The sequence below is a fragment of the Chlamydotis macqueenii genome, chromosome 16 (genome assembly GCF_036417535.1).
Source record: "Chlamydotis macqueenii isolate bChlMac1 chromosome 16, bChlMac1.mat, whole genome shotgun sequence".
In the NCBI taxonomy this organism is placed as follows: Eukaryota; Metazoa; Chordata; class Aves; order Otidiformes; family Otididae; genus Chlamydotis; species Chlamydotis macqueenii.
In genome coordinates this window covers 8665660-8809304 of record NC_141571.1, presented here as the reverse complement: position 1 = coordinate 8809304, position 143645 = coordinate 8665660, and the positions used below count along the sequence as shown (strand labels likewise).

The 143645-nt window shown below is 43.2% G+C and overlaps 2 protein-coding genes across 2 annotated transcripts; both read left to right on the top strand.

Annotated features, from left to right (window-relative positions):
• The first annotated feature begins 36091 nt into the window (after window positions 1–36091).
• On the top strand, window positions 36092–49466 carry SALL4 (spalt like transcription factor 4). The gene is made up of 4 exons (XM_086760663.1): window positions 36092–36161; window positions 44154–46688; window positions 47377–47684; window positions 48826–49466. Exons 1-4 carry the CDS (start codon window positions 36092–36094, stop codon window positions 49246–49248), a joined length of 3336 nt encoding a protein of 1111 aa, XP_086616789.1. The 3' UTR covers window positions 49249–49466.
• Window positions 49467–62151: 12685 nt separating this feature from the next.
• ATP9A (ATPase phospholipid transporting 9A) lies at window positions 62152–125202 on the top strand. Its single transcript, XM_086760746.1, has 28 exons — window positions 62152–62279; window positions 72183–72327; window positions 72665–72778; window positions 75940–76048; window positions 82968–83026; window positions 83922–83973; window positions 84553–84647; window positions 85898–85978; window positions 87314–87389; window positions 90520–90596; window positions 91178–91338; window positions 92087–92229; window positions 92787–92899; window positions 95722–95934; window positions 101412–101573; window positions 106792–106884; window positions 107703–107786; window positions 108645–108815; window positions 110747–110845; window positions 111156–111245; window positions 111353–111497; window positions 112014–112078; window positions 112862–113017; window positions 114393–114457; window positions 115690–115798; window positions 117086–117143; window positions 119041–119244; window positions 120461–125202. Exons 1-28 carry the CDS (start codon window positions 62212–62214, stop codon window positions 120595–120597), a joined length of 3144 nt encoding a protein of 1047 aa, XP_086616872.1. The 5' UTR covers window positions 62152–62211; the 3' UTR covers window positions 120598–125202.
• The last annotated feature ends 18443 nt before the right edge of the window (window positions 125203–143645 follow it).

Here is a 143645-nt window from a genome sequence, read left to right as displayed (position 1 = left end):
AGCGAGCTTCTCAAGAGGGTGAAGATGGTTGGATTCCTGCACTTAAGAACTCAGCCATTTTTCACTATGCTGCTTCTTGGGGGTCTCCCATCACAACACAATGTTAGAGACAGATTTTTATGGCCTCTCAGGAAGTTAGGAAAATATTCCATGGCCCCTCAAGGTTCTGGTTCATTCATATTTTAAAAAGTCAAGTCTGCCTGTCCCTTCCACTCTGAAAGGCCAAGGTAGTGAAAACTGCAATAAATCACAATGTACGCTTGCATGTGGCATAACATCAGCAACTGTGTGGGACACAGCCAGAAATCCCTCAAAGATTTACACCAGAGAAAAGCCCAAAGCCACAGATACTGTTTTTTTTTTTCTTCTTCTTCTTCTTTTTTTAATTTAAGTTGTTCTTTCTTTTTTTCTTCCCTATTTATTTTTCAGGAAAATCAAACCTAGATGTAGAGATGTGACACTCCCGGCTCAGGCTATACAAAGGTAAGTACCGAGGAAAGTGATGCAGGAGTTAATGTGGGCCAACTCTGGACCAAGACTAATTTCCAGAGATGGATCCTGTCTGGACCAGGTTCTGCAGCGTTACCCAGTAGAATTCTCTTTTGTTTTGGTTTGGTTTGGTTTTTTTCCAAGCCTTACTCAAAAGAAGTTACCAAGTTCAATCTTCATGTTAATTCTTTAGCTTGATTTAAGACAGTAGAGCAAATTTATGAAAAGTCCTAATTCTGCAGACTGCAGGCTCCTCAGAGTGACATCCAGTGAGCTTCTGGGGAATTATAGTAACAGACTCATTTCCCACAATAACAGCTTGAGTCTCACTGGGGGATTTCTAGTGTTACTACATAATAAAAAATAACTATTATAATAAAGATAAGGAAAATCTACCAGTATTGAAATAATTCAGATTTAAGCAAATGTTCAGCTTTCAGAAAATACACTTTTTTTCCAGCCAATATTATAAGAAAATATTTCTGTGAGGGAAAGGGAGTAAATCTAAACCTCTTATAAATACATTAACATTGGTCACTTGTGTAAATCAATTGCAGTAGTACATCAGCTGATATAGATTGACGTTCTATTAGTTTTCATGGACTTATTCTAAAGCTGTGCTGGAGTAATTGTCATATTCAGTTGAAATCAGTGGACATCTTTATCCAATGACTTTGGTGCATATGTGGAAAGGGATTTAATAATAGAGGGAGATGTACCAATGATGCAACGATACTGCTGCATCTTCCTGGGGAGGAAAAAGGAGAAAAATCAGTGCCAAAACTCTAAGGCCTCAGCACATATTTCTGTCACAGGCAGCTTGGGTACCAGCACCCACACTCAAACACGAGTGCTGGGGTTGTACTGACCCAGCGATGCTGAAGGCCATGGAGGGCAACCTGGGAATGAGCCTCCTAAGCCATGTGAGTCAAGCGGGAGCAGGGAGGAGGTGAGGCAGGAGGCTGGAGGGGGCAAGAGTCCTGAAACACCAGCAGATGCTGAGACGTGGTGCTCCTGCCATTGCTTGCGCTCATCTAGGAAATTCTAGTCCAACACTTAGCATATAAATGGGGAGAGAGTTTCCTGTCTGGGGACACCAAACTGTGTTTCATGCATAGCCAAAGTGTATTTTCTTTGTCTGTGGGAAGGTCAAAAGCACTAAAGAGTCAAACCTACAGTCAGACCAAAGTGGGGGAAGTGAATTGGGATCTACTAGTAAAAAATTGTGGCAAATGTGATGCAAGTCCACTAAACTCTCATTCCTATTTATTTCCGCTCCCTTACTCCTCAAAAATGTGTATGTTGCCAGTACAGTATTGCTGGCATCTGATTTATTTTTTTAAGTGTTCTTCTGAATTAAGCATCTTATTTGCAGAACAGAATCATTCAGCAATCCACCCAGAAATGCCCATGAGATTTGAAGTTAGGCTGGAAATCTTTCAAAGGACACTGCACTGGGTCTTCTATTGCATTTCCATTTTATGGCATCTTTTTATATTCTGTAGTAGGCTTTTCTGAATAAAAATGAGACAGCCTCTTAAGAGGCCTTTTTATTATTTGCATTTGGCAAAAACAGCCTTAATGAGCTGTTAAGAGTCATTCCCCAGTCCTATTGTTGGCGATGCATGGGAGCCTGTAAAGTGTTGAAAAGCCAAAAGACAATTTATGATCCCTGATGCTATCCCTTCCTGAGACAATTCTTCAGAAAGGAAGATATCTGGGGAGTAGGAAGTCCCATTATTTAAATGCCTGAGTAACTTTTACTGGAGTCATAACTGTGGAATTTGCTATTTTCATTTCAGAACTGTTTACACTCTCTGTGATCCCCTTAAAAGCAGCAATGTCATGCCTGCGCTGTGTGCTCGTTCTAATCTGCAGCCCTAGAGAATAGGAAGATGACTCAAGGAAAATTCCCCATTCATTCCGGGGATTGAATAAATAGCACCAAATTCCAAGCAGACACTAATCAACTTACAAAACTCTTAATTTTTTTTTCCCCCAGCAGCACTCATGCTTAATATCTGGAAGCAGTTGTCCCTTTGTCAGCACTGGTCGCATTAGCCTGGTCCACACAGATCTGGAAAGTGTAAAGGAACTCAAATTTACTGACGTATGGGACAAGACGGGTTTTTTTTCAGCACAGTGGGGGAAAAAAAAAAATGAAACAAAGAGTTTCTGCAGCAGAGGGGTATGTGGTTCTTGGCATTGTTTCCACTTTGAAAATGGGCAGCAGCCAGTAAATGTCGGAGGTGTTTGTTAGGGACTGAGGGTGCTGAATCAAATATTTGTGACAAAGGCAAAGACCTTGGATGTTATCGTTGACACCCAGACATCTCAAGAAAAGAGCAAATATTGCATTCATTGTATTGTCTCTTACTGTAAATGACAAAATGACATCTTTTACCAGGCTTATGTGTATTGATCAGCTTCAGTCCTTACTGACTTAAACACTGTAAATGGATGAGGGATAGGTTTGTCTGTTTGACAGTAATTAAGTGATACTCCCACTGTCTGAACAAAGAGATGACCCAATGAGGCCTTACACCAGCGCAATTGTTCCTGTTTTGAGAGAGCTGTGATCACTTCTGCTATTAATAAAAACAAGGAAGGCATTTAAACAGTGAAAGATTAAAAACTCTCTTTAATAAGTCAGTTTTTATACAAGAGATACTATCTTTTAATAAAAGCAAACAGCAATATCCGTTGTGATATTTCCATTGCATGCCTGGCCATATAATCTCAGCACAACTCAGGTGTACAATGAGCATCCTGTGTGGTCACCCAGCACCCAGAACTGAAGCATATTTAAGAGGAGGGAAAAGTCTTACCAATGGTTAATTAAAGCACCTAGGGAAGCTTGATATAGTGACTGGCCAAAAAAAAAAAAAAAAAAAAGCACCAACCCACAACCCAGCCAACAAATGGCTCCAAATGCTGTTGTGCCTCTGATAACAAACTCTGCTACAATCAGATCTGATCCGTCATTCCAGGATACATGCATGTTGCCCCAGAGGTGCTGAGTGGGTGCCAGTTAAAAAGAGAACAGAAGAAACCCAAAGCTGCCACAAAAGAGGATTTGTAGCCAGCCCAAAGCCCCCCTAATCTCAACAGGAGGTGGTTCACTGTCTGATTTTGGTGTGTGGCTCTGCACAGAATTGTATAGGGAGCATGGTGGGAGCAGTCTGGGTGAGTGGGAGCTCCATGGGGTGCACCACCGCACCCCAGCCCAGTGTGGGGGATATCACCTTCCTTTGGTGCTTTGAGGGTGGTGGGAATCTCCAGTGGGGATGGAGAGAGCAATGTCTGATTTTGGGTACCACCTGGCACAAATAGACCCAGGCAGTGAGAATTCAGGCCATAGTTACATTTGGTTTTTCATCTGGTTTCAAAGGGCACACCATGTGCTTTATTTGTTCTTAGATGTGTAATTTAAAAGCTATTTTTTACTAAATAATCACACATGTAATTTTATTGCCTTACTTTTATTGATAAACGTAATATACACTTACGTTCTACTGTAACAGAATAAAGTGTCCAAAACCAAAGCAACTTGGTCTCACAAAAAAACGCCGGCACAGGTCCCTCTTTTTAGCCCTGTCTTACAGGAAGCATGCTGAAGTATCAGATCCTGCAGTGACTTTTCCAGATCAAATTTCCATTGATTCTAGCCTGCACCTGATCTCTAATTTTTTCAAACACAATCTTTTTTTTTTTTTTTAGTTGAGTTTGATTTTTGAAACCCCCTGAAACTTCAGGGTCTGGTTCTGAGCTCTCATCCTGAAACAAGCGAAGTTACTTTAAGACTTACTCCTCCTTCCGTTAATAGCAATATAACCGCTGTATAATTTTGTCTTCCATCGGGGAAATATTGCCTGGCTGTTTTGTTCAAGCCTGAGCCCTTTGTCTGAAATGTAATCATCAGCAATTACCCATGTGCAGAGCATTTTGTCACAGTTACTTACTGCTCACCAGCCAGCCATAGGCAGTAAACAGTCAGATGTGGGGCCAGCCCCTCGCTGGTGTAAGCGGCTGCGAGGAGTGTGGCAATAAAGCCACACAAATCTACAGCAGCTGGATTCTTGGCTCCTCACTTGGCTTCTGATTATTAAAAAATGTTCTTTCCTTCTGTAATTTTATTTGCATAAAAACACAACACAATAATTTGACGACTGCTCACCCTCATGCTGTGCATAGAAGCAAAACAGCTTAATACTGCACTGAGCAATCAATTTTTTTTTTTTTTCTGAAATCATACATCTTTCACTTTCTTTCCTGTGCTGTGACTTACAAAAGTGACTTACAGTGCAGCTGAGTTATGCGGTTAAATGAGTAACGCGTAGTTGTTAAAAGAAAAGGATTATTCTTCTGTTGGCTGGGGGAACAAAGCTTCCCAATAAATGTCGTATTCTGCTGTGCGCTGAGTGCTTTTGTCCAGTTCATAGCACAAATCATACCGCTCCCGAGTGCTCATCCCCAGCAGTATTCTTTAATGCTTAACTCGGTGACCTCACAAAAATAATTGGTGTGAAGCAAATTTACTTAGCCCTCCGCCTTTATTTGCAGACTGAATGGCTCAGAGAATTGTGCATATTGTTTATGGAAATGAAGGGGGAGAAAAGAAAACAGAACGTTACTCTCCAGATAAAGATGGGCCCATGCACAGAAGAAACACAGGGGCTTAGCATGATGTCCCTGCCTGCATTATAGACGCCTAATGAGAGCTGCTGATCGACTAATACAACTGCAAATCAGTTCAGGGGCTGCGAAAATCCATCCCAGCTGCCCCGACTTAAACCAGTTAACATTTCTTACATTATTCTTAAGTTAAAAATTCAGGTTTAACTGTGAGCTGTGACTGATAATTGTCCCCGGATGCAAATAGTAATGATTTATGAGCAGATTTCTGTTGATTCACAAGTGAAAGAATAACCTTGATTCTCATCTCTCTGTATACAAAGTCCTAATTTAAACTTTGAGGATTTTCAGCACAAAGTGGGTTCCAGGCCCTGCTTTCCAGCTCCAGCTCCATCCCGTGTTGCGTGGAGACAGTGAGGAGCCCCACGCCTTGTAGCTCCTTCCCCACCGAGAGCCTGGGGAGGAAGGCAGAGCAGGGGGTGGGAAGGATGCTGAGGGACAGACCGAAACACCGGCTGTTTGTGCGCGTATATATTTATATGCATATATATGTAAATCTTCCCCATAGAAAACAAACAAAACCCAATGCCTGAGTTTAAAACCCGGTGATAGACATACCAGAATAGTTTTGCTTGATGTGCATGTGATATAACCATACCACAAAAGCAGCTTACCAAACAGCTTGCAGAGATTAGCTAACAAGAACTAAGCTATTCTTTTCAGAAGGTGTTATTAGCATATTTTTCATCAATACTATACTTAACAGCTACTACATAGCAGGAAGTGGTATTTAACCTCTTGTTACAATGTAACGAGATTACTTTGTATGGTTATGTTACATTCCATTCATAAAGGCCCTCCTGTGTCCAGTTAATTAGATTCACTGTTTGGCAGCACTAACTGGAAGAAAAAGCAATAAAACTTATTTGGAATATTGAAATGTTAAGGTTGGTTTGGTTTGGTTTGTCTTTCTTTAAGGTTATACTGAGAGCTACGTAAAACTTGATGTTGAAAGAGAAATGGCATTCATTAGAGTATTTTGTCAGGTTCTGATGGATATGAGGTTTTAAGCACTGAAAAGTTTAAAGGAAAGCTGACTCTCAAAGTTATAATAATCTGAAATCAATGAACATCACCTGATTTTTTGAGTCAAAACAAGGTGAAACTACTTTTTCTTGATTTTACTATAAAACTCTGAGCTAAATGGGACTCTTGCCATAAGACCTTTGCTTTTCAGGGAATTCGGGCTTTGTTTGGAAAAGGACAGAAGCATTTTGAAAAAATTAATCTGAATTTAGAGTTTGGAATAGAACTATAAAGTGGGTGAGTCTTGTGTGATGATATATTTCTGTTTTGAACAACTTCCATGGTCCTAATAATTTACTTTTATTTTTCTCCTCTAAAGGTTTTTTGGGTTGCAAGACCGGTGCCAGGAGTGCTATTTATTATTTGAAAGATACAACGTTAATTAAAAAAAAAAAAAAAAGAAAAGAAAAAAAAAAGAAAAAATAGATTTGCAACAATTGCATACAGTTTGGCAAAGTTCTATCAGTGTCTCACTCTTGTAAAAGCTGTTCTTCTGCAAAAAAAAATCTTGAAAAATAGTTAAACAAGCTTGCTTTTTCACCGTCTGTAAAAACATGGGTTTACCTCTGTTTAAAAGAAAAAGAAAAAAAAAGAAACTAATGAAATTCAGCAATCCAGCTTAACAATGCTACTATTTTGCTGTTTGGCTGTACAATGAGCATGCCTGGCTGTGTAGTATTTAGGCAGCAGTTTCTGTGTAGCAGCACAAAAGACACATTAGATCTCTTTTTTTCTTTTTTTTTTTCTTCTTTTTCCCTTCCACCCACCTTCCTAAGACTCATCAGCACAGCCCTCTTTATTTATTTTTTTTTTTAAGCCAAAGAAAAATCTGTAAGTGAACAGGGAATATGTGTTTTCATGCCCAAGATTAAAATTTAAAAAAAAAAAAATTAGAAAAAAAATTTTGCTGTTTTTTTTTTTTTCCTGCATGAAAATATGAAAAATCAATTTTAATTAGATTGAACTATCTTTTAAAAATATTCTGAAAGGGCTAACATACCATTAGGAATTTTACAGGGTGCCTAGTTAGGCGGGGGATTTAGCTGAGCTAAAATCCTGAGGACAGCTGGAGAGCAAAGTGTGATTCACGTTTCAGGAGCATGTCGATGTGGATTGTATCCTCCAGTGAAATCACACCCTCAAAAACGAGAGGGATGAGTGGCGATCTGGATGCACCTCTGGTCTTTCCTTGCTTCTCTAGGACGTGAGCTGGTGTTTGCTGGTGTCTGGGGGGTGGCAGAGGCATTGCCCCCTCCCAGGCAGCCTCCAGCCAAGGGGACAAGGCCCCTCCTGTGCACACTCCTCATCCTTTCCATTGAGAAGGCAGCTTTCCCTGATGTCGGTGACCGTTTTCTGGGCTGCTGAACGGATGCCTGAAAGCTGGGAAAAGGAATGCGTGGCTGGCTGAGCCACAGCGTCCCACCAGTTTGCCCAGTCAGTGTGCCAGAGGGGACCCCACCTTGGGCACTGCAGCAGGATGAGTCTCCTGTTTGTGCTTCACGCACTGCTGCTGCTGGCAAATGTCCTGAAGTAAACAGCTGTCATCCCAGCTTCCAGCCAGGCCTCTTCTACCCTCCCTGCCCGGGCCAGGGGATAGAATCACAGAATGGTTTGGGTTGGAAGGGACCATTAAAGGCCATTCAGTCCAACCCCCCTGCAAGGAGCAGGGACATCTCCAACCAGATCAGGTTGCTCAGAGCCCCATCCAAACTGGCCTTGAATGTTTCCAGGTATGGGACATCCACCACCTCTCTGGGTGACCTGGGACAGTGTTTCACGACCCTCATTGTAAAATTTTTTTCTTAATGTCCAGTCTGAACCTACCTCCCTCTATTTTAAAACTATTACCCCTTGTCCTATCACAACAGGACCTGCTGAAAGTTTCTCCCCATCTTTCCTGTAGGCCCCCTTTAGTCACTGGAAGGCCGCTATAAGGTCTCCGCAGAGCCTTCTCTTCTTTGAATGTGGGTAGGTGCAAAGAGAGCACCTGGGAAGGCCACCTTCCCCACGCCGTGAGCCCTCCAGACCTTGCACCAGACAAGGAGCGCAGCCAATCTCAGCTTTGTCACTGCTGCTTCTTCAGACAAATTCTTTAAAACACTTTTATTTGTGTGTTTCCAGGCTGCAAAGCTAATTTAAAGGGACACCCGCAAGGTTAGCGAGCTCAGAATTTGATTTGACTGGCCGTGCATGTTTCCTAATAACCGTTTGAAGAGTCTGCATGGTTCTACTTTTTTTTTTTTTTTTTCTTCTTCCCCCTCCAGACAAATACATTTATCCAGGGAAAAAATATATCAAAGCTGCAGGTCTGACTTCATGGGCAATCCTGCTAAATCTGCCTAGTGTTCATACACAATAGAGGAAAAGCAAATTAGAATGAAAGTAAGTTTCCTTTCCATTTCCAGTGGAATTAGTTTATTAAAAACATAAATAAATAAATAAATAAAAAGATAAACTGAACCAAGAGGAGGCTTTTATAAATGCTGTAGGACTCTTTAAGCAAACCTCTTTGAAATTTAAAAACCAAACAAATATAGCAAGTATTTGTCAGTGGATTATGGGACACTTATTGACTCCTATGGTGGTTCCCACACTTCCCAGGGTCACACTTAACTGGTCTCCCCTTGCATCTGCTCCAGCCCTTCCAGATATAATTGACAAATCCTGACATCTAGACTTTTCTACTGTAATTCCTCCTGTACCTATTTGTAGAATCTTCCTTTCCGCCACCCCTGTTACTATGACCTTACTCAAAGAAACAGAACATTTTGTAAATATGAACCCTGAAACTTGCTCCTAAATTCAACAGGATTGTTCTTTTTTTTTTTTTTTTTTTTTTTTTTGCAAATATTCCCAGGAAAGCAAAGGAAGCTGTAATACTGGCACCCAAAGAAATCTTTGCAACACTAGGGTCACCATCAACAGATGAGTGAATAACTGAAGCACTCACTGAGGCATATGGAGTCCTTACCATCTGAACATCAAACTTACAGTCCTGCAAGTGCACTAGAACTGGTCACCTTATCCTATGGCTGAGGTCAGTGATTTATTTTAAGATGCTGTGGAGTATGGATATCACTCCTAAATTCAATGCTTTGTAGTACTTCACATAAACCACATAGTGCTCAAAAAATAACTTGCCTAGTTTCAGCATATTTCTCATGTCTTTGTATACAACTGTGACCTACAAATACCACTTGCATTGCTCCTGCTGCTCAGGATGGCAAGCGGGTTTTATACAGCGTTTATCAGGATCAGACCATAGTATTTTCTCTTACACTGAGATAAAAATTTTACCTCTGCAAATCCAAAATACAAAACCGTGCTCCAGAACTGTTAGAAACACTATGACTGAAAATTGTGAAACACTATGACTGAAAACTGTGAAACACTGTGAATTTAGTCAGGAAGTTCAATTTCAACTAATTTGGGGGGTGGGGTTTCCACTTTTGAGGATAATCAAACCAGATTTTATTGGATTTTTCCCCTCTCTTTTCTGTACATTTTTGGGGTGTTTTCCCCTTTCTCCTTTGCATTGCCACAATAGGGAATGAGAGAAAACACTTAAAAAAAAAAATTCTTTAAAGAAGGATTATTATTCAAATAACTTTTGAAAAGCAGCTTCACATTGAATTTCTTTGCTTTGCTTGAGAGATCCTACATAGAAGGATCCACTGACTTAGAATTATAGTCAAACCCCACAGAATTATTTCTGCGAATTAACGAAAGGAAGGCACCCTGGCTGTGTTTTCTCTGTGTTTCTTACAGCTGCCACAGGACATTTCTCCGGAGCTCCGCTGTGTGAAGCCCTGAGCTGACTCCAGCAGAACTTAGCAGGCTGTTTCTCCTGGTGTGGGTGTGCGGGTGAGCTGTGCCCCCGGGTCCCCATCCCCGGTCCCCATCCCGATCCCCGGGTCCCCATCCCCGGTCCCCATCCCGATCCCCGGGTCCCCACCCCGGTCCCAGCCCGGAGCTGTCCAGCAAGGGCGGAGGCTGCACGGCGACTTCTCCACCAGCAGCGACCGCAGCCGCGGACGGCCCGAGAGCCAAAAACGTGCCGCTTTGCCCTTCTACATTGAGCAAAAAGCGAGGACTATTTGTTTTCATCCTCTGTAAATTCCACAAAGGTGCATCCCCCTCCCAAAGGAAGAAGCTGGAAGTGATGTGCGTTGCGTCACGCTCTGCTTTATGAGCAGAAACGCACACGCGCACATTCACAGCTGAGCAAACGCACTGCAGCCTGCAAGACTCCTCAAGTATCTTTTTTTTTTTTTTCCCCCAGAAGCTGTCCCAGGTTTTAGGGCCCTTTCCATCTCACCTCCCACTGGTAAGCCATTAAGCTTAAGACCAAAAGGCAACACATCTGCGGCACTTATTGTGTAAAAAGATAGGGGAAAACTATATATGAGGGATCAATTATTGGGTTGTAATTCAGCAAAGTACTGAATCGTGCATGCATTCTCCTGGGATAACTTCTATGTTTAAAGCTGAGAACACGCATAAGCAGTTTGTTGAATCAGGGCCTAAAATGGCAGGCTACTGCTCTGTATAAATTATACTTTAAAGCTCATTCTAGAGCACCATGGTAAAATAAATCTTTATCTTACTACTTAGTACTAATGAAAAACAATATTATTGGTACTTTTCCTATAGCAATTCACTTAAAGAGAAATGTTGTAAAATTACAGAGAACGGCTAACCATGCTTCTTGATCAACCTGATAATTAATAGGAATAGAGAAAAAGCCCTGTATTTCTGAGTGCTGATCAGGCAGCAAAGGCACTCCAAACATCTGAAGAAAAAACAGTTTGTTAATTGCTGTCTAGACAGTTTATTGCTGCAATAAGATCAAAACACAGAATACTGAGGTTTGTGGTATGAATCATGCAGACTAAACAATTGTTTTATTGCATTTACAGAGCACTTGATTTATAACACAGTCAGCTTGGTAATAAAATTCCTCCATTGTATATCCTGAATAATTCCACCTCTTTTCACATCTCTCTGTTTTAATTCTATATCAAGATGTTTTAAAAATGTCTGGATGGAGGGGGGATTACTGTCATGTATATATAAAGTTACTTATCTCAGGTCTCTGTTGTATCGTCACTGAGCACACAGCCTTCAGCTGAGCCTTGATCAGCTGGTGGGGTTGTGGATACAGTGAAGAACAGATTTATTGGGCTGCAAACTGCAGTGAGTGCACTAGAGAAAGAATAAGACTGTCCCATTGCAAGAGGTTTCATCTCACTTTGCGTTCAGCCAAAAGGGATCAATCAGGCAAGTGACTTTTTTTTTTTTTTAACTTTATTACTCTACCAAACTTTTTTTTTACTGAGAAGAAAGATTCATCTGTCCACTTCTGTGGGTATCTCTGAGGTTTAAGGGGAATTTTTTGAGAAACCAAGAAACTTTTGGGATGATGGAAATTCCTTTTGTCTTTATTGAACGCTGAGCTGAGCTAAAGGAATAGTTACATGAAATCCAGGTCTGTGCAAAGTGCCAACTTTCCCTCAGAGCACAGAGTGATGTTGTCTTTGTCTTTGCATAAAACATCTTTGGTTTTGTTTTGGTTTTTTCATTTCCTAGCTTTGACTGATTATGATCATCCCAATATCCATGAAGTGCAAAGAAATAATAGATCCGATTGTAGTTCCGGAGCAAAATCAAACCAGAGACCTAAAACTTGAGAATCCTAATTTCACAAATGACAGACTGCAATCGTGGTCGCATTGCATGCAGTGGAAATATTGCCATTGACTTCACTGGGTCACCGTTGCACCTACAAATTTAGTGAACTGTTTCTTGATGAATCTGACAGTGCTGGGGTAAAGCAGGATATTTCTCACTTTATAAATGCCTGTTTACATAAGATTTTGAAGTAAAAGCTGTTTGGGTAAGTTTAGATAAGTATCTTTGACTCAATATTGGTGGGGGGGAAATCCTGCAGAGCAATCCTCTGATTAAGAAGATCTGTGCTGTCGCATTGCAATATCTTAACGTGAATAATGTCACTGTAGCTGTATTTCAAGTTAAGCTCTTTAAAAGTGCAGGCCTACCAGGCCTAACTGGTAAAATATGTCTGGAGTGGAGGTGTCTTTGCATATATCCACACTTGGCTTCACCAGTAAGAGTTGATATTCCTGACGGTGAAATGAAATTACTTCTAAAATAGCACTGGGTCTGTATCAAGTCTTTTCACCCACAAAGTTGCTGTGTGGACTCTTCATTATCTCCTGGTACAAACTGCACTACAGCGATACAACAGAAGATACTCTGGTACAAATTTTTACTCCTTCTGCCCACTTTCATGGTGTGCGGTAATCAGTCCTGGATTTCTAAAATCTCCCAGTATGACATTGTCTGTCTGCCTTATAATTCCTCTTGCAGCTTTGCAGGAAGACTAGAGCGGCTCCATTTCAAGTTGCATCTGGACCTCCAGCTTCCACCTGGGGTAGAAGCGACCTCTCTGAATGGCCATAGCATGCGAAGAGCCGAATTTGCAGGGGAGAGATGGTGCCCGAGAAGTGCAGAGGCAGGAGTGTCGCAGAGGAAGGGCACCGAAGAAAGGAGCCAATGTGAGTAAAGGTAGAACTCTGGGTACCAACCCAGACAGCGTCTGTCTTGTGACTGGTCCTACAGGCTTTTTGTTTCTGGAAAGCAGGAGTGTCCAGAGCACGTTCAGATGAGGAGCCTGTTGAAGGCTGGGGGTTCAGCTGATGCACATTCAAAAGAGACCCACAGGTTCTTGGAGACCCAGACAAACTTGGACACACAACCCAGAGAAGAAGGGAAAGACATTCAGGTAGATATTATGTTCCCCAGAATGCCACCTCCACAGACCTCTCTTCTTTCTTCTTTAAATGACAGAGAAACAAATCTAAGCAGAAAACAAGAAAGTGCATTTTTAAATAGCTGGTTTATTTTTTTTTAAAGTAGCAATAGTCTTGCACAAAAGCAAATACTAAAAGCCACTGTGATAGGGCAGGGCAAGACAGGCAAATGGGCTTCTAGTAGCATAAATTAATGCCTTGTGAACAGAGACATGCTGAAAAGATTACCTGAGATGTAAACAGAATTCAGTAATCTTCCAAGCAATCCAGGAACTGATCATTTAGACCTAGAGGTTTTCATTAATAAAATTCCAAAGTAAATCTATAACATTGATGTCAACAAGGCAGAACTAGAATTTTCCACTTTTGAAAGTCCAGATAAATTATTTGGTTACCTTCTAATAAAAGAGATAATGTGTTGTTACCTGAGAGGATTTGGCACTAAATTACCTGGTGGAAATAGCAGCAAAAGCTCTTTTCAGAGTCCAGCTTCTGTGCAGGTGTTTCTTAAAGCTGAGTAAATATTTCCAGAAAGGGTGCCTTGGTTTCATGTGCTAGAACAGTGGCCCACACCACTCAAAATACCAGAGCTTCATGCAGTTTTCTCTTTTGGATCTCCAATGCTTCGTGTGTAACATGATGCGAGTCACTAGCACATTAAGCAAAATTTTTGGTATAATTCCTACACGTGCTCCCCAAGATGCTCTAGACTCCATCCCCTCCTGCAGAGGACGTGCAAGGCAGCTCTTACCCACCCCACTATGAACAGCCAAAATGACAAGAGTCAAGGTAGTCTTATGCAGAGCTTTAAGAGAAAATTATGGGAATTTGTTTTGCTCACTTTTCAGCCCAATTTTAGCTTACTGATCCCAATGGCCTTGAGTGTGTTATTCTAGGGAATGACTTCCCACACCTGCTCACAGTGTGAACCCAGGCAGGAGGGCAGCACAGATGATGCAGCCTCTGGTCCAAAACTGTCCTCAGGACAAAAAAGCAAAGGAATTTATGGTGGGGAAAGGCAGAGAGAGAGAAAGATTATGTCTAGGGAAAGGCACCAAAATGTTGTAGATACTGTGAGCAACAAATGTTTAAATGGCATTATGGACCAAAGACCTAGGGAGTTACAGGGCGACACCAGTGCTCCTCTGGCAAAGCACCTTCCCTCCCATCAGGGCAACACAAGCTGTTAAAAGCACACGAACTCGGGGGCAATCAGCCCTTCGTGCTTTCTTTTACATGGCTTTAAATGCTGTTAGAAGTATTTCTGTCGTTTATTGCTACTCAATAAAGTTTTATCTTGTGAAAGTCATGATTTATTTACTCCATCTCACCAGACAGACATGTGCGCTCTCCCACATCAGGACCCCTTTACCAGATTCATAAAATGTGTTAACAATTCATTTAAAATTCATATACAAGCCAAGTACAGTTCCTCCACAGAGCTGCACCAAGTAATATAAAGCAGCACGCGCCCTGACATATGGCACACTGTCAGTGTATGCGCTTAAGGTCTCCCTCAGCCGTAAGCACTTCAGTGTGCTTTTGTAGTTGGTCTTGGGTCCATCTTTCCATTTTCCAGTTGTCACAGAGCTTTTGCTAATTTTCGTTCTCAGCTACCAGGAAAACACAGATTGTGAGAATAGTTGGTTTAGAGAGAGACTGGTCAAGAGTTTATCTCCAGCCGTTCAGTTTATCAACTGCCTACTTAACAGGTGGCTTTCACCTGCTCAGACAAGATGCAGCTTTTTACTGGTCTGTATGTGAGTTACACAAGCAAAATGGTACGGTGAGAATCAAAATGAAGGTTTCTATCCCAGTGTGCCCCTCTGGGAAAATAATCTTTCCTGTAGCTCTTCCAACAGTCCTCCTTCTGAAAGGTGTAATCACAGCATGGCCTCAGTGATCTTTTACTAATGGCTGTGAAATATCTCTGGTAATTCCCTTTCCCCGCTATATTCACTGTTACTGCAGCATACCTCCTCACAGCACTGATATTTTTGTTTTCCAGCACCAAAGGACCCTGCCTCTGAACCTGACCCAGGAACATCTCACCTCCAGGCTCCTCACAGCAAGATGCCCCATTGCCAACCTTGTGCAGGCAAAGATGACTGTGGGAACACAACCTCAGACCTTCGTTATTTGCTGGTATCTTGCAATATTTGCGTAATTTGCAACCAAATGAGATGTGAGGGATCTGTGATATCTCTGCACCTTGCTTTTTCCCTTCTATTTCTATTTTGATGATGGGAAAGACAGCCTGATATTTGTGAATTCCTGAGGGAAAACTATTGGCAATTTTGTGCTGACCTAAACAGTAACGATACAATTTTGGGGTGTGGACAGGACCCAAGTGTGTGCTTCAGGCCTTAACTGTCCTTCAAAAGAGCACCCAGCTGGGTGGCTCTGCTCCATGTGAAGTTAGGAAGAGTCCTTGCTGCATTCCTCACAAAGTTGCTACACACATTTGTGCAATATTTGGCTTATTTGTGCAACATAATTAATGAAACATGTCTCATTGGCACCAGCATCCCTAGGGACCCTAAAGCAAATGGGAGCCTTTGAAGCCTTAAAGGGTCTTAAAAGCAGAAAATATTTACCACAAGTTTATTAAACCAGGCTTTACTGGTAATAAATTAGCAGCCTGTAGACATGCCCTTTTCTTGAGGAGCTGACATTAATCTTGTAGAAAAATACAGTAACGATTTACAGTCTTCATAGCACATTTCAGTCTTTCCATTCACAAGCTGCCAATGCACTTTGCTACCAAAACCTCTGAGTTTGGTTAGGTGTTCTTCCCTAGGGCAGGTCCTCTGCAGAAAACAGCGATGAGTCAAGGGACTGATGTCCACACGCAGTTCTCGGAAAGTCCATCAAAGACATCAAGCCTTACATAGCGCTTACAGGCACATGTGAGCAAAATCCCACACATAACACCATTGTGTTATTCCTTTTCCCATAGCCACTGGTCCATGACACTGGAAGTATTTTAAAGACATTAGCCCAGAGCCTCAGTAATTGAGCTGGGGGTGGCTGGGTCCATTCTGTCCCTACATCTCCAGTTTAGGTTCTGTGATCTTACCGTGCTTTTTCAAAACCACAAAACACAGAGAGGGGGAGTGTTTACAGATTTGCACATCCCTTACACTGCACCATTGTATGGTAAATTATATTGGAGTTTCTCCTGAGCTCATTAACAGAAGCCCATTGTTTGAGGGTGTTATACATCCCACGTGCTCTGCCTGGGAGTTATACTTGTATCATGAAAATATTGGTGAGTTCATATGAGAAATGCTTTCTAGTATTTCTGTTTGGATTTTTAATGACATTTGTGCAGCTGCACAGCTTAAAACACGGCTCTTTCCTCAGTCTACAGTGTTCCAAAATTCAGCTAGAACAACAGCCATTCCCAGCAATGATTTTCAGCACTGATCTCAAAATTTTGTGTCGCATCCCCTACTATATCTCAGTTTTATTCATTAAGGGTGTATTTGAGTACCTTTCCATTAAGCAGGGTATATGGGTTGCAGACAGCTTGCACAGTTCAGTGAGGGCTAAATCAAGTCCAAGGCAATTGCACTTGAGGATGTGGGCAGATATTAACACCTTCATCTTTTCAGCGTAAATGCCATCTTAAGTTAATAAACGATTACGTTTTATTGCAGGATCAAGTCTTATGTGCCAGGCACTGGCTGTATTTGACATAATCTGGTAACTACTGAAAAAATCTAAAACCTGTGGACTGAACTGTGGTGTCTGTGACCATGGCTTCATGGCAGAAAGGGGCTGGTGACAGACGGGGCTTGGAGTACTCTTGCCCCACTACACCTTGCCCAGTTCCCATCCTGAGCTAGCTCTCCATCCTTTGTTCTGTGTGTGTGTGTGTGTGTGTTTTTAAGCTGGATCAGTTCCCTGAACTGGATCACAGACTGATTTCACAACTAGATATGCCAGCACAGGAGGGACCATGGTGCATGGCAGAAGCAACATGGAGGGCATCCTGGGTTGCTGGAAATGACAATTGCCTCCAAACTCCCCGTAATGTGAAGCTGCAGGTAAGGTTAGTCATAGCCTGCAACGTGCAGCTGATGACTGACCCCATGGGAGAATCGCTTCCCGGCCGCGTTGTGCAAGGGGCTGATACTCTGTCTTCCTAAATCCTGGAGGGCTGAAGCTTATTTGTACAACAAACAAGGCCAGATTGGAGTTTACCATGCAGAATTGTCCCTCTCTAATATAATTCAGCTGTGTATGTATTTCATTGCAAAGAAAATATAGCTATGACTTCTACTAGGTTCCTTCATCAGTGACCATTACGTTAGTGCTAAATGTTCATTTGACTTGTATGTGTTAAAAGAAACGCACTGGGCAGGATCCCAGTGATCCAAATGAGAGGTGAATCATCTAAAATATTTGGAGTTACGGGCACAAGCAGGGTCTGAGTCAAGCCACTTGTCCTAATTTCTGTCACACAAATACTAACCTTTATAAATCATTAATTTCCAGACTGTTTATTATCCAGGGGAAGTAACAAAACAGTAGTATCACGTAACACATCCTAAGAATGCCTTGTTCATTTTAAGAGCAAATAAAACTAAATAGCACCAAGTTGTTAGTGATGCAGCCTACAAGACCAAGCAGAAACACAAAAAGGGGACCTTAATCAGGCTGAGGCCACAAAATAAACAGGAGAATGGGTAAAAAAAAAAAAAAGAAGAAAAAAGGCTGGTCAAGAGTGACTTCACATAGACTGTCTTCACATAGATATTCTTTGTTTACTATCACATGGAAACTGTCTCTGCTCATTACATGGCGGGGCTTTCACTGGGAACACTGCAGCAGTGCTATTAGGGTGCGAATGGTTTCCACAGCTGCTGCTGCTGTTACCCTCAGCAGACTTTCTCACAGAAATAATCTAACACCTATCCACAGGCAGAGAACAGAGCAGAGCCACCGTTTCAAAAAATAATCATCAAAATTAATTACTCCATCAAGAAAGCAAGCTGTTGTTTTGTTAGCACAGCCCTTCCACTAATGTGTTTGTCATATGTCGCCCAGAGGAGCCTCTTGTGATGAGGCAATGACATTAATTCCCTTCTGAAGATGAGGCAGAGAAAGAGCTACAGCAATGTTTATCTTTGCTATAACTTCACTGAAGTTCAGCTTTCCATGCAGCATTGGCTCCAGGGGCGGATCAGATCCTGCTGTGGGGAGAGGATGCTACAAACTGCAGACGCTGCCAAGGCACAAAAATTCGATCGTGCACCTTGTTCCAAAATATCGTGACAGAGTTGCAAGCACGAAGATCAGAGTTAGGTAAAATAGGTGGAAATTCTAATTTTGTAACCTTGCAATGCACAGGGCTGACAGCTGAGAAACGCACAGTTACCCATTCCTCGCAGGTTTGCTAATCCAGCAGTGCCAGGAACCAGACTGTTTAGGCACTGTCAAACCTCACCAGCACAAAACATACTGGCTTTTTGTCAACTTAGCTTAAATCAGTTCCTAGTTTCACTAGTAAAAAATCTTTTTCTGGCCAGTTTACATTGAGCTGGCTTTTTTGCTGGCCTTATTTGTCAGTAAAGTATTGTACTTCTAGACTTGATGTTACCAAAACTGCAATGCAGGCCTCACACATGATTTTGGTCCATATGTTATTTATTTTAATCTCTTAAGATTCCAAAATACTGTATATTTACAGTTTCCTTTAAAGTTATTGTTAGTTACAAAATATTAGAAACATAGTTTCATCTATAAAATGCATAATTAAATTAATCTTTAACATACTTTTTTTATACCACACAGGAAACATTTTAGTCTGATGAATACCATGGAGATGTAATTAGTACTTTATACCATAAACTAGATTATAAGTTACACTGTCCACCCTGGCTCCAAAAATCCTTGCAGATTTTAATTCAATTGCTGCACTTTATCTGGATGAAAGCATTTGAATTCAATTATTACTATTCAGCAAGGATTTGTGCCTTTATATAGGTTGGATGTGGTAGTAATTTTAAAACAGAAGTTTAGTGGAAGTCTCAAATTAGGCATTTGCATCTATATTTAGGCATCTACCAGATTTTAAATGCTGAACATTTGATTTTTCTAGCTGAGGTTTGCCTAAGTTAGGGTTTAATAGGAATCAAGACTGAATGATAAAATTAAGGGAAACTGGTTTTGAGGTATTTCTGAATTTCTGTGGGAATTGGGTACCTGACCTGCTTGGTCTCTTTTGAAAGCTGTCTTACATGCCTATCTGTACCTTTCAATGCCTAAATACCTTTCAAAATCTGGCAGGGCACTTTGGATAAATGTTTAACAGTAAACCCAATAAAATCTCCTTGTTCTCTTTGATTTGTTCTTTCCACTGCCTGAGAAACTTAGATATTTTTGGCACCACGACATCCCTTGAGGTAGATCTGCCCTTTTTAATTTTAGTTGAAGATCAGTTAGATGTGGTTGCTATTTAAAGACTTTCAAAAATGGGATCCTGGAATTAGCTATGCGCTTCTATATTGATGTATCTTCCAGATTTAAACACCGATGGCCTGGTCGGGGGGATTGATCCTCTGCGGCTCCTCCTCCCAGCCGAGCGCTCCGCCGGCACTGCTGCAGGAAGCAGAGCCAGGCCATTTATTCTCCTATTACAGGGCCATTCCTGTGTTTATACCATCTTGTTTAGCTTACTCCTAATGCACATCCTAAGACGTACCTCTAATACACATCCTAAGACATGTTTATGAAAATTCTTTATAAGCAAAATATTTTACTTCCATTGAGCAAGTTCAGATACAGAACAGCCTCAGCGCTACGGGCCGGTTCAACTGCACTCTTGCTCTCTCCCTGTGCATCTTTTATTTAAAAATTCAGCCTTCAGCCCACCCACATTATCACAGCAAGACCCAATAATTGTAACATATGGATTCTCGGCCAATCTCGTGCTGTTCTTGCTAACATGTTCACAAGCAGCAATTACTCTTCAGAAGATTAAATACTACTTAGAGCTGCAGAAGGCAAGTTGTTAGCTGGAGAATGAGCAACTGGAGTTTGGACTCATTTAATTCTTTAAATGCTTCTTCAGAGCAGATACTGTAGCCCTTTATGAAGCACATATTCCCAAGGTGTAATCCTCCACTGTCTGCTAATTGGGAAATCCGTTACATCGAACAGGCTGGAATCAATGGCACCACTGAATTGGCTAAACATCAAAACCATGCCTTGGTCTTAAAAAGATTTGGAATATTTACAGAGACCACTGACTGGGTTTGTGGGTGCTCAGCAGTTCTGAAAATCAGGCAAGAAGCTTTTAAAGATTAAACAATAGCTTGACTCCAGCAGGAAGTAAAATCATTTAAAATTTGAAGAGAGGCATATAAAAAAGGGACTTGACATTCAAGAGATGTTTTATTATACCAGACAGCAAATTCATAGGAAATGCTTTTTCAGTGAAGTGATTTATTATGCTGTGGGACTCATGGCCACCGAGACAAAGATTTTTAAACTTTCATGCACAGACTGGATGACAGAACTATCTTCGTTTAACTGTTATTGCTAATGGCGCTTCTGCAAAGGGTTGTTTAACCTCAGGCTTTAGGGTCTAATTTATACTCTGATTTTCAGGTCAAGATGAAACCTAATGTGGTGGCTGATTATCTTGCATGGTCTTTCACACCATCCTTCCCTGAGCATTAAATGATGTCCAGTGTCAAAAATGGTTACTGAAAGAGATAGACATCTTCCCTCCATCTCGTTTAGTCCCACATAGTAATTTCTGCTGTCCTAAAACCAAGTTTTGTTGTTAGGCACTGCAGGAAAGGTACTGTGCAAATGCCCTGCAGAGATTCTGTCTCCAGAACTATACAGAGATTACGAGCTCTACAGGCACAGCAATAACCAGCTACTCAGATAAAAGTTTTCTTATCTGGATGCTATGATTTATCCCCAGAGTCTTACTCCACACGGGCCTGATCCCACACACCCTAATCTCAAATTCATCAGGATTTGGGTGGGTGCTGCTTCACACCACTGAACTCAGCTTTCTCCTGGATTATTTATGTTTATTCTTTCCTGGGGAAAAAAAAAAAAAAAGTAAACATATTTTACATGCTTTTCAAACTCATAAATACAATTAATGAAAGGCAATTTGGCAAATCTGTTTTATGGCTAGAGGCCCACCGTGGATCTGCCCACTTAGTTAAACTCAATCTTGCTGAGGCATCTTTCTACCTCTGAAGAATCTGTCACTTGGAGCCAATCAATCACAGTGACATCCTGTCCTTCCCTAGCCCTAGAATGTGTGTTTCTTTTTATTTGCCCATTCCTTCACTTCCTTCCATCTATCTCACTCGAGATTTCTTTTCCTTACTTTTAATACCTGTTCCAAGTTGTATCTCCACAATCTATTTACCCGCTGTGATCATCAGACTAAAACCAAAGAAAGGCTGAAGCTCATATTCCCAGCAGGCTGAAATCTGATTTCCACTGCCTATTTGATTCACATATCATTGATAGTATCTGGAAAGCTGAATATGCACTGGGTTTGGATGAATAAATTTCACATTAAGAGTGGATAAACATGGCATTATGCCGCACAGGTATTCAGAGGAAAAAAAATAAAAAACAAACCACAAAAATACAGATACTAGCTTCAATTACCCCAAAAGCTCCAAAAATACCTTAAAGTTACCTGATATTTATATATATATATACACACACACATAGATGTATATACACAAACACAGAGGATATATATAAATACTGGAGACACATATATGCTAGAAATATATATATATAGCTCTCTCTATATATATATCTACTGGAAACATTCTGTTTACTTTCTGGGGGTTTGTGACCTTAGGGTGAACCCCACAGAAACCCCACATTTTCAAGCTTTTCTTTATTATCGCATATTTTGAGATTGCTTTACAGATCCACAGAAGAAAGGTTTCTCTCACAACCATTTGTTTCTCTAGGAACTTCAGTTCTAAATGAAACATCGAATATCGTGGGAGTTAGTAACCTGAAACCAAAGAGTTTGTATCAAGAAACAGCTTGATATGAACATTGAGTGCTCTGAATAGTAGTCATTCATTTTCAGAAATGCCATCAGCTGGCCACATAATAGTAGGTTCCCAAAATTATGGAAGTTTGCATAAATATATCCTCAAACAGGCACTAGTGAATTAAAACTTTTTTTTTTTGTCTTTCCTTGTGTATCTATGGATGGAATGTCTGTAATATTTCACAGTTAATACATAATTACATGTAAGGCTTGATTAAATAAACAGTTTTTCTTGAATAAATGCTGAAAGTAGGGGGTAAGGTAGAAGAGAAGCTGGTGGGCCATTGGTATTATGGGGCCAGAGGCTCAGCTGTTACCCATCACATCGCTGCTGCCAGAGCCCACTGATCCCCAGCCATGGCTCCAGAGCTCCCGGCTGTGCTGGAGGAACGAGCCAGAGGTGTGCAAGATGTACAGGGGAGAAGGTGCTGTTCTCTGGCTGTGGAGTAATGGTACGAAGGCAAAGCTGGACATCCTGCTCCTGAGGATTTATGAAGTCTAAACAGGTGAATTTACGGGTGACTTTGTCCCTCCCCTGTTGTGTTACAGTGGTGTGCTTTGGCTGGGCTGGGCACTAGCAGCGAGTAAACCAGCAGCTTTGGGATTTTTCACTGGTGCAAATTCAACACAGAGACATGGCACAAATTGGAGGGGAGGCTGCAACACCCCCCTGCATCAAGCAAACCTGGTGTTGGTGCTGTGACGTGATCAAGCCTTTCCTTGTTTAACGAAATTTCAAGTCCTTCTTAAGTCTTTATCTATGTGAAGCCTTATTTTGGAGTCGCTGCTCCTGATTAACTCTCTATAGGTACCCAAATATTTGAAAAGCTGCTTAACCTTGGGGAATGCCCCCAGTGCAAAGAGGGGGAGAGGAGTATTTTTAAAAAGTTATGCCCATACTCTACAACTGCATGACTTGAGGTAAACCCAGCCTAGCCCAGGAAACTGTATCCTGGGTTATTCACTGGGTATTTCTTCTGAAAGGCTGTTTGTTTGTGTATGGCTGCCCCAGGCTATTGCAGCAAAATTCCTTGTGCTGAAGCAACTCCATTGATACAGGCAGGGCACAGCAAGGCAACGCGCTGCTCATCAGTACGAGCCAGTAGCTGCAGATGTAAACTCTAACTGATGTGAGTTCAGTTCTCTTTACATACCACCTTATTAATGCAATTAAAAATACAGACAAACAAAGCTGGAGGGAGAAATTCCTGTCATTTATATTTACACCATGCATCCAGCAGACCTCCTCCTTTTCTGGAAAAGTTACAGAATTCATTAATTGAGCTTCAGGGTGGCTGACAATTACTTAATTGCAGACTAATTTCCCCTTTCCTAGAGGTGAAGTTACATTGGTGGCAAAAAAAAACAAACCTGTGCAGCCTTCTCAAAAGCAGAAATGCTCCTGCATACAGGAGACCTGATCCTGCCCTGTCCAGGGCTGTACTGGTGAGAACCTAATTAACAGAGAGAGCTGGGTGGTGCAGGTATTGCGGGTGGCAGGAGGCTGCAGCCTCCCCTCCTCGCTGGATGGACCCACAAGCATTTTCTGTGGCTGTGGTCTGAGGAAATGATCCAGCTGAGCTAGCGACTTTTTTTTTTTAACTGGGTTATTTTTCAGCCAGTGCAGCACAAAAAGAACAAGAGAGGTGGGAGCAGAGGCTGCTTTAGCCACGATGCTGCTCAGTGCTGCTACTCAAATGTCATGGAACTGAACTGGGAGGCTTTGGCTCTGTCAACACGAAAACCCTGTCTAAAGACTTGCTGCCACCATCCCTCGTCTTCCTGTCCCTGGCTGGAAACAAGTAAGGTATTTTGGCTCATGCCAGACTGTAACTTCACTCTGAGAGAAAACGCGACGTCTCCCTAGGTAAACTGCTTGGGCTTTGCCATTTTCTGTGTTTAAACAGCCCTGAGCACGCTGCCCAAAATAAATAGCAGAGGCAGGATGAGGGTGACAAACCTCTCCCTGATTATTGTAGGTGGTGATACAATTTCTGAGAGGGACATTAGCATTCAAAATTCAAGCTATCCAGCCTTGATTTCATCATCACTCACACCGAGTTCAGACAACCACACTTTCAGAAAGTCTGTTTGGGAGAGCCAGCATTCAGAACTTTGTGTAGGGTGGGTGAGGATGTGCCACCTCCACACTGAGTTCTTCTTCCATTATGTCATAGAGAGGTAACACCCTGCACCTTGATGACAAGTGATCACGTCTTCCAACCCCCAGGCAATAACTTTGTACCTTCTTTGACATGGCTGTAGGGATGGTAAATATGCGTGCATTTCTTAAGTTTACTTCAGATGGTCTCTGTGAAGGCCTGAGCTCTCCCTTTTCCCAGAATAACAATAAAAAAATATTTCTCTGCCATCTTAAACCCTACCAGGAGGCCTATAGCTTCAGACTCAAATTGCAACTTGAAAAGATTTGTAGGAAACAAGTCTGTAAATGTATTTAGTGTATGAAAAAGTGATTTTCTAAAAAACATACAAGATGTTCTATTTCACCTAATTCTCTGTATTGATTTCTGTGGCATCATCTTCCTTCTCTTTTTCTTCTTTTAATGCATTTCTATTTCTTCCGAACACACAAAAACCTGTTTCTTTTACAAAACAGAACAAAGAAGTTTTCCTTCCCAATCAGTAATTTCGTTTTGTTTTGTAATTGTAAAAAGAAACTCCTGAAAGATCAATATATTGTTGCCAAGTCATACACAATTGGGAATGGAGCAAGCTTAGTAAATAAAGGAAATTGCATTTTTTTCCTCTTTTTGGTCACCCTTTAGTATGCTCAAGGTGACTGCCAATCTCTTCTGTGCTTTTGGTTTGCTCCCCACACTCCCCTCCTCCTCGAAAATGTAAAAGTTAATCTCGGAGATGAAAAGAAAAGTTTGAAAAGAATTGTTCTTAGAGTCAAAATTCCTGATGTCCTAAATTACAGCAACCCCCACCCCGAAGTGATTGGCTCCTTAAAGAAATCTGACCCCTCTCAATTAACCAGCACAGAGATAAAGATTGCTCATGCTAAAGTTGTCACATAACACCGGGCTTAGAAATTGGAAAATCTCAAGTAAAAGAAAGATACCCTTTCGGCTGTATCAATAGTTTCAACGTATATCAATATTTGGATACGATTTGCTCCCTTGATGTGCAAAATTGAGTGAATTTATGCACCTAAACCTAACAAGAAAAGCTTCTTGTCGAATAACCACTTTAATTAAAATGTGTAAGAGACCATTTAGCAGCTGAAGCTTTGAGAGAGCTAGGATCTGTGTTGCTTTTTTTCAAAGCACAACTGTCATCTGCAAAATACACACACAGAGTTTTGAAGCTCAGATGTGAGCTGCTTACAAATCCAAGGGGGACAGAAAAAGATGTTTTCCCGACTTGATTTGCACCTGCAATTAAACAGACACACAGGCTAGGCTAATTTACACTGGAACTTAATTGCAAGCATAAATCTTGTGTATACAAATGACATATGAATAAAACCTCTCCTAGATATCCATGATCTGTTACACAAAGGAGCCAAGAGTCCCATATCTCCTTTTTTTTTCATGGTTATAGGTCTTGCTTTGGGACACAGAATTACTTTAATGCATTTACCTTCTTCCCTGAAAATACCTAACTCTGGGATGTCAAAAAAATAAATCAGGATCCAATTTGTCTGAAGTACCTTTAAACAGAGATGCTGTTAACAATTAATCGGCAAAAAGAGTGTGAGGAAACACAAGCATGGGGGTTACAATTTATTACTCGTAATTCCAGCTTGTCTGAGTGTCCCATGAAGGTGCTTTGTTGCTCTTGAGTTTTTGTGGAGGGAGCCAGAATTGAGTGTTGTAAGGAATGGGTCAAGGGATTATAGATTTGATGAGGTAATTTTTATCTTCTAAGCAATATTTCATGTGTGGAAGGCACTTTGAGACTCCAGGGGTGAGCAGTGTACAACTGGACCAGCGTTCTTTACATGAGCAGTAAGTCTTTGATGAAACCCAAAGGAGAAGGTAAAAAAAGAGAACACAGAAAAAAGGACAAAAAGCAACCCAAGTTGGGTGTTTCCCCTGAAAATACCTCTCACATAAGAACTTCTTTCTGTATAAACTTTAATGTTTGGGGGTTTTAGGGGAGTGGATAAGGAGACAGAATGAAGCAAAGATGTAGAAGGCTCAAAAGACCTAAAGTCATTTCATGTCTGGACCAGAACGAAGCCCCTTCTCAATAATGTTGGTATCTTTTTGGAGACCTACATTGAAATGGGACTAGATACTTCAAGGGTTGAATTTTAATGTCATTCTGTCACATGGCTGGTCAGTTAAGAGGCTGCTGGATTTTTGTTTGTCTTCCACAAAATATATTCTCTAGATTTTTCCTACTTACGTTACGAGCCTGCTGTTATCCTGATAAGCCTGTTTATGGTGTGACCTACTTAACCAGAGGTCTGGTGGCTGGAGGCTCACGGTAATGCAAAGACTAAAGGCCACAAACAGGAAAAGATATCATATGAAAAAAAAAAAAAAAAGTTTTCAGGCTTTTGTCCTTCACATGCTGCAAGGTGTCAAGCACTGAACCAGCGCCGAGACCATTGTTCAACCAAGGGCTCTTTTCAAATGGAAATGCCTGCGAAAGCCATGTCAGCAAAAGGAATTCTTTGCTTAAACTGGGGCTCCTAGCTTACATCCTACAATAAAACCTGAGGCCTGTTAGTCCAGATTTAGAACTTGTTCCTAGGTTTTAAAGCTCTTTTCAGGCACAGTTTCAGCCTAATCTGGCTGTATCGCTAGCACGGGCAGGATCATGAAGCTGCAAGGTTATGTTGCCTTGGACTTGCGGATGTATGTCAAAAGTCTGGTTTATAGTTTCCACCAGTGCAATTGTCTTCTAAAAAAATATCTCTCTGCAGAAGGCACTGCAGTGACACAGGACTAGCTACATCCACACAGGAAACAGGATCAAGGATTTCCAAAGGTCTGTTGATTTTTCAGCTTTCATACTCTGAAGATATATTTCCTTTGAAGTGTCTTAAACAGGGTAGTATCCAATTATATTTGTAATCCCAATCTAATTCAATCAGGGGCTCCAATTATAGCTGATCTGTCTTTTAATCTAGTTAAAGTCTGTAGAGTAGACTGCACCTTAGCTAACATAACTAAATTAAAATTCAAGCTGTTGAACACTTGTAATCAGGGATAACCAAATTACAGCCAGAACTGGCTGAAAAGTGGGAGGTTTCCAAGGGAAATGGGCTGATCTTCATTTCATGTCCAAACTCTGCATCATTTCTCCTTGCAGCTACCTCTGCCAAGCTCCTAATTATAAAGGGCCTTAAAAAGTACCTTTGGGCTGAGCCAAATGCAACAATTACTTTAGCTTTATCTGGTTGTTTTCTTCCTCTCGAACGTTTCATCCCAGCTCAGGAGCACTGATGCAGAGCCACGTTCACAAGCACATCACCATGCGGCTCTTTGGAGCAAGTGGCCTAGCAGCTGCTTGGCATCTTACCTGCTCACTGTGTGGCCATGACACATCTGGAGCAACCAGGCAGACACCCAGGTCTTGCACAAATCCACCCTCACCTGTGCACCTCTAGGAAAAAGCCTTGCCTGAAGAGCTCCCATGCAGCGCACATGGAGGGACAGCAGCAGATAGATGACCTGACATATGTGGATATGGTGCATCATTTACACTACTACAGCGAAACATCGGACAGCGTTAAGGATCTTGTAGGTATAACAGCAGATAGATTGTAAAAGAGCTGTCAGGGGAACTTTACAGATGGTGAAAGCCCTGCTAGCCAGTGGTGCTGTGTCAAGGTGACTTTAGAAAACACATCACTTGGGTTAACTAACCACCGTTAAACCAGCAGGTCCTAAAACAGTTCGATCAGCCAGTGTGGATGGGGTTACAACGAAACAACTGAGCTTCGCAGGCAGGAATACTTTAGGGTTGCCGGGTTTTGTTTGGGGTAGTTTTTAATTTATACCAGAATTGGCTGGCTGAAGTGACCTCGGCCAACAAAACAGCAAAGATGTCCTATTGTGTTTAATCATACTTGGGGGCAGCTATTAAATTTAATTAGTTCTGTCCCAAGTGCCAGTTGCTCCATTTCAATGTATTTACCCACCAATTCCAGGCTCCCTCTTTCAGTTTTAAGGGCTGTACTTAAGCTGCCTTGATGAAGACTCAAGTCTGTTCCAACCATTTTGGGAGACAATGTATGAACTAACACTCAAGAATCATTTCCTTTGTTTGAAGATAAAATTGAGTTGCAATACTGTCTCTTGCTGGAAGTGGTGTTTGACAGCAGGAACGCCTTGTGGAAAATGTTCGTTTACCTAAGTTTGGCCTGAACTTTCTGATCTGACTTGTTTAGAACAGCATGTGCATTCTCAAAAACAGTAAGAGAGCTACATGGCTATGCAGCATCCAGACTGAATAAACACTCTGGGCTTTACAGCGTTATACCTGAAACTTGAATTTTTGGTGATGAATCTTCTTGTGTAATTTTTTGGCTGTCCAATCTAAGTAGAGATACCAAATAATATCAAATAATATCTTAACTTCAGTGGGCTCATTCAGCATCTCTGTGAAAAGCCAGATAAAATCCATTTAATCATTCATTTAAAAGAATGGTATTGGAAATTTCATTAAAACTGGTGATAGGCATTTAAATCAGAGTTTCTTGAAATATTACTACTTATGGCAGACAGAACAGACTACCATCTTTGAGTGTTGGTCAAGAATTGATCTGTAGGAAAGTTGGAACCATAAGAGGAAAGGGATGACTTTCTTCCAAACTTTACTCTCAGTACAGGATCTATAAATTGTGAAAATAGGATACTACTCACAGTAAAACGTGCAGATGTTCAAGAGCAATCATACTTTATATCCCCTTCATCTCGCCTCTCAGTCCAGGCAAAAAGAGTAGAGTGCTAAGCGTGATAACTTTACATATTTAAGTTATCATTCTGCAACTAAGCTAACACTTCACCAAAAAAAAAATAGTGCAATTCATAGATTTTTGTCCTTTTTTTTTCCTTTCAGGCTGTCATTTGGATAATTTTGCATTGACCTCATTCTATTCATGGTTTAAGTGTTAATGTTTTGGTTTATTTTTGTCCTATTGCCTTCCAGCCATAACAATTGAAGACAGAATGGTTGGGGATTTTTAACTTGTTGTTAATTTTTGTTATTTTCTTAACGAAAAGCTGAGCTATCAAAAACTAGATAGCACCTCCAAAACCTGCTAATGCTCTGAATTTCCAGTAACAATTGGTTATCAATCCTTCATTAGGTATGGCATGAACCAAATTCAGCCACATGGAAACTAGCCAAATTTAGGACTTGGAATATAACTGATAAAAGTAATTGGAAAAACTGCTCTAGCGAAAGAAATTAAATTAGGTCTACAATGTAAAAAAAAAATCTTATTAGTCATAGTCATAAAAGCAGAAAATTAAAGCTAATTTTTACAAAGTAAAGGACCCCTGCTAAGTGGTGTTTTGACATCTGAAAATAATTCAGTTTTGATCTTGGTGCTTCACTGACATGAACAAGGATATTCATAATTCTCTCTTGGAGCTGCTGTTTCGAGCTGTCTCCCCCCAGACGATCGCAGATCACAGATTTTCTTTGCAGCCACAGGAACACAGACCAGGGAAGAGGCCTTTTGGAACCAAGCTCAGCCCTTTGCTAGGACAGGCAATGTGTTCCATGCGCTTTTCATGAGCTGTTTTTTGGGATAACATAATGGCACACTGTATTGGCAAATTGATTATGAAGCAATACTACGTGCAATGCAGTCACGGTTATCTGAGATGATAAGGATACAGGGGCAGTTGTCCTAATTTGTTGCCTACAAAGTTGTATTTAGCATCGCCATCTGATTAAATATTTCACCATCGCATTCAGATATGCTTTGATATTTGCAGAAAAAAATTATACCTCATAATGAAAACCCAGTAGCCTGGTTCCTAATTAGGAAGGGGATTTACCTTAGGCAAGTGGCAGCCCTGATGCACTGGAGGCAGGGGCTGCCAGCTCACAGTGATTGTTCCGAGACCCTACATCCCCCCTGTAAAAAAGGATGATAATTAGACATCTCCAAAGGCTCTCTTGCAGCTTAGTGCTAAAAAAAAGGTTTGTGTACCTTGTCTGGAAGGAAAGGATCTCACAGGATTCTTGTTACTATCTGTGATGTATCATTGGGTCATGAAATTCAGTGAAGACAGCACCGCGATGACAAGTTACACCTACCTCTGATCTTACGTTTATTCAGAAGCAAGTGTGTGTTTGAAAATGAACAAATATTGCAGAGTAGGGGCAATGCTATCTGTTTAACACACAGTTAATCCATTCATTAAAATACTTGGTTTGTATTCTAGGGCAAAACTGGGTGTCTCATTTCGCAGACTGCATCTGCCATGTAATACAAGATATTACACGAGGACACTTTTCATGCTGTGGGAAATAGAGCCGATAATGTTTACTCTTGCCTAGATGAAACGCTTGGGCATTTTCACAAACATCCAGAGATTTGTTTGTTTACCTGCCTAGCCCACATGCCTCTCATTCCTCCTGGCTGGGGAGCCAGTTGGTGCTTCTTTCAAAAAGTTACAATTCCTATGTTATTCCTTCCCTTGCCTGGGAGAGCTAAGGTTTGAAATTAAATTGCTTCCTGCATCTTCTGCCAGATGCATCCTTGGTAAAAATGCGTTTTATATGTAACAGCCCAGAACCCACAGGAATCAGAAGCCCACTAATTGCATTAGGAGCACCATTATGAAGGTGGTGCTTCTACAGCATTTATAAAATATTAGAATTGGCAGCATTGTCAGCCTTTGCAGAAGAGGCTGCATTTGCAGGAGGGAGGGTAACGATGCCATTTTAGTTGTTACACAGCCATACTGTAATGGAGGTGTGAAGACCTTGCCACCACAAAACTCCTCTTCTGCTCTTCAGTCCCATCATCAATGGCTAAATATTGTTCCTAAACCATAATAGTGCAATCTCTTCACAGTAATTCCAGCCAAAGGAGCTGGAGTGAGCAGTGGGCACGGGGCAATCGAATGACTGAGCAGAGTCACAACCAGCGAAGCAACAGGGCTTGCTCCTATCAGGAATGTTCAAAACCATGTAAACAGCTGCTCACACTTAACAACTAGTTATTAATTAATAACTGTTATGTGATGCTGTTGCATGGGCACTGTGTTTGTTTAGAGCTGGGAGGAAAACATAAGGCTCTGTTAATACCTTTGCTGTGGCTCTTCATTACTGTTTTACTCAATATTTGGGCTCTTAAATATTTAGGACTGAGTGTCCAAGGGATTTCGGTGCCTAAATTCCTTCAGGATGTTCAAAAGAATTAGCACCAAAGATTTTGGTACAGTGACTGAAAACTGTAATCAAAATCTGGAGTTTCTAAATTTAACCTAAAGCTTACTCATGAACAGGTGTGCCCCTTAGATATACTGGCCTGCGGACCATCGCTGCAGTGAGGGTGGATGTGTGTTTTTAACAATTCCCACACAGAAGGTATAGCTGTATTGGAACTACACTAACTGCACCTGCACTAAAAGCATCACTAGGTCAAGAAGTAAGTTGTTCCCTGAGCACTGGGCTAAGGAAGCCGGTTTCTAAAGATTTGTGCTCCATCATTCTCTCACTCCTCGGTGTCTTCCCTGCTCAGTCCAACATCCTCAACCTATTCAGGTGCCTGGAGCCAGCCCATGTGTGCAGATCTGGAGCCACAGTTTGGCTGATGGGCCAGCAGTACCTACGTGCTGCTTGGCTTGCTGACTGCCATGAGGGTAAGATTGGAAACACAATTCGTTCTTTCAATTAAGATATTAATTTGGATCTTTCTTCCCTATCCAGATGTTGATTTTCACACAATTTGAACAAACTCATGTCTTTGAAACAGCTCCCCTACTATCGGGTTTGACTATCCCTCATGTCTTTTAAACAGCTCCCCCACTATCGGTAGTGAGTTGAAAAGTAATTTGGAAGATGCACCGATGGACAGACCATGGAAAAATGTAACCCTCATTTTTTTACAAAGTAGGAAAAAATATGTCCCTTAACTACCATAGTTATAATAGTATAAAAAAAAAAAAACCTGTTTAAAGAGAGTGTCTCCTGATTTTGGATCCAGTTAGAGTCTAGTCTGGAGGAGTCATGAGTACTTACCAACATGCCATTTAACATACTTATTAACCACCTCTGAGTTTGAATGTCTGGGTCTCCGCATTCAATCTTGATTAACTGGCCCAACAATGAATGTTAATTACCCCGATTTACATTACCTACAGAGCTATGGTCAACTTCATATCAGCAAACTTGAGGTTTCCTAAACATGTCCCAACATGCTAACACTGAAGTCATCCTCCATGCGGTGGAGATGAACCCTGAGAGCCTACACTGGGAGATTTATCTTGTGATGAGCTGCATGGGGAAGAATACAGGAGGAAAGAGAACTGGTGTGCCTCAAAGTGTATTAAGACTTTTTTTTCTCCCCCTCTCTAAGCTATAAAGACACATCACTGCAACTTAGGAAAGGTATTTTTATTTACATTTAAATTCTGAATTTAGAAAAAAAAGGATGCAATAAGTTTTAAATTTGTGCATTTTTTCCAGTAGTAAACTGAGCTGATCAGACTAGGACAGCACTGGACTTAAGACAATGTTCTTTACCTTTATGATGGTTAGTAAGTGTGTGTATGGAGAGATATATACACGTGTACACAAATACATGTATATATACATCTCCCCACAAATACACTTATCAGCTTTTCCCATAGTCATAATAATTTTGCAGTGACATTCCTGAAGACAGGAATTTCCCGGGCTGGGCAGAGCTGTGGTTCCTGCTGCTGGTAACACTTTCTTGTGGCAATGAGTTCCACGTGCGCAGTGTTAAAAAAGCTTCCTTTTATCAGCTTCGGGGTGGGGCCGGCTGCTGCTGGAAGGTTGCCTATCAAGAGTGATGCCTCAGCTCTGTTGGTGGTAGAAGATTGTTCCTCTGGACTTTTCTTAAAAAAATAAATAAATGTCAAGGCAGAAAAGGAAGCCTGCTATTTTTCAAATCCAGAAGCCGTAATCGTGCTAATCCATATGATCGTGCTAAAGCCAAGTAGCATGCCTTTTGCATATGATGTAATCATTCAGGGTAGCCTATTTATAATCACTGCTGGCTGGGAACACCTTCCCAGGAAAACATAATCAGAACAATTTTTCCTTGGTCACCTTCCTCCTCTTCCTCCCTATATTTTTCAGTCAGTTGTGCTCCTTCTTCTACTTTTCCTGACTTCCCAGCCTTAAATACAGCAATGTGCCTCACTTTTTTATTTTTCATTTTAAACTAACGCTTTCCACATCTTCTATTCTTTCAGTGTGTTAGAGCTGTACCGAGTGAAATCCCAGTCCTCTGAAATCAATACCAAAACTTCCATTGATTTTTTATAATATATTCTTTTAAATTCAGTACAAATGCTCCACATGAGTCGTCTCTTTTAAATATGGATCTACTGTACAGGGCTGCCTGTCTCTCAGCTTGATACATAAAACAGCGTGTTTAATAAATTCGCTGGTGTGGGTTGCTGGCATTATGTGTAATAAATGAAAATCTGTTGGTTATACTGAGCATATCAAGTGTAAAAGGAGAAAATTAATCAATGTAAATATCTATCTGTGGATCAATTGGTATCAATCTTGTTTAACAGTCTATTTCCTCAGGACACACTGTGGAAACAAAGAGCATTTCAAACTGCTGGTTAAACAAATAAATATATAGAAGCTCTTTGGCCAACATGCAGGTGGAGTAATTGCCAGATAAAAATGGTCAGCAATTTTAAATACCCGTTAATATCTCCTATTTTGTATTAGCTAATACAGAGTTCTTGATATAATGCGTCCATTAAAGTGCATCAAGAATAGAGGTTTGTAAAATCATTATTTGCTTGCAGAGGAAAGGGCAAGGAAAGTGGCCTGAAAAACAAAATTTGTCCCCTGACCTCCATGTTCAATAATTGTCCAAGGAGGAGGGTGATACCTTCTGCTCCGCAAGATTTTTTCTAAGGTTTGTATTATACTTAGCTAAAAAATCCCTTAAGAGACACTATAAAAACAAACCAAAACTCCGAGAGGATATATAACTAATCAGATGATGATGCGCTGTTCATCTTGGTCTACAATGTTAAGATCTCTTCATGCCTGTCCCATGCAAACTACAGCTCCCCCCTCCTCAAGCATCACCAAAAAAAAAAAAAAAAGAGGTGATCCTGAGCAGTATCACAGACACTTGCCTGTATGCACAGGCACAGGTTTTAGAATAGAATAAATGTTGTACAAACCCCAGGGTTTTGCAAGGTAGAAATGCTGGTGAAATAACTGTAACATGAGGCTGTGGGGTTGCGCAATGCTCTGTGGCAATTGTGTGGCCTCATGAGGTGCTTCCTCCCTCCACCTTCCTGCTGTCTAGTAAGATTTGGGTTTTCCATTCGACATCACCCTTCTGAATTCGCCCCCAGTCTCGGATGGATGTTTATCTTCGCAGCAGCTTTGCAGCTGGGGAAATGTCATGCTCAGCTAACAAGTGGGAAACTGAGGCACGGACCCTGGTAGGTTGCGTGCTGATGAGCACAATGGCCAGCGCATATTGAGTCTGACTTCAGGTGAACCTAGAACTTCTGAACCCGCACCCACTGCCCTCTTCCTCCAAATCAACAAAATCTTATTTTCACCAAATGAATCTCTCTCCAATACCTTTTAGCAATCCATTTCATTTTTAATCACTAGATCGGGGAGGTGGGGGGGGGGCGGACGGCGGGGGAGGCGGCAAGGGAGGAAGAAATCTTGTCTCCCACCAAGATTTCGCAATCCACATCTCCATATACGCAAGGATCCTCACGTTTTCGCTTAGGCAAGGTCTAGCTGGCTTCAGTGGGGATTGGAGGGGCAGAGGTGACTCCACTCTGTGACACCCGGGGGCTTCACAACAAAGTGCAGCCGCGCTGGGTGCTGCCGTCAGCTTTACCCCCCAGCCTGGCACCCAAAGCCGGGGCCACCCGGCTGGGCTTGCGGGGGTGGGGGGGATTGAAACGTGGTGCATTTCCATAGGGAACCCAGCAGCCGAAGAGGCGAGTGAAAATGAAAATGATTGCACTAGGTCCTTGCACAGTCAACTTGGTACAGGAAAACACTTTCAAAGTGTGGCTTTTTTTTTTTTTCACTTGCTTCAAGTTTTTCACGTGAACTTTTTACATGTCTGAAGTTTTAATTTGCTGTTAAGAATACTACTGGCTCAATTTCGTCGGCTTCCCAGAAAGTGAGACTTGAAAGAAGCCTTTAAACAAATGAACGAACACCAGGCATAATTACGTGCCGTCTGGATCCGCTTTTAAAGCCCCTTAACTTGCCCACGCCACCAGCCTCGTCCACTCGGACAATCAGTGCTTTTCCACCTTATCTAGCCACAAAGGAAAGAATTAGCATTGTTCGGGGCTTCTGCTTGCTTTGGGGAGGGGATGAAAAAAAAAAAAAGTTTTTTAAAAAAGTCTTTAAAGCACAATATAAAAAGCGCAGGTGAGATAACAAAGGTATTGTCCCTCAGCAGCCTGGAAAGCCGGGCTGCCGGGTTGTTTGTTTACTCTCAATGCCGGCTCCTGCCCCCGCTGTTGCCCGGGGGCGGCCCCTGGCCCCGGCGGGGCTCAGCCTTTGTGCCCCGGGCGGGCGGGCCGGGCCGGGCCGGGACTACATGGCCCAGCGTGCCCCGCTGCGCCCGGATCAATGGCCCTGATTTGAATAATCTGCGAGCCCTTGGACTCAGGCCAATCAGCTGTCAGGGACCCATGATAAATCGCAATGCATTATTGATAATCATAATTACTCTGACATGCGCATTCCGCCCAATGGGGGTAATTTCCCAACTCTAGGAATTTGTTGTGAAGAGGAAAAATAATTGCTACTATTTTGCTCCCGATGCTGGTGCACCATGTCGCGACGGAAGCAGGCGAAGCCCCAGCACATCAATTCCGAGGAGCAGCCCCCAGATGCTGCAAGTGGTGAGGGCGCAGGGGGCGCGGAGCCGCGGTCCCGACTTTCCCGGTGCGCGGAGGCGGCGAGGGGCGCTTGCTGGGGGGGTGGGGGGGATTTTTCCACCCTCGTGCTTCACCCTCCGCTCCTTCCCCCGACCTCCTGCTCCTCGCAGGCTTTTTTTCGGGGGACATTTAAATCTCCGCGCCCTTGCGGAGCCCCAACGCGGTTTGTCCCGCGGGGCACCGGCCACTCGAGTTTTCCCGGGAGGGAGTGGGGAGGCTCGGTTTTGCGCGGTGCTGCCCGAGTAGACCCTCGCTCTGCCCGGCTGCCGCCCCCCAATGCCCCGCACACCCCACCCTCCTCCCACCCAACCGGTCCCGCGGGGTCCGGGTCACGCGTGGGGGGCGCGGGGCTGCGGCGGCCCCGCCGCGCTGGGGCTGCAGCCTGATGGGGGGTGAGCCCCAAAGCCTCCCTAGGAAGGAGGGGATTTGGGGTTGGGGGGGAGAATGGAGGGAGAGAGGAAGGAGTTACGAACAGTCTCCGGAGGGGTAGGAAATGGCCTGAGGTTGGTTCCCCCGATCTATTGAATACTTTCTCGGTAGTTAGGTGAAGATTTTTGTGGGGCTTTAGGAAAAAAAAAGAAAAAAAAAAAGCGCTCGGACTATTTTTGTTGGAGATCACAATCGCCCTGGACCTTTTGTAGCTTGACCTCCAGCCATCTTTGATTTCCGACTTCCTAAAATAACTCCGGTGAGCTAATGTGGGGTGTGCGTGAGCGCTTTGTATTGGGGCGGGAGGGGGTGGATTTTGCTACCGCAACTCGCCGTCCCTCCTTTTAGGGGAGCTCGCAGCCTTTTGCCTTGCTAAGGGCAGAGGAAAGGATAAATTTGCGCTCAAATTAGCCCAGAGCTACCGGTGCGGGTGGGCGTGCAGGGGAAGGGGGGTGGGGGGGACACACTCGCGGGAGTGGGGAAGGGTCGGGGTTGCGGGGCTGTCCTGGACGGAGCCGCATCGCCCCGCCAGGGCTTGCTGCGGAGGGGCTGCGGCTGCCAGGGCTCCGGTGCGGGTTTTCCCCACCCTGCCTCCCCGTCTTTACGCTCCGAAACGAGAGTGGAGCCGGGAGGGCACGTCCCGCGTGGGGAGGGGGGGCCGGCGGTGAGCTGGGCTGGGCTGCGTGTGTTAGGGGCTGTTGTGGTTGCTGTGCCCAAACACTTCTCTGTGTCCCCCGAGAACTTTTTTTGGGTTATCTGCCTTCCTCAAGGGCTGATTTTGCTTGGGGTTTTTCCACCCCTAGAGCTGATCGCTACCAGCGCGCCTTACAGGAGCTGCTTATTCCCAGCCCGCGGGAGGTTCGGGCTCTTAATTTTTTCTTCCTCCCCCCTCCCTCTTCTTTGAGTCGAAATGTGCAATTGTTGGGTCCGGTTAATGGTGACTTAAGAAACAGCAAGCTGGCCAGAAGGCAATAAATCCCATGTTTAATGCATGACTGTTTTCCTTTGTGCCTACGGTGGGGTTGGGGGATGGAGGTGATGTTTCCACATGTAAATCTCTACCCACTGCTGGAAACCCACCTCCGGGTCCGCGCTTGGAACAAAAGGGTTAAAAACCCCTGATGCGGCCCGCGTGGGGCGGGGGGTGTGCGGGGAGGGGAGGATCGCTGCACACCAAGCTCTGCGGGGCAATGGCCAGCTGCTTTTTTGTTGTTGTTGTTGTTGGGTCTTTCCCCCCCCCCCCCCCGCTTCTAACAACAAAACCCTGGATGAAAAATCCCTCCGAGAGCTGGGGCGGCGGTGGCACAGGCCAGGGGGACCAGGCCGGGGCGGAGTGGAAGGGATGCGCCCCGTCTATTGTGGGCCGGGGGCAGCGGGGCCCGGTGCTGCCATCCCGCGGCCGCGCCCCGCCGGGACCCCCGGCTGCGGCTCATGGACAGCTCGGGGTCCGGCCGGTGGGGGGGTCCCGCGTGGTTTCCGTTTCTCCTTCCCGAAATAAAAATCGGGGTTCCGATGCCTCTTAGCGCCCGCAAATTTCCCAAATAATCTCGATACTCCCCGCTCCAGGTGTGCCCGGGGGTAACGAGCGATGAGGCGGCTTAACAAAGTCGAAATACCGCAGGGACCTTATCGAGCATAGACATAATCGTAATAATAAAATCCAGCCCTTATCGCCTCTTTTGCAAGTGTTCCCTTTTTTGGCAAAGCGATTTGGGACCCACCTCTGCGAACAATGCAGCGCGTTAAGAAACGGTTCTGCAAACCTGGTGATCAATTAACAGGTCAAAAAATCAGCAGGTGGTCGCTGGAGGATAATACTACATACTGGAAATTAGCATTTTCACAAAGGGGTTGAAAATGCCCATTGTGCTGGATCGCTGCCATTAAAAACGTGATTCATTCCGAAAAATACAGTATCAAACTGCAACTTTTTTTTCTCCGGGTAAAATTGAAGATTTCCTTCATTTAAATCGCCAGTTCGTGCTTTTGAGCTTTGCTGAAGTGGAGAGGGGCGGGTGTTTGACGAGGAAAGCCCAAGTTTTGTGGTGGTTTTCTTTATATCATTTTTATTTGGGGTTAGCCTGGCCGGGGGCGTGGGGGGGTGGGAGCATCCCCAGCCCGTGCCATGGGGTGAGAGGGTGCCTGGGAGCCGGGGGCGGGGGGGGATGTTGGGGGGCGATACCCGGCTTGTTTTTCCTTTTACGTAAGTGAAACATTATATAGGTTGTAGTGATGGAGCCCTTTCGCCGGGCTCGGCGGCATGTGACGTTTTGACAGAGCTGCTGCTCTAACCTTTGCCTCCTCCTGCTTGCTGCGGGTGGTAAGTTGATGTCAGGCTCACAATTAGGACTCTCATGCAATTGACCTTGGCAGCGGGGTTTGGGCCGTTTAGCTCGGTCTTAAACACTGTACTGGTGTTAAGTGTGGTCGGGGGGCCGCGGCGGTGGGAGGACCGGCCCCGCCGAGCAGGTAGGGCCGAGGGCGGGTGGTCGCTGCTGCTTCTGGGGGGAAAGGGCTGCTTTTGCCTTGTTCCAGGATCGAGAATTACCCTGTTCTTTTTAAAAAAAAAAGTCATTGTGGGTGATGGCCGCGCTGCTGTTTGGGCTCAGGTGGATGGGGAGGGGGCCCCGGCCGCGCTCCCCGCTCTCCCCCCGCCCGGCTGCAGCGGCGGGGGCGGGCGGGCGGCGTGGGCCGTGAGTGCCCCCCACCGACCGGCCCCGCGCCCGGGCTCCGTCCGGGGCTGCGCACGGCGTCCGGCTTGGGTGTGTTTTAGTGATTTTTTTTTTTTATTTTTTTTCCTTTGTGGAGTTTTTTGTTTGTGGGTTTGGTTTTTTTTCTTTTTTTTTTTTTTTTTTGTTTAGTTTGGTTTGGTTTTTTTTTTGTTTGTTTGTTTTTTGTTTGTTTGGACCACTTTGAAACGAGTTCAGGAGGGTGATGGTGCGGGGAGCGCGGGGCTGCCGCCCCTGCCGTGCCCTCCCTGTGAAGCCGGTGCCTCTGATCTTAACTCTTCCTGCGTGTTTTAACGCTTTTTGCTCTTCAGATGCGTTTATTCACAGTATTCTCTCCCTTCTCTTTGGTAGGGGGATAATCAAAAGGGTGAATCGGTAGGTGGATAATCAAAATGGTGAATCAGTAGGTAGATAATAAAAATATAATCAAGCCTTGAGAGAACCTGAAAGCACGTGAAGCCCCAGTTGTTAGGTGTAACACGTTTCTGGCTCATTCTTGGGTAGAAAAATGCTGCTGATAAGTTTGGTGTAGAAAATATAAACGGCTGATGAATAATATTTCTGCAAGTAGTCAGTCGGGTGTTCTGCTTACCTAAAGGAAGTGATTTTCCATCGTTAAATAAAATGTTTTAAGTGGCGTTTCATAGTGGAGGAAGAAAGGAAGTTTTGGACAGTTTAAAGTTTTTGGAAGCCCTAGCTCTTCAGCTGGGAACAGGGGAGGGGGAGGAAAAAAAAATACAACAATAAAACAAAGAAATCAAGGAGAGAAGCACAGGGAGCTGATGGCAGAGGTTTTCACGTCTAGGACTGGAGTGGATAGTTGCTAATTCTTAATGATTATCCTTAATCATTACTTTTTCTAATTAATCCTAAATCCTTAATTTTTACTGGGCAAGTGCATGGTTGTATTAATGTTAAAATAAAAGAAGTTGATCAAATGTAGTTTGTGGGAAAACTAAGCTCACCAAAGATATTGAGCTCTTGTGGGGGGGGGGGGAAGTAATACGGGATGAAAGCTTGAGCTCTGATCATTTCCTCCCAATTGAAGTGAAATATAATTTTATCACAGTTGAAAAAAAAAATAGGTTGCTAATTGCACAGATAGGTGGTAAACTAGCAGCACCCTTTTTGAAATCACATCAAACCAGGCAAGACTTATTTCACTCCTCTTTTACTGGTTCTCTCAAAAAAAATTAATTCGAGCTGTGTGGATTTTATCAGCCTTCCTTGTTGATGACCGCCTTGTCCTACACAATAGTGGATTTTTTCCATCCATTTGCCAGTGATTCAATCTAACCCCCCTGCTGGGTTTACTACATTCTTCTAACTTATTGGATAACTAGATGCTGAGAGATAACATTCCTGAAATTCGGGGGTGGGGAGATAAAAAAAAAACCACAGTAGAAGTCCTATCCCTGGGAAGCCTTTGGAGAGGGTTAAGTGAAGTGCAGAAGCAATTGTTGTGCAGGGCTCTCTGCTCCTCGGTAAATACTTATACAGTATGTGGACAGAGCTGGCTGCACGGGGCGGTTTCTTTGCAGAGAACCCCCACACCCCAACCCCCCCCCCCGTTTTCAGACCGTTAAGTTCATGTCAGTGAGAACTGCTGGGGGAGGACGGCAGGGTTTGGGTCAGTGAGGTGCTGTGATTGCAGGCACTTGGTGCTCCTTGGAGGCTGGGGAGAGGATGGAGCTAGAAATCAAGATGAAGAGTTGCAGAAAAGCTGTTGAGTATTTGAAGAAACGGTAAATTGCTCCTTTGTTATTCCAGCTACTACACAATAACCAAGCGTGGTGCTTCTACTGACTGTATCTTTAAGAAAAAAAAAACCAAACCTTTTTGAGATAGGGGAAGCTATTGTACTCACTTTTTCTAAGGTGGAAGGGAAAATAAAGCATAACTCTTCCCTGCTTGTCATGCAGCAAGTCGGTACAAGCTGAGAATTGAATTTATTTGGAGTCCTGAGCTGGTGCCTTACTGTCAGACACAGGAACTGGAAACTAAACTGTGTGACAGTGGCAGGGGCAGGGCTGCTAACCTGGCTGCTGCTGCGGGCACAGCTGCCTTCAATCTACTGGAGTTTCTTTCTCTGAGCAACTGGTGCTTAGGACCAGAAAAGTCACCTCTGGAGCTCCTTAGAATTAGGAAAATTAGAAGCATGGGCTGTGCTGGAGATTGGGAAAGTGGGCTTTGAATTTAGTGTGGTCTCATCAGTGGAAAAGCAAAGTGCTATCAATGGAAGGGAGATAAACGAGCAGATGCTTTGAAGCAGTTAAAGTTTGAGGATTTGTTACACTGGAATATCTCTTTGGGGGCATGGGCAAAAAGTCTTTTATGCAGCCATTTCTAGTCCACTTGAAGCCTTTTGCATGGCCACAGCAGAGGTGCAAACTGCAAGGTGAAATGTGTGTGCTCATGGAGGAGAGGCTGTGGAAGAAAGGGCTTTGTGCTTTCTGAAGTAAAACCTAAGGTCACTTTGCAACGTAGGGAAATGGTATAGTTTAGCTTGGGGAGACTGGACTGTTAAAGCTCTAAATGTAAAGCATTCAGAAAGGAGGTTTTGACGTTTTGGCCTGTTCTGTGAAATACCTGTTGAATGGATGGAAATACTTAGAAAATAATCAAGTAAAGACCTCTTGAGTCAGTGTATAGCGTAGTTACGGAAAGTTCTTGGTTTTTTTTTTTTTTTTTGACACCGGTGCTTTGTTTCCCCTTATATCTGCTCAGACTCTTGCAAAGATGAGTTTAAATTAAACATCTATTCTTGACCTCAGTTGGCCCTATTTATTGACCAAGTTCTGAATCATGTACTTCTTGTACTTTTCTGCAGACTAGGTTTCTCTGTATATTTTTCCACAGAGTTAAATTAACTTTAGAGGCATCAGTGTAATGATACTTGGGGTGGGAAATGTATGCTAAAATTATGCTTATACTCTTCTTCAAGTTTCCTTCACTTGTGGAAGTTGTTTGGACTGAAGGAGCAGGGGGGAAAAGTATTTAATTTTCCCTGTTTAGTTATGAGGAATCCAAATGGTTTTGATCACAGCTATGTTGAGAGCACCTTCCTCCCTGTTCAAGGACTTGTAACCCTGAAGTGTATGTGATTAACGGAGTTCCATACATACACATTTGGATTTACTGCTCTGCAGACCGTAGCGTAACAGGCCTATGATATTGGCATTTTAAAATTGATCAAGTTGTTTGTTTCTAAGAATAAACTTGCTGTCACTCAACATTAAACAGTTGAAGTTTGGTTTGTTGGATATATGTATAATACCCTTGTTAACTTCACAAATATTAAGGTTTGCAATATCCTCTTTTTACACTACCCCACAACAGTAAGTCAACGTGCTTGACCTGTCGCTTGGACAGGCTTCCCCTCCACCCTGCCATGTACAGGATATACACGTGTATCAGATGTGTGGTTCAGTTACACCTTGAAAATGAAAGCCGCAAATAGCTCCTGTGCTTGCAGAGCCTTCGGTTCCCTTTGTAGGATGGTGTGGGCTAGTAACGTGGAACCAGAGCTGAGCCCTGAGACGAATTACTGGAGATGCAGGACCTGACTACAAAAGGTCTCGTGTCATACAAATGATGAGTTGTGGCTGAGGGCTGCAGTGTGGGAGGTGAAGGACTTGGTTACTGCACCCTTGGCACCCATCAAAACTGGACCGGTTGATGTGAGTTACAGGAGATTTCACCTGATAGGGGCTGTAATGCATCCGCAGCCCTTCCTGCTTCCCGGTCAGCTCCTGACCACTCCTGCCTGCCCTGCCCTACACGCTCGGCCATCTCGAGCTGGGTGCAAGTTTGTTGTTTGAAGGATGGCTAGACTGAGCAAAAACATCCTGTTTTGGTTTAACATTTCTCTTAACCACTCTTACCATTCTGATATTTCCCTGAATGATTTTTTTTTTTTTTTGTGTCTTTGTGCAACTTATGCTTGGTGGGGCAGTGGTGGAGGAAGGGCAGGAGTGGACTTGCAGACCAGCCTCACTTTCCCTCCCCCTCCCTAAATGTGGGTGGTTTGCGGATGCAGCTCAACACCCTGTCCCGAGCAGGTCTGAAACGGCTTCGCGTGCTTTGCAAGCACGACTTGTTGCGTCGCTCTCTAATAACCATCAGTATCAACGTAGGCTCCTACCCATGTGTGGGGTTCTGTAAGTTAATCATCTTTTCTTTACTACTGTGGCTTTTTAGAGGTTGTCTTTTTATGTGAGCGTGCTTTTGAAGTATTTAAAAGCTAATACTAGACTTACTTTTGCTTTTGTCAGCCCTCTGGAGTGAATGTCGTTTAAAGATCAGCGTACAATTCAGAACTGCTCTGAAGTTCTTGTTTTAACAATCTTGTATGAATTTCTGTGAGATAGTTAAGTCAGGATTACAAACTGAAGTACAAACGCAAAATGGGCTTATGTGATGTTTTGCTCAGCATTGCGATGCCTTCTCTGTCTTCCCTGGGCCGCGTTCCTTGTAAGCAGTTTGGCAGGTGCTAGTTGGCTCGCTGCAGTTCCCTTTCCACCTGTCTGGGTAAAGGCATTTGTGATAAACCGCTTTCCATCGAGCCTTGTGAGATCCCTTTTATATTACTGTTTTTATTGAAAACAGAACCAAGATGCAGATTTCTTCAGGGCTGCAGATGAATTGGTAGTAAAAGAAAGAGCAGGACTTAAGATCGATCTGCAAACTCAACTCCAGCATCTTTAACTCGAAATTCGGGTGAAGTCAGTGATCTTAAGAAAAGGAAATACTCAGGCTAAATCTAGCTATTACTAACGTGACTTTCTTTTATTTTAAGGGAGTCCACAAGGCGTCCCAGGTGACGGAGATGGTGAAATGAGTTCCAAAAGGTGTCGCACGGAGGAAACAAAAATCTGTGAGAAATGCTGTGCAGAATTCTTTGATCTCTCCGAATTCCTTGAGCATAAGAAAAATTGCACTAAAAATCCACCTGTTCTGATCATGAATGACAGTGAGGGAACAGTACCCCCTGAAGGCTTCTCTGAAGCTTCTCTAGGGAGCTTTCCAAGCGATCGAGTGGATAGCAGGACACGCAAAGACATTCAGACAAAGGGCTGCACTGGTTCTATGGAAAAGAGAGACGGAAAAATGGATGCTGAGTCGGTAGGAGCAATGTTCCTTAAAATAGAACCCCCAGTCACGCCTGCGGCTCCTGGGCTAAGCTATCTACCAAAATCCAAAGTACCAAACACTAATGTGACTTTGCAGACGATACGTGGCACTAAAGTGGCTGTGAACCAGCGGACCTCCGATGCCATCTCTTCTTCAGCAGCTGGTTTTAATGCTATCCCCATGATCCTGGAGCAGCTCGTGTGCTTGCAGCAGCAGCAACTCCAGCAAATTCAGCTGACGGAGCAAATCCGCATTCAGATTGCCATGATGGCCCCCCATGCCCTACATCCTTCCATAGCAGCTGCTACTGATCCACTAAAAGCTCTGGGCGCTCACATGTCTCAGCAGCTGTCGGCTGCTGTTGCTTTAATCGGACAAAAAGCTGGAAACCAGAGCCTATCACTGGAATCCTTGAAGCAAGGAAAACTACCTCATTCTAACACTGGCGTTGCAGCCGCCAGCTCGCTGGCTGCTGGGCTTTCCTCCTCCTTCCCCTTGAAGCCAGAGGCAAGCAGAAGCCTCCCTGGCTCCATTTCTCGGTTCCCAAATCCTTTGCTACCTCAGTCCTCCAACTCCGTCATCTTCCAAAATCCGCTTTCGGCCGTTTCTTCTGTAATAGATTCCTCAAAGAAGGGGAAGGGAAAACCTCCCAATATTAGCGTGTCTGAAAGCAAACCGAATGCAGAGGAGCCGTTCTTCAAACACAAGTGTAAATTCTGTGGCAAGGTCTTCGGGAATGACAGTGCCCTGCAGATTCACCTCCGTTCCCACACTGGCGAAAGACCCTACAAGTGTAATATTTGCGGGAACCGCTTTACAACCAAAGGAAACCTTAAAGTGCATTTTCAGCGTCACAAAGACAAATACCCCCACATAAAGATGAATCCTTACCCGGTTCCTGAGCACCTGGACAATGTTCCCACTAGCACTGGAATCCCGTATGGGATGTCTGTGCCACTGGATGAGTCTAACCTAATTGTGGATAGCAAACCTCTCCTAACAACCCTGCCTACCTCTGCAGCCACCAGCACACCTCAGACCATCTCCAACCTAGCAGGCATCAAGGAGTCTCTGCCTGGTACGTTGTCAAGCGAGCTGCAGTCAAGGCCTTCTCCAGAAAGTGAGGGTGGCTCTTCCTCCTCAGGGGCGGTTGGTCATGAGTCAGGAACAGAGCAGAGCTTGAGTTCGCCACAAGCTACCTGCAGTGTGAGCATCTTCCATGTAAGTGGGTCAAATGAGCAAGGCTCTGAAACATCAAAGCTTCAGCAACTGGTCGAAAATATCGACAAATCCACTGCTGACCCCAACGAGTGCCTAATCTGTCACAGAGTGCTGAGCTGCCAGAGTTCACTCAAAATGCATTATCGTACTCACACTGGAGAGAGGCCATTCAAGTGCAAAATCTGTGGCCGTGCCTTTTCCACTAAAGGGAACCTTAAAACTCATTATGGTGTCCACCGGGCCAATACTCCTTTGAAGATGCAACATTCGTGTCCTATTTGCCAGAAGAAGTTTACAAATGCAGTTGTGTTGCAGCAGCATATCCGCATGCATATGGGGGGACAAATACCCAATACACCAATGCCGGAAAACACCTGCGACAGTACTGATATGGATCCTACTGTGTCTGAGAAGAACGGAGACATCAGTCGCCCAGATGAGACCGTGGAAAGCATAGAGATGGAAGAGGACCTGGACTCTCAGGACGGCCCTAGGAGTTCTTCAAAACCTCCTGCTCTGTACGATGCACAGTCAGAATCGCCAGCCACGGCATCCGGCTTCTCTGGTATGGCAGCACTGGAGAGTCAAATGAAGATCGTCAACTCTGCTTTGAACTTGCAGCGGCAAAGCAGCTTGAAGTCTAGTGACAATGGCTCAGCAGAAAGTGATGGCATGACAAATGATTCGTCTTCTGTGGCAGGAGATCCAGATTATCAGAATGGCAGGAGTCCTGCTGCCTCCGAGTCTGCATCCCTCCAGGCTCTGTCCCCAGCCAACAGCCAAGCTGAGAGTGTAAGGTCAAAGTCACCTAGCTTCAACAATCAAGAAGATACAGGCGCAGGAAATAAATCAGAGGGTGCTGAGAATGCTCCTGCAGAAATGGAAGGGGTCGTCGGTGCTTTGGATTTAACTTATGGCAATATTGGTCGAAAGGTCATTAAAGAAGAACCTGGGTTACACTTTGCAAATGGAGAATATGGTGAGTAACATGAAATGCCGGCAATAACTTGGGGTGGGGTAGTAGGACTATCCTATGATATCTATGATATCTATGACTAGATGAAATTAATCTCTAAGAGGACCAACAGGAGTCAAAACCTCTTCAGTTTTCCCCTCTTCTTTCTCCTCTATTAGGATAAGGGCATAAGCCCTGTAAAGTTTTTCTGACTCAGACTCAAAATTCAGCAAAATTCAAAGTCTCAAGTACTGTCATCTCCTGCAAGGGGAAGCATAGAGGAGCTTAAAATAAATAGTCTGTGCACTTACTATATTTCATGGCCTCACCTGATATCTTCCTATACCTCTCTAAAGATTCATCTTTGTGTTTCATGGAAAAATGCTTAACCCCAGAGTGTGGCATTAAAACTCTGGAATCTTTTGAGGGATTTTTGAGCTCTTTAACATTAAGGCTGATGTTGACTAAATTTGATCTGGATGTGAGACTTCCTAACACCTGGGCTCACCAACAAAAACAGGGATGATCTGATTTATTTCAGAACATCCTAGCAAAGTGTAATAGCAGCCCTACCATGTGTCCTTGGAGAGCTTTGCAGACACGCTCTTCAGGCACATGCAGCTCCAAAAACAGTGCCTCTGGTATCTTAGCCAGATTTAAGCTTGGAAGCAGAAGGACATTGGGATAAACGTTATCTTTGCTTTCTTTCCAGGTCGAAGTACTATTCCAGCTGCTTTTGTTAGAGCCCCACCAGCCCTCATAAAAATGGAGATGCCCAGCGACCGTCCCATTAGCACTAGCCATTTCATTGGCCCACCAGCTCTCTCCCCTGGTGTTGCCCCTCTCCTTGTGCCACGACCAAAATTCTGCCGTCCTGCCAAACAGCACATCTGCACTACGTGTGGGAAGAACTTCTCCTCTGCCAGTGCCCTTCAGATTCATGAACGGACCCATACTGGTGAAAAACCGTTTGCCTGCACCATCTGTGGAAGAGCCTTTACAACAAAAGGAAACCTGAAGGTAAGTCATCACTTGTGTTGCTATCTCCTTTGTCAGGGAAAGTCATACCAGAGTGGGAAGGATTATTGCTAATACTTGTCCTGCCTTTGGGGACAACTTTGATTTCCTCAAATGGTCACCTTTTGACTTCTGTCTGTCCTTCCTGAGTTTATTCACACAACTTGCTAAGTAGTTGTATTGAGATCGCCTGCAGAAGTCTTTGCTACTGTCCTTGACTTTCCTTTGTGGGTAATAGGAAAGGCTTAGCCCTTAGTAAGCAGATGGCTTTATTTTTGTTTGGATTTGGATGTGTCAAGAAATAAACACTTCACAGACTGAATGCTAAAAAATGATGCTTTCAGAATACATGCGTTGCACTGCACTGCTTGAAACACCGTGCAGGACGAGGAGGGATAAAACTGAGAGGATAATCCTGAGACGGCACAGAGTATTTGGGGATTGTCTTAAGCACTTGCTGAAGAAGTCCTGCAGTCTGTCCTTATTGTCAGATTAATCCATTTGCCCTGTAAGGGACTCACAGCTTCCCCACTCGCACAGAGGTGTCTCACCCCCCATGAGAACCTTCTCAAGCTCTTCGGTCCTCTTGTATAAATGCTGGTGGGGAGGGAAAATACTCTGCAGTTTGTGAACAGTCACTTACTGGAAGCACTAGCAGTGTATTTGTGGTGTGGAAGACTTTAGCTTAGTTGTAACCTCTCTTCCAAATTTCTTGGTGAGTTTTTTGCATTAACTAGGTTTTTTTTGGTTGTTGTTTTTTTGGGGTTTTTTTTTTGTTTGTTTGTTTTTTTTTTAATGTAGTCTGTTCACAGCAAATAATGTGGCTTTTATTTTTTTGGGGAGGAGAGAAGCACTTTTGCCAGCATCACATACAATAAGTGTAAAAACACAATCCTACAGCACTTAACACTAAACACTAGAGAGCCGTGGTGATGTTGGGCAGTAGAATTATACCATACCATAAACATGCCAGGAAGAGAACAAGGACAAGAACTAGGCAGTGTAAATACTTACCTGACTGCAAATGGAACATACATGACTTATTTTGAGCAATTTCACTGTAAGCAAAGTAGAACTTTGGTATACCGTAAAAGAACTGCAGTATTAATGATTCTCTACTTCCCTCCCCCCCGCCCTCTGGAAGGTCCATGTAGGAACTCACATGTGGAATAACTCTGCCAGGCGAGGAAGAAGGCTTTCGATTGATAACCCCATGGCTCTGCTGGGGAATGATCCCAAGAAGGTATCTGAAATGTTTCCAAAGGATATAATGCCTCCTTCAGTGAGCATTGACCCCACAGTATGGAATCAGTATGCGGCGGTACTCAGCAATGGCATAGCAATGAAGACTAATGAGATCTCGGTGATCCAGAGCGGTGGCTTACCTACCCTTCCAGTCACCATCGGGGGTGGTTCAGCAATAAATACTGCTACGGTCTCCAAAGTAGACGGGACCCAGTCTGGGACTGGTTCTGACACAGAGAAGGCCAGCGGTGCTGCTGGAGACAATGTGCCAAAACACCAGTTCCCTCACTTCATGGAGGAGAACAAGATTGCTGTTAGTTAAAAACTCTAGTGAAGTTGACGTACAGAAAGAACAAATATATATATACACAAACATATATTTTTAAGAGATTCCACTTCAGCCTCCTATTTTCCTATTGACGTGCAAATGATTTTATGGTTGTCTTTGTAAGAGTTGCCCAGAGTACAATCATGATATTGCTTTGCAAATAGTAAATAATAAAGAATAGGATTTCCTTCTATTTGGAAAGATGCGGGTCTTGCAAAGTAGTTCTTACGTGTGACTTTAATGTGTACAGCCTTACAGAAGTTTCTACAACTTGAAATTCCAAAGGTTAGAATATTTACCTCTTTGTTTAGAGTGAAATACTTGGGGGGTTTTGAATAGAGTGGACACAACCTACTGTTGATGGAAAAGCTTCTATTTACTGATGAGAAATGAAAACTATTAATGCGGGTAAATATCATAGAATGTCTGCCACCCTCTTAGAAATAGTTTTTTCTGTTTGGATTTTTGGCTCTGTGTGGTTTCTTGAATGTACTTTTTACTATAATGGCTCTAAAAACTACAGGTTTTTTTTTTAATTAGTTTTTTTTTTCCTCAGAAGTTCTATGGAAAGAAAGTTGTTGTTTTTCTTTAATCACTGCTCCTAAGGAATTAATTCTCTGTATTGTTGACTGCTGCTTATTTAATACTACTACTAGGACAGTCCTTCAAATATAGTGCCAAAACTCCGACTTCCAAAGATGTGCAGTTTTTCCTAGATGTTTTATTTCAATACCGTGAGCCCCAAACAAGCATGGGTGGGTATGTATATATATACTTTTTTGGTTTTTTTCCTCTCTTGAAAGGGAAGACTTGCCTTGGGAAGTCAGGTCTAAAAGCTCTGCAAGGAATCTCAGGTGACTGTTGCAATTAGGCATGGGAACTGGTTTCCTTAGCAAGAGATTTTTTTTTTTTTTTTTTTTTTTCATTTGGGTAATTTAGAAGATCAGTCTGTGTAAACCTGTATTTAAATATGAAGTATTCATGCTTAGGTTAAATGTTTTGTGGGTTTTTGGATGGCATTCCTACTCCGGTCATTAAGTTTCTTGGTGGTCTGTGAACGTGCATTCTACCAAAGTGGTAATTAATGATCCATGTGTATTGTATGAAGGTTGCTGGGATAGTCATCTGGATTCTAAGTTATCTACCTCATTTTTTCCTTTTGTAGTTGTAGTGTCTATTTTTCTATTAATGACCACTGTAATGAACTGAGATTTAAGCAGATGCTTTCCATGCACTATCTGAAACCAAAACCTGATGTATTAGTGGAAGCACCTGAAGACTTACTGGACTGACCTTTCACTATTCCTCTAACGTCTGCTGGAACTGTGTGTGTCGTGGGATCTAAACCAGACTGGAAAGCGAGCATTTGGTATGGAAGGACTGAACGATGGAAAGAAGCCTAGTTGCTGACTGCAGGAAATCAAGTCCGGTCTCCATTGTGGAAGGCCCCAAAAATGCAAATTACCAAAAGTTTGTGTAATGTTGTTGCACCTGATTCTTGCTTATGATCTCTGTATGCCGAGTTGTGCCTTTCCTGCTGGACTTGTAAGTAAGAACATACCAGTACCTGTTTACACTGTAAAATGGATATTGTTACATAGACCATGCAAAAGGCATCCCAATTGTCAAGTTTCTGCATTGTGAATGTATGACTTTTAAGAACTCTGTAGTTTTGAGTATCTACTGATGCATTTCTGTTGACGTTTTGAGAATAAATTTTGGGATGGCTTTTTCACACTTAGTGCTTAACTTTTTCTGGCAAAGCATTTGTCTGCTGTGAAGGATGAGTTCAATAGGCAGCATGCTGTTTCACTCCAGTGAGTTTGTAAATCTGTGATCTAGGGTTATGCTTCAGTTTGTTACTTCAAACAACAGAAACTGGGTAGCAGTGGAGGAGTCTTTTAGATCAGTTTCTTGGTAACAGCTGGGGTTTGATACAGGGACTGGTACTTGCCAGGCATGTTGATTCCCACACTAGAACAGCATGACAGTAATATGTGCAGTAATTCCTGTACTGTGAGCACCCTAGAAAGGGAAAGGAATACCGAGTTATCAAACTGCCCGTGCCTGAAGATGCTGGCTGCATTGAAAAAGGATAAATAACTTCCCCTAAAGAGCAAAGGAGAACTGAGTCCTGCAAACAGCCCTGATTATCATGGAAGAGTTCTGAGTTTCTGACACTTAGAACCTGAACTGGTGAATGCATGTAATGGTGCAGAACCAGTCTACCTTGAAGTAGGAGCCCTTCCCTACCAACAAGTGGAAGGGAACATCCGTGCCTGACCCCCTGCTGCCTGATCCTGGTGCCCCTTTCACAACACTTGTGCTTGGGGCTGGACAAAAGCAGAAAGGAACCACTTGCTCCCTAGGCTCTGGCACAAGCTCCAGAGGAATGAGAAAAGAATGGGAGGGTGGGACCAGGTATGGGGTGGTCTGGGAAGGTGGGCAAAATAAACAAAGGAACGGAACAACACATGGGTGGATGTGCAGGAAGGCAGAAAACATGTACCACTTAACTCATCTACACAGAGCACTCAGTTGTTTAAAAGCAGCACTACAGATCCAGAAGGCAAAGTATGTGGGGCAAGAGAAGACATCACTCTTCCTTTGCTCAGGGAAACCAAAAGATGGATGAGGAATTTAGCAAGAGGTGTCTCAGTGGTAATAAGCGAAAATAAACTATAGTCTGTATGCTCATACTAGTGTGGGTGTTGTTCGCAGCCACTGAGCGTATAACCTGCTTCGAGAGCAGCATTGCTCTGGGTGCCTGGATCACTTTGTTGCCAGAGCTGCTGCTCCATCCCTTCAAACTTGGGGTTGGATTTCTGGCTGGTTCCTTACGCCGGTGGTGCTGGGCACCCTGTACAGGACATGCTGCCCTTGCAGGATGAAATGCGGCAGCACTGGGAGCAATGTGGGAAAGAGGAGGTACTGGGTTTACAGCAGAGGTGGATCACACCTGGGAAATCTGTTCTCCAGCATAGGCCAACTGTGGCTATTGTGAAAAAGTGGCTTGGCTTTAAAAGAGCCTGTGATAACAAGCCTGATAGTTTGATACCAAGTGGCATCACAATGCTATGTTGGCAGCAGGAGGAAATAAGCAGCTTTGCTAGCAGGAAGCCAACAAAACCTGCTGTCCTGGGGCTTTGCACCTTGGTAGTATCTGTTATCTCTCCTCATCCAAACAGCTCCTGAGGTTTGAGGTCTATTTCTTAAATGTAGATTCTGAGCTTGTCGCATGAGGGCTGAGTTCACATTACAGCTTTACCTCAAAAGGTGCCAAGCTGTGGAGCTCTGATTGCATTTTCATGACCATCTATAAGAATGTAATTATGTATTTAGACCTCTGCTTTCTTTAACTGTATTGGTCCACTGGTTGGAAATAAAGGGCAGATGAGGAAGGAGTGTTAGTTAAAGCCAGAGCTCTAGTCTAGAGTAGAAAGCTGCTGGGAAACCAGAGCAACAAGAGGTTTTGGCAAATAGTTGTGCTAAACCCTGCAGCATAGGGTTGCTCAGGGGAATTGGGTAGATCCAGCCTGCCTTGGCCACGTGGACAGCAGTGACAGTGGAATGATGTGACTTGGCACGGAGTCACTGCAAGGGTTTACTCTCCAGGCTGTGGTGCCAAGCCCTCGCTGTGCCCAAAGCTGTATCTCACAGCTCGGGGACAGGCAGCTCCCAGCTGGAGCGCGGCAGGGTCCCTAGCTAAGCTGCTGTGGGCAAGTCACGGATCTTATCACAAAACTTGAAGAACGAGTAGGACCTATCTGACCACTGTCCCCACAGCAGAAAGTGGGCTGTGCCAGAGGGATATTTGGATATTTCAGCTGGGTGGGGGGCTGTGTTTCTGAAGCAAGCAGAACTGGGAATTAGTTACTCTCCCATGCATGAGAGCTGAACCAACACCTGAAATTCAGTGTGGTGGAACTCACCACACCAGCAAGTGTATACAGTTTACAGCAGTTGCATCTTAACGATTAAAAAAGACAGCTGATTCTCTTCTTCCTTACACTGATGTAAATTAGGAACAAGTGTACCGAAGCTGATATAGCTACACTGGTGTGAGAGCAGAAGTGAGCACGGTATGTGCACTGTCGCTGCTCGTTAGCCTCTCTTCTCGCCTGAAGGACTCTCCTGTTCGTATTTATTACTGCTTACTTTGCTCATCGCAGAGGATTTATCCAGGCTGTTGCTTTTGTTGAAGTAGCATGTTTACTTGCGTCAGCTAAGGTAAAGACTGTCTTACTAAAGATGTTAAATTTGAACTTAAAAGATGTATTGCGTTTAAAAAAAAAAAAAAAAGTGTGTTAAGTTTACCTTAATGCATTACCTCTATTCCTCTAAAGAAAGATTTATTTTGACCTACCCTTTCTGTTCAAAACTTTCCAAAAAGTGGGAACTTTGAGAGGTGAGTTTGATAACCATGTAGCTGATCAGCTCTCTGGGCTGAGCTCAGTGAAGCCAATTGCCTTTCTAAGCGCTGGCAGTGAGGAGGAGGGAGCCTTCCTGGGGCTGCTGATCAGTTCAACCTGGAGCAAAGTTTAAATGACCCTGGAGCTTGGATCCACAGAGGAGTGAGGATCTGGCTGAGTGCTTGACTCAGTGGAGGGCAGGGAGAGGCTGAAACAAAGGAGAAGGGATGAGTATCACATTAATTTGTATTTTTTTTCCTGTTGAAAACCATTGTGCTTACTGCAGGGTTTGCAGTACGTCTGGAACTGAGAAAGATGATGGCTTCTGTTTGCAAAATAACAATTTAGGCAGAAAGCCTTCTTTGTACCTGTGTGACCCCATGAGGTTACCGCTTTGGTGCGGAGGCTTTCTCAGACTCTTTTGTGTTGTGTGCTCAGATGAGAGGGCTCTTCACTGTGAGTGCTTCCCACAGCCTCCCCGGTTGCGCTGACCGGTGAGCGCTCTGCATCAGTGTTGTGTGGGTGAGCACTGGACTCGCGTGTGTTTGTTCATCGCTGACCTAGAAAAGCATCTCTCATTGCACTGCCACAGCAGGACAGGAAACAACTCAGAAGCAGAGGAAAAAAAGGGCAATTGCACAATCCTGCCTATTATCATGTTATCTATTTCATTATCATATTGTCTATTTTCTGCACTTTGAGATATTGCTTATGAAGGGCAGTATTTTTTGCAGCATTTTGATTTCTGTTAGTACCACTGATACTTGAAGCTGACAGATGCTGATTTATTGGAAAGCACGCTTTTTAATGCCTATTATAACTGAATTATGTGCTGGACGTCCCAGCCAATCTAAAGCAGCGTCTTTCTCCTTTCAAAATTCTTTATTAGCCTCTCTGGTTGTCACATCTTGCAGTACAAAGATTAACTTCTCTGATTCAATTATTTCATGCAAAAAAAAAGTCTTGATTCAGAATGAGAACAGGTGGATCTCATTGTGTGCCTTATTTTCCAATACTTGGTTTAGGCAAAATCCAGGCATTACTAAAGGTTTGTATACAAGTGTCTCTCTACAGAAAACTAAAAACCAAATCAAGTAAGATGCACAGCACTTAGCAGTATTTTATATACATACTTTTTCTAGTCAAACATAGAATGTAAATACATGGAGGAAAAGCAGAGCTACTGTCCGTAATGTCAATGCAATACCCAGAACTATAAGAGCAAAAGGGAAGAATGGGGTGAAATACAAAGACCACAGCCTCTATACTTCAATCACCTTCCTTATTTAAGCTTTCAAATAAATAATAGAAAAAAAAAACCAAAAACAAAAAAAAAAACCAAACCAAAACAAAAAAACCCCAAACAAACAAAGAAACCCCCAACCAAACAAAACTCAAACAGGAAAAAAAATCAAAACAAAACAAACTGTGAGCAGACCAAAAGTCAAAGCATCTGGTTTGTGAACCCATGAGAATGTGAGGGCCAGGTGCACAAAACATGGTGTGTTGTGGACAGAAAGATGATGCAGGAATATATGGGGTAAATAACTACCTGACAAATAACCTGGATTTTTAGCGTAGTACTATAGAATATGTGCTGAAATCTTTCATGCATATTATTTTCCTAGATCCTCAATGGCTTTGCAGTCCTATGTACATGTTGACAGAAGATGCTTTTAAATCAAGTTAACTGAATTGGCTTAACAGCCTTTTATGGTCCTGCAGATCTGCTTTGTAAATTTGTTTCTGAAAAATTTGTCTCCATGCAGTCTATATGTTCAGAATACCAAACATAATTTTGTTAGGTTGGTTTTTTTGTAATTTTTTTTTTTTTTTGACTCACGGATTGTTTCCCTGAAACCTGTTTGGCTACATAGGTCCTTAAAGTTCAGCACACATGCAGGTGATTTGCTGACTTGGGGTACTTAAAAACTCTGTATGTATTAGAAGTACTCCACTCGTCTCAACTCATGATATCCAGATTTGGAAAAAAATCAGATTTCCTCATTATCTATTATAATGTTTTTCTGTTCCCCCATCAATTATTTCAGTCTTAACTGACAAAATGATCACTTTATATAGGGATGTTTTTTGATAAAATTTGCGAATGTAAAATGTGTAGCAACTAGCAATTTATTCTCAGTTTATAGCTTTGTATTTTTTTATCACACCCACAGGATGTGTAACAGAGAAATAAAAACCAGTATGGTGGGAATTCATAGAACAGCTACAGCTAATAGCAAAATCATTTCAAGAGCTAAGAAAATAAAAAATGTGAGTTTGTTCATCTAGAAAGCTGCACATTTTTCTTTCTTCATCTCCTATGTTTGACAGCTATCCTAGAAGAATGACAGTTTGACTGTTACTGTTTTGAAAATTAGAGACTGAAGGGTTGTTTTCTTCTTGATCCACAACATATAATTGTGCAAAGAAGAAAAAGATCCTACACAAATACTGCACTTCCTCAGATCAACATGAGAACGATCCGCTCTGAAACTTCATTATGAGAACGCCAAATGTTCTCTCGATAACAGAGCCCATGGCAGTACGAGCTTTATTGTAGTTTCCCTTAGCAGGTGTTGATGGATTTATGGAGGGCTTCATTAAATATAGGCTTAAAGGATATCCGCTATCGCCCACTTGTCAAAAGGAAAAATAATATCAAAGCCATGCGTGCAGATCAGAGATGCAGGTGTTAACAGTGCATGATAATCTGGTAGTGTTTAACTTGCCAATTAATTGCAGTAGTCTTGTCTGAGTTCAGATGTTTAAAGGATAAATTTAAAAGATTAATGCGTCTTGTGCAGGCTTAGGGCACATGTACAATGACACCATATTGCTAATGATTCTTGCTTTGGCATCCCAGTTCATGCTTGCAGTTCCGTTACCGAAATGCTTCTTAGCGGTGACTCTGCGTGCGTGCAGCTGCTAAGCGCCGGGGTGGGCAGCTTTGGCACGTTTGCTCGTATTTTGAGGGACTGAATGTCATAGTCTGAGACTGTTTCAGCACTGCCTTGAGAAAGAGTGAGGTTTCACCACACTCAACCTGCTTCTTTCCTCGTCTTTTGTGGGAGGGAGTCGGTAGCGCGGGGAAATAACGCGGCATACAAGGCTGCCTGCTGCACGGTTACTCCATGGCCGCAAGTTTTCAAGCCCTTAGCAACCAAATCCCTACTCCTGCACGCTTGTCTTCCTTAGAAATGGTGCAGCTGCAAACGCTGCTCTGGAACAAAGCTGAAAATACCATGTGCAATGGGCTCCATTTTCAGCCGAAGAAGGTGCACCCTGGTATTTGTAAAACATGCACTTAGGGAATCAGATAATAACAGGTACAAAGAATAAGGTCACAACTTGAATTGCTTATGGAATTATAAACATTTCGTGGAACCAGTTACACACCCATAATCTGAGCCATCTCCTTAGATGTCAGAATTACCTATAATTTGATACTTATGCTTAGGGGAAAAATAAATAAACAAAGCAAGCAAAAGCAAATTTAATTCTAAAATTTAATTAATCTTCCAGCATATTAAAAAATCAAACAGAATATTATTATTCCAACCTTCTACATGTTCATCAGGCAAAAACACCAGAGCCCTATGCATAAAAAAAAATAATTTATTTAGTAGCACAACTACAATGGAAGAAAATTTATAGCATATTGTGCGAAATAGGTAATGCATACAATTGGCAAGTGCATTGTCAAAACCACCATCCATTGTTTGAGTGGGAAACTGGCACTAGGACTTGCTGCTTGGAGGAATATAGGCACACTAGCAAAATACAGTTTATTTACACATTCTTTAATCAGTGGAGCTTAGAGACCTGGATGCATTTGAGGATCGGTGAAACACATTGGAAGGCATCACCTGTGGGTGAGAACCTGGTGTTGTAGGCAGAAAGGAGGAGGCAAAGCCGTGGGGATGAGGAGGTGCTCTGTAACCCAGAGGTGTGATGGAGAATTGGGGGAGAAAGGGAAAAAGGGTAAGGCAGGAAGGCTTGCTTCCAAAACGCTGGCAGCCGCTATGGTAAAGGCTCATTGACACAGACATTTCTGGTTTGATTTAGGCACACGCAGCCAACCCGTCGCATGCACAGGCTGTCCTTCACCAGGCTGAGCTTTCACTTGTCCTTGCAAACTTGAATGGCAGACCACAAGGCACTCGGGACTATTCAGTGCATAAAACATAATCCTACTTGCAAAACCAGTGTGTATGTGCTGCCTGCTCTGGGAAAAGATATTAAATCATTCCAGTCAACAACCTGGTAGTTTTGTGCAACCTTGTGCTTTAAAAATGGGGGCTCAACATTGGACTTGCCAATAAACAACTTCTGCTTTTGAAATGGGGTCTGTAATGTGCAGTGATGAAAACACTGCCGGTGTCTGATACGCTCTGCCTGCAGGACAGCCTCAGGGGGGCCAAGTGGTCCAGCACTGGTTCTATGACAAATCACTGGGTGGCAGGGGGTTTACTGCGGTGTTAATTTAATCGTCTAGGCAAAAAAAAAAGTCCTGGGAGAAAAAAAAATATAGATAATTATTTAAAATTATGAAAAATAAATCAGCCCCCTTTAATTAGCAGTTGTGCAGTATAAATTCTGCAGCTTGCAGGGCTCCTTTGTGAGCCTCAAGTTCTGCGCTCACAAAAACTGAGCATCAGAAGAACAAGCTACTGGCATCAGAAAAATAGGTTTTATTTCACTTGATTTAACAAATCTAACTTCTCAGTCTGAGGCTGGAGGTTTACCTTTGGGCATTCCTTCTCAACGGGGAAATGAAAATCAAAGGCTTGGAACTGAGGGGAGCGCATACCTGCTGTGAATGGTGAGCTCACATGTAAAATCTTTGTAGCAAAGCTAATGCTTGCAAGAAATACATCATGGAGTGGGTGTAGGCCATTGGGCTTCAGCCTAGTCTAGATCGCTCATAGTGATTCTGTAACTAAAAATCAAAAGCGTTACAATGCAAGGCAGAAAATTAGAGCGCCCAGAAGGGAGGCTTTGAAAGTTTCTTTGAATCCCAAGACGCTGTGGGAGTAAGTCTGCAAGCTGCAGTATCATTGTCGCTTGATTTCTACCACCATTTGCCAAATTAATTATCCCTGATGATGCAGATACATGTAAATCTGGCTGTGCATCCCTTTGTTCTTCTTCTGGCATTACTGGAATTGAGAGTCCAGTACAACAGTCAGTTGTTTCTCCTCCCATGTTCTCGGAGGGTGAGGTGGGTAATGTGCAGAAATGATGTGAAGGAAGTTGAGCTGCTCCCTATAAAGGAGGGATGTTGTTCATTTCAGTCTGAAACACAAAGATACCAAAGGCCAAAATGTGGTGTTTAAAGGAGAAGAATGTTAAAATGCAGTGACACTTCCACCTCAATGCAAACAACAGTGACATTTGATTAATTTTATTTTAGTTACAGGTAGAGCCTCGAGGCTGGAGGCTAGGATTAGCTTTTCACCCATTTACAGCTTTAGGCCAGTGGTTTTGTGGCAATGGTGTTATCACTTGTGACAGTTTTGGTCAAGTACAACATCCTGTTTAGGTTCTTCAGTTGCTCCTTTTATTAAATTATCATTTGAAGTGAATTCTATCATCATATTGTTTTTACCATTCTAGAAAATAAATGTATTTCTGCAGTTGAATATGAGACAAAATGGAGCAAATGTGTTTCATGAGCTGGAATATTTGTGGGAGAAGAGATTTCTATTTCTACTTCAATTGTCTGCATGAGTGGATAAGAACAGTAGATTGAGAAGTAAGAAATTAAAACATGGTATTACAATATTGAAATACAGTATAAAAGTCAGTTCTACAAGCAGTTTTTGTAAAAAGACTAGTTAGACTGGCATTGAAAATATCCACATAAGCATTCTCATTACTGGTGCCTGAAACTGATGTAACTATTAATTACGTTGCTGAAATGTCCTCATTACAAAATGTCAGGATGACTCTGCTTCAACTGTAAAGAAAAAAATCAAATGACAATTGCAGTTTTTGTGCTGGTGTAATCCATAGTGTAACCTGAGCTAGAACGCAGTGAGGGCAGGAAAGAAAATAGAGCTACCCAGATGCTCTGAGGTGACTTGCTATTCTTCGCTCTTATTTTTTTTTTTTACATATATTCTTTGTTTTTCCTTTTTTTTTTTTTAAATGGTCTGCATTTTTCACTGGGAAAGTACTATTATTTAAGATTACCTTGAGCTCAGTTAAAGTTCTTTGCAAACATCTCTCATCTTAAACAGGCAGTTTGATACATGCTGCTTTTTAGTATGTTAAAACAAATTGTGATTTTGAACTCAGACTTGGGCTTTCCCACTCGCTCTCTGCTCTTGGTCATTGCAACTGTGGTGTTTTAGTTCTGCACAGCCACGAGCAGTTTGGATTGACTGCAGGCAGATGAGATCTGGTGGCCCAGGACAGCAGGCAGCTGTAGGGAGTAGCTGCAACAACAAAATGAGACACCCACCGCAATGTAAGTGGTCTAAATACAGCTGCATGTGTAAGTAGGCACAGTCTTCGCTTGGTGAACATTTCCAAGCAGGTTATTTGTGAAATGAAGGACTTTGCTGAGTGTTTGAATAGGGTTGAGAAATAAACTAGCTGTGCACTAGAAAGGGGTTTGGATTTTGTGGTGACCAGGGCTGCAGCGTAAGATGCAGAGATGGATATGTAGATCTGGCTATTTCATGCAATCTTCAGCTGCACCGGGCATTTCCGCCGTCCGTATACGTGCACCAGTGTAAATCCTGGTGGTTTCAAACAAGAAGACGCTACGCTGGCACAAATGACAGCCTACAGCAGGTTTGCTGCCCTCACTGCTGTGGCTATGCAGGTGGCAGGCGCAGGCGTAGATGGGCAATGCCCACATTGGCTGGAGCACCCTTTCCAAAATAGTAACCTCATGGGTGGGTACTATCAGCACCCACCTGTCCACAACAGCTACGGGCGCCGCTACTGCTTGGTGCGGGCAAGGCTTCGGCTGCTGATAATGCCTAACACCCATGTTGTGATTCCCCTCGAGGTGAATCCGGGCGAAGAAGCTCCTGGTCCAAGCCCGAGGCTGCGGCACTCTTGCTGGTGCTGCTTGGCCGTTTGCAGGCTCAAGAACATAGAGAGGAACGCGTTACAAGGGAATGGCAGAGCGGGAGGAAGTGATTTCAAAGGAGCTGGATCCCCATCACCAGCTGTGACACTGTGACACGGGGCCATTGCCTAACTAGTTACACAATTGGAAGCAATTTTTTCTTTGTTACCATTACTGACATTTTCTCAATCACTTGTTGGTTTTCGACACTGGCTCTAACCAAGCTTCCACCAGGCTATCATCATAGTTTCTGGTGGCTGACCAGATACCATTACCCCTGTTAGACTTCCCTATTTGTGGTTTTCTAGATGTAATTTAACATTCCACATTTTAAGAAGGATGTGTTATATGAATACTTGTCTTGACCAATTTTGTTCATGATAGTCTCATTAGGAAAGTGCACTTCATTTGAACAGGACCATTGCAGTACCAGTTTCTAATCCTCCTTATGAAATACATCTTTGCCGCTGAGAATTTTGTTTTTCATGTTTGGATGAAGACTAAGATCAACAGCATGAAAGGTACATGTGCTGGAGGTAAGCAAGGTGTGCGAATCATAAGGGATTCCTTTGCTTACTTGTTTATGGCAAAGAAGAGCATGAAGATACAGAGATGGCAGGAGGAAAATGCGGTGGAGATAGAAAGGCTGGAGTGAAGCAAGATGAGCGGCTGGGGAAGACAGAACAGGTGTCAAAGACACATTGGGCAGAGTGTAGCTGGGACAGGAATATGAAGAAACCGGTCAGAAGAACTATGGTGGCATCCAGGAACCCTGTCTGATAAAATACAAAGTTTATCAGGTCAAGCTCGTATCTCAGCTCCTGTAGCCCAGTGCTGTATTGGAATCGGATTTGTATACTTAGTTTTAATGAAGATTTAGTCACTGTGATTGCAAGAAAAAAGAAAAGCTTGAAGTCAGAACAAAATGCTGGAGCAATTTGTGCCTTAATTTGCAAAGGGAATCTGGATCAGGATCCAGAAACGAGCACTGCCAGGAGAGGGTGACGGTCGCTGAGCAAGAAGGGTGCGAGCAGCAGCCCTGTAACAAACACCCAGCCGTGCAGCCCGGGTGCTGGGGCGGTATAAAGAGGGGCAGACACACCCCGCACCTCCGCGCTGGCTGCTGAAGGCGGGGGACACAAGGGATGTGGCCCGGGCCCTTCACCTGGGGCGAGGCAATGGAGGCCCCGGGTGCGGGGGTAAGGGGCTGAGCAGGTGCGGGAGGGCAGGGCACGGGCGGAGCGCGGCCGAACCGGGCCGGGCGGAGCAGAACGGCGCGGACCGGGGCGGGAGGCGAACCGGGCCGGGAGGGCGGGGCGGGCGCGGCACCTGCGTGCTGGGAGCCCGGCGGCGGCGGCGGGCCCGGCCCCCTCGGCGGCTCCGCCAGACGGCGGCGGGCCCAGCCGAGGCGCTGCTGGGAAGCGCATCCCGCCCCGCTCCGCCCCGGCAGCCGCGGCCATGACCGACAACATCCCGCTGCAGCCGGTCCGGCAGAAGAAGCGGATGGACAGCAAGCACCGCGGCGGGTGAGCTGCTCGGCGGGGACAGCGGCTCCGGCTCCCGCCGAGCCCGGGGCCTTGCGCCGAGCCCGGCCGCCCTCTGTGTCGCGGGCGGCGCGACCCCCGACCCCCTTTGCTTCGGGGCGGTGAGGCCTCCGCTCGGGGCCTTTGCGGGATGCCCGGGGCGGGGAGGGGAAAGGGGGCTGCGTCGCCTTGCGCTGCGGGGCCGCGGTCCGAGCCCGGGAGGAGGAGGCGGCAGGCGCTGACAGGTTGTTCCTGACGCCATTGCCGTGGAACGCCCGGGCGGAGGGCAGGATCCTGCTGGGCTGCTCTGCGGCCGGGGGGGAGCGGGGAAGCCCCTTGCGTGAGGGAAAAAAAATAATCCCGGCCGGCCCTCAATCCTCATCGCCTTCTCCGTGAGAGCCTTCCAGACACGGCGGTGCCGGGGCGGCCGAGCCCGGCCCGGAGAACTGGAGCGGGAAACGCCCGCGGGCGGGGGGCGGCGGTGTGACCGGCTGCGGGCGCCGGCCCCGGTTGTCACCCCCGCTGGTGACAGGCTGGCGCTGAGGGATAGCCTTGGAGCCGGAATGGTGCTTGGAGGGCTGTGTCTGAACGCAGAGGGCTCTGGTTAACTGTATCGGCTAAAGCCGTGCGATATCCTTGGCGTGGGATGTTGCAATGTCCTGGGTGTGGATGTGTTCCTAAAGGAGATGAGTGCATGCGTTTGTGCTGGTATTCCCATGCAGAAAGTTGAATAAGAAAAAAAATGATCCTTTAATGCTGTTTCATTAGGAAATTGCACCACTATGCAGACAGGTTGGTTGTTCACAGTGGGGGGTACAGGGTATCCAGGTTACCTGGCTGTCAGTTATTGCAGGGCTTCATGTGTCCCTGGATAATTCGTTTTTTTTTTTTTTTTTAAAATGTGGTGAGTGATATTAGCAAAATAAACCAATATATCAAAGGAATTCCTGACGGTTAGAACAAGAGGAAATTGATACTTTTGCCCTTGTTTGTTATGTTTTTGATTGATAGTTTTCATTCAGATTTGTCTAACTGAAATTGTTCTACATCGTATATTCATTATTAGCATCATTCCTTATTGTCAACATTGTTTCTAATAATTCATGTAGCAGTATCTACACCAGCTGACACTGAGCGGGGAGGTGTGTGTGATGCAGCAAATGATCCCCCAGCGCCTGTGTCTCACACATCACTGGGCAAGTTCCACAAGGTGCAGCCACCATGGCATTGGATTCAGTGACATGATTGAAAGGCATCAGAGAGAGGTGGAGGCCTGAGAAATTTCTCAAAGCTTCTCGAATGATTTATTTTCCTAAAGTTCTCTAATCTCTGCCAAGACCCTCTTGGATATTACAATGTCGTTAGTAGCGTCTAAAAGAAATTGCCCTCATCTAACCTAAGCTATTGTTCGTTGGTTGTGGACTCTACCTGATTAGCAGTCACAGAGATGTTGTTTCCAGTGTTGGCAAGAAATTCTGGTAGCATGAAGTTGTGAAATAAGATTGCTTAGGGTTTTTCTCAGTGGCAGTCTGAATAACTTGGATTTGGGATTTTTATTTGGTGCAGTGACTGTGGGGATGGGACTTATCATATATTGGGAACTCTTGTTTTACTGACAAGTAGCCTGTGATATGTTAGTGATTTGATCGAATGATAGCACGGATAACAAAGCATTGAAGTCCAGCAAATCCAAAACAGTACTGTAAACCAAAGGAGGAATTGGTCAGCAATTGGTGTCACATCCAGGATAGAGTTCTGGGAATCCTAAGCCATAATCAAGACCTCCTTCCTTCTGTTCCCAAACAAAAGCACTTCCCAGTCATCTTCCTTGATGCATATGAAAACCCAAGGATAAGCAAGTCTTGAAAGGCTTCACCTTAGCATAGCCCTGACTGCAATTTCTACTGGGTACAAGTTCTTAGACAGAGATTTTTGTCAGTGTGGTCTTCTGGAGCAGGGAACAGATTTCTGTTTGTATACTGAATGACTTCATAAAAATCTTCATGTACGTTAACAAAAAGGAATGAAGTGCCTAATAGTCATCTAGGCAGCAAAGGACAGGTGTCATCCAAGCAAGGCTTTCATTACAGCCTCAGCCTCTGTCATACTTTGAAGAGAAGCCAGGGGGGAACTCGTACAGTAGCCTTGCAGAGATGAATGGTGGTACAGACAGCTGAGATCTGTGTCAAAGAGAAACCATGTGCTTAACAAACCGGTGGGAGAAGTGGTTATCTGTTCCTGAGCATAACTAACGTGGTTCTGCCTTGCTGCAAAGGCTAAGCTCTAAATTCTGCAGCTGTATGCCTTGAATTCAGCCACATTCTTCCAAATGCTTTGCAGCACTCTGAAAAACACTGTAAGAAATTTGCCAGTTAGGAAGGAAGGTTAGCATTAGCTGCAATGGGACTGTTGGTGGGATGGCAAGTGCATCTGAGCTTCCCAGGGGCTGAGCTCTGCTGGGAAAGGAGCTGCAAGTTCCTGAAGCATCGCAGATGCTCTGTTCAGTGCATGACACGAGTTTATTCCCTAAATAGCTTATGGTCTCAGTCCACAATCCTGCAAGGCATTTTTTTTGAAACCAGCAAACTGCTGTGCCCATGCAGCCTCTGCAATGTAGAAAGGCCTGGATCCAGAAATGTCGGGGGAAGAATGGGGAGTGAGACGGGGAAGGAGGAGCTTTACAGTAACATTTCATGCTGCCATTCCTTTGTGTGTGTGTGTACTCTGGCTCTATTTAAAATGGCAAATTCCATTTCAAAGTCAACAGAGAGAGATGGGAGCTCCTGCCCTCCGTCTGCCTGCGTGTGGGTGTGCCTCGGCGTGTGCAGAGCTGGGCTGGTTGCCCACAGACGAGCTGTTCGCAGCGCGGTGCTTGGCGGTTGGCAAGGGTGGGCTGCAGGAATAGCAGCACTCATGGCCCTTTCCTCAGCCACCCCAGCTGTGGTCTGAAACAGGGGCATGTTTGGATCATGTGGAGGTGCATAGAAAGGCTAGGTGGTTGTGCATGGCTCTGGTTGGATTGGTGTGTTTGGTTTGGATTTTTTTTTTTTTTTAATCAGTGGAAAATCCTTTATAGGGTCTTAGAATATTGAAATGTGGAAGGTTGGTTTGTATATTAAAGGTGCCAAGGGCTTACTTGGGCACAGCCTGTGAGGAAGCATAGAAACATAATCTGAGAAACACGCTTATTGTAGACGTGATTAAATATGTTGACTAACTTCAGCACTGATTTTGCAAATACTACCCCAGTATTAGACAGATGTGACACTTTTTTCCATTAGATTTGTTTTACATGAAAAATGCTTACGAAAGTATTTTAATTTGCTCTCAAATACTTCCCCATCAAACATGCTGCACTTATAAATAAAAACTGCTTCTTGGTAATGGCTGTTCATCTGGCGTCTGACAGTCAATGTGTCATATTACTGCTGCTTACATCATCACTGAGAATGTGGTTTTGTAAACAAATATCATCCCGGGTGAAGTACACAGTAGACCTTTGTGCTCTTCAGCACCTCCCCATTCATGTAGATCCCTGTGCAGACTGAGTGCCACATCGCTTATAGGACTCAAAGTTTCAGTTACAGTTCACATTGAAAGAGATGCTTTTGAGTGGCTGCGATTTCATTTGGGAGTTTGTTTTTTATTATTATTTTTGCCAAGTTATCCTTTAAAATGTGAATAACAGTGCTTTATAAGCTTCTGTATATAAGCTGTCTTCATATATTTTTCATGTTCTTTCTGTAAGATAGTTTTTAAAAGTTCATAATGTACAGTGACTTGCTAGTTTACTGTACTTCAGGGGCTATTGCAATACTGTTCTTCAGTGCTTCAGTTGCAAAACAGAGTAGGAGAAATGTTTAGGAATGTGTATTCCTAAATTTTTATAGAAAACTGCTCACACTTCTGTAACTTTGTCATTCCCATTTCTGGAAAGTGCATGCTAATTTTATCAGCATCTCTAAGCAGCAATGTAAACTTTCAGCAATTTTTCTTTACAGTCTTTCTTTCCCTTTTGAGGATATACTCTTCTAATTTCCTGATGGAAATTATTTTATTATTCCTAACAAGGCCAATAGTTCTGTCCTGCCAGAAACAGCCAGCTTCCTCCAGTGGCACTGACCTTGCCCTGAGCAGAAAACTTTGGAGTAATGTGGTGGCCTGAGCAGCCCTTTCCCTCATCACTTGGGTCTTTCATCTTAATACTCAAAAATAGGGATGGTATCCAAAGAAACAGTAGATCACAGAACGATGCAGTGCCTGTAAAATTCTTTCAGGGAGGACTGAGTAAGTTAACTGGAAAAAGCTGATAGCTCCAGTCAAAAGCACTTTTTATTTAAGGAGCACCAGGATAATGTGAAAACATATTTGTGTACTTGTTTATGTGTGCTTTGCTTCTAGTACCCAGCTGAATGGATTTCTCAGGATGGTTTTGTTTTTTTTTTTGCGGTTAAAATTAGTCAGTTTCCAGAGGAGAGGAAAGGGAAAAGGAGACTGTCTGAAATGTTCCTTGCTAGGTTCACCACCCATCTTTCTGCCTCTTCTTTCTCTTTTGCTCTCCGTATGAGTTGTGTTTTGCCATCCCAGCACATGGGCATCTCAAGTCAGATATTGAGCAGCACAGCCCAGGACTCTGCACCCAAAGCGTGGCCGTCTCTCCCTGCAGTACAAGGTCCTTGGCAGCTCTGGGGGCTTTTGCTTTGGCTACTGTGAGCGCGCAGCAGCCGTGCAGGGCCGGCGAGCACCAGGCTTTCACCGGTATCGCACCATGTGCTGCGCCAACGCAACCTGGCGCAGTAATGAAAGCAGTTGTGAGACCAGTGTTTGCTTACATTGCAGCGTCGGCACATGTAAGACAGAAAGGGTTCAGGTAGTGAAACCGTCCTGTCCTGAACCTACCTGTGACCCTGGGTAGGTTCATGAAACCTGCCATTAGCCTGTTAAAACACGATCTGCCGCTGCAGCCACTCCTGTTTGTGTAAAGTGCTTTGTAAGGATCACAGGTGCCATACAGAAGATTTTAAAGCAGGACTAATGAGCTTAGTAGTGTATTGTTCCTTAATGAAGTTTAAGATGTCATTGAAAAGTTAAAAAAAAAAAAGGCAATTGAATATTTTTGGGGGGGTGATAAACATCTGCCTATAAGGATGAGCACATGGTTCTGTGCTTGAGAAATGTCTTTGTTCTTCCCAAAAGCTCCTTTTCTAACCTATTTCAGCAACCCATGGGCTGGCACTTGCGCAATTAGCGTGCCGAGATAACTGTCACTGCTTAGCATTCCCGCTGGCCGCGGGGTCTGGGCTGTGGGCTCCTGCTCTGTGCCTGCCCGGCAAAGCACAGGCAGCTGCTGGGTGGTTTGCGGGGCACGAGGGAAAAACAAGGTCACAGAATAGGTGAGAGTTAAATGCCAGCACTAGGGTGGACTAGATGCCTTCAGAACAAAAACTCTTTGGGGATCTTTGAATGTATATGAGATAAAGAACAGCATTTGCTGATTTTTTTTCAGGATTTTCAGCCACAAGTGTGTGAGTTCCTTGCTCAGCACTGCGCGTTCTGGAGGAGGCTCCGAGACAATGACGTAGTGGGATTCCTGAGCGCTGATAAACCTCCCCAGTTAGTGCTGCAATGTGCAACTCTGTTATTGCTGGTGTAGTATTGAGTTCATTGGTTGTACTTAATTTATTTATTTATTTTTAATGAATTCCTTTACGTTGCATAGAAACCTTGTGCTAAAAGGCTGTGGAGGAGACTTCTTAGCAGAAATGCTGGATATTCTTTACTTGAGCATTGATACTACTGATAATCGCCTTCAGAAACTTGCTAGGCAGGAAGTTTTTCTTCTGTTTGTCTAATTAGGTTTTCAGTTTGCTTTCCCTGTAATTCGGGGGCTTGCAAAACTGTGACTCCAGCCAGGCAGGAATTTCACAAAACTATTACTTTTATACAGCAGATTCTCCTGTGCTCTTTCTTGCTTGTACTTGGAACTGCGTTATTGTTATATTGATTCTCAAACATTATCGTAACACAGCTTTTGTAAATTAAAATTCTTACAGCAAGAATGATCTTTGTGGCAGGAATGCTATTAGAAGTCATGACTTTGCAGAACATGTACTAAATTTTGGGTAATTTCACTCTTGTGCAGTTGCCTTCTACTTCCCTGCCTTTCTAGGTGCTGTCAGTGTTGGGGGCTGCTGTCTCATTTAGAGCCACACAAGTGTAAGCAGTTTTGCATTCACAGACTGGTGAATTCATAGCAATTTGGAAAAGAAAAGACTAAAAGCAATGTAATTGTATGTAAATAGTTGGACAGAGCACGCTGTTCTTAAGGTAAAACATTCATTTGTGGGTTTCATTTGCCATTTTCTTATACATTGTTGAAGAAAAAAAAATGCTGATAAGTTATTAAACTTATTAAAATGTCTGGAAGTCTACTTTGGAGATTTAGACATTGGTTTGAAGATCTGCTCAGATATTTGGAAAGTTCTTTGGAATGTATTGGTGAATTTTACTTTGTAAAAAGAATTCCCAGCACAAGTAAAACATATATTATAGTAGTGCCCTCTTTAAGCCTTACCCTACTTCCGAGGTGCGTAGGTATTCCTACTTTTGAGTACAATCCCTAGAAGAGGCCCTGCCTAAAAAATAAACAAAGCTATCTGGTTTCAGATATCTGATTGCAAGGACCCACTGAGTCTCTCTGTAACTGGGAAGCGCATTATGGTGAAAATGGGGTGTGTGCCCATTGTGTTGATTTCTGTCAAATTTTCCTGCCTTCTCCTAATTTTCTCTGCTTCAGCAAATGAGCAGTTTGCAAGTCAGAGTTGTCAGCTTTATCAAAGCCTCTGTAGTTGTCCTCTCGACATTGTGAGCGATAAGTGTGTGTAGGTGAAAACACTGGGACTGTGACTGACATTGGGGACCTTACAAGTGCTCTGGATTTGGAATGGAGAGTTTGACTTGCTTGGAGCTGGGAGGAGACTATTTGGCACCATCCAAAACTTGTGATTTCGTGTTCCTTTAGTACCGATGTGTGGGTGCTATGTAGTACTCTGCTATCTTGTCAGCATTTCGGTTGCTTTGAGTGGGAAAACCTCTCCTGTGTTTGGGTGGCACCTGTACGCTTATGGCTTCGGTTGTTCTTGAGCACAGACTAGAGAATATCCAGCTTTTCAGGGCTCTCTCAGTCTGCCGTTCTTCGTGAAATATGATAATGTCAAAGTAATTTGATTATGCAAAAATCCTTTTATCTAGTTTTAAGAGCTTGTGAGAAATTATCTCACAAGTCAGCCTTGTGAAGGTAATGTCAATGTCTGCTCATGGAGCGCTGAATCACATGGCAACACCTTTTCTTTACTTCTGGAAGCAAAGTTGATTTTTATTCCTCTTATCTACTGAAGGAACTGACTTAACTGATAATGCTTCTTTCTGTTTATTTGCATCCCGTAAGGCATAAAACATTAAAAAAATGGTATCTTGGTAGGAAACCACCTTCTGTGTGGTGAGTTGTAAAATCTGTTCGTCGTGCTGCGCATATCTTCTGGCAAGACAGTGACTTCAAGAGCCGAATGCTTTGTGTACTTCCTTAAATGGTTATTTCTTTCAGTTAGATGTGTGTTTAACTGAACCTCTGTGGCAGAATGCTGTGATTCAAGAGCAGATCTTAGTGGTGATTTCTGGGAAGATGTTTGTAAGAGCTCTCAAGCTTTTGGTTATCAATCCGGTTGATACTGGCTTTCCCAAATGTCAATGAAATTCAATAGGTCTGTTTTTAAAGGAACAAGGGGGATTGGGAAGAGATTGGCTTTCAGTAAGAAGTAGTGACAACAGAAAAATAACCCTTTGGGGGTTTGGGAGGGTACAATGCTGCAATTTTGAACAGAGAGGCTTTTTCAAGGTACAAGTGGGACTGCTGATAAGTCCTTGCATCTCCCACAAAGTAACCGACGCTCTGTTTGATTCATTGCCTCAAGTAAGGATTTGTTGCATCAAGCAGTGCACGGTTTTATTTGTGAAAACTCATGTGAGAGCTGAGTTTTCGCTGGCCGCGGCAGCCAGGGTGAAGGCCCCGCAAGGCACCTCGAGCTGGTGACGGGCGGGCTCTGGCCTGTGGAAAGAAAGTTGTGGTTCTCTGGTGTTACTGTTGCTTAACGAATTGCACATTGATCCTCCGTTTTCTTCTACAGAATAAATGTTTCCTGTAACCTCATCCTGGGGTCTTTAAGTTGAGAAAAGCAACATCTAGCCTGAAGTTTTTAGGCAGTGCAATGGTTTAAAAAATGAAATATATTTAAAGTCTAGTCACAGCGTGGACTTTAAATATCTCCCCTCGACAGCAGAGGGAATCCTTCAGGAACTGTATCAGTGTTAGTGAAGTTGGTCTGGCCTTCCTGAATTCCCATATAACTTTTAGCAAAGGGCAGAAATGATGTTAAATAAATGGCTTTAATACAAGCCTGAGTTGAAAAACTAAAAAATCAGCATGCCAATGTGTTCATATTTTATTTTGAACAATTTTTTTTTTTTTTAAAACAGGCATTGCAAGATATACAAAGTAATCATTGAGCTGGATAATTGAATCATGACAATGTTTAATGGAACAAGAACAGATACTGCTGACAAAGTAGAAAAAACTCAGGAAAAAAAAATAGAGCAGAGGTTGTATCGGACTAGTCTGATTGGAAATAGGATGAGCTTAAATTCCTGCGGCTGTTCCTCTGGCAAGTCGGGTTTGTGGTCCTGGGTCCAGGTGTTGGTCTGGGCTGCCCCAGCTCGCAGCCTCGGGCGGCGGTGCTGCACCTCAAGAGACGAAAATACAAATTGCTACAGCTGAACTCCGCACTGAGACTGTGTAGCCAAGTCCCCCCGCACGTGTTCTCGGGCAATGAGAATGTGTGTTATTCCTTAGTAGTTACCATTAACGTAAGCAGAGCTAATGACTGTAATACTGTGTTAAAAAAAAAAAAAACCCAAAAAAACCCCCAGTAATAATTCAGTATCTATTTTCAGATTGCTCTTAAGGTTTAATTTTTAGAGGATTATAGATTATTATTCCTTGGCAAGACTGTTTTAAAATGCAGAAATTAAAATATGCAAATACTAAACCTTTCCATTAAAAAGATGTAAATTTCTATGAAGTAGGGGCTGCAGGGAAGGAGAGGAGAATCTCTCTTTGTCTCCATCTCTGTTCTTGAGGACATATGAAATCACTTTACATATACGCATCCCTGTTTAAGTTCGGTTTGTAAATGGGAAAGCCTCCTTTTTGACAGTTTCCATACACCAACAAGGAAACAGAAGCAATAACAGAAAATACCTGTTACTGTTTTATCCATGTGAGCTTTCTGGCATAAAACCTGCAATCCGGGATCGATGCAAGGGGCCCTTTCTGCCTGTACCCCACAGCTCCTTGCTTCCTTTCTGCTCACAGGAGGCGGAAGCTCTCCCAGCTGCCGCCGCTGACTCAGCGTAGCGATGAGCCTGGTCCGTGCTTCTCCGTGCATCGTTTTCTTGAAAGCAAAACGAGGAGCCTCCCTAGCTCTCCTTGCTGCAGGCACATTTCTAGCACTGCCGCCAGCCTGCCCAGCTTTGAACACGTGGTTGCACGATGTTTTAGTAACAGCTCCAACACCGTACAAGATGTTTGCTTGTAGCTCAGCAGACTGCAAGGCAGATCTGCAGTGGCTGTAGCAGGCAGAGTGCCTGTATCTGGTAGGAAGTCAGGCTCTGGGTTTTAAGATGCTTGTAATACAGTGGATGATTGACAGATGAGAGGTGGTGAGTGACAGACGAAGTGATGCTCAGCTGTTCGGCCTGGCTCGCAGAGAGGGTCGGGGGGTGGGGGGGGGGTGTGAGTCATAGAAACATGTGAAAAATTAACTCATTTATTAATTAATGTTCCTTCTATAGGTGTTGTGAGTGCTTAAGATGCTGTGGGAGGAGAGACCCACGGCCTCGTACTGTTTGGCTTGGCCATCCAGAGAAGAGAGACCAGAGATACCCTCGCAATGTGATCAACAATCAGAAATACAACTTTTTTACGTTTCTCCCTGGGGTAAGTGTGGAGAAAGTCACTTTTCATCATCCTGTCCCAATACTTTCCACGATTTCAGTAGTTTTACAGTAGACAGGTACAGAACCTGGAGCTGGAGGAAATAATTAATCTTTGGGTTGTGTTTGGTGGGCCTCTTGCAAAGGCTGCCTTAAGGCAGCAGCAAACCAGACATGAATCTGTCCTGAGTACCCAGGACTGCTTTAAGATTGCCCTAAGTTATCATTTAGACACTAGAAGAGCATGCAAAAATGTTTCTGGTGGTTAGTTCAATATGTGTAGCTTCTGAACTCAAATAATCTCATCTCTCTTCTTTTTTTTCTTTTTTTTTTTTTTTTAGGTGTTGTTTAACCAGTTCAAATACTTCTTCAATCTCTACTTCTTGCTTTTGGCCTGCTCTCAATTTGTGGTTGAAATGAGGCTCGGCGCACTTTACACATACTGGGTTCCTCTGGTAGGTCATTTACAGCTTATTTATTCAAGAGAGTTTCAGTGCTTAACAAAATTCCTTGTGCTGCCTTTTCTCTAGGATGTGAGCTTGCACCTTAAATAATGCTGTTAGCTTACGTCTTCAGGCCTGCTCTGTACATGCTGTAGCGTAGTTGCCTGTTCTGGCCTGAAGCTTTATTTTGTCAAAGTTTGACTGGGATGTGAGAGGACTCTGTCCCCAGCCTGTTCATCGTAACAGGCACAGAACTCCCACCACTGGCCATGGTGACTGCAAGGGCAGCAGGGCTTCATGAATAATGTGAGAAAATGAATGGGGACCAGAGCAGATACATTTCCCTGGCAATGTGTGTGTTGTTGTGCTGTTCACACACATCTGAACATAGGGTACGCTTGTGGGGTGTTGTGCCCTCCCGGGGTGATCAGGCAAGGGCCAGCGCTTGCGAGAGCCCAGACCAGCCTGGCAACTGCAGTGAAAGACGGAAGGGCACCTTTCAAAAGTGACCTTAATGAGTAGCCATATGCGCAATGATGGCAAATTATGCTCCCCTGCCTAACAGGTTGACCTGTGGCCTCAGGAGAGGTCAACAGGCTGCTTCATAGTTTAACCACATTGTAAAACAACAAATGAAAACACTGAGAAACACTCCTCAACAAACCTCCCACATATAAAAATAAATATATAGAAACATTCACACTCACTCATTCATGCTCGCTCAAGGTGCAGGTATTCTTTCCTTCCTGGAAATTATTTGCCTTGTTCTTTTGATAGCCATATGTTTCACTTGCGATCAAAGGAAATCGATAATAATCAGTTTTGAGGCAGAAACTCCAGTGCTATCAAAGGACAGAAAGAGGAATAGTTACATAGAATAGACTTCTTAAATTTCTAAAATGCACTGCATAAGCCAGTTACAGTTGCTTAAATGTAGATGCCTGTGTATTTTTTCTTTTATTCCAGTAAAGCTATTATTTCTCTTTCTATGAGAATAACTTCTCTGCTGCAGTTCAGCTCATATTGTAGAATAATTTTGTTTCAGAGGGACATCTGGTCCAACTGCTCAAAGCAGAGCTGTCTTTAAACTTAGGTTGGTTTAATTCATCTACCTAAGTTTTTGAAACTCTTCAAGGATAGCCATCTTTTTTTACTTTAAAGAGATGACACAAAACCAACTGAAAATTGACTAAAGAAGCACAGGGCTCTTTCTGAGACACTACTTGTGCACTAATTTGAGAAATGGTGGTGGTAAAAATTCCTGGCTCTCTTGAGGGAGCAAAGGAAGTTTTACCTGCTTTTTAGACTTTCAGGACTGTGAGATCCCTGGTAAAAGCCAGAAAGAAGCGAAGGGGGCAGCTTTGGGTCATTGCTGCTAGAATTCTTGTTCTATTAAAGCCTGGATCTCACTGAATTCTCTCTGAAGTGTGTGCTCTGTTGCACTTGCTGTATGAACTGAATGCTAGTTTCGTAAGATTTTGTCCTATAAATAAAGTATACATGCACACAGAGGATCTCTCTTTCTGAGTTTTGTATAGGCAGTTGTGGCTTGTCTGTGCCAGGTGAGCAATTAGAATTTGGCATACGAGCTGCCAGAAAGCAGGATAAGAAAGGTCTTTGTTCCTTACTGGCTGCTAATACAAGTGTTGGGGATGGAATGACATATGAGATGACACAGTGAGTTGGCACATGTGGGAATATTTTGGGGCGATTACTTGAAGACTCTTGAAACAGTTGAAACTAAGTTGAAAATAACTGATGCTTTTTTATGTTACTTTGGAAAGCAGGTAGGAACTTCTAGCTAAGTGCACAAATGCCACATTTAAATAGAAGAGAAATATTAATTCTTTCTTGGTTTGGTGGTTTTGGGAAAGAGATCTTCCACGGTGGTGCAAAACAGATGATCGTCATTCTGAATGCTGGGGAGTGAAATTCTTCTCTGAAAATATTGTGTTAATGGCTTGTTACTTTCAGTGTTTGAAAATACAGGATTGAATACAGGCTTTTTTTTGCAATGCTCCACAGCAAGACTTTTCCCGAGGTGATTGTGGATCTTTGTGTCCAGCTTAACAACTTGTACACACAGTTTTTGGAAGTGTGTGCATAGCCATTCTTTCTAAAAATGAAGCTACATAAAGTGGGAAATTGCAACCCCCTGGCAAAATGTCCTGTTTGGGTAGATGAGTATTTACAGATTTTTCTTGTGTTTTTCATGTAACCTTCAGTTTTTCACATCACTCTGCCCCCTTAAAATTAAAAAAAAAAAGTAAATCTTGTACTGGTTATCTCTGTTAACATCATTGGAATTTTCAAGAATACAAGCTGTAAAAAGTTAATTTTTCTTCTGTAACAGATGAGGAGTGTTTTAACTCTGAGATGAATAATGTCTAACAAAAAAGTGACTTTGTAGTACTAGCCTCATAAGGAATTGTTTTGCATTAATTTAGTTATTTTTTATATAGTGAAGGACGTGATGTGGGCATTTTCCTCATGACAAGAGGAAATTAAATGCTCATATCCACAGAAAAGTAGGATTGAAACCCTAATCAGACAAATGTGTAATTATACTATGAGTAGTTCACATTAATTCTGTTTAGAGAGTTTATTTGTGTAGGTTGAGTGTGTGGATACATACACACGAATACACATGCATTATATACATATATATATATTAAAAAGGGGCTACATAGATTTCTATATAAAATCTATAAAATCTATTTCTATAAATCTCCCAGATTAGGTGAGCTAACTTTGGCTCTGTGGTGGAGGCAGTACTGAGATTTGAGGGATCCTGAGTTACATTGGACTTTCATGTAATGCCTCTCAGTCTTGAATACTCATCTATGAAGTAGACTAAATATGTTATTTACACTCTTCAGTTAAACTTTACAAAGATTTCCTTGGGGAGGTACTGGCAGAGCATCACAGTAAAACTGAGAAACAACCATGAGAAAGAGCTGTACGTTTTTAAGCAACAAGTCTGTTGTCAATCTGCTATTAGGAGTTATGAACAGCAGTGCACAGTATTGCCCTGATGATTTAGTGAGAGAAGACAGAATAAGGAAATGCAGATTGTTGGCATTGGTACTGATAAATATTGCTCTTATTAGAGGCAGATGTGATTTCTCCTGACCTTTTCATCCATTCTGCTTCCCTCCCCGTGCTCCTTTTAGGGATTTGTGCTTGCTGTAACAGTCATCCGAGAGGCCGCGGAGGAGATCAGATGTTACATGCGCGACAAGGAAGTGAACTCGCAGATCTACAGCAAGCTCACAGCGAGAGGTCAGCTCGGCGGCTCCAGCGCGCCCGCTGCATCCTGGCATGGCCGCGGCAGCGCCGGGGGTTGCAGCTCAATCAAATGCTGCTGACAGTCGGAGAAGCAAGAGTTCAAGGAATGGGGAGGAGGTTATGGGCTCGCAGGCACGTGGCTTTGCGGCCACGCCGCTGCAGAGGCCCTGGGGATCTGGGTGGCTTCTTGTGGCCGGCTCCTTGCTGGCTGCGGTGGACACTGGGCTTCTGGTCGGGGTTTCCCAGGGAGATGTACAATCAATGCTGGGGGTGAGTGAAGGGAGGTTAATTGCCTCAAATAACTTGAGCATCGTCTCGGCGACCCAGGGTGTGAGGAGCGGGCAGTCGGTGCATTTTCACACGCGGGAGACTGCGTGGCGTGCTGGGAGTTCAGTGCGGCCAGCAGCAGGCAGGGGTTGACTTCCAAGCAGCTGATATACTATTGTTAAACCCTGCTTGCTCCGAATCCCAGTGTAGGATGTAACTTCTTTCCAAATTATTGCCCCTTCTTGGTGAATTAGAGTCACCAAAGAAAATTAAACTGGATCTGAATTGCTCTGGGTTGTGGAGGTGGATGTTTCCAGAAGGGAAATGTCTTTTCCTTCCTGGAAAGCTGTGACATGAGAGAAGCGCTCCGTAAAGTTGCATGGATGAAGGGAGGGAGAGACAAATACAGCAAACAGCACAGGAGGAAGAAAATAGGAATGGAACTGTAGTAGATATGATATGTTATTTTGGGTTCTTTTTTGTTTATTTTTCTTCCAATTTTGGTCATGGTGCATCTGTCTTGCCCCTGCATGTGTGTCTTGCTTGTTCACTGTGTCAGTAAGAGAGACAGATGTATGAAGGATCTCTGTAATGTACCAATTCATACTCCTTAATGGTAACAACAAACGTGTGCTTAAAAAAGGGCAAAGGATCCGCATAGGCCAATAATTTGCAAAAGCACTTTACTAGAAGAATTAAACCTAGGTCTGTGAAATTGTCAGAAGATGGTTATGCAGAGTAGACTCAACTAGTGAGGGTGAAGCTAAGCTGTGTTCTAGTATCTAGAACTGGGGACTGCAAATCATAGTGAAGTACAAGTACTCTGTGTATTGAAGGAGCTTGTGAGTTCATATGTTCAATTTAAGGTGAATTGCTTGACGTGCTGGCATGTTCCATCACCTTATTGAACATGCAATACTGGTTGAGATTCATAGTTTTTTCTGGATTGTACCAGACAGGGACTTAGATCACACAGGCCCTTTGGTGAAGAGACTGTGTGGTATGTTATCACATCTTTTATGTGTCTCTGTTAGCAGCAGAAGATATTAGAAATATCTTCTCTTGTGGTTTTTTGTATACATCATCTTTAGCCCCTTCCTCCAGCTGTGAGGAGTTTGGAGACCTTGTTTGTAAGGGAGCCCAAGCTGCAGCTCAGCTGTGTGTGATCCCTGGCTCTGGCCATTGCTTACAGCTGTGCTGTACCTAACAAAGACATTTAAATTCTTGTTTGAAAAATCAAATGCTGCCTCACTATGGAGTTACTCCTAATACCATGACAATGATGGTGAGGCCGGGGTTTTGTTTTTAGAAAGAGAATGAACTGAATTTTACTAACTTCTTTTTTTTTTTTTTTATTTCCAGTTTCTTTGTTATAAAAGTCTGTACTCCTGAATTAAGATGCAGTGAACGAGGTGTAGTAAAAATACACTGCTTTCAACACTTGCACTTTTAAGAATAAGGCTACTTTTAAAACATAATTGCTTAAGGCTGTATATATTTCACATGTTGGGAATTATGAGGCAACCCTGAACTAGGGAGTTTGAGTTTCTGAATATTAAATCCCCTTTTAATAACGTGTTCTTACTACAACACTTAAAATGCTTGGCAACCAACAAAAGCCTCATCCGAGAAGGGTGTACTACATCTATTTAAAGATATAAAAGAGTTGCCTTCTGGATTCTATTCAATGATCTATAAGGGGCCTGACCTCTCCTTTAGTTCTTTTCATATTGCTATTACGTTTCCCATGAATGATTTCCCTCCCCCCAGTCCTTTAACTTTTCTAATTTTGTGAAAGAAACCAAGGAGGATTGGCAGCTGGGCACTAGCTGAAAATCTTAAGCCACTTTATTTAACATGAATTTGGTGCAGAAACAGGAGTGAGGCTCTCTAGCAGTATAGTTTAGAGTAGGAGAAACACAAAACTGTTTATTATTGTGTTGTGGTTTAGGGAGAAAAAATTTTTTTTTTTTTGCCTCTCTCTGAATCTCAGTGCTGAAATTTTTTGGGAGACCTGAACATCTACTTTTCCACTGATTATAACCTTAGCACCTCAGAGAATCACGTAGGAGCAGGGAAGCCCCACCGTGGCTGGGATGGGAAGCATGTTGGGTTTGTTTTATTCTATCTGTTAGTACAGTTAGAAAAAGTAGGCAAGCTTTTAAGGAAGCCCTTCATCAGGTTAGAAGTAGAAGCAGCAAATATCAAAATAAGCTGAGAACAGCTATCATAACCATTAATTTTCAGCGTAGTTGACCAAACTCTAGGTAGGACTTGCCTTGGACTGTTTACAGGCTGTTTCTTTTTGGTTTGGTGGGTTTTTTTTGTTTTGTTGTTGTTGTTCTGGTTTTTTTGTTGTTGTTGTTGTTGACTAGCACGGTTCATGCTTCAGGATATTGGCACAGCCCTGTACTGAAAAGGGGCAGTGCAGAAGGGTACTGGTGCACAAAAGCTCTCTGAAATGTTGTTGTAATTAATTTTTTTTTTTTTAAACTTCACAATAGTTTCACCTCTACAGCCAGTGTTTTGGGGTGGTAATTAGGTGAAGCTCGACGCTGAGCACTGCTATTCTTGAAGGCTGGCTGTAATGGATCTAATGGAGTGCTGTGGCTTTCTCCAAGCTATTTTTATTTCCCCTGAGTATTTGCGCCAAGCTGCCGTTAAGGTGGCTGGAGAACAGTTTTTCCCATCTCCAATTCTGGCCTGCCCAGCACAACCCCATGGATGTAAATACATTCTCGGGCGTGAATGAAGCCGTGAAGACTCAAGCACGTGCTTGTATGCAATTTGGAGTAGGGATGGAAGTAAGCACAGATGTAAGTGCTTTCCCGAATCTGAATCCTCTTGTCCCCTCTGTGTGTGCTCCCCACACCCTGTGCGAAGCTGTGGCCGTGTCACAGTCAGGCACTACTCCTGCCACCAGCCTGGACATCTCCAGCTCCAGCACACCTGCCAGCCTGGCCCACAGCCCTGGGGTTGTGTTTTGGATTTGCAGCTTTCTTCCTGTACCTGAAACGTTTTTCATGCACTGTTCTTGTTTAAGCTTTTTAAGATTGACTAAGCTGCTTGCTTTGTAGAGGAAAAAAGAGAATCTTCTTTGGATCACATTTTATTTTGAATACGGTTGCTGGATTCCAGGAACTTATCTTTTTGGAGGGCAATGTGAGGCAGAGTAGGCAGTACTGTATTTTCTGTGTTCCTTTATCTTGCAGAACATCACAAAAACTCCACCCTGAACCTCTTTTGTCTTTCTACCAATATGATCCATTTATGTTCCAGAATGATGAAACCAGCAGACTTCTGGAAAGCATTTCTTTAAAAATAAAAAGTTCTCCATTTAAAGGACAGTTGTTTGGTTTGTAATAAAAAATAATCAAATTTCAATCCCCTATTCATAAACCTACAAGCCTCATTGTGTTCAGAAGTCTGTGTGCTGACTTTCTGCTTGATAGAAAGCTAGAACTGTGCTTGCAAATTCTTGGTTTGTTTTTCTTCTCTCGCAGCCCCCCTCCCCGGGTAACACTGCATAATAGAGAGAAACTCCACAGAAAGAAATGGGAAGAGACCTCCTACTGCGGGGTGCTACTTAAGACACAGATCATTGGCATTTACCAGCCATATAAAAACAATATTTTCCCAAACCCTCTGAGTCCTGCTCCACAGTTTATACAGCATAAGGCTGCAGAAGCCAAAAGTTTGGTGCAGCACATCCAAACAACTCTTTTGTTTAATTTGATTTTTTTTTTTTACCCCCAGATGCATTTGACTTGTTTTAATAAACCTCTGGCTTTGTCTTTAATTCCAAATTAAGTGTTTTGGTCTGTGCCTTAATGAAGCTCTGCAGATCTATTGCGAAATCTTGATGTATGTGCTCACGCGGTAGAAAAAGGCATCTCTTCTGGCTAATATATTTAATACTTTAAATAATCTGCTCTATCTGCTCATCATGCTGCAGATTTGGTGGTAATTCCAAAGGTCATAGCTGAAGTTGGAACAAGCCATTTGCATTTTATTTTCTTTACTTTTTATCTTAAAAAAAAAAAAAGGATACAGCAAAGAATTAAACAAATATTAATGAAATTTTTAGAATTTATTTTTAAAAAAAGATATAAAAACTAGTTGCTTTTTAAAGTCAGTTAATTGCTGACTTGATTAAGTTCAGAAACTGGAAGCATTATGAATGCTAAACAAACCTATGTGTTTTTAGAGGAGGCATTCCTAGATGCATTTGTAAAAGCAGTAATTTATTATTACAAAAATACTTTAAAACTGGAGCAATATTTGTAAATTAAGCAGTTGTGTTATTAGCTGGTTTCTTAAACATGTGTGAGAAAACACCTAATGTTTAGGAGGTGCTTTCCCCACAGAAAGAAAAAGGAATTACAGAATTCCCAAGATCAAAATAAAACTAATTCAAGTAAGTTGCTTTATGGGAGTCCTGAGTCAAAGGAAACATCTGGTCCCGCGCCTTCTTAGCAGGACATATGGTACATACTGCAGAGATGTCATCCGTGAGAGGCCAGGAGCATGGCTGGAAAAGCAGAATTAGCTTTGCTACCTAAAAAGGGCAGCTCACATATACAGGAGTTATAAAAATGTGTTGGTTAGAAAGGTTCTCTCCCTCTTTTACCTTAAACCAGCTGAGGTTGGGGAGGTTATTGAGAGAGACAAATCTGCTCCGACTGCTTTGATTTTTCTCATATTGGAAAAAATTTAAAGTAGGTGATATTGTTTTCAGAATAATGACCCAAAAAGCCTTTTATGTGCGTAATGGTAGGAAATCATCATGTTGTAGCTTTGTTCAGATGTTAATTTTTCTGTTCCAGTGTGAATTTACATCATTAAGGAAAGCGCTATTAAAAAAGTTTCCGTTCTTGAACCTTGCAGGTAGTGCTCCCTATACCAACAGTATAGGAATAACCAAATACATCCCTGTGATCTTTAAGAGAAATACATAAACTGTGGTTAAACAAATTTACCTCTCCTTCCAAGAGCTTTTTTGCATAGTGCGTTTAGGAATTGCTGTGCCTGTGTGGGGAGAGCACACCGGTTTGGTTTTTTTTTTTTTTCCTCCTTTACACAGGAGAATATTCAAAAGCACTTTTTGTTGTTTCATGAATAACCGTATTAAAAGGGGAGGAAGAGATGTTATCTGTCAGACCCTTTTAGTGTCATAGTACCTAACTTTGTATAGCCCATACAGAAGACTGCCAGGGATGCTTTTTTGGATCCTCTTGGAGTGCGGCTTTTCTTTTCAAGCCTCTGCGTAATGGACTCTTAATCCCCGGTATGCTTCCTGCCCCGGCAGAGATGTCTTTAGCCCAGCATTCGTTTTGTTTACCTTTATTTATTTATTTATTTTTTAACCTAAAAATCTTGCAAGGCAAAACCCAGAATCCACGAAAGACCTATGAGATATTTGTGAAATGGGCCATGACTGCTTATAATTTGTAGGAATAATTACAGCGTGTAAGGAAGTCTGCATTTATTAGCAGCAGTGATGAAGCATGTTGTTAAGCACACAGTGTGTCACCAAAGCAGCAGGCTGCCGGGAGCCCAGAATGGCTTTCATTGTTAATTTGGAGCAGAAACACTGAAGCATATCCTGAGAAGGATGCTAATGAAGGGACTGCCAGTAGTAAAATCCCAGTGACCTTTGTGCTTTGTGCTAATTTCTATTCCCCCTCCCTTCCCCCTTCTCCCTTTCCTCCTGAGCTGCTATCTGGCCAGTTAGCCCATGAATTTCGAGGTACAGTAGGGGTGTTGTCCATGCCAGGGTGAGCTCCACAGGCCTCCCCTACTTCCACTCAAATCACAGCAGATTAAAGAGGCTTTTGTTGAAATATAACAGACAGACACATAGAGGCAGGGTTCAAATTAACTGATTATAAATCACTAGTTAGTTTGAGAAGCCAAATCTAGAGCTGGCTAATGATTTGAAATTACTAGCCAATTGTTAAATTAATCCCCTGTTTTAAAGCAACTGGGAAATGTTTGACAGCTGCAAAGAAATAAATATTTACATGTTTTCTGTAGGACCCATAATCTGCAGGGCTTGTTCAGGCCGTGTCCGCTGAGGGGCAAGGGAGAGGTGGTCGAGCTGAGCCAGATACAGGAGCTGTGGCAGGGAAGGAAATGAGCCTGGTTTTTAAGATGTGCCCGTTTTACTTATGGCTCCCAGATTTTGGCTTGAGAGTTGAGCTTTAAATTTTTGACCACCTAGGGAAGAGGAGTTGGGACTGATGGTTCACTGTTACAATTTTCCTATTCCTGCTCTGTTGTCTGCCTGACACCTGAAATATTTTTGAATTATTGGGCTAAGCAGTATGGACAAAAGTTTCAGAGCTTGTTTCAGAGTTGTCACTAGAGAGTGACCAGGGGGTTTCTGTGCCCGGGGCTGAGGTCTGGAGCTGTTAGACAAGAGGCTTTCAGCCCTTCTCACAGATTGAGACCCACTGCTTTACCCAGGGTGGGCAGTGGGCTTGTGAAGTCTTTACAGGGCAGTGTTGCCTAATTCTTGTGATAGAAACATTACCCATTTTCTCCAGAGTAGTGAAGTGGAAGGAAGGGAGGTAAGGAGCATCGCACAGCACCCACAAACCCTGTCCTGCTGCTGCTCTAATGCACCGATATCTTTCCTTTGCAGGGACTGTGAAGGTGAAGAGCTCTAATATACAAGTAGGCGACCTCATCATTGTTGAAAAGGTTAGCCTTTATATGTATCTTTTCTCTGTAAAGTACTTTTTTTGCAAGACCATAGAAAATGAGATATTTTGAAGTCACATTTGTTTTATGATAGGCTTAGAATGTCAAGCGTTGAACACTAGTTAGAATATTTAATCACTTTTCAGGGTTCCCCCTCCCCACTAGAATAGCATGATCATCTTTACAAATGACAGCAAATCTGTAGATATGCACCTATAACTTAATTTTTCCACTTACACTATAGCAAGAAAAAAAGCCTCCCTGATTCTGTCTCTGACTGTTGGAGACAGGTTAAATATCTGATACAAATGCAACATCCGGAAGTTGCTTTGTGTAAACAACATAACGGTGATCTGTTTGCAGGCACTGGTACGTAGAGGTATATTTCCCCCTTTATACAAGTCTGTGTGATTTTTTTTTTTTTTTTTTTTTTATCCACCGAGTATTATTTTTTTTTCACACACTCTCTGTGCAAGCAGCTATGTCCTCTAAAACTATTAGTCTGAAGATATTCAGTAAAAAAAAAAAAAGAAAAGAAAAATGGTATTTGTAGACTCCAGATATATGCTTTGTTCTAACATGGGACTTCTTAAAAGGCAACCAGCATTAGTTTAAAGTTTCTTCATACTTCTAGAGTTACTCACTGGCTCTTTTGTAAACTTAGCCGTTGGTTGGTCTGGTCGGTGGGAGCTGGCACCAGTTATTATTCTGCGCTTGGAATTCTGCAGGGAAGCGGGTTTAGGATTCAAAGCAAAATGAATACCAAGCTTCAGTTTGACAAAGAAATCCTCTTTCTCCTCCATACCCTCTTTGCTTGTCGCGGTGGGGCTGTGGAAGGCGGCTGCACATGCGTGCAGTGGTGTATGCACAATAATGGCCTTTCTTCTCCTAACAGAACCAGCGGGTCCCTGCTGACATGATCTTCCTGAGGACGTCGGAGAAGAATGGTAAACATCTGGAACCAATTGTCAAAATAGCCATTAACCTTTCACTGGTTGTTTAGAGAAAATTATCTTTTGGAAATGTGAAAGAAATAGATAATAGTAAAATTTTAGAGAGACAGAGAATTCCAATGCTTTTATGGACCGCCACTTGTCAGGGTGTTGTACCCTGGTTTTGTTTGCCAATCAAAGAATGTATGTGGCTGAATCCAGGGTAAATGAATCTTGTTGCACAACAGTTTTTGTTGTAGATCATTTTACTTGCTCTTCAGGTTTGTTTTGTTAAGTGTGGGATAAGGAAATGTTTGATCAGAAGGATTAAGAAACATAAAGACTAATAAGAACATTTCAAATGTCTGAAAGGTACAGTGCAGGGTCTCACTGTATTCGGGACTAATGGGAGGAAATGAACGTGTGATGCAAGAATGTTGTTCTTTCGACTCTTAGCATTGTTGGGAATGTTACTTTTAAATGAGATACTGTTCCCAAAGAAAAAAAGTGTCCTAGGGATGAAGCCATTTCATGAGCCACAGGTGTACCTAAGGCAAATCTGGAAGGAGCACTGACTGGTGTTAAAATCCACAGGGTCCTGCTTCCTTCGCACTGACCAGCTGGACGGTGAGACGGATTGGAAACTGCGGCTGCCTGTTACCTGCACTCAGAGATTGCCAACTGCTTCTGTAAGCTGCCTTCCTACAAAATATTCTACTTGGTAAACATACGTTATCTGTCTTACCTGGAAAATGTTCAGATGCTTCAGTTAATGGGCTGTTTTGAGAAGCAGGTTAATGCACCACTGTTCTGCATAGGGCTCAGTGCATGCTACAGATTGGCTTTGGCAACAAAGAATATAAGGGTAAACCAGCTTTTCCTGAGCTCCAGGCAAAATTTCAGGTCAGATGAAGCTAGGTGTCTCTGTGCTGCATGGTTGTCACAGCAAAGCGGTGCAGGTAGGCGCTGAGGCCAGCAGATAGAGAATGACCTTACAGCAGGAGGCAGCTAATGGATGGTAGGATGCTCCTATTTTCTTTTTCCTCTCCAGAGACCATTGCAGCAACTTACTGCAGCATAAGGTACTTTACACCAGGATAGGTACCCTTGTTGGTGATACTTCTGAAATGCTCCCTTTCATTCCTTGCACTGCAGTATGTTCAGAGACACATTTTAATAAGATTGCTTTAGAGCCAGTTAAGTTTTCATTGCTTGCCTTTATGGAAGGAGGAGTATCACCATGGAAGCTCCACAGCATGATCTGAAATAAGCGTATAACCTCCATCAAACATGCTGTTTCCCAGAATCTTTAGCTGAAGTAGTTCATGTGTTGTTTTGGATTAAAAAAAAAAAAAACAACAAACAAACAAAAAAAACCAACCAACCAAAAAACATAAAAAGAAGGGGAAATCCAGGTACCTGTTTTATTGATGTTCTAGCTGTAAAAAGTGCAAGAAGTTTATTTTATACAAAGGCTTTGAAGCAAAGCATTTTCTCCATGGAGTGAATACTTTGTGCGTGTGTAGGAGTGAGCAGTGCAGAACTGGCTATCTCCTTGTCACCACAGAACTGTCCCTAGTGCCACTGGCATCTTGAAATAAATATTGAGTGACGGTGTTCCTTGGCTGTCTTGGAAGAGTAGTCCAAACCTTTGCTACGAAGTAATAAGTGTCTCAGGCTGTCTTGATTATTCAGGCTGAAATTTCTTTTATAGGACACTGATGTCTAAGTAGCTCCAAGGAGTCTTTCGGGTATTGGTTCAAGAAATACTCTTCAGTGAAGCTGGTACAACTGTATTTTCTCTTAGACAGTTGGGCTCCAGTAATATAACTTAGTAATCTAGATAGGTAACTCCTGCTCAAAGTATTTTGGTAGGAACATTTGTACATTATTAAAATGTGGTTGTCTAACTGTCTGCCAAAACATGTCTGTTTTATAGGACCTACTGCAAATCCGATCCTATGTGTATGCAGAAGAACCCAATATTGATATACACAACTTCGTGGGGACCTTCACAAGGGTGAGTCTTGCTGATACATGTTTGAAATAATATATGTAGTGTTTGCTATGCAGTGGGTGCTAGGATTTTTCAGGAGAAATAGCGAAGTCTGTCTTGCCATTCTTTGTCCCTTCCTTCCCCCCAACTCTCCCCACATAAAATCAGTGAAATAAATCTGAAACAAAAATATGGTACTTGGAGACCATCTTTGGGATCAAGAACATTACTCTGAAGGTATTAGGGCTGAACATTTGGATGGAGATTGGTAGTTATGCATTTATGGTGCCTATTCAGAAGAAAATCTGCACTGCCACAGACTCCACGGGATTAAAATCCTTTAATTGTGAAAAGACAGGAGATCTTAGCTAGATCAGGCAATAGCAGTCTTAATTCTCAGTCAGTGGGTTTTTTTTGCCTTCAGTTGCACGCAACCTGTGTGAACTCAGTTGTCTCTGCCTTCTACTTCAGAAAGCAGCAGCTCAGAGCTGCTGTGAAATATCACCATTTAAAAAAATATCTTTTGACTTGGAAAGATACGTTGCTTAGTTGAGACAAAAGGTTGGTTGGTTGGTTGGTGTTGTTTTTTTTTTTCTCTTAGTGGGATTATGAAAATGTTGAGAGATTCATCTAATGCCCTTGAGGAGCTTTCAGAGGACAAATGGTTTTGTAACAAATAGGAGACAGTTACAGCTTTTTAGAAGATGTTTGCTGATATTTTAGTTCAAAATTGTAGGGTTTATCTTTATGTGGCAAGGTTTAATCTGTTCTAATAGTGCTGGCACAGAATAGGAGTTTGGGTGGCTTGGGGATGCAGTTCTTGTATAAACTCTGCACAGCCAGTAATTTACTTTCTCGTGCAAAGGTACAATTGTGTAGAATCAATCTTTTGGTGCCTAGGAGGAATTGTGCTTTTTTGTAACTGTTCTCTGGTGCATATCAGACAACTTTCCAGGCATCACTGAGCAGTGCAAACAAGTTCTCGGTGAGATCTTACAGTAGCAGGAGAAATGCTATTAATCCACATGAGCCAAGTGAGGGAACGTTTTCCTGTAACCCCTGGAGACCTGCTGACAAATCCCTTTCACATTTATGATTCCTAGGGGACTTCCGCAGGCAGACGTATCGTATTAGATATTTTTTTTCCCCCCCTCCCCACAACCCTTCTGCTCCACTGAAATAAGTGTTCATGTTCTTAACCCACGCAGAAACCTGGGTTTCTGAAAACCCTCTATCTTATCAAGAAGCTGTCTACCATCACTGCCAGCGTCCCTCTCCAAACATTTCTGTGTAACTCTGTCACCCACTGGCCTTTTACACTAGTGACAAGTATGTTTGTTTGTTTTTATCCTGTTCTAGGAGGACAGTGACCCTCCAGTGAATGAAAGTTTAAGCATTGAAAACACCCTATGGGCCAGCACAGTGATTGCATCAGGTAAGATGGAGGCACGTGTAAACTTTTTTTTTAAAGGGAATATGTTAGCAATTTTTAAAGGTCTTTTTTTTTGTAATAGAATAATAATCTCTGTCAGTTGGAGAAATTAGCAGTTGGAATGAGGTTTCCCACTTGTCCTAACACCTCTGGGGAGCTGAGCTGACATCTAATTGCCTCTTGGACATTCCTAGATGAGAAAGAATTGGAGTGGCCTTTGGGCACTTCTTTAGCATCTAGGACCAGAATAGCACTTAATTGCTCTCTGCATTGACATCCTAATCTGTAACAGAAATGGTGTCAAATAGATTCTGGTAACAGAAGCTAAGATGAAAGATTTCCAGGTAAGTGCTTCCACTGAGTTCATCTTATATACTTTCAAAAAGGAAAAGAATAAATTCTTTGACAGGTTTTGGGTTTATATATACAATAAGCTCCCAAGGCCTGAGAGTAATCAATGCCTTCTGGTAGAAGCCTGTCAAAGTAAAAGCCTTATTCCTTTCCTGTCCAGTGCACTTGCAAGGTTTGCAGGGTGGTAGCTGGAGGAAAGTGAAATTCTGTTCTAGAATTAAAGGTGTTGAAGGGAGAGACTTCACAGTGCAGTACCTAGGTGTATATGGAATTAATAATAATGGGAAGGAACATAAACATAAATATATATATATATTTTAAAACACTGATAAGGTATTGAATTGCTGTTTTAAATGCAAAAAACAGTGAATAAGTTTTATTCCTGTATGTTTCTATCTAATCCTGCTCTGACTGTTCTTTGAAATGTATTACAGTGTTGTCACAGTCCTTTGACCAAGGAATTGTAAAAAACTAGTTGTCCAAATGCAGTTTAATCAAAATCAAAATAAGATTTAATCAAATTATGTTTATAGATTAGTAATTGCTATGCAGTAGGTAGCTTACCTTCCTCCCTTCTGAGTGTAGACACATGTAGTCAGCCTGGCAGCTTCAAATACCCATCAGGCTGCTTAATGCATTAAACTCAGTTCATCCTTTGCTTCTGAACAAAATAGATGAAGAAAATGGAAAGCCATTTTTCTTTGGGTTCTGTCCAGTATGGGTCCTCTCCCCACAGCACCTTTCTAGAGGAGACTTTCTTGCCTCTTGTATCGAAACTTCAATTTGTATCAGCTCTTGAATTGCGGCAAATCTCACACTGCTGTTGCTGAGCCTAATGCTGGGTGTGTTACATTGAAGAGTTCTACTGAAGTCAGAAGGAAATGCTCTCCTGCCCTCAGCTTGGTCATAGCCGATGCCCGCTGAGGGTAAAAGCACTTCCACTGCCATACTCTCAGCTGTGAGTAGTATACACGTGGGTGCAGACATTTTTCCCCAAAGGAGGGCACAGCGCACGCTCTGCTCTGCTGGGTCGCTGCTTCAGTGCTGTTTAGCAGTGCTGGGTGGTCTTGGTGTCTGTATCAAGGCATGCAGTGACCTTCTCTCTGCCCAAATGAACTTACTGTTTGAATCCAGTCCTCCCTTCTGAATATGAACAAAGCTATTTGTAGGTAGACATCTTTCAGTTCAGTTAATAGGAATAACATTTGGAAATATTTTTGTTATTTCAAATGGCTTATGCAGTTGAGTCTGTTCTGAATGGCCATGAAACAACTAGAAACACTCTTATACATACCAGTGTGTCTTCAATCTGCTTTCTAGTCCTGGCAGGTTTTCCTCCTCCTTTTGACTGACTTGATCAATATAATACTCAGTCTTGTTTCTCCTATGGCAATAATAAATAGCATGTTGTAGGGTATTTCTGTTCAGAAAAAAACGGCGATATTATTTTTCTTCTGTAAGTGAAAGCTGTCAAGTTGTGGTGATGCCATCTCACTGGGGCAGCCTTTGCTTGTAAGACGAAGCAGAGTTATGTGGCTTTCTCCATCTGCTGTAGTAGGAATGGGTCTGACTCTGACTGCTGGCAGTTGATTTGGAGTAGCTGTGCCATCTGCTGATTTGAATTGTGATGGTCTTACCACCACCTGCCATCTGGCTCCGCTGATTTGTTGTTGTTTTTTGGGTTTTTTTTTTTAAAGGAATGTGTCCCAGCGTATTTTTAGAAACCACTTCTTTTGAATCAGTCTTATTTTAAAATAATTCACTTGCAGCTTTTTAAAACTTTGATCATTAATAGGAGCAGGGGAATAGCAGAGTATAAAATGGCAATGTATTTGCAAAAAAAAGCAGTGCTTTTCTTCAGTGTTATTTTTCTCCATTTTTACAGACCCCTAAAATTTTCTGGTAATAAATTAGACTTTGGCAATAGTAGCTTTTAAAGTCTTCATGGTTGATAGCTTTTTCTTTACAGCTTTTTGCAAAGTCTTCAAGAGAAATCTGTAGAAACCCAGTAATTTATGGTGTTAAACTGGATTATGTTTCTGCAAGAAGAAAAGAGAACTCTCTTGCTCTCAGCTCTTTAGCAAGTGTGGGACATAGCATTGAAATACACTGATAGGCTCCCAGCAGATCCATCTGTTACAGTAAGGTAGGAGTTGGTATGACTCGCCTTTCGGTGGGAGCAGCAGTTAGACAAATACTTAAAGGAAATTGTAGATTTTAAAATAAGGTAATTCTGTCTTTGAAAGCTGCTGGAATTCATTGGTTTTACCCTGATTGTGGCAACCTTCACCAATAAAGAACCACCGTAGCCCTGAGCACTGATTTAACTTTGGCGCACAATGAAGGACCACTATCTGGTGTAAAGCAAACTTACCCACGCCAAAGTGGGATTCGAAGTGGTGGGAGGAAAACCAAGAAATCCTCTGTCCTTAGCAACTTATATTTATAGTAGGGAGAGAAAACTGACATCAAAAGGGGGTCAGGGAGCATCAAGAGAGCATAGCAGAAGGCTTCTCTTTCCATGCACATTAGTTGATGCAGTCTGTGATGCTGCACCAACTTACTGACCTTTTGCAGGACATCTTCTGTTCAAAGTCTGTGTTTGCATAGGCTTTATATTTCAGGTACCAGCTTTTTTAACTTCTGGTTTCTCTTGCTTCTGAAATGAACCTGCTAAAATTCCTTTCCAACTGCCACGCCTTTTAGATCCAACAAATATTTTTATAGAGAAAACAAACAGAAGTTGTTTTTCTCCAGCTGATATGTGATCTGTTTTATTTAGGTACTGTTGTGGGAGTGGTCCTCTACACTGGAAGGGAGCTGCGCAGTGTGATGAATACTTCAAACCCAAGAAGTAAGGTATGGTAAGGAAACAGTCTTATAATAAATAAAAAGGGGCAGAAATTTATGAATTTTGTAAAGAAAATCCTTCCAAGTGTTGTAGGGACGACCCCACAGGGGTAATGATTCTCATCTTCCAGCCTATGATTTAAGATAGCTACCATAGCAGAACCTATTTCTCCTTATTTTTTTGGTACTATCATACACATGTCTTCTCTCTTCTTAGGTTGGTAAAGTAACTGTTTTATATGGTTATAATGAGATAGTCCCAGTTAGAATAGGAAAGCTTGTTTTGCTGCATTCTTCTACTATAGCAAAGCTAAGACAAGGTGCAGAGATGCTTATATAGCCTGCAGCTTTTGGCAGCGTGACTACTTTCACACCTCTTCCTGCGTTGTTTTGCTTGCAAAGATTGGAAGTCTTATTTAGTAAGCTGGCAACAATATTGCTTATAAATTTAAATATGTTTGTAGGGTTTTAAAAGAGTTGACTAGTGGAAAATGGCTCTCTGGATATGGCAGTTCATTTTCTTTGTGAATGTTATGTTGAGCTAACGTCTTCTCTTGTGTGTTTGAAATGTTTTTATTTTACTTCTTTAGATTGGTCTCTTTGATTTGGAAGTGAACTGTCTTACCAAGATCCTGTTTGGGGCTCTTGTGGTGGTCTCGCTTGTCATGGTGGCCCTTCAGCACTTTGCTGGCCGTTGGTATCTTCAGATCATAAGATTTCTCCTTCTGTTCTCAAACATCATTCCCATTAGGTAAGGCGACTGCTAATTCTTCACAGCAAAATACTGTTTTCTTTGCATCCTCCTCCATGCTTCTAGTATGAACAAACATGTAAACTCTTATCTATTCCTCATTTGACAAGTAAGCAAATCTAGAAATAAAAATCAAATTACTATTTAGATGTAATAATTGCTTTGTTGTTTCTGCATATTCACCTGTTCACGGACTACCTCAGGCTGTGGATTGGTCATTCAAGGGCCCTTCTCTCAGTGTTTGGGCTGCCTGGTTCCTTTGATAAGAGCAGAGCAAAAAATGGAAAAGGAGAGAGATTTATACAACATATAGTATAATAAGACCCAATTGCCTTTTAGAGGGGACTGAAACTTTAATATTGAATTGTACTATATTAATAACTAGATTGTTATTTTTGGTATAGGTCTGGGATTCATTTCAGTTCCATTTTTAACCTGCTGTCTGCATATCAGTCAAGCTGTCCTTACTTGTCTGTGTCCATCTTCCCTTCAAATTATATCTGTTCTTTTCAACATAATTTTGTGATCTAGCTTTGAATTACAGATCCATTCCAGCAATGCACAGTCCCTCTCCCTGCTTGCCACCCAGCCACTGACTTAGAATACACTTCTCCCAAAACACCTTCTTTGTCAGCTCAAATTCATCATGGGAGATGCGTCCTTTCATGGCACTGTGGCAGTTCACAATGATTTTTTTCCCCAAGTTTAACTGGAGATACATTTTCTTTTTCCACTTCCTCCTGCATAGTTTACGAGTGAATCTGGACATGGGGAAAATTGTCTACAGCTGGGTGATCCGCAGAGATTCCAAAATCCCTGGGACTGTGGTTCGGTCCAGCACTATTCCTGAGCAGCTGGGGAGGATATCCTATTTGCTTACAGACAAAACAGGTATCTAAGTAGAAAATAGAGTTTTGAGTAGGTTGTATGTTGTTGTTTGGATTTTGTTACATTTTTGGTCAGAGAGAGTGTATAATATAAGATTTCTTTGGACTAGAAAAAAATATGCATTTCCTGTCACTTTGACAGTATGATGTAATCAGTTTTTGGAAAAAAATTTTGCATTTTTTTTCTTCTGAACACACTATCAGTCAGATAGGAGAGGAATATTATGCTACTTCAAAAAACACTTGAAGTATGCTATTAAACCAAAAGCTGAGGGTAAAAATAAAATTAACCCTTTAGAGTTAGTTTTCAAAGCCAGATGAAGATCGCTTACAACGCATAGGCAAAAACGTACTGTCGGTCTGTCTGCTGACAATCAGCCCTCAGGTTTATTAATATTGTCTTTTTTGCTGACCTCAGCCTGTGCTGAGAGCCTGATGCACTGAGTGATTCAGCTTTTGGCCCAGTTGCTCTTGAATGCGGGGTATACCAAGGACAAGAGTGTGTGCTGGGGAATAGGCATGTTGGTTCCTGCTCCATGTGTGGTGCTGTTTCTGTTACAGGAACTCTTACGCAGAACGAGATGGTCTTCAAACGACTTCACCTGGGAACAGTAGCTTATGGCCTGGACTCCATGGATGAAGTGCAGAGCCACATATTCAGTATATACACACAGGTAGAATTAAATTGCATTACTTAACTCATTGTTCGCAAAATGGTTTTCCGTGCAATTGAGCCAGTAGTGAATTAATATGGCAGGGATATGCCTATTAACTATTACTTTTCAGAAAAATCTGAAGGTCATTGGATGCTTAATATGTAAATACTATCATGATTGCTTATTACATTCCTAGATTGTTTCACATCCACCAGTCTTCAACTGCCACAGCACGCATACGGATCTGTAAGTGTATGTGGGTGTATGTGCCTGTGTCTTGCTACCAAGGTCTGAATATAAAATAGCATACTCTTACTTAGATACTCACCAGTTACAGCAACCACAGTGTTTGCTTCATAAAAAAATTGGCTCTGGATAGTATCTAGTGGGTTAAGTTGCTGTTTGAAATGCTGTGTTCTGGGGCAATAATAAAGGAAGAAGAACTGTAGGTACTCGTTAAGCAGTAATGGAGAACAATGTGCCAGTGTCACTGCTTCAGGCCTGCTTGTTAAAAAAGAAAATGGTAAAAGTGTGATTCTTTCACTAATGTAATAATGATTTTATGTGGTGCATCAGTGACATCTGCTTTGTGAAATATCTACAGCTAAAGCAGGCAGCAAAGTCAACATGTAAAGTATAGAACTGGAAAATCCTGTTTTGGGAAGTCTCTCCCTTGCATTCTTCTTTCAGTATTACTGGGTGAGCTAGCATCTAAAAAGCATTCTTCTCTGTTCTTACACTTTTATTTCAGTTTTGTATGATAACCAGGTAATGCCATGTAACTTGTCTGGGTCAGCAAACAGTATTCCTCAGCTTGTTACAGTACACAAGATGCTTATCAATTGAAGCTTCGTATAGATACACACACTTCCTTCTTAAAACAAAGGATGGGGTTTTGCTTGGTATTACTACCTTTAAGAAAAAAGAAAAAATCAGCTGTCAGTAGCTGATGTTCCAGCCACTAGTACTTATAAAAGATTTAAGAATTGTCACTAATTATGTAATCATGGAAGCATTATTTTTTATTTTCTGTTAATATCTATTCTTTCAAGTGCAACTAGAAATAACTTTTTTGTGACTTACTGTCAATTAGATTTTTCTCTTTTGTAAAATGTGATTCTACAGACACAATCTGCAGACATTAGTGATGACTTACTACTCCTGCGTTATATGTCAAGCATTTTCATTTCTCAACAGTTGTGGAATTGCTTCATTCCTACAGAAACCGCAGAAGTAATTTTCAAAGTGCCGGTGCTTTTCCTTGAGCGCGCACAGTGTAGTGAATTGGGTTTTTCATGTCGCGTTGGTTTTGCTTTCTCTAGAGATTTTAGACTCAAGTGCGCCTTCTATACCACCCACAAAGTGAAACATGAAGCCAGCATTCTTACCTGGAAAAAGGCACCATGTACTGTAAATAGGATTTTTAGTTTGGGATTTTGTTTGTGGTGCTAAAGATACACAGCAGGTTTCCTTGACCTCAGTGATCCATTTGGTGGCATAGCTTTTCCCTGGGCAGACTGTCAGGCTGCAGTGTGCATTTAGCTAAGAATATGACAGTTGATAAATAACTGGCATTTTGAGTAATTGTCTTGTTCTCTGGCATGTGTCTCGGGTAACTTGCAACTAACTCCTCTAGCCATTTCTCTGCTTTCACAGCCTTCTTAGCATCTGGTTCTCTTCTTGGTGTTGAGACCCTTAAATGACTGAACTGTACTTTAAAAAAAACCAACCAACCAAACAACTACAACAACAAAAAAAAACCAAACCAAAACCCCCCAAAACCCAAAAAAAAAAAAAAAACACAAAAAACCCAGACTCCAGATCTATTTGCCCTCATTTTGTACTCAATCTCCAGAGAAAACTTGACTACTGGTTAATTATTTGCCAAAGTATTCAGTATTTGCCAAGACTATTTGGGTGACTGACTAATCCTGTATGTGACTAGTGCTTTCTGTCAATCTAAATGGACTTCAGATGAGGGTTTGCTGTTGTTTGGTTTGGTTAAAGCCTGTTGCAACAGTGCTGATGAGCAGCAATATTAAATTTGAAGATCTTGTGTTCTACTCACTAGAGTGTGGAAAATAGCATGTGGGATTACACTGGTAAAGGATATGTCTCGTAAAACATTTATCATTACCAAGTGAGATTCCTTATAATGAGAAGCATTTGCTGGTAATGATTCATTTTGAACTGTAGTTCTTATTCTTTACTCTTATTTTTACCATGTTGTGGCCTTTGACCTGGAAGTGAAACTTTTGTCCTCTTGACACTAAAGGTTAACAGAGCAGGAAACTAGATCACTGTGTGTCCCTTCTTCAACCAGGATAATTTAGTAATTGTGCAATTATCTGAAGACTCCCATTCTGATACTAAAAATAGTATTAAAAATTAAATGAACATAATTAAGATTTTTGAGGTCCATACGAGTCATCTGTTTTCTGTTTTCAGCAATTATATTCTCTTGCATGTGAAACCAAATGGACTCTAAATTTTTAGAGCTACTGGCGTTTTGTGGAGCAAGAGGTGGTTTCACTGAGTCTTCTGACTTTGGTCTTTCACCAGTTGGTGTTTGGTGGATCTGCAACAAAGGGTCTTTTGCTCAGTGTACTGTTCCAAAAACTTTTAGGGCGCTTTACTCCACCAGTGACAGCAATAAAGAAGTTGCGTTACGCTGGGTTGTGTTCCCAGTGAGCCAAGGTGTAGGAAGACTGTGTCTCGTTCCTTGGGATATAAGAGTCAGCAAAGCTGCTACATGTATGGTCTTCACTGAAGTAAAAACTATTTTTTTTTTTTCTCTTTCCCCTGCAATAAGACTTTATGCTGCTTTCTTTTTTTATAAGCAATCTCAGGACCCACCTGCTGTGAAGGGCCTTACCTTAGCCACCAAGGTGCGTAAAACCATGAGCAGCCGAGTGCACGAGGCGGTGAAGGCAATCGCGCTGTGCCACAACGTGACACCGGTGTACGAGTCCAACGGGGTGACAGACCAGGCTGAAGCTGAGAGGCACTACGAGGACTCCTGCAGGGTGTACCAGGCCTCCAGTCCTGATGAGGTCAGTGTCATTTGAGTGTATAAAAATATAAATATAACCTTGCTTGTTGCTGGAAAAAAAAAAAAAGGTAAAAGTACTCCAGTCTAGTGAAGGGCATGAAATTTTAACGTGTTTATTGCACTGATACTCTGTGAATAAGTGCGCTCTCAGCTGTTACACTTCAGCCAAATTTGCCACTCTGCCTGAAGCTGCAGAGTTACATGGTGACTTGAATCTGGCTCTTAACAGCAGCCTCTGCATCGCAGAGTTTTGCTCATATTTCTGCACCTTTTGTCCAGGGTATGTTTTGCAGTTCAACACCATGAGTCCCTTTGACCATGTTTGGTAAATTATAGGCAATCTTGTCTTGTTTGGGGTGGGAGGCGACTTGTGGGAGGGGGTCAGAGCACTCCCACAAGTCAGCTTGTCCCTGATCTGCAAGGTGTTCAAACTTCCAGGCCAAGTGAAAAGTTGTAAATCGTGCTGAGTGGCACTGCTAACCCAGGACACATCCCTTCCCACGCTGGTGGGATGGACCCGGAGTGCGAGTTAATTCTGCAGAGTGAGTGAAGTGGGGAATAAGTTGTCTCGGAGCAAAGCAATGCCCTACCAGTTCTCTGCTGGCACCCAGTCCAGTAGGGCTATACAGGGTGCTAAGGGTGCTACAATAGAGAGAAACTTTGCAGCTCTCCAGAGACTTGCTGGAGACTTTTGTTGAACACTTGAGAGATCAGGTCGATAAAAATGAAGGACTGAAGATTAAAGTGCTATTTGCTACCCTCTGCAAAATTTGGAAAATCTAATTAGAGTGTTGTTTCCTTCTGCAACGAAGACAGGGGGAATAAAATGTGGTTTCATATATTGGTTATGCTTCTTAGATACATATTGTTTAGTACAACCAAGGTAGAACAGTTTGTTTTCTGTTAATTTGTACAATTACACTTGCTCTATGCCATTGAAAGAGACTGAAGTATGAAACTTCCCGTAAGAATCCTACTGACAGTATGAGATCATGTCACCCGTTTGACTACATTGGAAGGTTCTTCCATTTATTGCCCCAAATAAAACAGATTTGCTTCTGATAATAGCCTTTTCACCTTTGACATCAGAAGAGAAGCTGGCTTTCCTCATTGTTAGAGGTGAGAGATTATATGCATAGAAATAAATTTATTCGTTAGTCCGGCTATGTGAGGTCTTTGAAATTGTTGCATGCATTAATGAAAGACTGGCACACAGAGTTAGTTCCCACATTTCATGTACATTCAAAATATCCCCTGTAGTGTTTTTCTTCCCAAGTAGGCAATCAATTCATTTCATATAATGTGTTCTTGTCTGTATCATACAAAAGCTGCATCTTTGCTTTTTATTTTATTTTTTTTTTTTCCCCCCTCCTCCATTGTTGTGCCTACAGTGACAACAAACACTTACTCTTCCCTGGCTTTGGAGCTGGTGAGCAGTGTGCATGTGTGTGTACATGTGTGTCCTCTCCCACCACGTAGTCTAGGTCAGTGTTTTACTTACCTGCTTTTTTCCTCTAATGTGTTGCTCTCCTCTGTAAAGACAGCTTACAGAAATCAAGTGCCTTTGGATTGAAACAAGTTCTGAATGATTTCCAGATGGTCATTTTTGTGATCTGCATTTAAGGGTTTTTTTTTTTTCATAAAGCATTTTCTGGCTATTTTTGCACAGATCTTCTGTTTATTTATGTATATACTGGGGTATATAGTGAAGTCAGTGACTTTTTTTCCTTTTCTGCCTTATACAGTTCTGTGTTTAAAATATTTATGTAGCAATTTGTCTCAGATACCCAAGGTATTGTTGTTTGTTTGTTTTACTGTAGCATGATAACTAATCCTTCCAAGATTATTGTTTAAATTCTTTTTTCCTTTCTTGTGGTGTCTTAAGTAGAGAATTACAGCAGGTTTAGAAATCAGATATGCTTTGCTGTGCTGAGGAAATCTTGTCTGTAGGTCTTAGATATACAAATATTGTTTAGACATGCTCTGTGTATGTCATACTAGATGGTACAAAATGCAGGATCAGCACAAGTGAAGTCCTTGAGAAGAGAGCGATGCTGTTAAATAACATTCCCTGTAGGGGAATGGCTTTGGACTTCTGTTAAAGCCAGCCTTTGAAATCGTATATCAATAAAATATTGCCATGGCAGGGAAGGTCAGTTTATGAAATGAGTACAAAAACTTGTATTCTCTTTACTTTAACAGCAAGAGTAATTTCTACCAGTTGGCATAGGATTCATTTCCTGTAACAGAAAGCAGGATTTCCTAAATTTGTTTCCTGTGCACGCTGCCATTTAGAACTCTTGAAGTATCTTTATTCAGATATCGGTTACAGCCTTGGGGCTCTGCAAGCGTGTCAGTTGTAGCCATACAGTAACTAACAGGGGAAATGAAATAGATATAATCTGATCAGAGATAAGAGTGCCTGGGATTCCTGGGCAAACAGTCTTTAACCCTGACAACCCGCTGCAGCTGTTAGGACATGAAAGGGTGCACCGATCAATTGGTTTTTGCCTGTTGTTGTCTGCCTAGGCAACCCTAAATGGGACGTTTGTAGAGCAACTCATGGCACAGAAGGATCAATTTGTCTCTTTAGAATGAAATTTATTAGTCGATACCCACTTCAGTGGTGGCTTGGGTAATTTGATTGTTGGAAAGAACAAAGTTTGGAGGATAGTGTGCTGAGCTGCTGTAGCTGCTCTGCTTTGTAATGCTTGGACCTGTATCTGGCTTGGCTTGGATGGAGCTGCAAACTCCTGGAGTGTGGTCAGGGACTTCATCAATTTCTCCTGATCACTGAGCATGGGCTCTCGTGAAGGTGTATGAGGAGTTTCAAGCCTGCTTAAATCTCCTCAGTTTAAGCTGTAAATGTATTTTTGCATCTTGAATGTTTCTCATCTTTTCGCTGTGACTGACAGTGCCTCCAGTTATCTGTTTGCATGGCGCAGAGTAAACCTCTTCTGTCTCACCCTGAGCTGGGAACGTGCTCTCCGTCCCGGGGTGCCCAGGCCCTGAGCTGGGAACGTGCTCCCCATCCTGGGGTACCCAGGCCCGAGCTGGGAACGTGCTCCCCATCCCGGGGTGCCCAGGCCCTGAGCCATCGGTGCTTTTGCTGGGGTTGGTGTTGTCTGCTGGTGCCACAGCACTTTCCAGAGGCCGGGCCTATTGTGTTGCCTGTTAAATAGGGATAGTAGTTTCAATGCTTTTAGTGCATCTGATAGGAACACTTCAAAATTATATCACTTTCTCTCTCAGTAATTATTCACTAAGTACTATAGAGGCTGGGAAGTGGCGTGATGAAAGGGGTCAGCCCCACTTCCCCTCGGTGCTGAATGCGATTCACCTGGAGGGCCATTAAGGGCTGACAGGACCCAAGCCTGCTTGGGAATAGCATGGAAAAGGGGGATTTCTTTCATTATTCCTCCCCTTCCATTGACGTGCCTTTTTGTGGTCTCAGGGCCATCCGAAATGCCGGGTGTTGCACAATGCAGCGCGGTTAGTTTGAAGCATGTCATGTGCACAGCGTAGCACGTGAGCACATGCTGCTCATCTGTTTGTTCCTCTGCGCAAGACTTCTCTTTCAGGAGGTTTAAATGCTTCCTGATATAGGATTTAAATGAGATGTTGGCAGGGAAGGAGGGACGAGGTGTCTGCGAAAGAAAGTAGCAAAGAAGATGCTTTAAAGGGCTGAGCTGAGAGCAGAGATTGGTATCTCCAGACATTTTCAGCTTACCAACACGGGCAAATTAACAGCCAGTGCTGCACACGCTGAACATCATGTAACATCATGCTGTGAAAAAATTCTCTGTAATTATTTATTAACCAGAGTATTAGAAACCCAAGCTCCATCTCTGCTCTGGGAGACTGTTAGGAGGATTATCTAACTGCACACTTTAATGCACTAGGGATGACTTGAAGAAACTTTTGAAAAAGATAAGCTTGAAAGAGCCTTTGATTTGTTGTAATCTTTGTGAATAAGCCTGCAAAAACTTGCTAATATTAAAACAAATATTGATTCAAATTGATTTAAAGGTCTTTCAAGGCAAAGCCAACTCAAATTTTTTTTATCTGGCTACTTAAGACTGCTTTATGAGAGGAAAAGTTTATTTGGGTTGTCTTTTAAGCCTAATTGTGGATGAAAGGGAGCTGAGTTCACAAAAGATACTCCAATTAGACCCAACCGTATCAATTAATCTAGTAAAATCTTGACTCAATGCAAGTATTTATAGATTCCATTTTTATCTGTATCTCGTGTATGTGATTTCCCAAAATAAATTCCTTTTTTGTCTAAGGTATTTGTGGTCACTTAAGGCAGTAAAGGCAGAATCTGAAAGGCACAAGGGATAATTAACCTCCAAGTCAGCAGCAACCATGTCCCCAGCACTCTCATGCCTTTGAAAACGTCACTGTAAAATACTTTCAGTATTTCATGTCTGTTTGGAGAAAGTATCCCTTGTTCCTTTCTGGAGGCCAGTGATATATGGGCTCATGTCAGCTGCTGCTCCCATCTGTTACTGCCAAGACAGCTTCTAGAGTTAAACCCCTGTATCTCAGCAGGCTCAGTCTTAGATGGATGTGTCAGCTGAGGTGGGGACTCTGGGGTAACGTCAGGGAAGCAAAATAAAGGCTTTGGTCTTCTGTCATGGCTCTAGTTGTAAACTAGTGAAAGCTTGTAAAGAATTCAGTGTTGTAGGTCCTTAAATACTAGAATCTGCAATTAAAACTATACCTACATAAGCTCAATTAAATGAGTTCTGGTGTGTGCCTTGAAAAATCTGGGGTTTGTTTTGGGTTTTGTTTTGTTTTAGTATTTGGGGAGAAGGGGTTCTGTGCTAAGAAGTGTCTGTGAGCCAGCCCTCAGCTGTCTTGCTGGTCAGCAGAGAGGCTGGAAGTTGTTGATGAATGTTACTACCAAACGGACAGTGTAACACAGAGATCAGTTTGTTTGTTTGTTTGCTTTTATAATATGATGTTTTAATGTGCTCTACATTAGTGTAGATATTGTAAATCCAGGGTGAATGCATTGTTTTGAATTCTTCAATTCATAAACAGCAAGCTGGGAAACAGTGCATTCAAAAAGTAAGTGTTCTGTAAAGAGACTAGCCTGATGTGCCCAGGCAGAGGTTTGGGCACCCCAGGCCGGGGTGGAGGGTGCCTGTGCCAGGCCTTGCTGAAGGGCTGTCCTTCAGGATGTGGCAGGCCAACGCAGGGAGCCCACCAGCTCCTGCCGAGAGTCCAGGGCAGCCTGGCACCTGAATCGGACAGGAGCTGAGCTTCCCAGACACCGAAAATACTGTTGGTATGCTTCTAACTTCAGGAAGAGCCCGCTAGGAAGAGCCATACAGGAGTACCTGTGTATATGGGGAGATCCACTCTGTAGCACCAGTGATGACTCCTGAACTTCTTTGCAGCCCTCACCCGCTGTCCCCTCAGGGGACGTTGTGTGGGCTGCTCGCCCTCACCATGGCCTTCTCCCCTCAGGTGGCCCTGGTACAGTGGACAGAGAGCGTGGGTTTAACGCTGGTGGGCAGAGACCAGTCCTCCGTGCAGCTGAGGACACCGGGTGGCCACATCCTGAACTTCACCATCCTCCAGATCTTCCCCTTCACTTACGAGAGCAAGCGCATGGGGATCATCGTTCGGGTAAGCTCTTCTGTCTTTGTGAATCTCCTGCTAACGCAACGTGAAACGTATAAAACCTTTGCTCTCAGCTCTGCTGTTCTTCTTGGCCGAGTTTTGCAGTCTGTCCTACCTCAGGCTATAAGCTGGTTTTGTTTTGAGCTACTGGCCTCTCACTGCTGGGTTTGTTCAGTGATACATCCTTTTCCTTGGCCGTATTTGGCAGCAAGTGCTGTAGTGGCTGCAGACATCTTCAGTTTGTTGATCTTTGGTACCTTGCTCCTCAAAAAGGAGCCTGATCTTCAGGCACTCAGGGGGTGTGTGTGTCTTCCGAAGCTCCAGCTTCCTCCAGCTGCTCCATCCCACTCACATTTTTAATTTGTTGTGTACTCTGGGGTGAGTTTCTGCCATACAGCTCCTCCATGCAGTTTTGTGCACATGCCATCGGTGACAGGTTCACAGGTCCAGCTTACACTGCGTCTCCAAAGCAGTTGTGATGGTACAAGAATTACAACTTGCCCGTGGAGATGGCAGCAAGCAGGAAGGAAGGAGGGGATCCTGAACTGATGCCACAACAGATAACTTGACGATGTTGTTAGTGGTTTTGTGAAAGTGCTCCCTAGATCTCTGCCAGGCATCGAAACTCCTCTCGGACTCCATGGAAGTACTGCACTGCAGGAGGAGGCACTTGTGGCTGCAGGAAACTGTGGAGGTTGTTTTTTTTTGAGCTGTTTAACAGGGCCCACAGCTATGCGGAGAACACAGTGTCCTGAGCAGAGTTTGAAAATAGCTGAGTTAAGGTAAAAGAGTGCATTTGTGCAAGTACCTTTATCAGCAGCAGCGGGCACTGCACACGCTAAATACGTGCCCAGCTGAAACTGTAAGTATAACTTGGTGGTTTTATATACAAATACAATATAAGATCAGACTCTCAGAAAAAAAATACCTCAAAAAGAAAGAAGAAGAAAGTGTGGGTGTTTAAGAACAGTTGAGATCAGTTGTCGCCGTTGTCAACATTAGTTTTCAAGACAGTGCTAGAGAATCAGTGTTGGTAAGATAAAAAAACCCAGCCATGGTAAGGCACTTTCATTTGCCCGCAAAGCAAACAAGGTGAAGCAGTTTGAATATTTCTTTTGGAGATAATTGAAACATCTGAGAGTACAGACAGATAATTGGTACCAGGAATCTAGAACAGGAATATGAAACCTATAATCCAGGGGAAGATATGATTTGTTGTATCGTTTCATGGGATCTGTAGCTTTGTTATTTAGGGTGGGGACAATAGGTAAGTTTGGTGGGGCTTCTCCCTGCCCCCTTCCTTTTGCCTCCTCTTTTTACTTTGTGGCAAAGCTGGGTTGCTGCATGTTTATTTTGTGGCATCTGGAAATAGGATGTAAAAATATCTTCTGCCTCATGTATTTTAAGTTACAACAGTAGGAGGAGTAGCCTTTGTTTTTAGTTGGAAGCAATCGGGATCAGTATAGCACACGGGGGCCTCATCAATAGCAGATTAATTAGGTTTGCTTTATTGGCTGATGTTTGGTAGCTTCACAAATCTCAACTTCTCTGGACCCCTGGAAGAGCACAGCCACTGTCAGAAATGGCACCATGAAGGGATGATGTAAAATGGAGCAATGCAGTGCTTGTATTCAACAACAACAAATATTAAGGAGAGCTTCAGTATTTCTGTTACCAAGAGGTTTGGTGATAAAGATGGAACTGTAGTATGTGCATATAATTATTTTCTCAAAGTCATGAAGGACAAACTGTGTTTGGTGCAGATAGAATATCATTAAAAGTCGTGCACGTGGCTGTATTTGTGTTATTCTACCTGAGTATTTTGGACCTGGACCTCCTGTTGCTCAAGGAGCTGCTTTTAAGTTCCATATCACACACCACAGTACGGTGCAGGGGTGACAAATTTGTATTTCAAGCTGTTCCAGGATTTGGAATATTAAAACATGCCCAAGGGCAGGAATGTTAGCTGAAATGGGCTGATAAGCTGAGCTTGTACAAAGTATTCAGTGTGTAAAATCTGTGAATCTGGAGATCTGACTGAATGCATTTGAATGTACACAGTCCTGCACAGTCCTCAGTGTTCCCGTGAAGGTCTCATGCTGCATGGGATAGCTGCAACAAGTGTAGTGCATATCCATTCAAATGCAGCAAGAGAAAAATCTTCAGATTAATTATTTTTATAGTGAAAATGATGTGGAGACTTCAGGCAACCTTTTCAAGACCTAGAATAAAAACACTAGCGATAAAAGAGGGAGGATTACGCAACCTCCTTCCACATTGCTTACTGTAGGTCAAACTTTTGCTGAGATGCTACTTTGTCAAAGGTGTAAGAAGCGGGTAACCATCGAAGCCAGGGTACTCTTCATTAAATTATGTTTATATATTCAGCAGAGGAGTGGATGCCCTGAAATTTTCTTGTTTAAGTGGAAAGGAGTAATCTTTTTTTTCTCTCTGATTTGATACTTTTAAATTATCTATTATCTATATTCTTCCCCTTTAGGAAGAAAAAGGTTTCTGTTTTGCATTTCTGTATTTAGAATATTACTGCTGCCACAACCAGCAAAACTCCCACTTGTGGTCAGTGGGAGCAACATCAGGCCCAGATCCTGACTGCAAATACTCTTAATGGAATTACTGGCCCCTCTCTATTTGGCTTCTTAATTGAGTGTCTTTATTTTGCAGTCATTGAGCTGCTACTAAGCCACTAAAACCAGCTCACTGTATACCCTGTGCAGAATTAGGTTTTGAGTAGCAGGTGCTGGCTGCCTGGGTATTACTTTGCCATGTTGCTGTATACTCCGAAATAATATCTTCAATAATTGTTTTCTTTTTCATTAAAAAAAAAAGAGAGGAGTTTATAAATAGCTAGTTGTCAAGTAAAATTTTCTTTTATTAAACCTAGATGTATACGTGTGTAGGCACTCAGTTTGGTTTTGATCCACAACTTGCAGGGTGTTTACCTCTTCACTGTATCTTCTAAAACTGTGCTGCTTGTTTGAAAAACAGAAATAAGGGGAGGGAGAGCAGCGTGAAGGATCCAGAAAACAACAGATGCAGTGAGCAGCCAGGGAGGAGAGGGAGAGAGAAGCTGCAGAATGAGACTGCACTCAGGGTTGCAGTGACTGGAATTCGAATGGTAATATTTTTCTGCTCAACTATACAGATACTGCCCATTCTTATAAACTGCAATTTTTTCAGCTAGCGGGAGCCATTGTGATCATCTTGCCAGGCTTCCTGTACACTCTGCGTCCAGCCCAGTAATGCTGTTACTGAAATCCTTGGCAGAGACGCCCATCTCCCCTGCTGGTCCTGTCCGCTCTGGCTCCTGTGAAAAGATCTCCTTCAACACGTAGCTTTCAGTAGATAAAGCAGTAGTTAATATTGAAAACAAGTAGCAAATGTTGCCTCATTTGGGATTTTTTTTTTTTTGGCAGTATCTTCTTGTTTTCTTGTGATCAACTGTCATTTCTGTAGCTGATTTGCTTCAGTTCTAAGAAGTCTTGTTCTGCCAAAGCAGCCACTCTTCACCGTACTGTTTACTGACTTATCTTCTTCTTGAAAGAAGGCCTGTTTGTTTGACCACAATATTTTCCATTCTTCTTTTTCTTTGCTTTTTTTTTTTTTTCCCCTTACCCATGTGGAATGATCTTTCTTGTAAAGCAAAGATAGTGCTATTGTCATATCTGGAATTGAAAGAAGCCTTTGAACCGTGGCCAGAGTCAGACCACGGTGGAAAAAGATGCCTCTCCAAAACAATGTAACTGGCAAATCTCTGTGTAAATTTATAGTGTGATCTTACCATAATATGAGAACGCACTAACCTCCTACTGAACTTGGTGAGAGGAAATGACTAATGCAAGGAGATAGCTGATACAGTATTTATATTGGACAAAAAATCTAAACTATCTTAAGCCAGTTTTGCAGCACGGGAAATGGAGTCTTTATTCAGTTTCCTACAGAGATGTTGTTAGACACTTTTTAATCAAATAATTTAATAGATAAACCTTTACCTTTGGCTACTGCCAAAAGCATTGTGTTTTATTTAAGCAGATCTTAGTTGTTTTGGTAGAGCGGCACGCATTTTGCTTTGGGGATCTGGGATGTGTGGGTATCGGTGTCTGAAGGCTGGATGTGTCAGGACGTTTAAAACCATGCTTAAGCTTTATTATAAGAATTTTCCTTGTGAATATCTCTGAGCTTGGCAAAAATGCTCAGTAAAGGAGCTTTCTTACCCTTGGCTACTTCTCAGTTTTCCTAGCAAAGACACTTCTTTTCCTTGCATTTTTGGTATCCACATCAGGTGCTGGTGGTTTGTTTTGGTTTGGTTTTTCTGTGGATGTAAGCTCTGTTTGCCAGTGCCACAGGACATAGACATGTGTATTAAATAGTGTGAAAATGAAAATGTGTCTATTGTGCTTTTCTTTCATTTCTTTTTTTCCCTAAAGTCTTTTCCCCATTCATTCACAACTGTCTCTTTCCAGACTTTCCTGGGCTTTTTGGTTTTGCATGTTAAGTTTATTTTCTCCCTATCCCTGGTGGCTGTCTTGGTTTACAGAGCAGTTTGTTCCTTACTCATTGTTTTGTCTCCTTTGAGGAAATTGCCAGGCTTTCCATTAGCTTGTAATACTAATAGCTGTGACCTCCTTAGGTATCTGCCTGGTTAGAAGGGATTTTTTTAATTTGTGATAATGTAAATATGCTTTGCTTGCAGCCTACAAATTACTTAGATCAGATAAGGCAGGCAGCAATCTAACCTTTCTGTGGCAAGCCTAAACTTTAATTATCCTATGCTATATAATGTAACAGAGCCGGTAAATGCGAGTGATTTTTACTCTGTTAAGCTTTATGCATCTGTTTTATTGTTTCAGGTAAGTATGAAATAAATTTTCAGAATGAGGTCTAGAGGTTATTCCAAAGGCACACGCGGTCGGGATTGAGAGGTGTCTGCATGGAGATCACGTGTTGCTGATTAAAAAGTTGATCATCCTTGTCTAAATCATTAATTCCTACTGTGAGTAACCAAGTTGCAATTGAACAGGCATCTCCTCTTGGCCCTGAGACAAGACGCAGAGCCAGATGGACCTTCAGCCTGACCCAGTGCAGACATCTGTGTGACTGTTGTGCCGAAAACTCATCACTTAGCTTGTTGGAGTGATTTGGCTCATCACTTAGCCAAATATGCTAATATTGGCCCAACTTAGACTCTTCTATTTCTTATCTGCAGGATGAATCAACAGGAGAGATCACCTTCTACATGAAGGGGGCTGATGTGGTGATGGCTGGCATCGTGCAGTACAACGACTGGCTGGAAGAGGAGGTACGGGCCATCTCTCCTACCTACCGAGAGTTTCTTGTGCGAGTGTTTTTCTCCTTCCAGGGCAATGCATGCCAAAGCCTGTCAGTGTGGCAGGGTGGACATAACTGCTAAGACATCTGCGAGCCAGAAGGTCACTGATTTTGACAATTCATTGGGTTAGTCTTCAGTCAAATGTATAAGCAGTATCAAGGAAGTCGTTTGGCTAGTTCCACATATTTAGTACAGAATAAGTCCTGTAAATCAAATGTTTTTTTCTCAAAACTGATTGCCACTCAGGATCACCAGATTTGTCCTGGGCTTGATCCTCTATTTGGATTTATGTAAGACTGAAAGATCTAGTTTCAAAACTGTTGGGATGTGTTTGCCAGGTTAGTAGTAATGTTGACACAGAATTTGTAGCAGTAGCTTCAGTTACTGATTCTCCCCATCTCCAACCTCTGGTGTTCAAAGAAAAATAATATCTTGGTCTTATTTTAAAGAGTTTATGGCCAAAGATGCCAAGTCTTCAAATCCAAAGGCTTGTGTCGTCTTACTTCGAGAAAATGAGATCAATGAGATTGTTTTTGCCGCACTGATATAGCAGAGAGGACATTTTTGTTTCTGATCGCTGGGATAGATTACAAACCATTGCAGATCTCCTTTTTTTCCTCTCATGTTTATCATGCACTTTATCAGATGTTATAGACTCGCTGGAGTTGCTCAAATGTGACAGTTATTTTCTTAACCTGCTATCTTACGTTGCCATCTCTGCAATGCTGTGCATAAGTCATCTTACTTGAGACGCAGTTTATGGTTTACAATGTGGTACTTCTTTCCAGTGTGGTAACATGGCTCGGGAAGGCCTGAGGGTTCTTGTTGTAGCCAAGAAGTCTCTGACAGAAGAGCAGTATCAAGACTTTGAAGTAAGTTTTTTATTTTTATTTTTTTTTTATGCTTTGTTTTTAAACAAACAGTCACCGAGGTGATTCTCACAGACCTCTCATGATAATGCCGCCTCTCATCTCCCAACTCCTTTTGCTATAATTGTCATTCTTCAATGTCTTGCTGTTCTTTTAATCAGTGGCTTTAAGTGATATGTATGAAACTGGAGGCCAGCCAGGACCTGCCAAAACAGTTCCTGAATCCTGCCTTACAATCTTTTGTGATTACAAATTCTGCAAATATTCATCATTTGTTAGACAAGTTTTGTTTGTGTGGGGAAATGTGTTGACTTTTAGTTTTCATTGTTGCATTCCGACATCCAGGGAAACTACAAACAACTGGAATATAACCCCACTGGGCTTCAAGGAAACACAGACTTTGTGTGTAGGGTTTGGTAGATGAGTCTCTACACACATTTGCTTACCTCAGACAGGCAAAATGTGGAGAGCTGTGTAGTTACGATAGTGGAAATGCCTGGGGTTCTCTATTACCCTCGTTTATAGATGTGTTAGTTGCAGAAGCCGTGGTTGGACCTGTGGTGGGAGAGTCCCTTCCAGGGTTTCTGCAGGTGTCACGTCAGTAGCTGCTGCGCATCTGTGTGCGCAAGCATGCGCTGTGCACCACGCTACCCGGCTGCAATGGGACAGGGACAAAACAACAAAAACTTCCTGAAATATTTTCCGGTTTATTCTGTAACGCACATCTTGTGTTCGCAAGCCGTTACAGGTGGCATCCCTGAATGACCGTTAACAGGGGGAGGTTAGCTGGTTAACCCTGTGTTCCACAAAAATGCGGGCTGGCTGTGTGGGTGACTGCGGCTGTGTTTTCTCTGTCCTCAGGCACGCTATGTCCAGGCGAAGCTAAGTGTGCACGACCGCTCCCTGAAGGTAGCCACGGTCATCGAGAGCCTGGAAATGGAGATGGAGCTGCTGTGTCTCACTGGCGTGGAGGATCAGCTGCAGACAGATGTCAGACCCACTCTGGAGACGCTGAGAAATGCTGGCATTAAGGTCTGTCTAACTAGTGTTACTCCTAGCAGGAACATCTAGACCCTCTGGAGTATGTGGCACTGTCCTACGGGCAGTAAATTAAGACAGTTTGGGGACCCTGTCCAGGTAAACGTTTCACCAGGTGCCCTTTGCGAGGGGGAACAGTGAGGCTGCCGATGCATTTTTTCAAACATCGCTTTGGGAACAGAACATGCTGGAAATAGTAAATGTTAACTAAACACATGAAAGCAGGTCACCTTTTGTGCTGTTCTTCCCCTAACATGCTCTGGCTCCTTCTGTAGAGAAACCGAGTCCGTAGGCAGGAGGGTGACTACAGGAGACTTTTGGGCAATTGTTTCTTTCAGGTGGTTGGGTGAAACAAGACTGGTTTGGATGTGTTTGGTCTTTAGTGCACAAACTCCCGTGTTACGGTTGAAGCCCTGGGCTGTGAATATACATTTTCAGTAGCCACTAGAGGGGGTCTGAGCCAAGAGAATCAGGGACTGCACACTTTTTTTTCCAGTTTTCTCCACTGAGTCTTGTCTGAGACTCAGACACCCACAGTTTGAGCTGTGCTCAGTGGTGAGGGAACCGGCATGATGCCTGCTTAGTTTCTCTCTCTGAAAACTTGTCAGTCAGATCCCAGACTTGCAAAAGGGGAAAAAAAAAATGGACTAAACGTTCAGATTTGGGCAAGAAAAGTAGGTAAAAGGTTCTGGTTGTGGCTTCTGTGCTTTACGTAACAAAGTGAGCAAAAATGTTGAGCCATGCTGTGAATCCAAAGCAGGGCTGTGTGTTTGGGGTTTAGGTGGGAAGTGGAATTCAAGGCTTGGGACAGGCTTACAGAAGCGCTTTGTGTTTGGAGCCATCCTTGTAAACTACTGGTACTCCAGGGGAGAGGTGAGATGAGCAGAATTAGACAAAGCTCCTTAGCAGCATTGTGGCTTTCTCCCCATGTGGCATAGTCCAGGCTGGTTATTCCAAAGCAGTTTCATTTTTTCTCTTCACCTTGGTCGGAGTTGGTGTTGGGGTGTGGAGTGTGTCATTGCACGGCAAGTGCAGCACTGCCAAGCACTCCTTGCAATGCTGTGTTCGTTAGGGCATCAAGAAGTAAATCAAGAGTGAAGGCAGTCTTGTAATTCGTTACAAGAACCACCATGTGTTAAGATCAAATGTTCTTCCAACCTCAGATTATTAAACAAATAAGTGAGTCTTTTTGTGTTTTTTTTTTTTGTTTTGTTTTGTTTCAATTTTAAGTTTTGTTAAATATTCTTGGGGAGTGTCTTGAAAGAATAAAAACACCAGTGGATAAAAACAAACTCTGATACATTTACACTGTTGAGGGATTTCCCTACCAGATTATAACAGGGTATTGCTGCTGAGTATTGCTGCTGACGTTGCTTTCTAATGCTCCCCTTCGCCAGCACAGAATAAAAGCAGCAGTGTATATTTAAGAAAAAAAAAAAAAATTAAAAAAAAAACCCAACCAACCAACCAACTTAGTCTGTTCCAGACGCACACATCAGCAGTGAGCTAACCCCAGTTGCATCATCCACATTTCAGGCAGGGCCATGAGGGATCTTTCTGTAGCAGGGCCCACTTATTTCAGCATACAAGAAATAGGTGGGGTGGGACACATTAACACACGCGTACACATTCTTTAGCTTGCATTTTGTGGGTCTGTCAGCAGAATCTTGAAATATTGCAGGCAGGAAAAACATTATACATAGTTTGTATCTTCTTTTGCATTTCAGGCTCTTAAAAAGTTTCACTTTCTTTCATCTGTGAGAATTTTCTTGTATGTTTTAAGATAGGGGTTTTCTAGAAAAATAATTTTTATATATATTCTAACAGTCTTTTTAGGTGCCTGAACTGGCAGGTGGTACTTATAGATGTCCTGCAGATGTCATTGTTAAGTTTTGTATTTAATACATTAAATATTTGGATTTTAGGTGTGGATGCTGACAGGGGATAAGTTAGAGACAGCCACGTGTACAGCCAAGAATGCACATTTGGTGACACGGACACAGGACATCCATATATTCAGACTAGTGAGTAACACCCAACCTCCTCTCTGTCAAGACTTGTTTGGGACCCCGAATTCTGGGACTGGAGGAATGCTGAGATTACAACTGTTTTCCAGCATATTTTTATTTAATAAATATACTTTAAAATATTCCAGAATATTTTTATTCTTTTAACCCAGCTTTCTATCCCTTGAGCTTTTGTTTATCTATGTGCTCTGAGTAACTAAGTGTGCTGTCGGTTGGTATTACTTTTGCACCCTCTGAGACTTGTTTGTTTGGTTTTTTTTCACCCCAGTGAAACAAACCCTTCCTCAGTTGCCATCTTTTCCCCCAGGTGACTAACCGTGGAGAAGCCCATCTAGAGCTGAACGCCTTCCGTCGGAAACACGACTGTGCTCTTGTTATTTCTGGCGACTCGCTGGAGGTAGGCTCCAAATGCCTCAGGCTGTTCAGGAACAGCCCCAAAACACTGTGGCTGAATAAACTTTCATAGCACAAACATTGGTGACGCTTCTGATCTCTGTAAATTAGGTGTGTCTGAAATACTATGAGTATGAGTTCATGGAGCTGGCTTGCCAGTGCCCGGCTGTCGTGTGCTGCAGATGCGCTCCGACGCAGAAGGCCCAGATTGTGCGATTGCTCCAGGAAAGGACCGGCAAACTCACCTGTGCAGTAGGTAAGGGACTAGTTAGGGAGGAGACACCATGTAGGATGGTGTCTCTGTTTTTTTTCTTCTTTTGAGCAAATGATCCCCATGTCATCTTGTGACACCTGGAAATGCTGAGTTAGGGAACAGTGTTTTGCGGGGTGACTGAAAAGATGAATTTTTTGCATATGGAAACTTCAGTGACAAACTACTCATAAATATTTGGGGCGGTATCTTTGCAGAACAGAGCTTGAACAAGATCAGATGAAGTGCCATTGTTAATCCATGAGCTTTATTTCAGCATTGTAGGTATAATGGTACACGTATAAGCCAGATAAAGTCATCAGTGGTCTTGAATTCCTGTGCATCTATAAAAAAAAAGCTTCTTAAAGAATTTAAATTCCCATTTTTCTATTTAAAATTCTGCTTTTGTTGATAGGGTTCAGTGTTTTTTCTAGTATTACAGTCTGGTGCCAATCCTTTTGGTGGAGTTGCAAGTTGCCTCTGCTGCTTAACTACTGATGTCGTTTGTGCTCTGACCCACAGGTGATGGAGGAAATGATGTTAGCATGATTCAGGAGGCTGACTGTGGTGTTGGAGTTGAAGGAAAGGTGAGATTACCTCATCTTCAATAAGACTACCTATGGCAATTCAGAAGCTAGTTGACAACTAATGCTTAAATGAATCCTCAGAAATTTGTGCAAGAAAGTGAGAAGCTTCACAAGAATAATCATCAGACCAGTAGCCTTATCCTGAAAAATAATTTGTCTGGAAAGGAGACTACTGTTCAACACAGTTCAAGTTCATTATTTGGTTCTTGGCAGATTCCCTGAATTTGGATCATCATGGCTAGTTTGGGGGTTTTTGATCACGTGTAGATGCTCCAAATGCTGGAGTTGTAATTACTCTGGTAACATACACACCCTACATGTACAATTGAAAACTGGTTATATTAGTTTAGAAAGCAAACTCTGGGTTAGAGCTCTGGTTGCTGCATATGGAGCTGCTTGGAGCGACACGACTGGATTTGGCGGCAGTGGAAAGACTGTGCTTGCAGTGAGCCAAAACATTAAAATTGAGTGAACTTTTGAGACTGAAAATTCATGTTCAAAACTGACTTGATATGAGTGTCACGTTAACATGTGTGTTGTGAATCATAATCCAGAGGGTTACTTAGAATTGGAGGCCAGGGTTCAAATGGGAATTCTCTTATTTTTGCTCTTGCTTAAAAGCCACGGTGGAAGGCAGAAGTGCTGAGGTAATACTCTCCCCCACCTAATGTATTGCAAATTTTCTTGGAAATTCTGTCAGTGATAACTAAATAATTATATGATATTTCTTTGTTTCCAGTAATGAAGTGATCTCATTATGCTTTTACTTGCTGTTGTACACAGGAAGGAAAACAGGCATCACTTGCAGCCGATTTCTCTATCACTCAGTTTAAACATCTGGGTCGTTTATTGATGGTGCATGGAAGGAACAGTTACAAACGGTCTGCAGCACTCAGTCAGTTTGTTATCCACAGAAGCTTGTGCATCAGTACAATGCAGGTAAATGGACTGTCATGAGGGTTTTTCTAATGGAGAAGTGAAAAACCAAAATCCTAAAGTAAAGGTTCTACGTTTCATTTTGGATGCAACTTTATTCTCCCAAAAATTTTAATGGGTTGGAATTTGAGGTTGTTACTTGGGTGTGAAAACACGTAAGAAGGTTCCTGGTATTGGACGAACATTGGCAACTTCTCCAAAATTGGACAAACACTATTCTACTATTCTACCTTAGAAAGCATTGCTGTGATGCAGCATTTCTTTGCTGTCGTTTAGCAATGCTAGGAAGTACTGAAAATCTGAAGCAGGGCACTGCTCTTAAGGAAGATCTCTACTGAGTAAGCGCACTTCTTTTTAGGTGTGTTTTAAGCAAGACCTTCAAATAGTGAGACCAAAGTTAAGCAACTGAGGAGGACCTGGCTCAGACCCTGATGAGGTTACTGAAAGCTCTGTCTGGTGTGCTGCGGAGTGTTGGCAGGAGCCGTGCCGCAAAGGCTGCTGAAGCACGTATTAACCTTCCCAAGTGCTTGCTGCAGCAACGTGGAGGCGGTCTGTTCTTCATTTCAAAGGGAACCTTAGAAACAGACTTGGTATTCACAAAATGTACATTGTTCATGTGTGCCGACTCTCAGTGTGACAAAAATGCAATTGCCAGTTGGCAGGGAGAGTTGAAAGAGATTTTAAGAGTTCATGAGCCAAATTCCATTCTTAGCTGTGGTGACTTGAGTGAAAGTTACAATTAAGGACAGAGGTTACTCTGAGAGTTGCATTTCCAGACCATAGTGTACTGATATATTCCTTAAAAATACTAAGCTTTTTGAAAATAAAATACTTCATATTTTTGAGATGACTGGTTCTGCCCACTCCACTTTTTAGAATAAACACATTGGAGAGGGATGCATAGAGGCAAAAGGTTCAAACGCAAGGGATAGTAGCTTACTCTGCAGCTAGAATGGAAAACAAACCCATAACTTCTGACAAAAAAAAAAAAATCTTGAAGCCTTTGGAGTTTGTATTGGAGGGTGTTAACTCTTTATGTTGTGAAGGCATCATCTAGGCATGAATAAGTATGCACCTGCCCTTCACATCTGGATGACTTTGATCAAACCAGTGGGCTTTGGAGGAAACTCTTTATGTTCTTTTCTGTGGAACTACATTACGAAAAGTTTTCCAAGCCCAGCTCTCCAGTGTTTGCTATTAAATATAGCCAAGATTTGCGTAGGAATAAAAAGGGTTGACATTACATTCTTCTGTCTCCATTTCAGGAATTTTGAGAACCCACTGCAAGTACATTCCACTTTGAATAGAGTATGTTTTTAAGCTGTTACTTTTACTGCAGTTTCTGACACCTGAAAAGCATATTTCTTTTCTTTTCTAGGCTGTTTTCTCATCAGTATTTTACTTTGCTTCAGTTCCTCTCTACCAAGGCTTTCTCATCATTGGGTAAGAGCTCACTTTTTACAGTATGGAAAACCTGTGCATAAACATAGAATGGTAGAATGGTTTGGGTTTTAAGGAACTTTCAAAGGGCATCTAGTCCAGCCCCCCTGCAAGGAGCAGGGCCATCTCCAACCAGATCAGGTTGCTCAGAGCCCCAGCCAAGCTGGCCTTGAATGTTTCCAGGGATGGGGCATCCACCACCTCTCTGGGCGACCTGTTCCAGTGTTCTACCATCCTCAGTGTAAAGAAATTTCTTCCTTATGTCTAATCTAAATCTACCCTCTTTTAGTTTAAAACCATTACTCCTTGTCCTATCGCAACAGGCCCTGCTAAAGAGTTTCTCCCCATCTCTCTTATCAGCCCCCTTTAAATACTGGAAGGCTGCTATAAGGTCTCCCTGGAGCCTTCTCTTCTCCAGGCTGAACAACCCCAGCTCTCTCAGCCTTTCTTCATAATGAACAGATTTGGGCTAATTAACATGCAAGGCATGCACATCTCCACTCTTCATGTTTTGAAACACTTCTTCAGAAAATAGATGTTGTCCTTGTCCCCTTTCTGCTCCTCGGCGCTGAGTAAAGCCACCAAGGCAGGACGGGTACGTCTAGAAGCCTTTCCAAAAGGACGATTTGTGACATTCAGAATGTGAGAAGCAAGCCATCCTCCAGGAAGCACTCCTTCAATCCTAGTAAAAAGCAGAGGGACAATCATTATGCTCTGGTGCCTGCGCAGCAGTGGGAGCCAGTGCCCCACTCCTGACAGTGTCAGAAAGGGAGGACAACCCAACCTCTTTAACAAGAGGAATCAGTTCCTGTCTAAAATATGCTGGGATCACATTTGTAATCCCATGGCTTTATAGACTTTGGAGTACATAATTACAAAACTAACAGCAACTTCATCTCGATTGCCTTCTGGTGCAAACAGGCTCCAGCCTCTACTGTAGAGCAAACTTTGAGGTGGGGACAGGTCTGTCCTTGCCTCCATTAGTAACCCTGTAACACCAATTGCAATACTTGAGCCGTTCATGTGTATGAGTGTTTCTAATCAAAAGTCATTCAAAAAGCAAATCCTACAGGTTTTTCCTATATGCAAAACTCTGGTGTGTTGCATTTGCAAGTTTTTATAACATGCATGTCATTTGGCACTTCAAGGATACTGTATTTCCTTTCTGAACGCTAACATTTCTGTTGGCTTATCTGCACCTTAGATAATTGGCTGGTCCTCTACCTTCTTCCCAGGTACTCCACAATTTACACAATGTTTCCGGTGTTTTCTCTAGTCCTGGACAAGGATGTTAAATCTGAAGTTGCAATGTTGTACCCAGAGCTCTACAAAGATCTTCTTAAGGTATGGGACACTCTTAATTATCTGTTTTGGTTTAAGGCAAGACCCTGTCTTGATCTGAAACGCTCTAAATGTGTGAAGTCAAATATACTATCAATAGATCCAGAACTTTATCATGCATTTTCAAGCAAAATTGTTTTAAAGGCACATTTGAATTAGTAGATACAAGCAGACTTCCTGGCAGTTTGTTATTAAATGCTACATGAAATGCAATTTATTAAAAACGGCTGGGGAAGTAGAAGTTTCATTCTGTGGGAAATTCGAAGGATTTAATATTACCAATTTGTTCCAAAATAAAGGGAAAGAGAAATTGTTGGGGATTTGGCACTATCCTGAAGCCAGAAAAGGGACTGGGGGGAAGGGATATGCTCATTTTATGGAGAGAGGTGGTTATCACATAGTTTCTTAAACAGAAATTTGCACTGAGGATGACCTAAAGGGACCTAAAGGTTTGGTTGCTGTGCCACTTTTGTAGCTTTAGCATGAAAGTCAGGTCCTTCTCCTTAGACAAAGAAAACTTTATTTGTTGTTTACCACAGAAATATTAGGAAGGTAAATCTTGTCTTAGGTTCCTTTTTTTTAAAGTTTTCTTGGAAAATATTTTGAATAACTGGAGTATGCAGACTGGGAACATCTTTCTTAATTGAAGGAAAGGGTGGACTGAGTCTTCAAGAGATCCTTTTCCTCAAGGATTTCTGTTAAACAGATACTCTCAGAAGCAAAGCCTGTTTTTCCAACAGCCTGAATAAGTCTCCATCTGGTTTCACTTGTATGTTGTCTCTTATGTCATAAACCACTAATTCTCCAGCCATCCTTAGGCCTGGTCTAAACATAGGGGAGTTTTTTGTACTGGTATAGCTGTGTTGGCTGGAGATGCCTTTTTTAAAAAACCTATCTGCCTTCAATATGATGGTGATTTGTGTGTGTGTGTGTGTCTAGAAACACAATATTAGTATGTTCATATATATGTGTATACACACATATTTTGGAGTACAATGACTAAACTCATGAGACAGCTTTGTATTAATTGTGTGTGCAGTAAGGAAGAGGTTGTACTGTACCATGCAAGCAGTGAGCTTCCACAGTCCCAGGCCTCCTTCACACTTTGTAAAAAGTGAGAATAAAGAGATAGCATGCCAGGGTTGGTTGATTTATTTTGGTGGGGTGATTGTTTTTTTTTTTTTTTTTTTCCAATTCTCTCTTATTAATTGCTAGGTTGATCTGTAAGTGAATGTTCCTAAAAGAAAACCCAACGGAGCTTTGTCCTTTTTTTTTGTTTCCTCTTCCTAGGGACGACCGTTGTCATACAAAACATTTTTAATATGGGTCTTAATAAGCATCTATCAAGGTAAGAAATCAACTTCTGCTTGTGCCTTTAGATGTTTTAATGAGTACGGTAATCTTTTGTATTGCAGGAAGTTAAGTAAGGCATGAAATGAATTTAGCAATGCATCCTTGGGATAATGATTTATTTTTTTTCTTTGCCATGGAAAATTTTGGCAGCATTACCAAAGGAAGAAATTATCTAAACCTAAATATTGGCAGCAACTGGTCAAGCCAGTAGGCAATGGTGTAGATGTTCAAAGCATTGTGCCTTTTCCCATTGGGACCATCCTTTGTAATTTTGTGCAAGCTCCTTTCAGTGCTTTAATTGCTCCATCTGTAAAGTAGAATTTGTGACTCTTCCCTTCTTTTGAAAAAGGTTTTCAAACCGATGGATTATACAGGTTATTAAGTCAGCTTGCAAAATACAGGACTTGTAGCTTTGTGTATTTTACCTAAACCCTGTCTGTTAGAAGTGGCAATAGTTCTGGTTACTTCATAGCCATCTGAAATGAAGGACTGGAGTAGAGCTCAGCTTCTTGATCATATCCCTTACACTCTAATTAGGCTGCTAAAACAGTTAAGCAAATGCCTTAGTTACAATGCCTCTGTCTTCCAAAAGTGGATGTAGTAATTGGGGTATGTGTCTAAGAAGGTGTTTTCTTTCAGTTTGTCTTTTTTTTGTCAGGTAACCTCAAACTCAAATACTTTCTGTAAGTGTTAATGAGGGAATCATGGATAACATGTAAATAACATGGACCTTTAAAGCTAAAGCTATATGATTCTGTGACAAAAATTCTTCTTTTACAAAACTCCTTTATCAACACAAGTCAGAATAAATGTGCCAAAATAAGCAGCTAATTCTTACTGATTTAATTGATCTTACCATCCTCGGTAGGGAGTGAAACCAAGAATGCCAAGGCTCTCTTGGCATTATCTCCCGAAATCTACAACAGGGATAATGGTCTTCTGATGCTCTACAAATGTGATGGTAAAGCCAAAGCATTTATAGAAAACTCACAAGTGGTGGAAAGCTGAAGCTGGAGGGTGATGCATCGAGGGAAAGATTTCTTCTTGAGCTAAGACCACTATCTGGTTACAATATTTGGTTAAAGTGACCTCACTTCTGATGTGCTAAATAACTAGAAAACAGCAGGCCAAACAATTGGGCTAGTTGCTAGCAGAGATGAGCCTGACTGAAAACTTGAGCAGTCCTAAATTTTGGAAAGTTCACAGCTGGATTTGAGCTTTGTGGCTCGAGCTCCGGTCACTTGCAGGTTTTCCCTTCCGAAACTAGCCTAGTGTGATGGATGTTGGTGCGGATTACTCATGCTGCTAACATGAGTTATTTGTGCAGGTGGCCGTGCAGGGTGTTGTGAGCATTCCCTGGCTAGCCAGAGTCGGAGCACGAAACAATGCATCACGAACAGTGCACTTTTAGGGGGAAGTGTGAAGGGGAGGGAAGTTGGCCAAAGTAGCGCAAAGAGAGCCTAACTTGTATCCACTGAGCCTTTCAACACCTTGCTTCCATCTGGGCACTGAGGCATTGCAGCAGGTTTTAGAAGTATTTGATATCTTTTAGCTTCTGAGCAGTGACAAACTGCTTTCTGGGAGGATGGAGTTTTGTGATGTTAGAAATCTCCAGCTGCCAAAATAGTGTGCGTTAATTTCCTATCTCCGTGTGTCTATGGATATGATAGACTGTTATAACAGTCTGGGCACCTCTGCTGTAACTTTTCCCTGTCTTCTCATCAGTTCTGTCTCCTAAATAGTAACCGATTCATGGTCATTACATTCATCAGGTTTCATGAAAAACAGTCTCAAGACATAACAATGTTTCAGCCTTTCCAGGACCTAGCAGTGGATTTTAGAGCTTAGACTGGTGTTTGAATAAAATACCCCAATGTTCCATTCCCTTGCAGGTAGCATCATCATGTATGGAGCACTCCTCCTCTTTGAATCAGAGTTTGTCCACATTGTGGCCATTTCCTTCACATCCCTGATTCTCACCGAGTTACTGATGGTGGCGTTGACAATCCAGACGTGGCATTGGCTCATGATAGTGGCTGAGCTACTCAGTCTCTCCTGCTACATAGCTTCTCTGGTCTTCTTACATGAGTTTATTGGTAAGGTTAAATGCCTTTTCTCCAAACAGTTGGTTTATGACTTGAATAGTAACAGGACTGTAAAGACCTGAATTGAGCTTAAAGGCTGTTGATGAAGCCAACGTAATTACAGTGTCAGTGCTTCTGACCAGAATAAGCTCTGTTTGATTTGAAGGCACTTAAAAGACATTTTACAGTTCCTCCTCATAGCAAAATGCTGGAGGAGAAAAGGTGGTCAGTAAACTGTGCGCTGCTCAGTGACTCTGATCCTTGCTTTCAGAGCTCCACCATGCATCAGCTGTTGTGCAATAGTGGTCTTTATTTCCATATAAGAATGGAACTTGAGTCTAAAAATTTGAGCCTCTGTTGTTGGGTTGAAAGATTTAATCCTTTAACAGAGTGAAGTAGCTGCCTCCTAAAACCTTATCTTATCTGCTTCACTAAGGCAGTGGGACCCTTTTCTTGTGGGTTTGGGGTTTTTTGTTTGTTTGGGGTTTTTTGTTGTTGGTTTGAGGGGGTGCTTTGTTCTTTTTTTTTTTTTTTTTTTTTTTTTTTCCTCTCCTCCCCCCCCCCCCCCCCCGAACAGAGCCAATCCTCTTCCCTGATTTTAAGGAAAAATGGTGAGGAAGTCCTGATTCCCTCAGTAGCTGTTGAATTGCAAATATCAGAGCCACAGGGCTTGTTCCAGTTTTTGTTCAGGAGCCACAAGATGTCACTGCTTCTTCCATAAAGCTCTTTGCTAACTCTGAAGACAATGAGTGTAACTTCCCCCATGGGCTAGATCTGTGTCTCTTGCATATGGGTATACCAGCTCCATTCTGAACGATGCTTCAACTATTTTTGCGATGATTCTGGGGTATTATAACTGAGTCAAGAGATGCGTTTGCTGGAGTACCGGCAAAGTAGCAGAAGGTAGCTCCCAGAGTCAGAACACAAGTAGTCCATTTAAAGGAAGCTTAGTATTGCCAGGAGATGGATACCCCTGTTTCACATGGGGTGTGTATGGGCACTTGGCTGTGAGGAGTTGCATGCTTTATTGAAATGTACTGTGCAGAAAGCTGCATCTTTTGGGGAAGAGAAGGGCAGAAGAGTGAGGAACCGGGGATCGTATAAGCTTTAAACTTCCATGTGGAGAAGATGAGGTTGTTTAAGAAGTGTTGGTAGATTGAATTGCTTTTCTGCACTTCTTAAAGAACGTACTTTCCATCTTCATTGACTCTGTACTCCTTTTTTACAGATGTGTACTTCATTGCTACTTTGTCGTTCTTGTGGAAAGTCACTGTCATCACTCTGGTGAGCTGTCTTCCCCTCTATGTCCTGAAGTACCTGAGACGAAGGTTTTCTCCTCCAAGCTATTCGAAGCTCACGTCCTAGGGCTGCTCTCCTTGTGCACCAGAGACAAATATTGCACGCGGCTGAGAGACAAAATCATGTAGTTGTTACTGTAACGAATACGTCCAATATTTGCATAAGGATCATGTGGTAATCTCTGTTACATGCTGCTTTATTGAAAAAGACTTCACAACTGCCGTGAGCGGAAACCTAACGATAAAAGGGAGTTTTGAGGGCAGAGGCACTTGTTAGTTCATCCAGTTTTTGTCCCTTTTGTTCAACTTAACTTGGGTCAAACGCGCGTAACTGTGATGAAGATGGTTTCTCATGCATGGTTAAAAGTAATCTGAAAGCTGCTAACTCACCTTGGAATTTACATTGGATGAATCTAAGTTACTTTTTAAAATATCTGTGCTGTTCCTTGCATTGTGTAATGTTGTTTTATATATTTATCTTTTTTATTCAAGTAGTTACATTCTTTTTTACATCTTGGAAATCCCTTAATGTAAGTGATGCACTATACTGCTGACAGTGGATTCCTGATTTACGGCATGCTGTTTCCATAGTGGGGCTCCAGCATGTCGGATCTATGTACACTTGAGATTCTGAGTGTTTGAGATTTTCCTTCCATTGAAATGTGGTCAGCCTAGTGATTTTTGAGGTATCCAGCCATTGATAAATAAGGAGAAATGTAGTCCAAAATGAAGAAATTCGCTTTTGTTTAGCTTTTGTGCTTCCTGTTAGAAGGAGCTGGTGACATAATAGCTTTACCCTGTATTTATTTGTATAGGAGAAAATTATCTAAACTAAAGCAAATCCTCCTTGGAAAAGAAATATGCAGTTGATCAGACTTGAAATATGTCGACAACGTGAGAAGAGACTCGTACTGTTCTGCAGACAATGTGGCAGACATGTCTTGAATCCCTGGAGACTGAAAGAGAGGTCACAGAGCCGCTACTCCTCACAGCTACACAAAATCTGTTTCCTGTTGGGTGAAACAGCGAAGATGAGCTGCAAATAAGCTGAGGCACTCCTAGGTGGATGTTGTTCATGACACACTCCCTGCAGAGAGGTCATTTTTGAGAACCTTGTGCTTGCTTTGCTCTGAAAACCAAACTTGAATCACAGAGGCAGGAGTGGGGTTCTTACAAAGGTGTTAAGTGTACAGAGCAAATGTACTTCCTTATTTTTGATTTTCAAAAATTAAACTCAATGAGTTCTGTTTTGATAATAAGCATTGGCCCTCACTATAATACTGTGGAGAGAGCAACACCTACTTAGGCTGCTCAGGAGAATGACAGAGTTACGGGAACCTTTTACCATTGGGTCCGTGCATCAAACGTGGATGAGCCTTTAGTGGCAGCCGTCTCATCTAATGGCTGTTTAGTCTGTGCTAAATTAGTTGCTTGTGGTCTCGTTCCCACATCATAAAAAACACTGTTGGAGCTGGCACTGCTTGGTGCCATTGTTGGTCAGCTGCGTGGAGGGACCAGGAACGGCGGAGCCCAGAGCCTGAGCTCCCTTCTTCTCTCTCAAGACCGCCCTTCCAGGTCAGGACAACTGCACTGGTGCAAGGAACAGAGGCTCCCTGGTCGTCTCTGTGCCATGCTGAACCTCTTTAATGGACTGCCAGCTTCTGCTGCCATTGCTACAGGCATTCACTGTCGCGAGGAGCACAATGCTGTATTAAGAGGTCTGGTGTGAAAATCAGTGGAAAATGGGAGTGGTGTTTTAAAAGGAGGGCTGGCGTCTGTGTTGACCCATAGTGGTGCATCTTGAATTTTCAGATCTAAGATAGCTGTGGCTTGTGTGGTCAGTTTGTGGTAATTGCTCCGGGGAATGTTTTGCACAACCTGACCTGCCTTCTTTTGCTCTCAGTTCCTGTGAGTAAATATTCAAAGAGCTGGGAAAGCAAGTTCCAGAAGATTTGGAGAAAAACTGGGATGTGCTTCATAATACATGTGGCTCAGGGTGAGAGGAAGGTGCAAGTCCATATGACCTTGTTTTTTCATGGGAGGGAAACTCTCTTAATTTGAAAATTGTGTTTCAAAATTCCTTCAGGAATAACTGCAAATGCTCTTTAATCTAACTTGCTGTTTTCTCTTTTGTGCCAGTCTTCTGAGTAGGCTCTTGTCTGAATTCCCGATACATAGCAATCACCTTTAGAAACAACCTCCTGGCTAAGGAAAGATAATTCTTAGTATTCACCTTTTCATAATATTTTGAAAAAATTGTCTTCTTTTTTTTTTCTTTTTTTCCCTTCTCTTCTTCCTCTTCTTCTTTTTTTTTCTTTTTTTTTTTTTTTTTGTTCTTTCTAAAAAGAATAGTAATATACCTTTCTACCTATTTGACACACATGTTCCTGTTGGGAAGGGCCCTAGGAGTCCAACCCTTCAGTGCTGTGTCTCATGGAGGAAAAGCAATGCCTGAACAGCCCATTTGTGGGGGAGCTGGGCTAACAACCTTCTGTGAATTATGCCACTTTGCCAAAAAGATACTTAACGTTGTCTTTATCGTGACTTGCTACAGCTTCTGGACAGTGTTGGCCATGTGGGTGTTCTGGAGTCCCAAGTCTGCTTAAATCAAATGCTGACTGAAATACAAGAATCAAGAATTTCTTTTGGCAGCTTCTTGCGACTGAGAAGTCCCTCTTGCCCCTTGGCAAACACATGGCAGTGCACATCTTTGTGAAGCCCTGTCCCTATCTAGTGTCTGTTAGTAGTTACATGTCCTGCGAGAATAACAGTGCCATGCTACTGTATGTAAATATTTGAGACGTATGTATGGTAGAATTCACTGTTTCCTGAAGTCAATACAGTTTACACTGAGTGGACCATATTTGCAAAATATTAGCCTACACCAAGAAAAGGGAATGAATTGTGATTTTGGTTATATTTACTGAATCGTAACTTTAATAAGGAACACATATTTAGTGGAGTCGATAGTAATCTGTAACTGTGTTTTGGGGTGCAAGTTATATTCCTTTGCAGCTAGTTTTTTTTGCACAAGGTTGTAAATCCAGGAAGTCACTTCTGTCTGGGTATACAATGCGGTTTTTTTAAAGCAATCAGAAAATTAAGACTGCCATCTAACAAAGAGCAGGAAAGATGAGTGATTGTTGTGTTTTTCAAGTTTAGCACTTTATGTCTGCAATCTATTTCTCTTAAGTTATTTTTAAAAATGTTTTTAAAAGCAAAGTTTAATACATATGTTCATACTTACTGTACATTTGAATAAATGGATTCTCTGCTGGAAATTTAATCTTTTTCCTCTAGTATGCTCATAATTTGTGCTTATTGGGAGTGCAGCATTGTTTTCTTCTTCTATGTAGTATCTTGTTTGTGGCCTTACTTAGTATTCTTCCTATTCCTCTTTTTTGTTGTGGTTTATGTGCTGCAGCAGTTCATATAACTGCTGTGCTTTGGGGCAGTGCTCCAAGTGATGCTGCAGGGTGGCGGCGTGTGTCCCACAGCGTGCTCTTGCTTCCCATGGCTGCGTTAGGGAAGCCGACGCTCCGTGCTGTGGTTGGTTATGGAGGTTTTGTGATGTGCACTGTTCTCTTCTTGCATCTCTGCAGTAATTCCAGGTGTGTCACAACCCGCTTCGTTTTTGGTTTGTTTTTTTTTTCCATTTAGCTTTCTGTTACCTCCGTAGAGCTTGTCCTGGTTATCTTTGCACGTCTGTTTTGCTCAGCTCACAGTGCAATTGAAATGCAATGTCCTTTATTCAACAGCAGCAGCTTAAATCTGTGCAGGATCTTATCAGAACTGGGCTGGGGAGTGATGAGTGACATCCTTGGTGTTGAGAGCTGCGTGCTGAGAGCTACAGCTGTGGCTGGACCGAACTGAGCAGCACCAAAGGCGTTGTTTTTCTGTGGTGGGCTGAACTATCGCAAACGCCGTGACAAACTCTCTCATCCTCTGCAATGGCTGAGGGAAATTTTGCTGTAGTTGAGCTGAGTTTGTCAGGGAGCCCCAGAGAGTTAGATGTGTGAATCCCTGAAGCTTGTCTTTTGGCTTTATCTTTTGAAGAGAGCTGCTGCACCATCTGATGCATTGTAAATCCTTAGTTTGCACAAGCAGTGCTATAAACCAGCTTTGTGAACTACTGTTGCATGCAGCTCGCTGTCACAAGTGCTTTGCACAGAGCTGTTGGGATGGGGTTTGACTCATCTCCACAGTTGCTGGGGCCAGTCCAGTGCCCACTAAAATCTTCAGCATGAGCTGGATGGGCTGGTTTGATTTTTTTTTTTTTGCTTTGTTTATTATTGGTTATTTCATAGTTAATTAACTCTTTAATTTGCATGAAATCCTGGGTTCTACAGCTTTGCCAATATGGTCCATTACTACTGCCTACTACAACTTGTGTAATTAATGCCTTTCAGAACATTTTTAATTGTTAAAAAGAAATGTTAAGTTAATTTAATTTTTAATTGGGAAAGTGGATTCTGGTGTCAAACTGATATTTACTGTGATGCCGATGTTTTGTACCTGTCATCTGGTTAAACGTGTAAATACTCTTGATTCAAGAGAAATATGAATGCCAGTTATTTATTGTTCTGTGGAGTTACGTGTTGCAGCTGTGGAAAAACTTAAAAGGGAATGTTGTAAAACAAGATGGAAAAATAAATTTTATGCAACTTCTTTACTTCATCCGTATACAACCATGTGTGATGCACCTGAGTTAGTCCTGGCGTGATCAGTCCAAGATGTATTTTGACAAAATTGTAAGTACATAAGTTAAGTTGTGTTGTGGCCCTTCAACTTGGCTGTGTGGGAAATCCTTATCCAAGGAAATGGTCAGTACTTTCTGCTGATCAGTGTAGACTGCTTCATTAATTTCTTTGTTATAAACAATTTTCTAACCGTCTTAATGGGGAGGTGGGGTGGGGAGTGTGATCGATTGGTTCTAAAGTTTTGGTGTAAGCTTTTGCTGCCCTTCGCTTTATTAGTGACTTCTTGCAAGATTGCTTTCTGCAAGTCGTCATTGCAATCTAACAGTGTGGATTAGCTCCGCGTGGAGCACAGAAGCTGCTCCTGGGCGTGGGCTGCTGCCGTCCTGCCGCTGCTCCGGCTCGCCCCAGCGAGGGTACCTGGCTGCTGTGACTGCCAGGTGGGACTTCTCCCCCAGGCTCCCGCTTTGCTGCTGCCTTTTCTACAACCAGGTCGTCCCAGAGTACCCAACTGTCCCAAGGATTTTAGACAAACCCTGTAATTCGTAAATTCAGTTTCAAGAAACAGCTCATTCAGGAAGGTTCTGGACAAATTGTCCTTGCAGTTTTTCTAGGGAGAAGATAGTCGTTCCTGCTGGTACCCACTGCCGTGAAAGTCTTTCATTTGAAACATATATATGCTGCCCTTGGAAAAGCAATGATGCAGTAGCACTAGGAACAGCTATTTTTGAAATATTCTCATCACTTGAATGTTTGATTAAGTAATGGCTCGGCACAGCGGCAGTCCCACGGCTGGGGCTGGCTGCCCCGCTTCTGGGTGAGAGGCAGGAGTTCAACACTGAATGTTCTCAACGGAGGAAACTTCAGTAACATTGATTAAGAGCACACCATGGTACTTCTCTACTGAAAATGTAATAGAGCAATAAACGCTCTCAAAAACCAAACCAAAGCAACAACAAACAACAACAAAAAAAAATAGAATAGGATAAAGTAAATCTCTAACTTTGGAGACTATTTCACTAAAGCCGTGATAAACTGTCCCTCAGATCACTAAACATTTATTAAAGATTTTCTTTTAGGTTCTACAGGATGCAGGTGCCAGCATCTTCACCTTGTTCATGATGAACTTTTTTTGTATAAAATAGCTAATGCAAATATTAAAGAAACAATTTTTGTGATGTTTGCACACATCAAATGAATGCTGTAGGCTCCAGAAATTACAGTAACAGACTTCGCTCCCAAGTGTTACCAATTTCCCACTCTAAATGGGTTACATAAGCCCTAGTTAGTGGTTCTTTTAATTTATGGATGGTTTCTTTTTAATGGTGAAATGTGTAATTAAAAAAAGCTAGAAATAGTTTTTCTAAAGTCACTCTGGAAAGGGAAGGAGAATTTCTGCAATTTTTTTTTTTCACCCAAACATTGCATAATAGCAGAAATGTCAAAGATTTCCATGGGGTTTAATTTCATTCTTCATGTGGCTGTGGTCATACAAGAAGTTTGAACACTGCAGGGGTTGGCAGATTTTTGGAAGATCACGCATCCTGGGATAAGTTTTCAGCCGAGGCTTTACCAAAGAATGCTTGGCCTTATTTTTCAAATTGTGGTTGTATTATGCACTAGTGTGTCTTTTTTTTTTTTTTTTTTTTTTTTTTTTCCCTTTTTCTTCTTTAAAAAAAGAAGAAGAAGAATGGGTGCTGGCTGGTAACTGGGTATCTCCCTCTGGCCCTGAGCCTTACCTGTTGTATGAAGATGTACAGAAGCTTCCCTTTACTTTAAAGCACACGGAGAGAAGAAAACCTTGTTGAGATGCCCTCTGCCTTTGCCTTCTGATGGCTCCAGTCATGGCAGCTGTGCACCTATTCTGCCTCTTCTCTGTTGCATTTCTGTGGCATTAAATATTGTTGTCATGATAAATCTTCGCTAGAGGAAGGTAACCGCTCCTGTTCCCATGTCACAGGGAGGAGAAGGGGGCAGAGGGGACCTGCGCTCTACAAGCTGTACCCAGAGTCCATGGCAGAGCATGGAGTGCAGAACAATGTTCTTGTTTGGAATATTAGACTGTGGCCACACCTTAAGCACAGGAGTCAATCCTATAGGAAAGTTACTTATTCCAGAGTACTCAGATGTCTGTTTTTAAATTAGGAGTATGATTGCAGGCTTAAAAAAAAAAACCCTTGTCCTTATTATATGGAGTATTGATAAACCCCAATCAAACATTTTTGCCAGGTTCTTCCATCTTAGGCCTGGAACTGCGGGTCCAGATTACACCTGTGCTAGATGTTTTGCAACTGCATGTGACAGCAGTGATTTTCAAAGCGCGTGAGCAGCAGCTGGGGCAGAAAGAGCATCGCTGCAATTGCAGAGCGAGTGTGACAGCAGTTACTAGCAGCACTAAGTCTGGATCCACCACCTTTTTAAGATCGGTATCAAAACTGATGCCGTGGTTTCCTTGAGCCACGAGCTGGCATTTCCTGGCCTTAAAACTCTCTGGGTGGTGTGGGTCTCTCTAGGTTGCATGGTGAATCTCTGAATTTTTGCCGCTTGTAATTAAAAGTTCTAGATGATCAGCATCTTGCAGGATCTGGCCTTCAGAAGAATGTCCTTCCCTCGGCTGCTCTTCCTCCCTTTGTGGCCTAGGACCTAACTGTTACTGAGTGAGTGAGTTACAAAAAAGGCCTTTAAAATCATTGCGTTCCCACTTTAAAGCCTCCCTCTTTTGGCTTGCTGTAATTGTGCACGTAAGGAGGAATATTGTGTGCTGCTCAGACTCTCTCACAGAAAGAAGTAGTAACAAGAACAATCTGTGCAAAAGAATTTAGTGCATAAAAGATGGGGGTAACAGTCATTCTCATTTGTCCTTTTATGTGAAACAGATTTTATTTTAAATGTACACTCTGAGCAGCTTAACCATATCCAGAAACTTGTTTACCAGGGTAAAAGTAGAATTACCCACAATATAAATTAAGAGCATGAGTAGAGGTGAATCGATGTTACCGCGTGATTCTGCCTATCAGCTCGGAGCGCACCTCAGTGGGCGTGCGGGAAGCGGGTCTCTGCTGCGCCTGAGACTTCGTCTGACAGCGTATTTACTCATGTGGTTCACATCTGCTCCGAAAAGGCTGTGCTGTAGCTCTGCTGTAGGCGTTGTATTTCTGTGCCGTTAGACATGAATCTGTCCTGTGCTGGCTCTTCTGCTTTTGAGACGTGTCACTTCGGATTCATTTTGTGCAGTGGCAGATTTCACCGACGTGTGACTCGTCAAAAAGTGATGCAAATTGCTGTTGATCGGGCTTCCTACTTAAAATGAGAACAAACCATTTGTCAGTGATACCGTTACATAAAATGCCGTGTAATGGTCTCAGTGGTATGACTGCTATGGAAAGAAACACCGCTCGGCACTGGGCCTCTGGGAAAGGCAAGGGATGCTGCCTGCAGGGTCAGGATTCCTCTGCACCCTGAGTAAATCTGACATTAAGGTTTTGCATAAAAGGCACATTTACAAGGGTCGGCATTCCCCCTGTCAGACAGCCTCTCTGCTCCAACGCAGTGGTTTCCAGTGAATCCCCACGTGCTGCATCTGCCGCTGCTGTGACTGCCATCCTGGACCAGCCCCGACAGAGCCATCACTGTCACTCTGCCAGGAAGGTCCCACGTGTGAATCGGCTCTGCTGGGGTGGCCAGGGTGCCGATTTGGGATGGGGAGATTGAATGGATCATGTTTACAATGTTTTTATTACCTTTGGCTTTGATCTTGTTCCAAGGGTTAAAGGATAGGACCCCTGAGGAGAGACCTCTGGACCGCAGCAGACGGTGAAGCAGCTTGTCATCCTGCTGCGCCGGTCCTCTCGGCCTCTGCCAGGTAGGATCTTTGCCCTGGAGATGTTGCTGGAAATGTTTATCACTCTCCAGCTGCACCTCGATTAGGCTCCATCCTGTTCTCCTTATGTTTGACAACCAGCACACCACGAGCTGTAAAATTTCAGAGCCCTAGCAAAGAGCCGCTAGCATTTTAACTGCTCTCTTGCCAAGGCATCCTCGGTGTGAGCCTGCAATGTGAGCGAGGGGAGCTCGTGTTGGTTAGGAAACCCAGGAAAGCAAGCACCACCTTGCCTGGCTGAGATTCACCTCCCGAATTCCCCTGGGCAGCATCGTGGGTGTCAGCCCTCGCGGTGCTCGTGCCTGATGTCTGTGCGCATGTGCACGTTGCTTTTTCATGTAGATGTAGTTACAAACCACTTGATTTGCACGTAAGATCCTTTTCTTAACTTAATTTTTTAACTTAACTGGAGCAATTACATCCTGCTCTTTATTAATGTAGCTTTCATTAGTTAGTATGCTGTCTTGGCTTCGTCCTAGCCTGGAATAATTCCTTTAAGCCCAATAACAAACAGAAAAATTATTTTAACATTGCAGGTAAATAAGATTAAACAAGAGCAGGGAATTATTTTTTTGCCTAAAGCGTGAGCTGGAAACTAACACTGGTTCTTCTCCTTACCTCTATTTGTGTCCAAGGTAAGTAAAACACCCAGAGAAGGGGAACGCCAGTTTTAAACAGGATCTGCACTGTTGTTTTCTGCTGTGAGCTACTCCAAAGAAGCGTTTATCAGTTGTCATCTGTAGTGTGGCACAGGGACAGGGACCTTCCCCACCCTGGCAGCTGGGCTGTAAAATGAAAAAGCGATTTCTGAAAGACCAAGGTCAGATGTTATCAACCTCTCATCTATCTTGCTTTCTCCAGATATGCCTCTGTCCATCTTTGGTATCCTTTTATTTATTTGTCAAGATGTATTGCTGCCTTTTAGCTGGATCCAGATAAACTAACCAAAGTGACAGTTTACATTTTAAGCTGAAACTAATGCCAGAATTTCTCAGGCAACCATCTATAGACTCAAGTTTGATGTGAAGCTGCCCAGTTTTATTTCTAGGAAGTCTCAAGCCTCCTGCTGATCAGATTTTGGTATCTGATCTTTCCTATTCACAAGGAGAAACACACCAGAAAACAAATTTTCTGAGTGAAATTGCTTTTTGTAACGCTAACCTGTAATGAGAAAATCTTTCCAAAATCACATGGAAGAAATCGCGTTGTGTTGATATCTCAGTGTAAGACCGTGGCTGGTGTAAACAAACAGCTCGGGCTCATCCACGCCCTCACACAATCCCCAGGTTTTGTTCAAGCCCGAGTTGAATTCTTGCGAGTCCTTGTAACTGAAGTGTGGAACTGATTTTTACAGGCGTAGCGTTCACCATAAACAGCCTTCAACAGACAGAAACATCTTGTATTTCACATGTGAGTGACAGCTGTTTCTTTCAACAGCCTAGGTGTCTCTTGTGATCTTTCACCGTCAGGACACCGTGCGGGGCCGTGATTTGTGCGGGTTCCCACTCTTCTTTCTTTCAGCTCCGAAGAACATAATGCCACAAAGCCTCCAGTAAAACCAGAGCCTGGAGGAAATATCAGGTGTTAACATCCAATAAAAAGCTAACACGCTTGAATGAACTGGGATTGCAAGGTACCTCTGGTCCGGCCCACGCAAGGACTGGCCTAATGCAGCGGTTTTATGATGGTGGCAGGTAAGGACTAATTATAGACCCTGGACTCCATCATGAACTGACTTGTCAAGTTAACTTACCGACTGAAGGACCTGCAATGACATTGTGGGGGCTTTCTGCTCCTTTGTGTAACTGAATGCAGTTGCTCCTGAAGAAACGGAGCGAGTAAATCTGAGGTGCTGAAAGAAATACTGCGCTAGAAATTACGCTGTAGGGAACATTTTATATGCTTTGGGGTAAATTAATGACTGGGTTTGGATTTTTTAGAAAAAAAAACCTCAACAAACTTTGTGCACAAATACGTACTTTAAAATATATTTTCTTTCAAACGCCAACTATTTTAACAACAGTGTAAATCAGATTTTGCAGACCACATATTTCAAGTATGAAGTTCATTAAATGTGTGAAATTCTAGATTAGCTGCCGGGTGTGGCCAGAGCCCCAGTAATGAATCGTAAATTGTGTCCAGGATATAATACCGGATTCCTGTGCCCTCGCGGTGATATTAAAGGGCTAAATCCACCTTTTCAAAACAGTCATAACCTTTCTTTATTATCTTTATTTAGTGTAGCCATCATACGATATAGCAAATGACTGCTTCAGTGTTTCCATCCTGAACCTAACGTACGGGTGTCTAACTGGATTAGTTTGTGTTTTTATTATTGATAAACCAGCTTTTGTCCTAATGTAACTGAAACTACTGCTGTCTGTTTATACAGGCATGTTTGCCAGTGCCCTGATAGTGGGTGGCAGTCTGTCTTTAGATAGAAGGTCGCTCTAAACTGAAATTCACTCCAAACTTGGGTGAAAAAAATAACTTCCCTGTATTCTCCAGCTGAGCCAGGAGCCCATAGGTGTGGGCATTTGAGTCCAGGTTGTCTGTGAGCATGGTGGGTTTCACGGTCATCGTCTTGGTCTAGGTTTGCCAAGTCCTTCCTGGACAAGCACTTAACTAGGAATGCTTTCCCTTTCCAAAAGTTTTGCAAACACCCAGCCAGCCCCCGGGGAGAGGCACTTGCTGCTGGAGGAAGGTCCCTGCTGAGATCTGTGAAGCTGCTGCTGCGTGGACATGTACACAGGGGATGTTGAACCCACTCCCCTGAAAGGAACAGCCGGGGGAAAACACTCACAATCACCCACAACCAGAAGGATCTCTTCAAATTCCTACCTTGGTTCTCAGCAGTAGCTCCTTGGAAGGGGAAGGTGAGTTGAATACCTGGGAATAAGAATTAATTAATGATGCAATTCCCATTCTGCAAACTCTTCTGCGAACTGGGAGCAGAAGTGACCAGCTATTTCCTTCTACTGTGGTAACAACCATAATCCAGGGAACAGGATCTCTGTTGTATCCAGCGTCCCTGAACAGAGCAGGCAGGAGAGGATTCCCAGTGTTCCCCTGTCGCAGGGAAGGGCACGGAATGGTGCGGCTGAAGGGCTGCTGTAGGCTGAGTCGGCACGTGTAATTTCTTCCTCTCCCTTTTTTCCTGCGCTGTGCAAAGGGAAGGAGGCTCACAAGCCAGTTCTAATCCTGGTATGACCAATAATGGGAATTTCCCAAGTAGCAACTTTTGATGGGGCTAAAAATCCATGGTAAGAAGTTAAAGAATTGGCATTTCTCATGCATGGCTGTTTGTTGGAGATCTCTTCCCAAAGCGTGGCCTGGTCGCTGCAGTTACAGTGACTTGAGCTCTACAAGAAACAGGTAAATACATTGCTTACTTGTCTTGCCCACATAGAGAAGCACCTCTCCAACTCCCAAGGGTGATTAATGTTCTTCCTAATTATTCCAGCAAGCAATTACTTTATTTGGCTGTCTTTTTTTTTTTTTTTTTTTCCCCTGAACTTTAGCTTAAAATCCTGGAAAACAAAACAACAAAAAAACCCCATCCTATAGTTCTCTTAAAGAGAAAATATATTTGGCAAGAAATTAACTTCTTTACAGCCTCATCCAGAGTCCTTATTTGTTTAATTAGCCTTGGTTTTAAGAAGAGGTTATAGTTCAATTGTATCCTACATGCTCATCTGTAAAAAGCCTCAGAGCTGCTGACCTAATCATTGGTAGCAGTTTGTAAAGCAATGCAAATCTGGAGGGCTTGAGTGTTCCCTGAAAACAATGTTTGATGTTTGGATCATGGTATATAAACATCCCTCTTTGCACAGCTTTGCTAAACCGTGACACTCTAAGGGAATTTCGGTTTTGGAGTAGACCTAGTGCCATTGACAATCCAGTAAATCTGTGCATTGCTTTTATTTAGAAGCTGTCACGTCTGAATCCTGCTTGTAAAGGTCACGATCCACCTGCATCTTTCCTGAACCTTGCTGGTCCCTTCCGTAGTACCGAACCAGCCATCCTGACACATTTTCTCTCTCTCACGTAAACTAATTTCCGTGCCTCTAAAATTCCCTGTCCCAGAACTGATGTGGGCTCTTGGCAGACTGAAGGGGCCAGGGTAGATCTGAGCAGTGATCTGGGTCCCAGAGGCGAGGTGGGAGTGGCGCTGGGACACTGGGCCATTGGAGGGGCTGGAGGATGCTGCAGGGCTGAGCTGGTTGGCTTTTCCCTGGGAAAAAGAACCCTGAGGTCAGGATTTTCAGGAGGCTGAAGCTCAGAATAGGTTTTCCTACAGCTGCAGGTGCAGATCTGATACTTTCACATGTATTTTTACGTGAGGGTGTCGGACATTTCCATATACACGTGGTTATGAACTCGTGCAATTGCTTTGCAAATTTGCTTCTCTGCCTGCAGTCCTACAGATTTCTAGGGGACAGGCACCGGAATGGGTAAAACAGGAAATCACAGCCTAGGATGGTATCGTATCAGGCCTGCTGAATTAATTACATCCTCCTGGCCCCATAAGAGGACACTAATTCAAGAGCTGCCTGACTAAAGACAGCGAGAGTGGGGCCCTATTGTTCTACGAGCGAGTTGAAAGACATTTATTTTTTCCTTTACAGGAAATTTTCAAGGGGAGGGGGAAGAGAAAGAACGTTCTCTACACTTTCTTCAATATCTTTTTTAGTTGTGGTTTTGTTTTCTGAGGTGGCCTTTCTTGAGGAAAAAAAAGTAAAATTAAAAAAAAAAACTCTTCACTTATAAACATTATTTTTAATGTTCACAAACAGAATCCATTTACTAAAAGCCAGTTCTTAGGGAGGGAAAAAGCCCCCCAAACCCCCAAAAAAAACCCCAACCCAACCCCCCCAAAAACCCAACAAAACCACTTCTACTCAAAAAATAGACTTATTGAGCTTTTTGGAAAAAAAAACAAAACAAAACAGAAAATTTCAACCAATTTTCATTTTAGGTGAAAAGCTATTTCTCATTTGGAAAAAATGTTTTGCTGTGAAAAATTCAAGCAGTTCTAGCTCCAGTCTCGGAGAGCTGTATGTGGGTGGATTCCCCGGGCCACGTGGAGCTCATTAGAAGATCAGACATTTCGTTTGTAACTTAATTAAGTGAGTGACCATGTTATTTAGACAAGTGCATTGTCAGAAATAAGCTTGAGTTGGTAACGGGTAGCCGTGATGCTCTCAGACTGCGATGGAGGGAGGTGCTCCTTCGTGTTACTTAAGCAGCCGAGCTGCAGAAGTTGAGTTTTTTGGGCCCCGATGGGCTCTGTTCGGGGGTCCTGGGTGGCTGCAGTGAAAACACACCCTGAGTGGGTAGATCTGGTGTTTAGGCACGGCTCTGCGTAAGGCCTTAAACGTGGCAAAGTTGTGCTGGGGCGTGCGCTGTACGCAATGGCAGGTTCAGGAGAACAGTATTTACCTTGGAAGGGAGAGGAGCTTTTGTCAAAAATACTTATTGTTGCTGTGAGCCTGAAATACCTTTTGCAAGTGGAAACAGAAATGTCTCCATGAAGTCTATGGTGATAAAGTCCGGGCAGCTGCCCCAATGGCCTGAGAGCACATCCTCAGGAAACCTTGATGTCTTATCTCCTGGAGAGCATGAGAAAATTAGAAAAAAAAAACAACGAAGTATTTCGTTTTTAACTCCAATTAGCAGCGCAGAGCCGGCCGGGGAGCGCTCGTTTTGCAGCGGGGCAAAGGCTGGGACCCCCCGGGCCGGGACCTCCCTGCTCAGCCCCCGCCCCCGGCGGTTGCGCTGCTCACGGAGGAGGGGGGGACGACACACATCGGTTTCCAAACCCCTGTCCCCCGAGCCAGGGAGCGGGCTGGAGCCGGGAGATGCACCCCCTCCCCGGTCCCCAAAAGCCGGGCATCCTCTGGGCAAATCCCAGATTTTGGGGGTCTGTTGCTGGGGAGGGATAAGGGATGCGGTCCAGACTGCGCCCCTGAAAGGAAGAGGAAGTATTCTCCTAAAGAGGGAATAAATAGCTAAAAATATTAGCTATTAATAGCTCCTTACCTCCAAAAATAAAATCCCTTAGTGATACCAAAATAAGAAAGCAAAGGAAAGTCGGAGGTATTTGGCCTTCCTTTGAAAAGGGAAGCTAAAAATAACTCTCTCTATATAAAAATCCCTCGTTTCTAGGGAAAGTCTCTGCCCCCGCATCCAGCTCGCCCCGTTATATAAGACTTGAACCGCATCCCCATCTCCTCCGCGGCCGCTCAGGAGGCGCAGGAGCCGGAGCCAGATGCAGAAAGGTTCCGTCAGGAAAGTTTAACTCAGCGGGGAAGCTGCAGCCAGCGGAGGACACGGCTCCCTCGCTGAACTCTCCAAAAGCCTTGGAAATCTTACAGTTGTGTCATATGCTGGTTTGGGGAATGCTAGCAGTCCGGAGGCAGCCGCCAGCCCTCTTTAACTTCTTTATTTATTTATTTTTTTCCTTTTTCTTTTCTTTCTTTTTTTTTTTTTTTCGCTTTGCACTGAGTTTAATTTGGGTAGCAGGATTCAGCATTTTCAAGCTGGAAAAAACTTGGTGGAAGAAGATATTTTAGGAAAACCCTGTCATGTGAACTAGGGGGAGCCGATCAAACCGAGCTATTAAAAGAAAGACGTTGTATTTTTAACCGGTGCGGGCCGGGGAAGCCAACCTGCGGGCCAGCCGTGCCTGCTCCCCCGGGTACAGCCCGGCGGGGGGGCGGTGCGCTCCGGGGGGTGACCGGTTCTCCACCCCCGGCCCCCCCAGGCCGTGTGTGCCCCTCCGCGCTCGCCCCCAGCCCCCTCTCCCCCCCCAGGTCGCCCATCCCAGCTCCGCTTTACTGCTCGCCCTCTCCCCGGCTAAAGCCCCTTCCCCAGCTCTCCTCTGCATTTCCCAGTGCAAGCGCAAGGAGGAATGCTGGGCTGACCGGTTAATGCCGCGCTGAGGAGTGGGGGAGCAATGTGAATAATAATTTATTTATTAATTAATCAATAACTAACAATTGCTTCGCTCTCTAGGCAAAGCATCAACCTCCGTCTCTCCTTTAATGCCTCCAAACAGAAATCGGGTGTTTCCGACCCGATTTCACCCGATGCGAAGGGTGGGTGCAGCCGAACACGCCGATTCGCTCTGGCGTGACAGGGTGCCGCGGGTGGGCTCCGTCCCGCGTGGGGCCGGGGTTTTTGCAGGATCTCGCTGGCAGACATCGTGGCTTCAAAGCCTCGAGAGGGGCTGTTAAAGGGGCAGAGCCCCGGTGTCAGGCGCAGCTTTGCGGTGCTTCCCCGCCAGCTCAGGCAGGAGAATCCCTGCTTCCAAACGGCATCGCTGCGGGGGGCGGGGGCATCCCAGTGCTCAGCCTCTGCGGGACTGGGGGTTGCCTTGACGGGCGGGGGGAGCCGCGGGGTCACCGGGACCCCCCACCTCCCCGCTTCGAGGGTCGGTGCAGCCGGTTGCACAACGTGCCCGCGGAGCCGGGGAAGGTATTTCCGCCTCGGCGCGTCCAAAAATGACAGCGGCTAGGAAAGTGAGGTGCGCTGAGTTTCCTCGGCCTCCCTGCAGTTGCTAGCCTGCGGGACAACAAACTCGAGAAGCAGAAAGTTTGGTTGCGATACCTCCCTTCGAGTCGATTTTGGGACCGAGGGAGTGAGAAACCGGCAAGGCGGGGCAGGCGCCGCGCAGCCCCGGGGCCGGTCCCCCCGGTGACACACGACCCGCTGCCGCCGTGGGGTCTGTCACCCCCTGCCCCGAACTGCCACGGGCCCCGAGGAGAGTTTTGTGTCTGTAGACTCTCGATCCCTTCTGAGGAAGAAAAAAAAAATACATATATTGCATATATGTATACATGCAAGCCCAGTTGCACGGAGGTGCAGAGCATAGCACGGGTTCAACAGGCAGATGCTCCTTAACACACCAGTGAAAGCTACAGGTTGTGAGACAGCACACAGCTCGTGACACCTTTGACTTTATTTTCCTGTTTTCTTTTGCTTTATTTTCCTGTTTATACATAGTATGTGTAAACACACACGGGTTGTCTTGGTTTCAGAGGCTTCCTTGGCTATTTCATTCTTGCTAAGCTCCACGTGTATCAATGGAAATCCATGGGGTTGCTCCTCTCTCTTCTAAATGGATCTAAAAATAGAAACAGAGAAAGGTCTGTGAAATGCCACTAAAATAACCGGGTTTTTTTTCTTTTCGTTTTCTGCATGAAGAACTGAGCCAGCGGCAATTGGAAGCCAAAAGCTGTGCCAGTAACGAGATGGGTATTAATAGGGTGCTGGCGAATTTAAAAGACATAAATATAAGCTGGGGACTTCGGTTTCCTGAATGATTTATTCAAAGGTAAAGGCAGCAGCAGCCCAAGCTTGTCTCTGCTGGGAAGAAGGAAAACTTCTGCACAGAAGCCCCGTTGCTTTGAAAGGCTTTGCAGTGCCTGCAAGTTTTGTTTAAAAAGCACACACTGGGATTTTTAACATCATCCATATTTCTTTCTTTCTCGCTCTCTAACTTTCTGCTCAACAATTAAGTGCTTGTGCTGCAGACTGAGAAAGCCGCAGAGCTGCCTTGGCTCGGAGCTGGGAGACGTCATGGATTCCTGAGCGTGAAGTTTGCAGGAAAGCCCTCGGTTCGGGAGATGGAGCCGAGCCAGGGGTTTCCATGGCACTGGGATAAACAGGAGGAAACAGTGAGGGAATCCCGTTATTTTACAGCATTCAAAGACTATAAACACTCGGAGCAGGGAAGGAAGTGGCCTTTCCCTCTCTAGTAACCCTCATCTCAGAGCAGAGAACTGACTTCACTTCAGGAACACGCTCAGCCCAGTTCGGATCCCTCTTTGCACCTCCAAACACTTACGGAGGAGGCGAGCAAGAGGGGTTCCCTCTGTCTGGGCGGCACTGTTTGAACATGGTTTGAAGAAGATTTTTTTTTTTCTTCCCTTTTTTTTTTTTTCCCTGCTATTGATTTTTTTTTTTTTTAAATTCCTGATGCAGAGAGAAACTGCCTGCAGGCTGGTACATTACCACCACATCATGAGGTCTATGGATCAAGGTAGGGTCCTACCCCCGCGCTGCGTGTCTGCGTGTGCCCCCCACGAGCGCTTCCCTCCCCGGGGGTCTCCGTGGGTCACTGCTCGACCCGGGTGGTGTGTCCGGCCGGTTTGAGTTCGCGAGTGGGGAGGAAGGGTTTCGTGGGGAGAAGGTCCCGCAGGGAAGGGACTGGACTGGTTTTAGGTTTGGTTTGAAGCGCTCCGCGAAGGCGACACAGCCTGCAGAAACCTTCACGCTTCGGCCAGGGGACTCCCCTCTTCCGAGCCTTCACCCCGGGAGCAGCGCTGACCAGCCTCCCGGCCGCTTAACCCTTCCGCCGCCTGCCCGCCGTGGGGGCTCGGGGGTCGGAGCCGGCTTCCCCCGGGCCCGGCGGAGCCGCTGGGCTGGGGCTGGGGGCCGCGCTGCATTGGGGGATGCCCGCGGCTCCCGTCGCGGGGGAGGGAGGGTCGGTGCCCACGCGGGGCGAGCGGGGCCGGGGAACTCGGGGCGGCCACCCCCCTCCTCCCCTCCCCTCCCGGTGCCGGTGGAGGGAAGAGTTAAGGGCAGGGAGAGGAGGAGCCTCCCCCGCTGTCAGCGCTCCGCCCGAGGGTCCGCTCCGACCCCGGCACCCCCGCCACCCCCGCTCCGAGGCGAAGAAGGGGATGCGGGAGGGACGGACACACACACGACCTCTTATCCTCCCCCACCGCGGCGAGCGAGGCTGCCGGCCTCGGGACCGGTCCTGCGTGGGGACGCGGCGGGGGATGCGGCGTCTGCCCGGGCAATGTGCGCGGACAGGGAGGGGGTGGCCGGGCACAGCTGTGCCCGGGGCTCTCGGGCACGGCGCGGCCACCGCTGCGGATGCAGGCGGAGGATGCTCCGCCCGAGGAAAACCCCCGCCGCCCGGCTCTTGTCAAACACGCGTGGACCAGCGAGCCGGGCGGCTCACCCCCCGTCCCCAGGCCTTGCAGCCCCCTGCCCCAGGGGCCCGCCCGCACCCCCAGGGTGCTCGGCGTTGCACCCTGCGGGCCGGGCGGGAAGCCCAGGTCAGTTGCCTTTTTTACGGGGCTACCGGTCCGGGGAGCAGCGTGGAGAGGGGGCAGGAGGTGGAGAAGGGATCCATTTTAGATTTCCCCCGCCCTTCGGCCGCCCAGCGCCGTGCTCCCCGCCCTGCCGCTGAGTCAGAGCCGCCCCGGGGCCGGCGGGGGGTGCGGGGCTGGCGGGGGAGGCGGGCATCGCGGGGCTTCCTCCGAAGGGCGCTTGGTGGCCGGCGGGGGAGGCGGGCATCGCGGGGCTTCCTCCGAAGGACCCTTGGTAGCCGGCTGTTTGTTTTCTCCGGCCGCAGCAAGCTCCCCACGCACCTGCCAAAACACGCTCATTAACACGAACACCCACCCACAGGGGATCGTCCGAGAGCTCCGGTGCTGGGAAAAACCCACGGGAAGGCTATGTGTGGCTTTCTACCGCCTTGGGGTCAGCCACGGCCCAGCCTCGTGGGCCCTCGGCTGTCTCCAGACAAAACTGCCTCTCTCCTGAGCGCGTCAGCCGCGCTTAGTCACTCTCACAACACCCCGAGAAGTTATTTTGCTGCAGAGAGAGCAGGAAAGGGAAAGATAGGAAACTTCTTGCACCCCTCGGTGCTCCCGGGTCCCGCTCTCACCTGCTGCAGGGCAGCAGCTCACCAAAGCAGAAGGCAGAGCACCGACGGCAGCCACCGCAGCCCCTTCCATCGCTACGCGGCTCTGCTTTCCCCCAGAGCAGGGCTTCCCTGGAGCCCTGCCGTCACAGAGCAAAATGAAAGGCACTGATTTTTTTTTTCTTTTTCCAGATCAAATACTTGAGACCACAGTAGCCAGATGAGCAGTGCAGTCAGGTGCACGACACAGCCCAGAGACACCCCAGAAAGAATATGTTTCTCGGACCCGGCATGTATTTCTCCCTTAGGCAAAATGCTTGCTCCTGCCTGTGGCTTAGGGGCCGTGGGAGCAGACCCTGGGACCCAGCCGCCTTCGTGTCACAGGTAGGCGGTAGGGTAGGGTCTTGTGACTTGTGTCACAAGTCTGCTCTCAGCCTTTGCACAAAGAAAGAGCTGCATGAAATTGCTAGGGGTTAACAGCACAGGGCACTTTCGGGATCTGTCTCTAGGAGGATTTCTGCACCCACAACAAAGTGGAAGAGTCTCATTAATGCAGGGCGTGTAAACGATGACGTGTTCATAATTTTGTGCCCCAGCCCCCTTTTATGATTAGAGCAGGCTCAGAATGGGGAATGAAGACTGCATAGCCTAACACCCTGCTAGCAAAAAGATGCTTCAGCAGCTTTGCTCCCTGAGCTGTGCTCCTGCAAGTGTCAGCAAGACATTAGCCCCGGCAGAGATTTTCATCAGGTGACCACGAGTCCCTGTGTCATCTTGTTGTCCCACATCTGTTGCTGCTCCATCACTCAAGGTAGCCCCTTTCTATCCGTAAGCCTGCGTGGCGAGATGCAGTTACACCAGCTAACAGTCAGCGAATGATTTCAGAGTCTTTCATACAGGGCAGGAATCACATTCACAGATGGGACACTGACATAATTGCAGCACTCTTTTATAACATTCCAACAGATATTTTAACTTCAATGTTTCATCATTCATTTTTTGAAAATAGCCAAGGATAATAATATCCTAGAACTTCTTTTCCACTACTGGCTTAATCTATTTTTTTAAAACTATGATATGTGCATTCCTTTGGTTTCAGAACTTAATGGGAACATGGAGATATGAGTAATTTTTCCATTGCCCTTTCTTGCCAAACCACTTTAAGCCTGAAATTGGGGGGTAATATCTCTGACTCAACCTGACCCCAAAATTGAAGAGTAGTGTGTGTGCATGTGTGCCTCTCAAAGGAAGTACCAGAATATTTGTCCTCTCTCTCTCTCTCTCTCTTTTTTCCCCTCTAATAGCACTCCCCACACTCCAGACCAAGCAACTAGTCACTCACAGTCTGAGCTCATTTTAAAGAGCTTGGATTAAGTCCATGTGCAAGTTTTAGTTGCCTGTTAAATTTCTAATGCCTGCCACATACACCATTAGAACACTTAGATTTTTAAGACAGCATTGACTTGTATTTTCTTTGCGTTTTGGCTGCTAAATAGATGTGCAGCATTTTTAATCCACTTTTCTCTACCTTTTTTTCTTTTAAAAAGTTTAATGTGAGGGTATTACACATCCAGTGTAAATTACGTGTTCATGTGGGCCACATAATAATTAGCATAGTCACCGTATTTCTGAGAACATCATCTAAAACTTTCTTCAGCTTGGAGCATCGTCTGATCACTTGCATCAGTGAAGTTATTGGTACAGGGACTACAATGGGATGGTATAAGTAGAAATTGAAAATAGTAAATGATAAATTACATCTGCAGTAAATTTTAAGCACTCAGAAATATGTTAAGTACTTTAAAAATCATAGTTTGTATTACATTAGAAACTACTCTTTCTTAGCTTTGTTTTTGGATTCCTCATCCCCTAGTACCCAGGTAATCCAGTATTCACATACTTTTAAAGTTTATTAAAGCAAAGCGCTGCCAAAGGCAAGCACGGATCCAACTATGTGGAAAAGGACTCCTTCCATTCTCCAGTTCCCTGAAATGGCAGCACAATGTATTTCCAGTTATGATCTCTGTAGAGGCTGCTGCAAGTATACGTGGCTGCAATTTTTGTTAATGCTGCCAAGGACAGACTTTACTTAAGTTCTTGAAACACCTTTTTGGCTCATGAAAACAATTTTACAGGAAAAAAAAAAAAAAAGGAGTTAATGCTGACTCCCAGTTCTCTAATATAGGTGCTGTGTGCCCAAGCGGAGCTGTCACCAGTGGCCGGGGCTTGTGGCCGTGTCAGCTTTTTGATAGTGATGAAAGGAGAAATAAGTGTACAATCCTTGTAGAAAGGAAGTATTTCTGATATGTAAAAGACTGCGATTTAGGGAAACCAGCTAGTATTTCTGGTCTTTGGACACTGTATTCCAGCCTTTCACTCCAGCCTTAATGGAAAACAAACACTGGGAAGTGTTTGTCACATTGTTTGGGTTTTTCCTTTGATTTGAAGTGACTGGATGCTTTTTCTGAGTGTGTTTTTGAGCTGATGAGCCCACAGACTATTTAAGTCTAGCAGTTTCCCTGCCTTTTCTTCATCGCTAATTATTAACGACAGACTGTAGGCAGTATGTGTCCGTTATGTAGCTACAACATCTAAAACTTAAACAAATCATAATGTTTTGTTCTCATTGTTGGCTCAAGAGCATGTTTTACGCTCAGGCCTTGGAGGTCTCCAAAAACTACATCTGTCACTTGAGCTGAATTCTGCAGCTGCTTGCACCTAGTAATGGTTTCGTGCATCTCTCATATTTAGGCCAGATCTATATTTTGTGGATTTGCACCATTTTTGCTCGAAATAACACACTGGCAGGTTCCAACACAGCCCACAGAGTATAGCATTGTAACTCACACCTCTGTGGACTCAAAGCCTGTGGAAACTGTTATTCCTATACGTTATGCTGTAGCGGTCATATGGGACCAATGTCCTTACGTGCCCTGTGAGCTGTGGAAGGGAGCAGAGGGAATCCAGTTGATCGTATGCCTGGCGGCTATTGCTCCTTGCCATCTGTCAACTTGTCCGCTGGGCAAAAGAGTTGAATCCTATAAACTGAGCTAATTCCTACGTTTCTCTAACACTTTTCTCATTGCTGTCTTGTCACCCTAATTCCTCGCCAGAGTCAGAATTTATGGTTACATGTATTAGCGGTGAAACTATTTTGAATGACATGGTCATCTTGGAAAGCAAAAGGTACATTTTCCATTTGTGGAGTATTACTAATTCTAGGAGTAGCTGAGGATAAGTTTGAAACTTCACATGCTTAATGGATTGCAGGCAAGCTAGGAAATAAAGGATCAAGAATCGGATAAAGATTTAGCAGAAGTTGGGGTCGTTTCCCCATGCTCTCCTGCCAGTCACCTGTATCTTGCTTTAAAAGGCCAATGTTATTATTCGTGTCTTTTCTTTTTGTGGCTAAAACAAATGATGCTATCCAATCATGCTCCATGTGTTGTTAGCTGCAAGGATGACAGCTCTCTTTAGTGCTAAGCCAAGATCAGCAAGTATATTTGTTTTTTCTAATGAATTTTAAATAGAAGGGCCAATGATAAAAGGCTAGTGCTCCAGCAAACAGTAAGCACCATTTTAGAACAGAGACATAAAAAGGCAATTTTAATATATATTTTTTTCGCATTTAAACAATTCAGAATGAGTTAAGCCCTCAGACAGAGCAGCACATGTTCCCCAAAGACCGGCAGTCTCCGTTCCCCATGTACGTTCCTGAGGGTAAGAGCTCAACCCCGTGTGCAGCTTTCTGGGGTGGCCTCATTTCTGAACGCCGGTAGCCAAGACCGCTAATCACCGGCTCTGGCTCCCCGGCCTGTGCCCGGCAGCAGCGGAGCCCCGGCTCTGGCTGAACCAGACACTGGGAAACTATGGAGAGC

What these genes read in the sequence shown, in the direction of transcription:
- SALL4 (XM_086760663.1), top strand. Translation starts at nt 36,092, where the DNA reads ATGTCGCGACGGAAGCAGGCGAAGCCCCAGCACATCAATTCCGAGGAG. An exon ending in GCCCCCAGATGCTGCAAGTG is followed by an intron (nt 36,162 to 44,153) that starts GTGAGGGCGCAG and finishes TTTTATTTTAAG; the next exon opens with GGAGTCCACAAGGCGTCCCA. An exon ending in CAACAAAAGGAAACCTGAAG is followed by an intron (nt 47,685 to 48,825) that starts GTAAGTCATCAC and finishes GCCCTCTGGAAG; the next exon opens with GTCCATGTAGGAACTCACAT.
- ATP9A (XM_086760746.1), top strand. Translation starts at nt 62,212, where the DNA reads ATGACCGACAACATCCCGCTGCAGCCGGTCCGGCAGAAGAAGCGGATG. An exon ending in AGCAGTATCAAGACTTTGAA is followed by an intron (nt 107,787 to 108,644) that starts GTAAGTTTTTTA and finishes CTCTGTCCTCAG; the next exon opens with GCACGCTATGTCCAGGCGAA. An exon ending in CAAGGCTTTCTCATCATTGG is followed by an intron (nt 114,458 to 115,689) that starts GTAAGAGCTCAC and finishes CCTTCTTCCCAG; the next exon opens with GTACTCCACAATTTACACAA.